At 34.6% G+C, this 121,624-nt stretch overlaps 15 protein-coding genes and 2 long non-coding RNA genes across 22 annotated transcripts; 9 read left to right on the forward strand and 8 right to left on the reverse strand.

The window, feature by feature from the left end:
* The first annotated feature begins 7,002 nt into the window (after positions 1-7,002).
* On the forward strand, positions 7,003-11,853 carry LOC130716160 (flocculation protein FLO11). Its single transcript, XM_057566361.1, has 6 exons — positions 7,003-7,293; positions 7,912-8,074; positions 8,505-9,194; positions 9,976-10,423; positions 10,664-10,745; positions 11,281-11,853. Exons 1-6 carry the CDS (start codon positions 7,264-7,266, stop codon positions 11,482-11,484), a joined length of 1,617 nt encoding a protein of 538 aa, XP_057422344.1. The 5' UTR covers positions 7,003-7,263; the 3' UTR covers positions 11,485-11,853.
* A 6,014-nt stretch (positions 11,854-17,867) lies between these two features.
* LOC130716158 (auxin response factor 6-like) lies at positions 17,868-27,940 on the reverse strand. The gene is made up of 14 exons (XM_057566359.1): positions 27,219-27,940; positions 26,706-26,818; positions 26,058-26,156; positions 25,849-25,905; positions 25,606-25,761; positions 25,150-25,234; positions 24,867-24,957; positions 23,970-24,134; positions 23,771-23,893; positions 22,872-22,947; positions 20,043-20,190; positions 18,841-19,904; positions 18,520-18,710; positions 17,868-18,328 (listed from the first exon to the last, which is right to left on the reverse strand). Exons 1-14 carry the CDS (start codon positions 27,259-27,261, stop codon positions 18,130-18,132), a joined length of 2,610 nt encoding a protein of 869 aa, XP_057422342.1. The 5' UTR covers positions 27,262-27,940; the 3' UTR covers positions 17,868-18,129.
* Positions 27,941-35,016: 7,076 nt separating this feature from the next.
* On the forward strand, positions 35,017-35,625 carry LOC130716165 (uncharacterized). The gene has a single exon (XM_057566369.1). It carries the CDS (start codon positions 35,070-35,072, stop codon positions 35,613-35,615), a length of 546 nt encoding a protein of 181 aa, XP_057422352.1. The 5' UTR covers positions 35,017-35,069; the 3' UTR covers positions 35,616-35,625.
* A 285-nt stretch (positions 35,626-35,910) lies between these two features.
* On the forward strand, positions 35,911-37,157 carry LOC130716166 (uncharacterized). 2 transcript variants are annotated; one of them, XM_057566371.1, is made up of 3 exons: positions 35,911-35,953; positions 36,055-36,087; positions 36,405-37,157. In XM_057566371.1, exon 3 carries the CDS (start codon positions 36,420-36,422, stop codon positions 36,810-36,812), a length of 393 nt encoding a protein of 130 aa, XP_057422354.1. In that variant the 5' UTR covers positions 35,911-35,953; positions 36,055-36,087; positions 36,405-36,419; the 3' UTR covers positions 36,813-37,157. The 2 variants fall into 2 exon arrangements, with proteins under 2 accessions (XP_057422354.1, XP_057422353.1); XM_057566370.1 differs by lacking the exon at positions 35,911-35,953 and having other exon boundaries at positions 35,968-36,087.
* A 2,313-nt stretch (positions 37,158-39,470) lies between these two features.
* LOC130716159 (hydroxyproline O-galactosyltransferase GALT2-like) lies at positions 39,471-46,383 on the forward strand. Its single transcript, XM_057566360.1, has 8 exons — positions 39,471-39,723; positions 39,876-40,822; positions 41,270-41,502; positions 41,812-42,102; positions 44,642-44,770; positions 44,882-45,055; positions 45,644-45,751; positions 45,897-46,383. The coding sequence occupies exons 2-8, from the start codon at positions 39,901-39,903 to the stop codon at positions 46,104-46,106; spliced, it is 2,067 nt and encodes a 688-aa protein (XP_057422343.1). The 5' UTR covers positions 39,471-39,723; positions 39,876-39,900; the 3' UTR covers positions 46,107-46,383.
* Positions 46,384-48,612: 2,229 nt separating this feature from the next.
* LOC130713347 (agamous-like MADS-box protein AGL29) lies at positions 48,613-49,167 on the forward strand. The gene has a single exon (XM_057563119.1). The coding sequence runs from the start codon at positions 48,613-48,615 to the stop codon at positions 49,165-49,167; it is 555 nt and encodes a 184-aa protein (XP_057419102.1).
* A 4,189-nt stretch (positions 49,168-53,356) lies between these two features.
* On the reverse strand, positions 53,357-55,921 carry LOC130714912 (E3 ubiquitin-protein ligase AIRP2-like). The gene is made up of 5 exons (XM_057564888.1): positions 55,456-55,921; positions 54,884-55,046; positions 54,448-54,514; positions 54,075-54,315; positions 53,357-53,864 (listed from the first exon to the last, which is right to left on the reverse strand). Exons 1-5 carry the CDS (start codon positions 55,542-55,544, stop codon positions 53,654-53,656), a joined length of 771 nt encoding a protein of 256 aa, XP_057420871.1. The 5' UTR covers positions 55,545-55,921; the 3' UTR covers positions 53,357-53,653.
* Positions 55,922-58,220: 2,299 nt separating this feature from the next.
* LOC130716173 (uncharacterized) lies at positions 58,221-60,542 on the forward strand. Of its 2 annotated transcripts, none has more exons than XR_009011881.1 (3): positions 58,221-58,342; positions 58,527-58,620; positions 59,092-60,021. It is a non-coding gene; the product is annotated as an uncharacterized LOC130716173 (long non-coding RNA). The 2 variants fall into 2 exon arrangements; XR_009011882.1 differs by lacking the exon at positions 58,221-58,342 and adding an exon at positions 60,031-60,542 and having other exon boundaries at positions 58,463-58,620; positions 59,092-59,187.
* A 1,503-nt stretch (positions 60,543-62,045) lies between these two features.
* On the reverse strand, positions 62,046-64,192 carry LOC130713348 (acyltransferase Pun1-like). The gene is made up of 2 exons (XM_057563120.1): positions 64,064-64,192; positions 62,046-63,766 (listed from the first exon to the last, which is right to left on the reverse strand). The coding sequence occupies exons 1-2, from the start codon at positions 64,190-64,192 to the stop codon at positions 62,369-62,371; spliced, it is 1,527 nt and encodes a 508-aa protein (XP_057419103.1). The 3' UTR covers positions 62,046-62,368.
* A 341-nt stretch (positions 64,193-64,533) lies between these two features.
* LOC130710693 (stemmadenine O-acetyltransferase-like) lies at positions 64,534-66,051 on the reverse strand. Its single transcript, XM_057560043.1, has one exon. It carries the CDS (start codon positions 66,049-66,051, stop codon positions 64,582-64,584), a length of 1,470 nt encoding a protein of 489 aa, XP_057416026.1. The 3' UTR covers positions 64,534-64,581.
* A 1,137-nt stretch (positions 66,052-67,188) lies between these two features.
* LOC130710694 (jasmonate-induced oxygenase 4-like) lies at positions 67,189-69,931 on the forward strand. Its single transcript, XM_057560045.1, has 4 exons — positions 67,189-67,506; positions 67,644-67,891; positions 68,168-68,495; positions 69,507-69,931. Exons 1-4 carry the CDS (start codon positions 67,264-67,266, stop codon positions 69,756-69,758), a joined length of 1,071 nt encoding a protein of 356 aa, XP_057416028.1. The 5' UTR covers positions 67,189-67,263; the 3' UTR covers positions 69,759-69,931.
* Positions 69,932-71,666: 1,735 nt separating this feature from the next.
* On the reverse strand, positions 71,667-73,425 carry LOC130713869 (acyltransferase Pun1-like). Its single transcript, XM_057563688.1, has one exon. It carries the CDS (start codon positions 73,299-73,301, stop codon positions 71,934-71,936), a length of 1,368 nt encoding a protein of 455 aa, XP_057419671.1. The 5' UTR covers positions 73,302-73,425; the 3' UTR covers positions 71,667-71,933.
* Positions 73,426-78,503: 5,078 nt separating this feature from the next.
* On the reverse strand, positions 78,504-80,229 carry LOC130714961 (acyltransferase Pun1-like). The gene has a single exon (XM_057564948.1). The coding sequence runs from the start codon at positions 80,175-80,177 to the stop codon at positions 78,672-78,674; it is 1,506 nt and encodes a 501-aa protein (XP_057420931.1). The 5' UTR covers positions 80,178-80,229; the 3' UTR covers positions 78,504-78,671.
* Positions 80,230-84,178: 3,949 nt separating this feature from the next.
* Positions 84,179-84,919, forward strand: LOC130713349 (uncharacterized). The gene has a single exon (XM_057563121.1). It carries the CDS (start codon positions 84,179-84,181, stop codon positions 84,917-84,919), a length of 741 nt encoding a protein of 246 aa, XP_057419104.1.
* Positions 84,920-91,745: 6,826 nt separating this feature from the next.
* On the reverse strand, positions 91,746-93,368 carry LOC130713963 (acyltransferase Pun1-like). Its single transcript, XM_057563788.1, has one exon. It carries the CDS (start codon positions 93,259-93,261, stop codon positions 91,918-91,920), a length of 1,344 nt encoding a protein of 447 aa, XP_057419771.1. The 5' UTR covers positions 93,262-93,368; the 3' UTR covers positions 91,746-91,917.
* Positions 93,369-97,610: 4,242 nt separating this feature from the next.
* On the forward strand, positions 97,611-100,282 carry LOC130715658 (uncharacterized). 3 transcript variants are annotated; one of them, XR_009011722.1, is made up of 5 exons: positions 97,611-97,675; positions 98,222-98,272; positions 98,646-98,712; positions 98,805-99,009; positions 99,353-99,769. It is a non-coding gene; the product is annotated as an uncharacterized LOC130715658 (long non-coding RNA). The 3 variants fall into 3 exon arrangements; XR_009011723.1 differs by lacking the exon at positions 97,611-97,675 and adding an exon at positions 100,178-100,282 and having other exon boundaries at positions 97,720-98,272; positions 99,353-99,492; XR_009011721.1 differs by lacking the exon at positions 97,611-97,675 and having other exon boundaries at positions 97,720-98,272.
* A 121-nt stretch (positions 100,283-100,403) lies between these two features.
* On the reverse strand, positions 100,404-103,570 carry LOC130715657 (WAT1-related protein At1g68170-like). Of its 2 annotated transcripts, XM_057565775.1 has the most exons (7): positions 103,228-103,570; positions 102,585-102,647; positions 102,255-102,371; positions 101,625-101,886; positions 101,359-101,517; positions 100,866-101,017; positions 100,404-100,780 (listed from the first exon to the last, which is right to left on the reverse strand). In XM_057565775.1, exons 1-7 carry the CDS (start codon positions 103,422-103,424, stop codon positions 100,561-100,563), a joined length of 1,170 nt encoding a protein of 389 aa, XP_057421758.1. In that variant the 5' UTR covers positions 103,425-103,570; the 3' UTR covers positions 100,404-100,560. The 2 variants fall into 2 exon arrangements, with proteins under 2 accessions (XP_057421758.1, XP_057421759.1); XM_057565776.1 differs by lacking the exon at positions 102,585-102,647 and having other exon boundaries at positions 103,228-103,568.
* Between the last annotated feature and the right edge of the window lie 18,054 nt (positions 103,571-121,624).

A 121,624-nucleotide genomic window follows, 5' to 3' on the forward strand; every position in this document is an offset into this window, starting at 1 on the left:
TAAAATTCAATGATTTACATGTAGTGGAAATGATTTTCAAGCCATTGAATTAAGTGGTTCATTATTAAGGAAGAAAGTTTAATATTGCTATTATAACCATGTATGTGTCCTATATTTTTCCATGATGAATAAACTAATTAATTGTTTGGAATGTTTTGAAAAACTATGGACTTTTCTTAATAATTTATATTTCAAAAATGAAAGTGATTCAAATGAAACCCTTATAATGGAAAGAGTTTTTTCACTAAATAAGAATATTATTTATAATGTCATTATAACTATTAATTTTTTTTAAAATAATAACTATTTAGTTGTGCTTTTTCATTTTAGTCTTAAATTTATATTATGTTATAAAATAGATATTTTATCAGTATGTACTATTACAATTTACCAATAATATAAATAAGAAGATACAATATACCAATGAACTTGAACATTAAATCAAATTCAAGTAAACTTTCTAGATGTAACATTGATTTAGAGTAATTCAAATTGATACACTTGTTGCTTTAACATTTCCCAGCATAACTACCCCTTCTATATATATCTTCTATAATATGCTATGCATTATGGAGACTTTTAAGCCACCAGAGTTCTCAGTCTTCTTCAAAGAGTGTACAAAATCTTGGAAGTAAGGTTGAGTTCGTCAACCAATGTCTCTTTCATTTTTCTCTAATCCACACTTTTAAAGATGTGTGTGTCTATGTTATAGTTGAACATCTCCTTCTTTTCGTGGACCAATAGAACAAATCACCAAAAGTGTTGTCAAGATTAGAAAGATATATGGATGAGAGGCTATGGTATTAAATTTTCAAGGGTAAAAAAAAATAAGAAGAGTAAATGAATAGATACCATAACACGTACATGAAGCAATCATAACTTGGGAGCTTGATCATCCTCATCACTCGTATCATCACTGTTGCAGCAACTACTCCTTCATAGGATGCAATTTCGTAGTTAATTCAATTTGTTTCTCAAATTGTTCACCTATGGCAGCAAAAGCTCCTTCATCTTGGTTATTTAAACCAAATTCCAAATACAAATTTATTTTTGTGTGTGTTACAAAGACATGCCAAAAAATGTCGCAAGTTGAGTCCTTACCCAACAAAATAACAATTTGTAAATTCAAGTATGAATGTTTTAAAGAACTACATTTTAAAGGAAGGAAATACAAATTCATTAGTTACCTTTCAAATCATGATTCTATGCACATTTGTTCTTTTATACTAATCTCATTTATCCTCTTCTCCACTCGCATAATTTGAACATGAAATTAACAAAAACTAAATCATGATATTTGAAAATAGAAGCTCAAGAGTTGATAGACCCGCAAACTTTTTAAAAAATTGGCAAAAGATAAAGAAAGGATGAAATAGAAGGAAAAAGTAAAAGATACAATGAAAGAGTATTCACCATTTGAGAGTTTGATCATGCTTGAAAAGTCAATGATCAAATCTACTTTAAACCAAATAAGAAGCAAAAACAAATGGGGAAGAAAACCGGTGAGAAAGTAAGTATCAAAGGAGTATTTATACCTCTAGTTTCAGATTTGAAGAAGATTAAAAGTCTAAAAAAACTTAAGAAGATTGAAGGTCTCTTAAAAAGTACTTAAGATCACATATGAATGAGAGTATTGATTTTTACAATTAAGCTTAGTTAATGTATTTGGGAAGATAGAAAGACAATGAGGATGTTATGAAACAGACGGTTGTGATTGAATATAAGAGAATAAATTGTATTTTTACTAAAATAACCATAGTCAAATTTTTAATACAGTGCAATAAATAATTGAATTACTAATTTACCCTTAAGGTTGCAAAAACTTCTCTTTTATTAGATATATAGATATAGATAGATAGATAGATATAAATATAGATATAGATAGATATAGATATAGATTAGGCACATGTAATACTTTTATACTTTTCAATATTAATAGCATATGTTTCTAGAGTTTTTGCATCACGCAAAAGAAAATGTTGGAATTTATCAGTTTGTGCATGGTGTAAATGTAAATTAAATAAAATTCAAAGGCAGTTGGGTGTATAGCATGGTCCCATATAAATGAAAATGGATTAGGTGATGAATGTGGTCAAATTGGGCAGAGTGAAAGGAAGAGAAGGAGGAGTCACATTATAAAATTCCGAACCCTCCAGAGAAGACTCTGAACCCCTTTGGCTTTTGTGTCCTGAGTCCTGACACATGCACTATAATTTACTACATATTCCACCCTCTCAAATAAATTAAAAATCAGAATTAAAATTATGCACCTGCGTTGGTGGATGTGTTTCTCAGAAGTATCTTTGACCGACCAAAGAATATATTCATTGCATATATTACTTCATTTACCTTTATATTTTCAATTATAATTATATTACCCTAATCTCACAAAAATTAATAAGTAGTTGGACTCTTTAAATATTTAGTTAAAATTTAATACTTGAGCAATGTGTTGTATAGAGAAAATTTTATTAGAAAAGACTATACACTTATATAATTTCAAGTTTGGGAGGATTAATTAGATGAGTGTTGGTTGTGAGATATTCCCTTATAATAAAAAAAGTGATACTAACACATTGTTTTAAACATGTCTCTAACATACTTTTTGTAATTGATCAACTTTTAAAATATTCAATATATTTTTCTCTCTTTTTAAAAATTGTGTTGGATTATAAAAAAAATCAATCACATGTTCATGTTGAGTGCATGTGTGTTCCAAAGTGTATTCGTAATATTTCCCACCTTATTACTCCCAAAAAAAAACATTATTTTTCTAGTTTTCTTTCCAACCAAAATTATCCCAATAGTTGTTAACTCTTCGTCCAGGAATTTAAGCCTTGTCTTTTTTTGAATGTCTTGTCTTTATCAATGTTTTAACTTGTTAATACTAATGACTTCTAATTAAGAAAGCTATTTCGGGCCGAGATTAACGGAATAATTTGTAGCCTCCTTTTGAACTCTGAACACCGACTAGTTCGTATAAATTAATCAGCAAATAAACTATTTTAGGAATGATTATGTTATCCCATTTTAACATATAATTACTAAGTCTCCTCTAATAAAATTGAGTTAGTTCAGAAAAAAAATGTTATGTGTCTACCACAAAAAATTTAAGATTTTAATTCAAGTTAAATAAGGTTTTGGACTATGTATAATACACTATAATTGAAAATAGTTCATTCTCTAAGCAAAATTTGAATTTAGTTCTTACTATATAGAATTATCTGGTTTTTGTTCATGTTGAATGTAGAGATCCGGTGACCTTACCACATGAGTCTTACATGAAATTATCACGTGTTTAATAAAGATCACATAATTTATTTTCTTTTCCTTAAATTTTATTTTTCCACAAAGTAACTCATTAACTCCTACACCAACCCAACTCAACTTAACCCTAACTCACTAAATAACCTAATCTCAAACCAAATGTTCGATGATCTTTTCCGTTTATTTCTTTACTTTTGTAGTATTTTTGGTGATGAAATTATGACCTACTATTACTACTAGCACTAAAACAGTTACTATGCAGAGGATATTGAAAATCCACACTAGTCTTGATCAAGTTCACTGTTCCAATCTCGAAGGCTGCGTAAATTCGCTTTCATACTCTGTCCTTCTTGGTTGAAAAATACAGTTATAATAAATAGAAAGAAAATGATGGGTTGATTTTTTTTTGAATGTGTATAATCAAGAAGAGGAAAATAAAAAGTTAAAAAATGAAATATACGCTAATATGTGATATGATATGAAAAAAAATTAAAAAAATGAAATGATCAATGAGATGAATTAAAATATTTAAAAAATAGGATTGACAATGAAATAAGTTAAAGAGTATGTCAAAAAAAAAAAAGTTAAAGAGGCTTATTTCAATTGTCACGTACACCTTGCATTAAAAAAGTTAAAGAGGCTTATAACAAGAGTTGAAGGGGAGAAATAATTGGAAACCAAAAGTATTTAATGGTAAAGTATATATAATTGCTTTAAAAATGTTTAAATAAGTAATAATTAGTAATGAATGCATGTTAGCTTGCTTATAAACTTCACTTTTTACGCCTTGTATATATGTTTTTGCAAGAGTTTGAGGTAAATTTCAACTTAGCCAATGAATATTCAAATAAAATATTTGAAAAAAAAGAAAGAATTGAATAATGCAAAATAAATTGATACCATTTACAATATTTATGTACAAAGTTTTGTAAAATAAGCGTTTGTTATGGTACCTTATGTTAGATCAAAGGTACAGTATCTGAAATGATGTATACTAATCAACATATATATTATGATTGAGTCAACATTCATATATTTTTATTAATATTTTCTTGGCTTAATACATCAGGAGGCCCCTGTAATTGTAAAGGGAATCAGTTCCAGGGCCTGAAAAATTTTCGCATCAAATTGGGTCCCTAAGAAATTTTTTTTAATTCAATTAAGGCCAAATCTCAATTTTGTCCTAGTCATCAGTGACACCTGGCTTTTATAATTTTTTTTTAATTAAAAAATATTAAAAAAATAATTTTTAATACCAAGTCATCAAAATAATCAGAAAAAAAAAATTAAAAATCTTAATAAAAACCTAATCTAATAATATAATCTAAACATAATCTAATTATTACCAAACCCAAATCTTTCCCCAAATTGAATTGACCTTGTGCAATTTTGTTTCATTACATGAAAAAGAAAACAGGGGAAAAGTAGGGGAAGAAAACTGCACAAAATTGCCCTCACCACCGTTGAAGAGCAGACCTTCACCACTCAAATCTGAGTAATCAACTCTTATTTGCTTCCAATCCTACCAAACCCCATCATCTTCATCACCATAACCTTCTTCACACATTGAAACATATACAAATTTACCAACAAATCAAAGATCACGACGAACCAGAACCCTAAAATTAAAAAATTTCCACCAGAACCACCATTTTTAATTTCCAAAACCTAGGTTTAGAACCTAAAATTTTCTCTTCAAAATCTTCATCCCCAACATCACCAACATCCAGGAACACTCAATCACCACCTTGATGATCGCCGTCGCAAGGAGAAGGAGATCCAGTGGCCCTTGCTGTCGCCGCCGCTACTCCGCCACTGACCGCCGTCTCCGGTCGTCATCTCCGGCGACCTCCTTTTTCATAAAGGAAGGTACTTTCTTGAAGATCTTCCTCTCCTCTCTTTGAATCCGAGATCAGAACAAAGAAAGGAGCCTGAGAGAAGCTTGATTCTAACTTGAGTTTGAGGTTTCTGTATTGAGATTTCTTAGTTTGGGTTTTGGGTTGGAGATCCTGATTATGGGATTATTGGGTTAAGATTTCTGGGTTTGGGTTAAGAAGAAGAAGGTTGAGGAGGAAAAGATGAGAAAAAGAAGGAGGAGGAGGAGATGAGAAAAAAAAACGATGGATGAAAGAAGATGAGAATATCAGTCAGAATTATATTATTGGATTAGTTTAGGGTTGGAGATCCTGATTCTGGGATTATTAGGTTAAGATTAGAGAGTATTAGTGATTAGTTTAAGGTTTGTATTAAGTTTTTATTTTAAATTAGGGATTGATGGAAGAGAGAAGAGGAGGTGGTGGTGGTTCTGGATTGCTGGGTTTGATGGAAGAAGAGGAAGTGGAAGATGAACAGAATGAAGATGAAGATGTGGGTGGAAAATAAATTTTGGGGTTAGATGAGTTAATTAGGGCTGGATTGATTTATTAAGTTTTTAATTTTTTTTGATTATTTAATTGAGCTGGAAATAAAAATAATTTTTTATTATTTTTGTAATTAAAAAATAATAATAAAAGCCACGTGGAATTGATGATTGGGATAAAATAGTCTGCGGACACACTTTGGCCTTAATTGAATTAAAAAAAAATTTCTAGGGACCCAATTTGATGCAAAAATTTTTTAGGCCCTGAATTTGATTCCCTTTACAATTACAGGGGCCTTCTGATGTATTAAGCCTATTTTCTTTTATAAATTATAAATATTAATATTGTTACTAACAATGTGTAGTACAACTGATAGATAGTTGAGTTATTTAAGCATCTAATACAAAATTTGATCACTAACAATGCGTATGGAGAAACATTTTTTGAAATATATCTATCCTTCTTCTCATCTGCATCACCAAAATTCTCTCTTTATCATCAATAGGCTTGGACTACCAAAACTTTATCATACATGACAATAATATACTAAATCACTCAATGTAAACATTTCACCAAAAATAATTTATGGGCACCATAAAATTCATCAGCAAAATAAACACATTTTACTTTTTGCCCAACTTTTATTCACCTTATTAGTAAAATTGTTTACCGTCGCAAGTATTTATGCACGCACAAAAATGAAACACATCACTTATTTCTCTTATTCTCTTTTTACCTTTCACCAGATGAAGGTGAATATAATATAGTGTGTAAAGATAAACTGTTTCTATAGCTAAGTATAGACTATTTGTTCAATGAGACAATTAAGTTGAGATTTTGGATTTCTTGTGTTTAGTAAAACCTCAGTTGATGAGCAATCATCTTGGAGAATATTCTTTGATGCTCTTACCTAGAAGTGATTATCTATTGATCATACACTATGACCCCGTTTGGGAAATTAAAACAACTTAATTGAGCGATTATATATGGTCATAAGCGACAATAAAAGCTTATGTCATAAGCGCTTATTCATAAGATATTTTAAAAAATTTATTGAAATAAATTGAAAATAAACTATATATAAGCATAAACTCTTTTTCATAAGCTATCTTGAGTAGCTTATGAAAATAAGCTCAAAACAGCTTATGATATATCATAAGTTATTTGCATAAGCTTTCATAAACACTTACAAAACGCTTATACTATCAGGTAAACTCTTTCAAACGAGACTTATCTTATTGGAGCCCTATAATGTAGATTGTGTTTTCACTAAAAGGAAAGATTACTTGTAGGGAGCAAGGGATAAAAGTGTAAAAGTGAAAGCAGTGTGATCTGTGAACATAGAGCGGGCCCATGCTCTCTGATGGCGTGGCTTTGATCATAGTTTAGATACAGGCTCAGGCTCAGGCTCAGGCTCAGGCTCAGGCTCAGGCACAGCATCCCCCGTACTGCACAGGAACCCAGTTTCCTTTCCTTCATTCAACACTTTCTTCTTCTTCTTCAACTCTCTCTCTTCATTCATTCACAAGTTCAAAGTCACAAACACACAAGCTAGTTAAGCTGCAAAATTCAACTCATTCTCCTACCTCTCTGCTGCATTAGCTACCTTCCAACTTAGAGATACAGAGATCCAATAATGGAGTACGAGAGAATACAGAAAGTTCAGGTTTACCATTTATCCCCAGCTCTCTCTCTCTCTCTCTGCTTGTTTTTGAAGACTTGAGCTTTTTATGTTTGGTTTGTGGGAACTGTTCAACTTCATCTAAGCTCATGTTTTTGTTGATCAAAATTGAATCTTTTTCCTGTTTCAGAAACTGGGTTGGTGGGAAAATGGTACTTACTTGTCTTAGATTTTATTTTTTGGTCATCTCAATTCAACGTTCCTGTTTTAGGAGTACAGAACAAACAGTAATCAATTCTGTTTCTTTATGGACTTTGTTACATGGATTCCCTCCAAGTGAAAATTCTAACTTTATTTCAAAAATTGTGCTTTTGGGGTTTTCCATCTTTTCTAATAAATGGAAGGGTTTGATTTTTCATGATTATGGAAAAGAGGCTGAAAAAAGAGGAAGGAGTGGGAAGAGCATGATTCAATTAAAAAAAGTTATGGGGTGGAAATGATGGGGGTGGACCTTTTGTTTGAAAGAGAGTGGTCATGTACTCATGTGTAAAGGGTATCTTTGTTTATCAAGTGTGTTGCAAATTGGATTTTGCTAATTGAGTTGTTCTTGGTGTTTGTTTGATGAGGATAATATGCAATTTGTAATTCTTTTCATACTTGCAGGCTGGAATAATTTCTCCCAGTAAACTAAGGATGAAGTTGTTGGGGCCTAGGAAGAAGGATGGATCCAACAGTAACTCATCCAGAACTTCCCCTTCAAGAATTGAGGATGCTGAATTTGTGAATAGCTTACTTTCCTCAAACAGTGACAACCTTGATGATGAAGGTCTGCTATTGCAATTTATTACCACCTCCATTCCAGATTTTGGAGTAGTTTTTTTTCTTTTTTTTCAAAATATGTATGTTGTTTAGAAACTCAAGATATTTATCAATTTTTTTCTATTCAAATCCCATCTAGTAAATTGTCTCACCTTATCACCTTTTATCTTGACCAACCACTATTCTTCTATCTAGCATCCACTAATGAGTAGGTATAGATAAATGATATAAGTATAAATAAGGGTATTTCTGTGTTTTATATCAGTAAATGACATCTTCTGCACACCTTAAATAACCAACATTTTGAAACTGAGTAGTAATTTTTCCATATAAATTTTTATCATGTATTTTAGACAGAAATTGTCCAAGCTTGTGTGTGTGTAGGAATTTTTTAATTTTTTTTATTGTGGAGCTAATTAGGACATTTTTCCTTCCAGTTACATCTCCAAGCTTAGAAGTCCTATCATTAAAGCCATCAAGTGATGCAGTACTGAATCAGAGACAGAGTGACCATACTTCTCATGAACCAAAGGAGACAATGCCTAGGGAAAATGGTGACACAGTACGCGTAAAAACGCAGCATTTTCATAAGCTTGACACTGGAAGTTCAAGCGCAATTCACCCGATGAGAACAACAGAAGATGAGAATCTTGACTATGACAGCAATGCTAGCTCATCAAGTTTCGAATTTGATAAAGGAGAGAGACCAGTGAGCAATCCTGCAACAAGATCCCGATTGAGACCAATTCCTTCTAAGTGGAATGATGCGGAAAAATGGATCATGAACAGGCAAAATACACAAGCAAGTTACTCGAAAAAGAATATCAATGTACATGGCCTAGCGAATCGCTTGCAAGCGAGTATGGTGAGGGTTGCTCCCGAGTCTGGTAATTATGATCATAAGCTCCCAGCAACCAAGGTGACGGAAACAAAGCGAGTCGATTTCTGTCAACCAGCATCGCACGCGGGATTTGAGAAATTCTCTTTTGTTCCATCTGATGCTCATTCAGTTTCAGGTCAAGCACATGGAAGAATCCCAGTGGCAGAGTCTTTTCCCCAAAGCAAAGATTTAAAGGAAGTAAATGATTTAGGTTTATCTTGCTCAAGTAGTACAGAGAATGAGACAGGTTTGTTGAAGATCTCATCCTAACACAATAATGATAGTTTATTTATTTATTTTGGATATCCACTTTTGAGGAAAAAAAATGAAAACGTATTCTAAGCATTTGTGTACCATTCATGTCAACAACTTAAGCTTTTGAGATAGTTGATTCGTGTTTGGAAATTTAGTTAGTACATGTTTGGAAATCCTTCTACAATTGATTCAAATTCCAAAATCAAGTCTAAGAAGAAGCATATGTGAGTAGCTTCTGCGTGCCATACGCAAATGATTCTTAGGGAAAAAAACTTAATCCAAACATGATTTAATCAAGAGAATGAACAATGCTTGGGGAAACCATATTCTAAAAACCTTCACCTCATTGCATTACTAGAGAATCATAAATGTGAAAATCTACTATGTGTAACATCATAAACCAGCAGCTGGAGATAAGGTGGCATTATTATTCGTACTTAATATATAAGTAGTGTCCATGTAGACTGGAAGTCTGGAAAATAAAATTTTCTAAACAATTTCGACTTAGGCCAACTATTGCAGGCTGAAACTTAGTACATCCTTTTTATCTATGCTTTTGAGTGTAGATGTCTTTGTTATGCTCAAGACCAAGATTCTTAATCGTAACAGCAATAGACTATATATATGAAATTAGCAGATAAATGATCTGACTGAAACATAGAAAGTCCCATTTGGATATTCCAGTGCATTTGATTGTCGCTAAATGCAGATTGTATCCATAGGTTACATGGTCAGAGTGTAGATACTTAGATTAACTTGTTCTTATGATGCAGGGATTCCTGGGATAAGATCTGTTGCCATGAGGGACATGGGAACTGAAATGACCCCGGTGCCGAGTCAAGAACCTTCGCAGACAGCTACTCCTGTAGGTTCAGCAACTCCGATACGCAGCCCAACTTCCTCAGTGCCCTCCACTCCTAGGAGAGGCGCACCTGCCCCTACACCTTTGGGCAACACAAGCGACGAGGACTCACAGTTTCCAGCTGTAAAAAGCAATAAACATTTGTCTGAAGAGGAAATGAAGCTCAAGACAAGGAGGGAGATTGCAGCCCTCGGCGTGCGGCTTGGTAAGATGAACATTGCTGCATGGGCAAGCAAAGATGATCAGGAAAATAAAAAACCTTCTGCAGCCGAAACAAATGCCCGGGAACAGGAGCGAATTGAAATTGAAAAACGTGCCGCATTGTGGGAGGAAGCTGAAAAATCTAGACATACTGCAAGGTTTCTATTTTACTCACATTCTCTGTTAGGCTTTAGTTAACCGTGATTATAAAACTATGTAGTTTGCGTTTAATTGAGTGGTGGGCACAAAAGCCAATGCACTTCTACTCAAAAGCTACACTTAGAGCTTCTGGCTAGAATTGATTTTGGATCCAAAGTCGATTTTCAAAAGCTAAACCAAACATACTAGTAACTTATTCAAGTTTTCTTATGTGATTATTCCATGTCAAAATTTTGCAGATTTAAGCGTGAGGAAATCAAAATTCAAGCATGGGAAAGTCAGGAAAAGGCAAAATTAGAAGCAGAAATGAGAAGAACTGAGGTAGTTATCTTTTGCATGTAGTCTATATTCATTATTCTTGCATATTTTAAAACCTAAGTGTGCTTTTAAGAGATTGCAAAACATTAGTGTATATTTGGAGGGAAAGAGAGGGAGTAGGAGACTATCTATCTAGATCTTAAGTAATACATATCTCTTTGATTATATTTAAAAAACATTACTAACTACTTAGGGATATAGGCTGTGTTTGGGTGAACAACTTAATTAAATGATTATTGTGTGAGTGCTTATTCATAAGTTAATTTGAGAAATTCAAAATATGGTATAGGTAGGTATAAGCACTCATTCACTAGCTAATCTGAGCTAATTATGAAAATAATTTCAAAACAGCTTATGGGCAGGTCACAGACTATTTACACAAGCTCATCCAAGCACTTGCATAAGCGTTTATGCTATAAGATAAACTCAAACCATTTCAAAAGGGAACTTGATTAAATAACATCACATTCAATATTAGACCAAATCCACAAGGGAACTTGATTAAATAACTTGATTGAAACTATGTTGTACATTGTAGGCCAAAGTTGAGCAAATGAGAGCCCAGACACATGCAAAAATGGTGAAAAAGATTGCTATGGCAAGGCAAAGATCAGAAGAAAAACGTGCGGCAGCCGAAGCTAGAAAAAATCGAGAAGCAGAAAGGACTGCAGCTCAAGCAGAATACATACGCCAAACAGGAAAATTGCCATCTTACACTCACATTTGTTGTGGTTGGCTGTGATATATATATTACCTTGAAGACAACATTGCAATTTATTAGAGGATAAATTTGCACCTTTTTTCCCAGGATTGCTCATCTTTTTATGGGTCACTAAAATGTTATATCATCTTAGTGCATGTTTGGAAATCCATCTAAAATTGATTCTGAAATCAATCAATTTTTGGGTAAAGTTCCGTGAGTGAGTAGTTTCTAGGCGCTAGAATTGATTGAGGGGAGAAGTTGATCCATTATACGTTCCCAAAACCTTGTAATTTACAAGCAACCTGTGTGTGTGAGTTGCTACATAAAAGCGATTGTTAGTGATGATGTTTACAAGCCAGGAAACTGTCTTCTTTCAAGGGAGAAAAATGAAATGTTTGTTTCAATGTACATGGTCTTGTCTCACTTTTACTTTCTAATAACATAATTTTCCCTGTGATCATGCACTTTGTGCAAACCAAGTGGAATGAGATAGTGGATCACTACTCCCGTAAGCAAGTAGTGGGAGGTTTGATTCTCAATTATTGCGAATAAAAGAAATTAATTGGCTAGTCCTTTACCACTTAGTGAGTTAACAATAGGGTGAGAGATTAGTCTCATGATGTTAACATTGGAAAAAATAAAAAGAACCTTTAACAGACTGTGAAAGGGAAATTAGGATGAGTGGTGCTATTCCTTACAAAGTTTTTTCTGTAATTTGTACTAACATTTTTAACTGTTAGATATCACTATCTAGTTCAAGTCACACTTACCTTTTTTGATAAACTTATTTTGCGGATTTAATTTGGTTATTTAACATTATTAAGTAATAGTAATGCCTTCTTAAAAGGAGTACCTTGTAAGCTTTTTCTTAATCAACATCATAAACTTTAACATTACCCCATAAATGCTTCATAGACTTTTTTGTGTTCACGTGAAAATTATTCGTGGACCTTACTATTATTTTCTTGATAAACTTTTGCCACTTTCTTCAATTTCCAAAATCATGTTTTGGACTTATGTAGCTCGGTCTTAAATATGCGTTGGTCGCTTGTGCACATCTTGCTAATTGCCAATAAAGTATGCTACATTTCTTTGCTCTATGACAATGACTATTAAGGGCATGTTTTAAAATTCTTCTAAAGCTAAAAATGGTTTTCGACAGAAATTCCCGTGACTAGTTTCCGCTCTATGTAGTATATATAAATAAAAATAATATAAGCATTTAGGATGACTAAACCTAGGCGAAAAGTTAGTTTAAGTAGTAAGAATTGTCTTCATATATAAAGACTATCTTGATCACATCTTTAGAAAATGTGAGACTTCTCAACACCAATTCTCACGCCCAAAACTGAATATCTAATAAACATGAATGAACATCGGGAGGTGGTTCATATACCAGTGGTTCCACTTAACCGATTTAGAATAAGCTACCATATTAGAATTTTTAAGGCTTAACTCTACCTTAAAAACTAGCTTAAGTGGCGAGAATTATCTTCTCATATATAAAAACTAGGGAATTGTTATTCAGACACCCCACAGCTATTCAGACCCCCCTTAAATGTGTAAAAATACTAAAATGCCCTTAGTGAAAAAAATATAAAAAATTCTCACTCACATTCTATCTCCTCTCTCCTTACCTCTTTCTTCCACCACCACCACCACCACCCACCACCGCCCACCACCATCCACCACCTCCGCCGCCACCACCGCCACCTCTTCTGTCACCACCACCACCACCATCACCACAACAACAACCTTCATATTCTCCTCTTTCCTCTTTCCTCCACCACCACCACCACCACCACCACCACCACCACCACCACCACTGTCACCACCACCTCTGTCACCACCACCGTCACCACCAACACCACAACAACAACCTTCATCTTCTCCTCTCTCTCTCTCTTCTTTTCTAATGTTAAAGTGTCATTTTTAGAATTGTTTTTTTTTTCCTGCAACCTAACACACTTTAAAAGTGAGACAGTTTCAAAGTGAGAGAACTGTCGCATTTTCAAAGTGAGAGAAGGGTCGCACTTTTAAAGTGCGTTCGACAATGATATTTTTGGATTTCTAAAAATATTTTGGGTCTGAATAGCTGTGGGGGGTCTGAATAACAATTCCCTAAGAACTATTAATCATATTTTAATTAGTGTGAGGATTCTCAACAATAAAGTTAATCCTGCATAACATAATAGATAAGTGCCAATTGCAAACAACATTTTTTGTTAACAACTTACATAGTGAGATGTGTATAACCTTCATTAGACACCTACATAGGTTATATAGGAATGGCACACTCTGTCTAGAGTGTGGATGAAAAGTCTTAGGCAATTTCAAATCCCATCAATAATAAGTAGTAACAATATATATAGATATCCCATTCTTACTAAATTTCTCATACACTTTAATGACGACATTTAAGTGCTACAAGCATTTGCAAGCTTTAGCGGTAATTAAATACCAGCGCAAAACTGTGTCTCACTTGGTGGTTCTCCAAAATCATATTTCTACTAATCATTTCCCAAAATTTGTGTTGCACCACTTCCATGGCCCTATCACAACTAACTTAAATCCCTCAAAAGATTAACCCTTAAATAATATGAGGCATGTTTTGACCAAAAAAGTAAAAGGTGTGCTATAGCTCAAGCTTGTCCATGCTCATTTCCTTTTTATAATTTTATTGACTCACCTTTTTCATTACCCACGAAACTAAGGAAGAATGGACCAAATATATGCATGCGTTGAGCTCAGTTTTGGTATGACACTAGTATCCACAAGGTAGTGCATGTAACTCTTTTTTGAAATAGCACAAGGGGAAAGCGCTGCCAATTGTTCTATTTTCTAAAGTATGAACTTGCCTCTTTTAACTTAAACGAAGTAGACAAGGAACTGGAGGACCACAGTCACATATTTCACTAGGTGTGGAACAATCAGCACAATAGTAAAGTGTGTGTTTGTGTGAATGTTCGCTAAAGTAGTTTTGAATGAACTTGATTTTTGTATAAAAAATGCGGTTTAAACAATAAGCGATTTATATTTAAAATTCAGCCACTTGAAAAATAGAGTTGGTTCTGCCAAAACCACATTTCAACCTCCAAGTCATGTTTGGAAAAACTTTACAAACGTATTTCTAAACATTTTAAAAAAACACAACACCATGTTCGCACACTATACACAAAAAGGGTTTTTAGTGAGGTTTTTTAACAGTGGCGGTTTATAACTCCTTAATTAAGATTAGAAATTCAAATATAGTTTCGTTGTTGCTAACTCACAGCCAACATGCTAAAAATCACCTATGATATGAGGCATTGAGTTCAGTCCTACAATTGTGCCCCAATTAATAAATTTGAAGTATAATTTATGCGAGAGTTTCAAGACTGGGTTCATATATTTTTTTTTTTGAATTTTTTTTTTGGTTACGAGAGGAAAGTTTTTTTTTTTGAAATTTAAGTAACGGGTTCAATTTATTTTTTCTAAAAATGGCCATAAATTTAATATATTTAATGAATAGATTGAAAAATATATTATGATTTTTTGACATATATGAAGTTCAATAAAATGTGTTATGTGACTTGATTCGACTCAAGAATGGACATACAAGTCAAGTTTAATGTTTAAGGATGGCTCATGTTGATTTTAAAGGCCTATAACTCCATTGAAATTTTATGTTGACCTCAAAGGATCATCAAACCTAATTAGACTCCATGTTAATCTTAGAAACCCATAGGACCCAACTGAACTTGTTGATTTTGAAGGATCAGTAATCCCAATGAAGCTTCATGTTGATATCACAAGTCCATGAGGCCCAATAAGGCTTTATGTTGACCAAAAAAAAAAGGTAGATCACACTCAATTAGACCTCATTTTTATTTTAGAGGCTCATTAGGCCAAACAGGATTCATGTTAATCTCTATGATTCATCAAGTCCAATAAGATTTCATATTCGATCATATAAGCCCATCAAGTCCAATGTGGTTTCTGTTAGAAATCTGGTTGTGATAATCCTGGTAAAGTCAAGAATCGTGAGCGTCCACTTTCCGAACAAATTATTTCGACCCTATAATTGCCTGGGTTCACGAAATCTTTGTTGGGATAATACTTGACAATCAATCTGTTTCTTGGCACAAGAGAACAGATAAAGAAAGTAGAGATATTCTGTTTCTGGTTTTTCTGTGTAAAATTCCTTAGGCTGCAAGTAACCTTATATAGAGGTTGTGTTTGCACGAATGATCACAACAGTTCGAAAATAAGTCACAACTTTTCAAACAATTTCAAACTAGGGTCACAAACGTTCAGAAAAATTTTCGAACGAGGCGCTGCCCCGCACCCCGCACTCAGCGGGACCCTAGCCAGGGGCTCCGCCCCTTGGACCCCGGTTCATATTCGCGGTCAATTATGCGTTGGCTCACCGAGCGTGCACTCCGCACTAACCTGACTCGATTCCGAGCCTAACGCGTAATTGCATCAGCCTATAGTAGATCACATTACTACTAAAATACATTGATGATTCTAAAATCACCAACAGTTTCATGTTGGCCTTACATGCTCATCTGATCCTATTGATGCTTCATGCTGATCACAAAGGCTCATAAAACCAATTAGCTTTCATTTTGATCTCAAATGCCCAATGCGGTTTCATGTTGATCTCGTATAAACATCTGACCCTCATAAGGTTTCATGATAATCTAGAAGCTCATACAACCTTAGCTAGTAAGGTTTCAGGTTAAAGATGTATTTGATCTCACTGATGTTTCATGTTAACGTCAAAAGCTTATTAGGCTAATTAGGCTTGATGTTGGTCTTAGTGGCTCAGTCTTACTATTGATCTCAAAGGTTCATCAAATCTAATGTATTTCTTGTCGATTTCAGTGGCTCATATGATCTTGTTGATGTTTCATTGGATGAGTGACATAGTCGTGTCTACCACTAATGGAAGTTCGGTGGTGGCTATATAAGTTGATGAAAATGAAGAAGAAAGTGAAGGAATTAGATAGGAGATGTTCATGTACCAAACACTTAAAAAAACTTTTAAGCTAATTAAATAAGCTTTAAGCTAACTGAAAAGTCTTGCAAACACAGCCTAAGTATATATCACATTATTACCACAATGTAACATCTAAGCTATTATTTTGTATAATTCATTCGTATTTGCATTAAAATAATCATGGTGTCAAGACTCAAAAATGAGTTACATATAAACACGATGAAAGTCAACTTGTTTTCTTCAAAACCACCTAGTATCAACAATGATATATACACACCTCATTTTTTAAACACTCCATTTCCACCTATTTTTGTTTCTATCTCTCTCCTCTTATCATCTATCACATCTCATATTTTATCTCTCTTACTTTTTCTTTTCTTACTATCTCTCTCCTCATTCCACCTCTTCCACCTCTAAAAGAGGTGTGTAAATAACCTTTCCCCACCTAGTACAACAATGATATATTATGTCATAATTATTGTTCTTTATCTCCTCAAGGGTGTTGGAATTGAACTCAAGAGTTTTTCCAACGCACTCCGTCTATATATTGTCATAATTATTATATTGAGCTCAATTCAACTATTGCAATTAAGCATTCGCTGTGTTTATGTCCCTCCACGTGATGTTGTGACTTTTATGGCTTGCCAACTACCTTCATAAAGAAACAAATAGTGCTCATCAAAATTCTCAACCTCCCCTAAAAAGGACACCTTAGATAATTGATGTACGGTGTGCCTTTTCAGATTCCTCATACTTAGTACGGCAAGGAATGAACGAACTAAATGGACAAACGTAAAGCTTTTGCTTTGCAATTCATGAAGGAAATCCATCACAACCAAAAGACAAAAGCTGCATAGCCAAATCCAGGAAGATTACAAAGTATGCCACTTTCACATTAATTGAAGCACGAATTGAAGTGCTCAATTCTTCCACCCTTGCCTTGTATGTTCACATTGAGTCATAGACACATCACATGGGTTTGGTGTCCTCTTCATGTTCTAAGTGTCACATCAACTTTCCCCACAAAGTTTAGCATCTTAAGAGTTAATTTGTTTCATATTGGTTCCCATTAGACAGTCTTTCCCAGATAACCCATGTCTCTTGCTCAGTAAAATTAACTTGGGTTTAGAGGGCAGCTAACTGGGAAACAAACGGGTTTATAGGGCAGCTAACCGGTAAACAAACAGACTCTAAACTTTATTCGCACCTTAATTCCACCTATACACAGTGAAAGAGAGAGAAGGGATAAAATGAGATTGATAAGTAATGTGATAGGAAAGGAAGAGAAATAAAACAAAACAAAAAATCGGTAAAAATAAAAATAAGATGGAAAAGAAAATGGAGGTGGATGAATCAAAACTCATGGTAAAAGGATAAGAAGGGCAGCATAATATTGATTGAGTTATCTATACACCAGAATTAAAAGTAACTGATATAGTTATAGAAAGAGTTGTCTTCATGCATTGAACTCTAAGTAACCAGTATATTGTAACACAATGTTAAGATGCCATATAGCTACAGTGACAGTGTTCAGCTTATGAATGGTCCTTCCTAAGCATAAAAAGTATAAAAAAAAACAGGTAAACAAAAGGCTTAAAAAGTAGGTTATAAAATTACAACTAGGCAGAACTTCCCACCTTCGTTGAGGAGTGATAATAATACAAGAGAGAAGAAATTCACAGTTTGAATTGTGACATGTTTCAGTAGTCTAAAGACCCCACGGTTGTTATCCCAGAGCTTGAATTTCTAGGGTCGTCAGGGCCAGTGTAGTCATCAGAGAAGCCATTAGAGAGCCTCTGAATTGGAACGGAGTTCAGAAGCCCAAGGCCATTGTTTCCCATTTGCTGCATTTCCTCAGGGGAAAGTATCTTGATGCACCCGACACTATTTACAAATTCCCTGTCACACCAAAGATAATGTACGTGAAGAGATCTAAATTCAGAATACAAAATAATCACCAACATAAGGATAAACACCCACTAAAACAACGAACATTATGTAACACAACCTCAATTTAGTCTCTATTTTTCTCTCTTTCATATAAAAAAAGGAAAGGAGCAAAGACAAGGCATGAGTTGTGGGGTACTTACGGCCAGGGGCCATCACCAAGAAGAAGAACATCATTCTCTTGGTCAACGAATACAAGCTGCCAGCCTGATCTTACAGGGACCTCCAACTCACCTTCAAGGCCAAACATGCGAGCAAGCTCGCTGCGTAGCTCGTGGTAGTTGGAGAATTTCGTGATATCCAACGATCTTCCGAAGGACCCTGACTTGTAAACCTGTTTAAAATAAAAAGCAAAGAAATAATCACTTACAAATTTATCACAAAGAAATGCTGGATTCCAATAAGCCAACTACTTTATTGTGTAGTACAATATTAAAATGTTGATTTAAAAGTGAAAAGCTCACCTTCACAAAGGTTCTGGAAGGTGAGTTTCCTTGATCTCCATTTTCTGGAGCTTGCAGGAAGCCTGATTCACCAATACTTTGTGTCAATCCAGGATTCAATGAAGAATCATTGCCTGTGGTATTCAGATACCTAGAAGATTGAAAAGGTATGGTTGATGAGCCACTATTGCTGCTGATCCCCTTAAGGCTTGACATCCCGTTATGCATTAGAAGTGAGGAGGGCTCTATGTTAACACCAAATAAAAGGTTTTGTGGATCAGCACTTCCTTCTATTGTACATTCCCTACCAGGAAATGGCGGCAAGGTAATACATTGAGATGCTCCAGAAGAAAGGAGAGGGTCCATTGCAACACGCTTGGAGGGCCATGATGCAGTAGAAGGTTGAACAGGAACCCAAGAGTTTGTTCTAGTAGGAAGGTTGAGAAGGTGAGATGTTTCATCTTGGGGAAATGAACCCAATATACTATGCAGGGGAGAAACTACAGTGGTAGTTACCGGGTTCCCATTAGAATCAGAATAACATTGCTGATGGCCAAGCGAAGAAATAGCCTGGACAGGTTGTGATTGAGATTGAGGTGCTGAAACAAACTGAGACATTGTAGATACAGAACTTGAAATCTGCTGATGATCTAACACTTGCTGTTGCTGTTGCAGTTGTTGCTGCAACTGATCATTGAATGAGTGCTGATGCTGTAGATGATTCTGGAAATGTGTTTGACTTTGAGCCTGAGATGGAGATCGATGTTGATTTTCTTGATTATTTGGAAAGGCCTGCTGAGGTTGAGACTGCTGAAACATCTGGTTCGGGATGTTCTGGGGTTGCTGAAATTGAAGTAAAGAAGCGTGACGCTGTTTGGAATGATCTAAAGCCCTCATATCCTGAAGTGCAGCTGCAGCCATAGCTTGGTATGTATCTGATTGGAAATTAACCATGGAGGGATCAAGTCGTGGCTGCATCCAAGGACCAACACCAATCCCCTGAAAATTTAGAGACGGAAGTCCTCTATCTGCGTCTCGAAGCCACAATAGAGAAGGATTTAAGCCAAAATCTTCATCCTTCAAGCCTGTTAGCATTTATCGAGGAGGGTCAATGAGAATGAGTTTTCAATGTATAAATGAGACAGATTTAGAAGATGAAAGTAGGAAAGGGAGTCAGAAACAGTCATGAACATTTTCGACTCTAAAGGTGGCAAGAAACATACCATGGAATGAAGGCATTCCTGGAGGCCATGGTCTTTTGAGCCTAAGGGGGAATGGAGATGGGTACATTGGAAATGTTGTTAATGGCTCAATTTCCCATAGAGATACTCGAGGTTGCCTCTCACCTGCTGTGGATTCATCCCAGCCAACCTGGAACCCAAGTCAAAGCCAAGTTTAAAAACCCTTCCTAATCCTTAGTAAGACAGAAATAGTTTCAAAGAAAAGGTACTATTGATTACATCTGGAGGTGCAATTAGCATTACTTGAATTTGATGAAAATATTACTTGTATATTTCATTGATAATACTTGACTAGACTACAATATATATAGATTAACAAAGAGATTAAAACAAACTAAATCTATCTAAACCTATCTCTAATTAAATAGATATCATCTCTATTTAAATAGATACTAATCTAAAATAGATAAACAAATCTTAACTATATCTCTATGAGATAACACTAATAATAAACTATATCTTAATAGGTATTCAACACTCCCCCTCAAGCTAAAGCTTACTTAGCTTTAAGCTTGTAACAACTCGAACCCAAGAAGAAAATTATTTTAATAGATATCCCTTAATAATGACTGTCTTGGCGAATCTCGAATTGAATAACCTTTCAAACTTCTAGTAAATTCATGGCGGCAAAAGACAACTTCTCATACTTCAAATTGAATAATCTTTCAAACTTCTGCTAAATCCATGGGCAGGCAAAAGACAACTTCTCATACTTGATCTGGCTGAAATTGATGCAAGACAAAAACCAATTCTTCTGGAGTGTCGTAGGGTAGCTGAGCCAGCAAAAAAGGGCGAAAAACCAGCAACAATACGCCCGAAAACAAAACAAGGCTGAAGCAACAACTCACCAACAACAACCACACAGAAATAAAACATACTTGAGGTCGACCGATTGATGTCTTCTAAGACAAACAATGGTGTCAACTTTGACACAGACAACTCTCAAACATTAGAGAGTGGGCCAGCGCAACTCGCAGCTGAAGCCCTAAAACCAGAAAACCAAACAATCGAGACAAAACAAACGAAGGCGAGTCACCTTCAAAACCAAATTGCATAAAGTCAGCCAAGATCAATATAATAAGAGCATCTCGAACCATGAGACGCAAACTAAGATCTCAAACAGCAAGAAACATCGCTCGCAGATGAGAAAAACACAACAGACCCATGAACCAAACTGGAAGAGGAAGATTGTACGATCACCACGGTGGCAGCACAACACCTCAAAACAAAGCCAAACAATAAAATCTTTCAAACCGGGATCTAAACAATGCAATCCTTCACCAAACAAACGAATTACCATTGCCAATTGCCAAGGAGAAGAATTTCAATTCTTGCAATCACATGGAACATTCAAAGACTATGAATAGTGTAGCAGCACAATACAATTAGATCCAACCAAACACTTCTTGGGGACAACCTCCACCAAACCAGCAACAAAGGGTAACGATTGTCAGAGGTGGTTGACTGTGGTCTCTAGACCAGGCTATGTATTGACTGCATGACAACTAGCATCAATTTCCAATTTCAATATACATATATATATATAACCCCTTATTTTTGTTGGCTAAAGGGACATGAACAAAAAATAGCAACAAAGAAGCAGCATTAGGAAAGAACGTGCCCAGATGGAAGCTAATTGCTTTAGCCAAGTTGATTTCGTTGACAAAGGATAAACCAGGTTCTATGTTCCCAAATTAAGGAGTCCCTTGTGCAGTCGCTAAAACAGAAACCATACCAGAAAAGCAAGAATAGAACCCGCAAAAAGAAGTGAAAGAAAACCACCAATACACATCAGCAGCACAGAATAATTACCTTTATTGGTTTACACTCAATTTTTGTGATCATTCTAGGAATCTTATACCTATAGAAGGCATCATCACTGTTTGCAGCACCAATATTCTGAAAGGCCATGATTGCTTACAAGTTTCACAGACCTTCAGACGCGGTCAAACAATAGCAGCTTCAATATTGGACTCTGAATGTTAATAAGGAACAACCAAACGCCTTGATCTGCAAGCAACGAGGGCCGATCTAGACAAACCGACCCCTCAAACAGGACCAGAAAAGAGGAAGACCAGATGATCACAACTGTGGTGGCACAACACACGTCAAAACAGAGGATCCTTAAAACCAAACTTGGTTGATACACAAAGAAAACCAGCGAGAACAAAGCAGCGGAGAGAGCGGCGCGTGGACTTCACACGGAGAATCTGGTGGCGGCGCTTCGGAAAAAAAAGGAAGATCCTTGTGTTGCGACTCCAATGGACATGTCTACTATCAATTATGATTAACTTCGAAAAAAAACAACAGTGGAAGGACGTTGACGGTGGCTGCTAAAGACAAGGGTCATTAGGGTTCCAAGACAAGGGGGAGTGTATTCAAAAAGAAACCAGGCCGTAAGAAAACGGCTAGAACTAACAAGCGGAAGCAAAGTACGAAAAATAAATCCAAAGAGATTTGGAAAGCCACCATGAGGGGGCTCACGGGGAGGAGCCCCCTCACAGCGGTAGGATCGAAACTTGCTCTGATACCAACTTGAATTTGATGAAAATATTACTTGTATATTTCATTGATAATACTTGACTAGACTACAATATATATAGATTAACAAAGAGATTAAAACAAACTAAATCTATCTAAACCTATCTCTAATTAAATAGATATCATCTCTATTTAAATAGATACTAATCTAAAATAGATAAACAAATCTTAACTATATCTCTATGAGATAACACTAATAATAAACTATATCTTAATAGGTATTCAACAGCATTCAACTTAATTATAAAACACCAATGATTTAATCCAGACCTTGACGGAGCGCCAATGTGAATTTGGCCACCGGGAAGAATCCATGTCACTAATGCTAGTTATCGTGCCCATATATCTGCATGAGTACATTACAAACATGTATTACTAACGCAGCGAAGTGACTGAGAAACAAGATACAAATATCAACTTAGTTTTAGAGTTAATTAGAATTTGGGAGGCCTAACTCTACCCAAAAGCTAGCTAATGGGTGAGGATTATTCTCCCCTATATATGGACTTATTTGGCCATATCACTGCTCAATGTACAACTTCTCAACACACCCCATGAGCCCAGGGGTGGACATATGGAGCATGAAGTTTGCGGGATTGGACATCCGCGGGTGGCCCAATAAACGGATCAAGGATAGACTCTAATACCATATTAGAAATTGGGAGGTCTAACTCTACCCCAAAAGCTAGCTTAGGGGTGAGGACTGCCCTAGCCTATATATGGACTTATTTGGCCATATTTCTGGTCAGTGTGAAACTTCTCAACAGAGTCAAATCTAAGGTGTGCTGAAGCACCTCTTATAACAAATCAGCCTATTTGTTTAATAGATAAAGCATAGACCGAGCACAAAAATGAAACTCAATAATCTAATCTAATATTTGTGATACAAGTGAAAAAATATCTGATTAATGTTATTCTTATCTCTTAGAAATTAGAACATTTGGGGTTCCCACTTGTATCATGCACAACAGATCCACAGCTACCACTCAGCACAAGCCAATAACTACTTCTCTACTAATTAGGCTATGACTTATGGAAACTTGGGAACTTCAACCATTTGTAATTCTAAAATCATATTGCACAGTAACCTTAATTTTGCATGTCATACACAAAAAAATGGAAAGCATTTCCACTATCATTTTCAAGAAAAGGAAGTTTCAAAAACCTACCGCCGCACACTAGATTCCTCTGTTTCAAATAGCATCCTGAAGCGCATACCAACTGAAACTCGAGTATGATACACAGCTTTAACATACTTCGCTAAAGGTATGACAAATTCTGATGGGCTAGTACTGAAGTGAAAAAGAATTGTCAAATAAAGCAAACATAGTATAACTTGAAACTTCTATAAATGTATGTAAGTTGTACCGCGGGTTATAGAAAATGGTGAAACGACTATTTGTTGCAGCTGCATGAGCTGCAGCAGCAAGAAGCCCCAAGTGCATGCTATCACTTGACAGCACCGATGAAGGCATCATAGGTTGTGGTCTATTAGCATGCCGAATGCCGAGAAGCAATTCATTCTTTTCATTCCTATTGAACAAAAATACACATGAATTATACCAACTATAAGATAACACATAACTACTATTAGATATATTTAAAAAATCATTGGTATGCTTTAACCTAATAGTTTAAGTTCTTTTGAATAGCTGGTTCACAACATGGGATCAAAGCCTCTACGACCAAATGGCCGAGTTCAATCCCGGTTGCCCCCATTTCTCTAGTTAAAAAAAAAAGAGTTAAATTCAGGTTGGGTTAGGCATGTGCATTAACCACACTTCCAGCTTAAAGGAATCTTGTGTTTGAGGACATGTTGCATATAAAACGACCATTCATTTGCTATCATTTAATAGCCTACTTTTGAGATAGTTCATGACAATTATAGACAAAATTAACTACGCTCGAAATAACATCATAGAGCTTAGATAAAAAAAAAAAAAAATAGCTAGGGGACAAATAAGAAACAACCACTCTCTTTAAATCCAAAACCATATTGACAGGACATTAAACAAAGAAGATGCTTCAATAGCAACCCAAATAAAGATCTCTGGACCAATATGAACTAATAAAAAAATTAAAATATATGAAATATGTCAACAAGAATGTTTGATGTTTCCTTATATTCTTCTGAGTGGCCAAATGACATATAAATCACATGTCTTGGTTCAGTGAGACAAGTCAATCAACTGCATAAGTGCCAACGGCCAAATTTCAATATGCGTGAAGATCAAATAGAATTGAAAGAAGCAGACAATTACTTACCAGATAAACAGCACAGAATCACCAGCAACTAGTCTTTTAGCACTCACAAAGACACTCCATCCTGTTGTAAGTAGATGCCTTTTCGGCTGGCCTGCAGAAAAAAAAAACACCAAATTCATACATTGTAAATGAAAAGTGAACTTATTTTCAGCAGCCGGAAAGAAACGGAAGTTTCTAATTGAAGTAAGTAAAAATAGACAAACTAAATCAAAATAAATAAATAAACAGAATCCTACATTTGCATGACAATTAAAAATAGGTCAACAATCTCTTTATAACTCACCACGGAAGATATGTCTGAATTTCCATTCATTACCATGCAAATCCCTTGCAATTAACTCTTGACAAGGAGGCTGCTGTGAAAAGTCCTGTAGGTCATAATTATGACGTTAAGAGTTTTACTTAGTGTTTGGTTAGAGAATAGAGGGAAGGGGAGGGATTTTGTAAAGATTTTTTTGTTAGGTTCAAACAATTTGAACAGGAGAGGAAGGGAATGGACAGAGGCATGGAACCAAAAACCCTCCTCTCTCAATTTTGGCTCTTGGTCAATATAAGGGGAGTTGTGAGGGATGGGTTTAAAGAATTTTAATTACATTGGCTAAAATATCCTAATAACAAAACAAGCAATAAGCATATTAAAAAGGTACAAAAGTAAATTAGTTATGAAATCTCTCCCTTTCTCTCAGTGTTTGGCTCAACTGACAGAGGGGGGAGGGGAGGGGAGGGGTGGCAATTTTACCAATGGAGGAAAAACTTTTTCAGCTGCCCGGCGAGGAACAGAGAATCCCCCATGAGTGCTTGTATCACTGGCCGTCAAAATTTTGCAGAAATAATTTGTTGGCTGTTTACTCGCTGTCCCCAACTCTGCTGGAAGGTATCCCTCCTTCTGCTCTTCCTGGAAACAGAGTCAAACCAAAAGTTGAAATTTGAATACAACAATTAAACCCAAACAACTAATGATCAGTAAGAAAGGGAATCATACAGGATTCAGAGGTTGCAAGGTCATCTGCACGTATACTTCGTCTGTCTCAGTATCTGCCTGAATCCAGCAGAAATGAACAAATAATTAAAGAAAACTAGAGAGCGGGTGAATTTTAAACAAAATTTAAACAACGAAACCAAAATAAACTTGTTTACTATTACATAACAAGTTAATGAATGTTAATAAATAACTAAATAAACAAGCCTTACATGCATAGTCACATTATGAAGTTGACAGATAAGTTGGGGAGGTAAACTTGGATAGTTGGGGATGTGAGCATCCACTTCCCTGTTGGTAGATACAGCAACCTAAGCAGAAAAATGCTGATTTAGGTTATGCATGCACGTAGCATGTGTAGAAAGAGAACAAATATTTGCAAATGTGAAGTTCATATGCTGGTTCCAGTGAGGTAGGTGGAGAATCATTCCTGTGAGTAGGACCAAAGAGCACTTATTGGAGCTTATCTAGTGTTTTTTAAGTAGATAAGCTCCAATAAGTGTTATTTAGTCTGCATCCAAACAGCCTCTAAATTCATTAACCTGAACTGAAACTGTTTGAGACTAAAGATGTTAAAAGTGAGTTAAGCATGGATACACAAAAGGGCTGCAGTAGTGAATAAAGCCAGTTTTGTGACACGAGTGCAGAAGTAAGCTTAACCTTAGACCAGAGACAAGGTAAAAGAACAAGTTCAAAACATAATATAGGTATGTAAGCAAAATAGCATCTTCATGACCAGAAGCTGAAGATTCCTACAGCTACTTTTAGACATACACTGGTAAAAAAAAAGAAGAAAGTGAAGGATCACTTTGGCGAGGATTTTTCTCATGGAGCAATAATCTAACACCATATATAATCACCTGTTCACTGTGACCTTGTGGAAAGTAGACTACGCGGCTTCCTACAGCTGGTAAAGAAACAAGAGGACCAGCACAAGCATGCCAAAGTTCTGAATCTAGAACTCGCTTTTCTCCTACAAAAACCAATCCAAATGTCATGAATATGGAGAAGAATGATCATAACTATCCCCAAAGTGCGTCAAAGAACAAAATGATTTTGGCATATTCTTGGCAAAGCCAAGATCTTAAGAACAACTCAGGAAAAAAAACTGAAGAGGTTGGTGCTCAGCTATTAAGCCAAATAACTTCTCTGATCTCTAAGCTATGGTGGAAATTAGAGAAACTGGCTAAACAATTCTACATGCCCCCCTCAAAGAATTCAAAAACATTAAGTTTCACAATCATATTAGACATACAAATTCACATCCTCAGCAATCAGAGCACATCCAAATCTAAAAGGAGAATAGCATTCTAATGGAGACTATAGAAGAGATGAGATAGTTTAGAAGAATATGCAAACAAGAGTACACACACCTTCCTGGGGTGGAGAACTAAAACCAGCTGAAGAGAGTTTCATTTCAGCAACTTCAAACCTTTAAAAGCTAGTCCAAAATCAATGATTTCAGCACAATTTTAAGTATACAAGTTGAGCAGCAAAGAAATTCCCACCAGATAAACCCCTTTCTTCTCTTCCTTCCTACTCCAGAATATCATTATTTGTACCATTCACCAACCAAAACAAACTGAAACTCCCAGAAGATTCCCACGCTTTGAATCCTCAACCGAAACCAGTATCACTACAAAAGACAACACTTGTACTCCTACCCTTCATTCGCTTCCAATCCTCCTCAACCCCCACCACCCAAAGTACCAAGCAGATCTCAGTCAAAGTAGCAAGCAGCAACGAATCCCAAAGCTCACCGGATCTCGAGGAAGAAAACAAACCAGAGCAAAACAGAGCAGCAGCAGCACAGTGAGGAGTCACTGCAGAAAGATGAGCAGCAAACGTCGTAACAGAAAACGACCCTCTTTCTATTTTCACGGAGGGGACAAGAAAACAGTGTGCGTGTTCACGCCTACTTTATAGAAAAAGCGAGTTACATAGAAACCGGGTCGGGTCAGGTTTTCCGGTTTTGGAAAGTGGTGGCGGAAACAGTGGCGGTTGTTGTTGTTTGTTCTTGTATGTTGTTCGAGGGGATTGATGATTGAGATTGAAGAGAAACAGTAGTAGTAGTAGTAGTAGTAGTAGTAATTGCATTGTGTTTTGAGGAGGAGAAAGAGAGAGCGTGCCAGTGTCAGAATCAGATAGATCTTTTTTCTTTTCTTTTTCTTTTTTTATTTCACAATTTATTTATTTATTTTATTTATTTATAATAGTTTAAAAAATTAGTCTGCTAAAATGAGATTTACTCTTTTTATTTCTAATATTTTATAAACCATTTGAATTAAAATGTGTTTTCTACATGATTTATTTTTTAAATCAACCTTAGGTGACAAATAGACGGCTAAAACGGTTAGTGTCAGGTTTCTCGTCGTAAATTGTATGACGACATACAACGCAATCTTGGGAAGGTCATCGCTCAATGCATTTAAGGTTGTTATTTCCACGTCACATTTGTTTCTCAAATTCCCGACAAAAGGTAAGGTTGTTGCTATAAAAGGAAACCCATTGATGGCGAGATCTTGTTACATCATGAGTTTAGTCTCATACAATACAATGAGGCAAAAAAAAAAGAGCTCGTTTTGAGGGCCATATAGGGATTGGTGGAGTGCTCCTCACTGAGTTAGATCCTCGTGTACCCAAAGGCACCCTCAAGCAGCATTCGTAACCCAACGACAAGTTAAGGTTGATCAGTACGTATTGACGATCGCAATAAAGGATCACCAATACGGAGGTTAACTTGCTCAGTGAATGGAATGTTGTCTTGAAAAGTCTACTTCAACTCAATAAGGATTAGTTCCCATGGACTTCAGCAAATTTTCCATAGACATATGATAATTATACACACGAAACGTTAAATAGTTTGTCCCCATTAAAAATATCACAATTTCACACTCTTTTTTTTGTGGAAGATAGGTGTCTTCATTCAGAGGCAATCCTATTTGAATCGGAAACATTCATATCATGGTAGGGTTAACTCTCCTAATGGAAAGTTTTTCCATTCACAAGACTCAAATCCGAAACGTTACTTATCAAACATGTACCACTTGAACCAACCATCCGTTGGTACCAACTCTTGTAGACCTACATACACACACAAAATTGTAGTTCCAATACATCATCAATCTAAAATCAAATACACACAATTTCAGCAAAAAGTTGTATCACCGTGTACCAAACCCATAAACAAATATCATATTTTAAAGACCCCCCCCCCAAAAAAATATATCAACCAGAAAATATAATATGAAAGCCTACGGTAGTGAAAAGTGGAATTTTTTGAAGATTCACTTATTTTGCTCTCATATTATAAAAACAATTCTTTTATTTTACAAAAATGAAAGTGTACATTTTGGAAGAAAGCAAGGAATCATGCAGACACAAAAAATAAACTTGGATTGCAAATAAAAATGAAGAGTGTAGATCAGATATTTTTAAATGATAGGACACTAGTTTGCTTGGTGTCCTCGTTCAATTCTAATTAGGTCCACCCAATCCGTGTTTTAAGTGCTTGGGATGACTTTATTGCTAGATACATGAAGCCAAGCACCCAAGTACATTTTTGGTACCGACATTTCAAGTTGGAAAATGCTTCTCGCTTAGTTTTTAACCATAAGTCATGACATTTCATATTTAGACTAGGTGCAGGTTGGATAAATTCAGTCAAATCATTAGAGGATATTGATTGAAGAGGAATGGAGAAACTCCGGTGAAAAAGGGCGGTAAGATGATGGTTTTCACAGTGCTCTATTGTTTGTTGAGTTTGGGAAGAGTCCTGTAATGACACTTTAATGCCTAAGTCAGTGATTGTTGAAGGTTGAGATTCTAGATATGAAGTAGATAGTGCATACCTTATATGTTCTTCAAGCCTAGACTTTTGTAGAGCTTGAGAGTTGAGAGTTGAGAGTTGAGATTGCAATCATGAGTGCTTGATGCATTTTCGAGCTCAGTGTCTTGTTTTGGTTATTGGTCCATAGTTACTTGATGTGATGTGGTGATCAGAAGTAGGGTTTAGTCGGAAGCGATGCTTGATCGGTAAAAATATGATAGTTGATGGGTTGTTCGAATCGACCCCATAATAATAACACCCTATCTCTAACATTCATCTACAAATGTGGTCGACGATACTCCAAAACGAAAAGAAAAAAGAAAAAGTACAAGTATATAAATTATGGGATAAATTCATTAAAAATATTGACAAAAAAAGAAAATCATTTAAAATTAAATGATAAAAATCAGAAAATATTTTAGTAGTGTGTAAAAAACGGTTACTACTATTTTTTAATAACCACATGGGGACATGATAAAAAATGGTTAGATGACAATGACGTTATTAAGTTCTTAAAATATACTATATACTACTTTTAAAAGAATGAATATTGTAATGAATTTTCATTATCAACTTTCATATTTAGAAGATATAGAATGATTTCTCATATTGGATACTTCTCTCTCGGGCGAAATTTAAAGAACATATTAAAATTTTAGAGTAATTTTAAAACATTATATATATATATATTATTTATAAAAGTTCAGAATGCGAAGCTTATGGTAAGACATTGGTTTTTCTTTTTTCTCTCTTCTTCATTTATCTTACAATTTACATTAAATACTATGTAAGTGGAATGTGATACTTTTTATATATTCACATCATTTTTCTTTTCCACTCTATTTTCACACACTTTTTTTTATCTCTATCTTATCACATCTCTCTTTTATCCCGTATCTATTCTTATTAATCACTTGGTGTGAGGTGAAATTTGGTATGAAGGTATTATTTTCCTTTCTAATTATGGCTATCACTTTAATTCGGTTATTCAAAATAATACTTGCAACCTTTTCCGAGGGTGTCATAAAGTAATGATTAAGTTGTCATAACTGTGATTTACTACTAGTCTTTAATCATGATTAGCGTGACAAGCTAATCGATAAATTAAACGACTTTTTTACTTGGTTGGTGTAATTTTTAAAAAATTTTACCAAACTAGTGCAACTTTTGATTTAATTACACAATTGGTGTAAATCGCCACCTCTTTATTTTTTAATTTTTTTTTGATAAAATCGCCACTTGCAGTGGCGACACCATAATTTTTTTTTGACTCTGCTCGTTAGTGACGGACAAAATTCCGTCGCTAATAATTTTGCGATGGAAATATCTACACTCTAATATTGTTTGTCATTATTCACTAGGATTTTGTGACGAATAACTTCATCGCAAACAAAATTGCGTCGCTAAACAGTTTGCGACGGATGTATTCTCTCTTTACCTTCCATCACTAATACCTTTCATATTATATAATACGCTAGGATTTTGTGACGAATTTCTTCCGTCACTAAAAATGAAAGTCAAAAAAAAAAAATTTGGGTGTCGCCACTGCCAGTGGCGATTTCTATAGAAAAAAAGAAAAAAAAAAGATATCACCATTGAAAGTGGCGATTTACACTAATTGTGTAATTAAATCAAAAGTTGCACTAATTTGGTAATTTTGTTTTCAGATTACACTAACCGAGTAAAAAAGTCAAATTAAACTTGTACAAAACAAAGGGCACTTTCAAGTAGATCTTGGTGATCCTACGGATAGAAAATGAAGGACATGAGTGGATGAATTCCAATTCCAACAATTGGGTGAAGAAAAAAAGGTAGGTCCCACAAGGAAAAAGAGCTCCTTGATAGACTTGACAGCACCTTTACTATGGTCGGTCTTAATTTCGTACGCGCAATAAACTTCACACGAATCACACGCGTTTTCCCTCTTCATTTTAAGAGTGAGGAATGATATATTCACATTTAGTTTTCTTATACATTTCATTGGTACTTATTCCTCTTCATATTTCTTTTTGCATTTCTTATCACATCACATATTATATCACTTATTCGGCGTTCTATGAGCGCACCGAACACTTTGGTACTTTGATATTGATTGCCACATTGTCTAGGAAAATTTTGTTTGGGACCTTATGCATTTGCTTCTTGTATCATGTTCAGAGCTGACGATATATATACCAAAACTTTGTTGCCTCAACTTATCATCAGAACATCTCCAAGCTGTCTCTGGTGGATATATATTTTCCACCCTCTAGCTCGCGGAGGTATAGCAGATATAGGAAATGATGTTTAGTTGTTGCTACTTGCTAGTAGTTAGTAGTATTAATTAGTCATGTGGCTATAACAATGTTTAGTTGTTGTTTGTAGTTATAGTTAGTGCACGTGGAGTTTGTTTAGTTAGTTGGGATAGTCATCATATGCATAAGTGACATATGGAAATAGTGGAATATTAGAGACATAAATATTAAATACCATAGATCCTATTTGAGCAAGTATAGATATATGCATACTTCTAATCAGATCTCTTTGAGATAAGATGGAATTTGCGGCGTTAATTCACGATTATTTTTAAAATTTATAAGAGAAGAGCAATACGGCACAAAGGAAAAGGAGGTAAAATCCTAAAAGAATATTAAGGGGGTCCATATCTTAATCATGATGGATGAAAGTAATTTGAATATGACTAATCATGATCAATGACTAAAAAAAAGGTCGATTGAGAGGGTCACTAATCACAATTATTGCTAATCAAAAGGGTTGATCCATAAGTGTCTCTTTTCAAAAATAGACCAAATTAAACACACAGAATGGAACATGTTAATATATCAAATGTTTCTGTTTCAAACCATCTTTGTTTATCATGTTTTGCAGAAGGTATAAATTGTCAGCAAGGGGTCACGGCAAATAGTGTATAAGTGTACCACCTATTTGATAGTGTGTATCATGTATGGTAGAATGCACCACTTTCTTTCTTAACCAAGAAGCCACACCTTACAATTGGTAGATGATTGAACTCCTTAAACATTTAGTTGAGAGTTCAATCTTTAAACGATGTATATGAAAAATGATTTTTGGAAGATGTCTACCTAAGGTAATGTTAAAAACTTAAAGATATTAGTCTCACAACTGACTGTTATTTGTGAAACATTCGAGTCACATTAAATATTTCAATATATAAAAAAGAATATCTCATATATATGTTGGCCTGTTAGGTGATTACACCAGACTTTCTAATCATTTGTATATGATCTAGTTTAGTGAAATGGACCTCCAACACTAAACATTCCGTCTTTCATGTCAAATCTCTAATCACTTTCATTTAATTATATTAATAATTTAATTTGGCTATGCTCTAATCAAGCTCACACTCCCTGTTTTTTGTCTCTGTTTTACAAAGATACACAAGTGTCAACATTGCATTGGATCAAACATGTCTGTCTACATGAGCATGCAGCAATTAAGTCCAGTTGTTCAGTGATGTGTTCCCTTAACACAGTCAAAGAAGTAGTGCGGAAAATTTTGAAGCACCTAGACTCAGAGTCTCAGATGTTTCAGCTTTGGGTTGCATATAAATTATTCATGTGTCACAGTGAAAGGGGAAAAGATACTCTTCTAAGATTGGATGACCATCGGCATTTTTTCTCTGATTGATTATTGCTTTTGAATTTAAAACAATTGGAGTATCTATTAAGATAGATACTTAATTGATTAAAGATACATTGGAAAGCTTCTTCGAATATGTGAAAGCCTATGCGGAAATCCATCTATTAGGAATGGGTAAGATAGATACTTAATTGATTAAAGATACATTGGAAAGCTTCTTCGAATATGTGAAAGCCTATGCGGAAATCCATCTATTAGGAATGGGTTCCACTTCTAGATTTAATTAGGATCGTTTTGTTTTGGCCTTTGAAAGGAAAAATGTGCTCGCTAGGTCCCAATCATCTCTTTGCTGGATTATAAAAATGTGTGTTTATGGATACTTACACAAACAAACCCTTTAAACATTGACGCCGATACTTGAATTACGATAAAAAGGGTGAGATCTGGAGATGTGGCCGACAAACTAAGAGAACAGTGGTGCAAGTTTCGGATGAAGGATTGTGAACTATGTGAATAATTACTTACAAAATAGTGATAATAATATTAACATTTGCTGTCAAAAAAAGATAATAATATTAACATTTAAATTTTATAAAAAAATATTAATATAAATATATGAGTGCTGACTTCACAATATGTATGTTTTTTATGGGTACACATTATTTCAAATATCACACATTAGTCTTACTTAAGGTACCACAATAATCCCGGAAGGTGTGTGTGACTCAATGGCTACTCAAATGGCTAACTTTTGGTGGGGTCAAAAACAAGCTGAGAAAAAGCTTCATTGGATGAGCTGGTCCAAGTTATGTTTGCCTAAGTCTTGTGGAGGATTGGGGTTTCGAGATTTCAGAAGTTTTAATCAAGCTCTCTTAGCCAAACAAGTGTGGCGGCTAGTGCATAGTGAGGATTCACTCTTATACAGGTGCCTTAAGGCAAGATACTTCCCCAGGTCCTCAATCCTCCAAGCTTCTATTGGCTATAGGCCTAGTTTCTCCTGGAGAAGTATTTGTGCTGCCAAAGATGTGATTAAAGAGGGCTCTATATGGAAGATTGGTAATGGACAATCAGTTTCCATTTGGGGTGACCCGTGGCTTCCTGGCCCAGGCAGTGGCAAAGTGCTTAGCTCTGTCAAAGAGCTCCCTTCAATAGCCAAAGTACAAGACCTTATAGATAGTGTGCAAAGAAGATGGAAAACAGAGTTAGTGGACCTGATCTTTCACCCAAATGAGGCTATAAAAATAAAAGGAATACCTTTAGCTTGGTCAGAGAGGAATGACTTGTTGATCTGGAAACATAATGTTAGTGGCCAGTACTCAGTCAAGACAGCTTACTCAATGCTCATTCAAAAGAAGATTGCTGATGTGGCCTCCTCTTCTGTATCCAGGAATGACTGCAATTTTATATGGCGCTTAAAAATCCCTAAAAAAGTGCAGCATTTTATATATAGGCTACTGAACAGATCAATTCCATGCCAGCAAAATATGAGGAAAAGAGGCATCAATGTTGACCCTTTCTGCCCACTCTGTGGGGAATTTGTAGAGGAATCCCCTGCTCATCTTTTTCTGAAATGTAGCTGGGCTCGACAGGTTTGGTTCTTTTCAAGTCTAGCTATAAGGACTGGAGAGATCAGTATTGATTTAGACAAATGGTTGCTGCAAGTGAATGAAGAGATGCCTATGGATATAATGGAGCAGGTTGCTATGATTTGCTGGAGCATTTGGAAATCAAGAATGATAGCCTCTTCAACAAAGCAGTCCCTGATTCAAAAAGAGCAGTAGAATTAGCCAGTAATATGAGGTCAGAATGGTTGAGCCACCAGTCACATAATAGCATTGCCACCTCAAGGAATTCTGATCCTACATGGAAAACTCCTCCTGCAGGTTTCATGAAACTCAATTTTGATGCAGGATGGGCTGGAGAACAGGGCACAGGTTTTGGACTAGTAGTTAGAGATGATAAAGGAGAGTTCCAAGTAGCTGCAACTCACTACGAGGAATACAGGATGGATCCTTTACTGGCAGAAGCTGTTAGCTTCAGATGGGCTCTGAATATGGCAGTTAGCTGGGAATTAGACCACTTGAATTTCTCTTCAGATTGCCAGCAGCTGGTAAAGGCTTTTCAAAGTCCCAATGACTTTCCCTCTTTGAAGCACATTCTCTTAGATTGCCAGCAACTAGTTGATAGTCTTAACAATTTCTCTTTACTGTTTGAATATAGACAGACTAATAGAGTAGCTCATGCCTTAGCTGCTGAGAGCTTTTTGTATCAAGACTGTGTATGGTGGGGCGATCCGCCTCTGGATATCCTATTACACCTGGCAGCAGACTTTTCTAATTAATCAAAGTAGTATGTTGTTATAAAAAAAAAAAGGTACCACAATAATCACATTTTAAAAACAGGCTACACTTATTGGTGCAAATATTCAGGAGGAGTTAAGTACATTTATCACTTGCTGTCAAAAAAAAGTACATTTATCACTTTATATTAATAATACATGTAAATCAAATTTTAAATATTTTTTTAATTTTTAATTTTTTTTTTTTTTGGTTTTAAAATGTTTTATGTAGAAGAAGGAGAAGGAAATTGGTGGGTTGACATTGTCTATACATATGGGCCTAATCAATTTGGGCCTTGTGGCCAACCTCACAACATGCCTCAAACTCGATGTGAGCCAAGGTGATACCTTCGTCTCGTGTTCTATATTAAATTCGTTTCAGTCTCTCAGATCTCTAATCTGTTTTCAAATTTCTCATTTTATTTCAATTTCAATTTCTTAGGTGAAGCACTCAACAGAGCCTCACAATCCAAGTGTAAGTCCCATTTTCACAAAATTATTCAATTACCTTTTATTAATTCACATTACAAGATTCAACATTTTGTTTATCATAAGTTTTTAAGTTCTGGAACATCATCATTTTTTGTTCACAATTAAGGTTAGTTAATTTGCTTGTTTAAGTGACACTGAGACCCATTTGGATAATGCTTTATTTATAACCATACTGTGGTAGAATTACTGTGAAAAAAAAGAAGTTTACAACAATGGTAAATGAAAAATATATACTAGCCTAGAAGGTGTTTGTGAAATTGCCTGAATGAATAATTATTCTAATCTATGCTGTATATTCAGTGAACAAGGGGGGTTATGGCAGGCAAAGCTGCTGGTTCAGCAGTAAAGGCAGTTGCTGAGTATCAATATCCTTGGCGCGAGAAGTTAGCCAAGTATAAGGATGAATTGGCCAAGGGTGTGTGGGGATACTGGGAGTTGGGGGCATGGAAGCCACTCAGCATCAGTGCTCGGCGTCGAGCCCAGCTTCGAAAGGAAGTCCTTCTTGCTGGGGAGGATTGGCCGTATGACCCTGAAAGGAAGGAGATGAAGACCAAGAGGAAAGGGCATAAGTGTGATAGGATAGCAGCTGAGAAAAGGGCAAACACTGCGAGGTTAATGGAGAAGATGCCGGAAATGTTGCTGGAGCACAAGAAGAGGAAGTGGCTGAAGAAGATGAAGGAAGAAGACAAAGAAAAAGGCAAGTTTTGATTTTGCTCCTTCAGAATGAGTTTCAAAGGGTTAGCCACAAACTCTTAACCATGAAAAGTGGATTTACTTATGCAATGTTACATTACACCTGTTTTTTTGCTTGTGGTAGGGAATGTTTGGGCTTAATAATGATTTACTATTTCAAGAGTATGGTCATGTGATTATCCATAGGAGTGGGGATTTACTTCTATGGAAGTTACTGTTATATAGTTTTTCTTTTGAATCTCCTAGTTGAATGCATGTTAGAACTTGTAATTGCTGGTTTCAATATTATTGTCACTTGTAGCAATTATCATTGGTGAAGTGATTGCTTTAAGATTAGTGCACTAGTGACATTTGGAGGCACTTGTAATCTCCTTGGCAGTACTTGAAAAATTTCACCCATTTTAAAAGAGAAAACATTGTCTCATTTTCCGATTATGACAAAGACTTCATATGTTCAGGGTCGATTGAAAGAATCTACTAATGGTAAGAAGGGACGAATTAATCCTTAACTAATTTCTTATAAGATTGAGTGTCCACTAAGGATTTTTGTTATTTGATGTTAAGTGTCATGTTCAACATGAATTTGGATTCCTTGTACTTAGAGAATTCCAAAATAACAGCAGTCAAGGAATCTAAGCTGTTTGTTCAAGATCTAGATCTGATCACTCAAATGTTAAGCTTATATCTTTGATTTTGGTGAAATATGAGCTGACTGATTCATCAATTGAACAGTTCAGATTTCATGATTGCATGGAGGTAAGATTTCTCTGACTGCAGTGAACCTGAATCTGTAAAACAAATAAACCGTTCATTGATGTGATAGTATGTCATTACCAATTTTTGTTGCTTTTTATCTCTTAATATTAGATTATTCAAGGGTTTCATCTGGAGTTTGTAAGAGGAAAACTGTGGTTGTCTCCATTAATTTCTTGTATAAGGGGTAGCCTACATCATCTTTGTCACTGATCATGAAATCAAGATTATTCTAATTAAAATGAATGGCGATTTTGTTGATGTCATTGATCATTAATGAGCGACTTGAGGGACGTATATTGTGCCACATTTTGAAGGTTCTGCCCCTAACATTTTTAATTAAATATAAGATTTTTCTTATAATTGTTTAACTCTAACAAACGCCCACTAAGTTCCAAATGAACCAAACACGTCGTATGTTTGTGCTCTTATTAAAGACTATGTTTGTCTTAATCTAAATCCATTTATCGCGGTCAACTAACCTTAAAATACCCGATTTCGTGAATCATGACATGATCTCGTACCTAACATATCGTAGGTTTGAACTCCCTCTCATTGAAGTGAAATAAATGTAAGTCTTTTTTGTAAATGCTTTTGAGCTTGAAAGCTTTTCCTCCTATGGACTTTGCATCATCCCCTCACCCTAAAGTTTTACTCATTGAAAAAGAAAACAGCCAACTAGAAATTGATGAAGAAAATCCAGCTAATGTCTTTCTTTTATTTGAAGCAATGTTCTTGGATACCACGAATCGTTGGCCGGCAAAATGGTCACTCATGAGATCAAGGTTCCCTATTTTTTTTTTCATCGATAAGATCATAGTTCATTTATTTATTTAAGTATTTGTTTGTTTAAGGGTATTGTTCCTTTAATTAAGAGAGTTATGGCTTACTGTCCCGATACACGGTAAAAGCAAACCTGCGGTGAAGCAAAGCATATGTGTAAAAAAGAGTTTAAAAAAAGGCATATGTGTTAAAAAGGATGGAAGCAAGCAAAAAGCATTTTACGAAAAAGATAAAACATCAATGCCAAATTACGATATAAACGATTTCAATATATAATGAGAAGCACCATCGTATCCTTTATCATGCGGTCTTGATTAATTTTTAGATTTATTTATACGAGGAAATTATCATTAAGGACATTACTATTTTATCTATGGAGATAAATAAAAAAAATTACATATGAATTTAATTTTATATGTACCGATAGTGTAATTTTTTTTTTACACATGGATCCAATCATACATTTCATTTTTAAATTATTTAATTCAAATTTAATTATGATATGACATTGAATTGGATAACTGTATATTTTTTTTTCACATTATTAGTGTATAATAAATTAAATTCTTTAGTTATCTATCGATTGAAAAATATTTTTATGATAAAAAAGCTTTACAATGGGAAGGAGGCTTTCATATCTCCATTTCTTATGTATTAAGTTGCTCTGGTAATTTTTCCTGGTGTGGTGAAAGGCTAAAAGTCTTTCCAAAAGTGCAGCTTCATCTTATGACCAATATTATTTTTCAACGAATGAAAGATATGGAATAAATTTTTTTTAGTGTGTTAAATTGCTTTCACAATTCCGACCTGGTTGTAGTGAATGCCAAATAGTGTAGCTCCTAAGAATCGAATACTCAATCTACGGGTTCAAATAACTACTTTTTACCACTGCGACCGACATCCGCTAGATATATATAATAATTTTCGACTTGAAGGACTTTATAAGTTGTGGTATGATGCTTTGATAATTTTTTGTAAGAAGGTGTAAAATGATAATCTGATTTATTTATTTATGTTTTAAAAAACTAAATATTTTAGAGCTTTAAATAAAATAAACAAATATGAGAAACTTCAATTAAATAGATCTATTAAAACAAACTCCCATTTTTCCTCCATCTGTAATTTTTAAAATTCTGGTTCCCAACTTATAGTCTTCGTTTTCATTTTCAAGTGCATCTTGCAGTGCTACATTACATTTCACCCTCATTGCATCAATCTCAGAGTTCTGCATTAGGGTTCAAACTGGAGATCCACTTTTCTTCATTGCACTGCCCAAAGCTTCAAGCTTTAAGGCTTCCACGCCTCCAATCGAAATGGGTTTCTCCCCAATTTGTTGACGCCTTCTCACATTGGTCAAATTCCGAAACTCGATCTCTTCATTCTCATTGAGGTTCGATTCTTCATATTCTCACCAAAATGCGTAACCGTGTTTGTTTTTGCTGAGAAGTTAGGATTTTTCTTCTTATTTCTAAACATGGTCTTGTATGGATAGTGTGTGGGATTGAGAAATTTGTGGGTTTTCTTTGTACATTGTGTTTGTAGTTTTGGTTGGACTGTGTTTTTGAAGATGAGGAGAACGAAAAGCAGTGAACTTCCCAATTCGAGGAGGTTAAGGTTGTCTCATTTTTTGTTGGGCATTGGGGTTTTGTACTTGCTTTTTATATCATGCAAGTTCCCAAACTTTTTAAGAATTTTATCAACGTTAAGTGGGGATGAGGGTGATGATAGATTGGATGGGGAAGCTGTTGGGGTTGGGGTCAATGAAGATACAGATTTAACCAAGACTTTTGTGAGTTCTGTTTATAATGATGATTTTCGCCGGAGATTAGATTTAGAAGATGATAGGGACCAGGGTGCACCCCTTAGGCCAAATAAGGAGCCAGTGAGGGAGGCAGAACATGGTCTTGAATCTGTGAAGCGGATTCCGCCGGGATATGGTAGGATAACTGGGAAAATCATGCAGGAACAGAAGAGGACCAGTGATATGTCTGTTCTTGAAAGAATGGCGGATGAGGCATGTATACTAGGGTCAAATGCTTGGAAAGAAGTAGATAGTGTTGATGAGAAGGAGTGGGAAGAAAGCAATACACTTGGAGGGAAATCTGAGTCATGTCCTTCTTGGATATCAATGAGCGGGGAAGAATTGGTTAAAGGAGATAGTTTGATGTTTCTTCCTTGTGGGCTTGCGGCAGGTTCTTCAATCACTGTGGTGGGGACACCCCATTATGCTCATAAGGAGTATGTCCCCAAGCTTGCCAAGTTGAAGAGAGGCGACGGGTTAGTTTCAGTTTCACAATTCATGGTTGAATTGCAAGGGCTAAAGTCGGTGGATGGGGAGGATCCTCCGAAGATCCTTCACTTGAATCCTCGAATAAGAGGGGATTGGAGCAAACGGCCAGTAATTGAGCATAATACATGTTACCGAATGCACTGGGGAACCTCTCAAAGATGTGATGGTCTGCCATCCGGAGATGAAGAAGAAATGCTTGGTATGATTAACCATGTTTCTTGTTCATTTTGAAGCATGTTATTTAGTAAAAAAAGGAAAGTTATTCCATTGTCATCATTGTAAAATATAAAAAAGCATTTATATTCTCATTAGCATGGAATAAGAAAAGTAGAAAAATTATCCTGAAAACAGTGGGCACCTTATTACTTAGTCATTTCATGGTTAGCAAAAAAAAGGGTTTACTCTTTTGGTTGATATATCTTTGTGTGAATTTAAAACATAAGAGACGCAATGATATTGTAGTTATGCAGTTACTAAGTATTAGGCTTTTATATCTTTATATATAGTTGATTCATTGATATGTTTATTTTTTTCCTTTTGTCATAAATATGTTATTCATGTTGTTTATGGTGATTTCTAATATCTTTCTTCTCTTTGCCATTCGAGTATTCGTATCCTCATAATTTGTTGTTATCATATTTGGTAGTTGATGGATACCGACGATGTGAGAAATGGATGCGAAATGACATTGTAGACTCAAAAGTGTCCAAGACAACATCATGGTTTAAGCGGTTTATAGGGCGTGAGCAGAAGCCAGAAATGAACTGGCCATTTCCTTTGATAGAGGGTAGAATGTTTGTCCTTACACTGCGTGCTGGTGTTGATGGATACCATATTAATGTCGGGGGTCGCCATGTAACTTCATTTCCATATCGGACTGTAAGTTTCTTGAGATAATATAGGTCTTTTCATCTAGTGCTTGTATAAACATCAAGTTGTTGTGAAATTGCATATCTAGCTTCTTAATAACAATAATAAAGTGAGATGAGTTTTTAATGCTTTAATGTATTGGAGTTTCAAAAAGATCAGGTGAATTCCTTTTGCATGTATACTAGTCTATAAATGTAGAGAATTTTGTTTTGCCATCAATAATTTATGGCACTGGTTCTTTTTTTACATGATGTAAGTGGAATTTATTCCATTTTTCTATAATTCAACGCTGTGGTCACTAATTTTTCTGGTCTTCAGGGGTTTACACTTGAGGATGCTACAGGGTTGGAAGTTAAAGGGGATGTGGATGTTCATTCAATTTATGCTACTTCTCTTCCAACTTCCCATCCAAGTTTCTCACCTCAAAGAGCACTGGAAATGTCAGAGACCTGGAAAGCCATGCCTTTACCCAAACGTCCTATTAAACTTTTCATTGGAGTTCTTTCTGCTTCAAATCACTTTGCAGAACGAATGGCCGTTAGGAAAACATGGATGCAATCAGATGCAATCAAGTCTTCAGATGTAGTTGTACGGTTTTTTGTTGCACTGGTAAGGCTTCCAATAACTTTGTTTGGTGAAACATCTAATGATTCACTCAGGACATGAGCACATAGAGATCCATGATACGAATAATTCCATAGGACAACAGTAAAAACTTAATGGAGAAGAGAAATACACTCTTCCTTGGATTGTTTTATGGAAGTTTTATAGTATAATTTTGGTTTAAATCCTGATTGGGGCATGACAAAATCTCTGGTTTGAGCTTCAAGTGGGGCTTTTGAGGCTCTTAATTTGTTGGCCATAGAGATATTGCAAATAGAATTTGGAGATATCACTTTGGGGTTTTGAAGAACTAGGGTCAGATTCAGTTGTTGGGAGAGGTGTAATCTTAAAAATAAACATATCAGAAGAAAACATAAGTTCTTATAATTAATTTTTTAACACAAACAAGCTTGCTTGTGATGCTTTTTTGATGGGTTTTGGTGCTATAATTGTCATTTGGGTGTTGGAAGGTATAACTTCTGATTTTCAATAATTGTTGACTTATATTTGGATCTAATAAAGTGTGATGTGATTTCTATTGCTAAAATTTATTATAGCTTAGAAGGTTAAGGGAAAAATACCTCAGCAATCTTCTTTTTGCAATGCAAGCATTAGTCTTCAAATATTTTGATCCCCATTGGCAATATAACCCACTTGTTTACTGTGTGACTAAAGCATGTTATGTGAATACTAATAAACTTTATATAAGAGTAGCTATAACCTTGACTATGCAATGTTGGGTTCCATTAAGCTCTACAAGTTTGTCTATATCTATATTCATCATGTGATTTAGTTGCTATATATCAATTGCAATTGTATGAGATTGATGATTCAGGCTGAACCTTAAATCATTACATCATTTTTATTAGATTTAAAAACATTCATTCGCTTTCACATGATTACTTGAGCTTTTTTATGATATGGCATCCAAAACCTTTTTGACCATGTAGTCTAGAGTTTAATCCTTGTAGGCCCTCTATTGAATAATATCTGAAGGTTTTTTTTTTTGAAATCATATCTGAAGGTTAGCATAAGGTATTATGGACGTGTGTATTATCTTGACAGATTTTGTGAAATATAGAGAGTTTAGTTTGCTATGGAAGATATTGTTTGTTTAAAGATAGAGATACATTTCTAGATTAAATTAGAGCCTAAGTTGTAGTTAAACTTGTAATTTATTTTTCATCTTTATGACAAGGATTATGCTGAAGTGAGTTGCTCTCGAGCCATTATGTAAAGTATTTTTTCTTATCAAGATGCTATTAGAGCTATCGGTTTGGGCCTGATCCCTCAGAAACTAGAACTTCTAAAATTTTGTTACTCGCTGCTAGCTTGCTTCTATCAAGCATGTAACCCTGCTAGGATCCAATTGCCAAGGTATGAGACTTGGGTCCCACATTGGAAGTATGAGATTCTATTATGGGGTTTACAAGGCATTGTGCTCCCTAGCTACAACTGCTAGCTTTTATGGTATGGTTGTTATAAATTGGTATCAGAACTTTCCACCATGTTTCTCAGCTGCAAGAAGTTAGAAGCAGATGTAGTTGCTCGGTCTAATGCTGAGCCTGACTATCGGGCTATGGAAATGGTAACTTGTGAGCTCACGTGGGTGAAACAACTGCTCAATGAATTAAAGTTTGGAAGTGTTGATCAGATGAAACCTTTCTGTGAGAATCAAGCTGCCTCTTCATTTTGCACCAAATCCATTATTTCATGAAAGAACAAACCATATACAAATGAATTGCCACCTAATTAAAAATGTTATATCTGAGGAAATTGTTAAGAGTTTTTTTAACTCTAGGGATCAGCTGGCATGTTCTTACAAACTCATTACGGGGGGTCCTCAGATTCAGCTCATTTGTTCCAAGCTTGTTGCTTATGATTTGTATGCACCAGCTTGAGGGGGAGTGTTGATGGTGTTTGTTAAGTATAAAAAGTTTGTTCAGAGATTTAGTTTGTTATGGAAGATAGAGTTTGTTTAAAAATAGAGATAAAGTTGTAGATTAATTGGGAGTCTGAATTATAGTTAAACTTGTGATTTGTTTTTCATCTTTTAAAAAGGATTGTGTTGGGAGTGAATTGCTTTCAAGCAATTTTGGAAAATATCTTACCCTCAAGATTATCCATGCTTAAAGCCCAAAGGACTCTTCCTTTAATGGATGTGTTAAATATACAAATTATTTATGCACTTTTGCTCAACGACTTAAGTTTTTGGGTTAGTTGGTTCTTGACGAGTTGATATTAGGGAACGATGCTTCTGCATTATACTTACTAAATTTGTAATCCTCCAGGACACACTTTGGGCTGAGTGATAGAGTTACAATGAGTCAACATACAATTGCTGACGAAAAAAATATTGATTTAATTTATACACAATTAGATATGTACATCAAATGTGCAATCTATGTGTGCATATGACAACTTGAGTTTTAGGATTATTTGGACTTCTTTAAGGGCACTGTTTGTATTTTTATTTATTTGTTCTCTTTTTTTTATGGTGTGGCTAATTTTTCTGTTTTGTGGCTATTGCAAACATCAATCAAAGAATCCAAGGAAGGAAGTAAATGCAGTGCTGAAGAAGGAGGCTGCTTACTTTGGTGATATTGTAATTTTGCCCTTTTTGGACCGCTATGAGCTCGTTGTTCTTAAAACTGTGGCCATATGCGAGTTTGGGGTGAGTTAAATTCTTTTGGCTTCTTAAAATTTCTTCCCCTTATTTTCTTTTGGTTCTTGGTCTCTGTTTTGGGTGTTCTCTCCACTAAATAAGCAAATTTCATTCATGCAGATTCAGAATGTGACCGCTGCATATATTATGAAATGTGATGATGATACATTTGTTAGGGTGGATACTGTCTTAAAGGAAATTGATAAGGTACCCCAGAAAAAGTCCCTTTATATGGGAAATCTCAATCTCTTGCATCGGCCTCTGAGAAATGGCAAATGGGCAGTCACTTATGAGGTGAGTAATCAGTTCACTTGTGTATCTTTGTCTTTGGCTATTTGGAAGTATCAATCTATGGATCTTAAATATAGTTAGGGTTTTAATTCCCTACATATCCTAATACAAACCCTAACCCATGCGGTTGGAAGTTCATTTTGACCTATATAGCGCCTTAAAACAGCGTGGAACAGATACTCTGAACTTCTGCTCTGATTCAGAGACTACATGTGGGTGATTTTTGTTTTGCCCAATAAATGTTTACAGGGTGGGCCAGAAATTCAATCTTATGTAATACAATTACTACCCACTAGTAAGCATAGGCCTGTAAATATTACTTTAGTTTTCTATATCTTGAGTGGAATGTGGTGGTGCGCTGGTGCTTGACTCTGCTACTTTTGATCTAAAGTTCAGAACTGATACTTTGTGTATTTGACATGTGGTAGTAAGATTTGGCGGTATTTCATGATTTATATTTCCATTTTGTGATTGAATTCTCTTTTCCTTGGTTGTAGCACTTGTCTAGAATATATTTGGTGACAAGTACAGATAACGCATAAATATTTGTTCTTGCTCCATTCTCTGAGGGGTCACATTTTGTTGTTGCAGGAGTGGCCAGAAGAAGTATATCCTCCTTATGCAAATGGGCCTGCATATGTAATCTCCAGTGACATTGTCACTTTCATCCTATCTCAACACAAGGATAGGAGACTAAGGGTTAGTTAGTCACATTGGAAACTCTTATCTGGATTTTACCTTTGTAGCACCCTATCTCCCCCATCCTCCTCTCTTTTTTTCCAAGTTGCCATACCAATAGAAATTGATAGGTGTCTGAAATGCATGTGTTTCTTTCTGATGGCAGCTCTTCAAAATGGAGGATGTAAGCATGGGAATGTGGGTTGAGCGATATAATAATAGCATGGCGGCAGTCCAGTACTCTCACAACTGGAAGTTTTGTCAATATGGATGCATGGAGGGCTACTTCACTGCACATTACCAATCACCAAGGCAGATGATCTGTCTATGGGACAAATTGTCACAAGGTCGACCTCGTTGCTGCAACTTCAGATGACTTTGCATGAACAACTTTTCCACTTTGATTTGTCATTGTATCTTTGTATTTTTGTATCCTTGTGCTGATGTTAGCTCACCTAGGTTAATATTTGGAAAACTACAATTTCAACAAAATGTATCACATTCAATCGGCTAGAAATAGAATTTTGTATAGATGTTTTCTGAGGAGGAAAACAGAGAACTGAAATGGAGCCTCATACATTATACATACTTTTGGTCGGAAAAGAAAAGAAAAACACATCAATGAGAAATCTTCATTTGGTGTTTGTGCAGCATACAGGAGGCTGAGGTTAATCTTTTTGGCTATTTCCTTGCTTCATATCTATTTTCTCGCCCAAGATCTCTTAGGTCATTTAGTGAAGTTGTTATGGCAATTTAACAGTTTTAATTGTTTCTTGCCACCCCAAACAAATGTCAAGTGCAATATACATTTTAACTTAGCGAAGTTTGGGGGGGTGGGAGAGTTTACCTTAGTTCATGGCTAAGGTATGCTACAAATCTCATTGAAGATGAATTACGGATGTTTTATCGATATAAGTCTACCAGTAGAAATTGTACGTTATATCTTGCTGAGAATCTGGGCGACCACATCAGCAAGTTGTAGTGGGTCCATGTCAGCAACTTCAATAGTAGATGGGTTGCTAGCTAGTGTTATTTTAGTTTCTTAAACAAAAAAATGATGAGAAGGCCAGGGAACGCAGCGGGGTGTGGTGGGGTGTGTCGTGATTCCACAGGTCGATGGCTGGTTGGTTTTACCCTAACAACTAGCTCAAAAAGGGATCCCCCTAATATACACAAGTTTTTTTGTTGTGTAACTTTACACAACCATTAAATTGTCTCTTTTGCCCCTGCTTAAAAAAGTAATCCCATCTTCATCCTTCCCATCATCTTCATCATCTTTAACCCAAAACAACCCAGATTCATCCCACCCAAATTCATATTAAAAAAAAAAACATAATTTCATCTTCATCATCACCATTCATCTTCTTCTTCTCCTTCATCATCATCACCATTCATCATCAACCCACATCCACAAACCCAGATTCCGAAACATCCAATCATCTTTTCCAAATTCATTCATGTTTATCTCCCTCACCACTCACATCTTTCTCTCTTGATTTTTTTTTCTCCTGCAGCAACATCACCATTTTCTTCTTTCTTCTTAAGTTGAGAACCACCCCTACCACCACCAACAGCCACGGCTACACCATCTCCTCCTCTCACCGAAACGGAGCCAGCACCACGAGCTCCCACAGTCACGGCCACCATCTCCTCCTACTGCTGGGGTGGGTTTCGTTGGGTGAGATTGTTGTTCTGGGTTTCTGGGTTAAGTGGGTGCCATGGAATTTTCTCTGATGGTTGTGGCGGTGGAGGAGGGAGGAGGTGGAGGAAGATGGTGGTGGCTGTGAATTTATAGGACTGGTTTCATGATAAGAATCAAAAGAAATTAGACTACTTTCTATGTGTTCTCTTGAACTTGTGTCTAGAATCCATTCATTCCGATGTATCAATTGAGTGCATGACAAAACAATGTGTGTACTCGATCTTCTTTAATTTAGAGGTTGCAGCAACTAATTAAAGCAATGAGATTCCTCGAACTGGAACCAATTTGTTGTGTTGATTGGATAAATTGCATAATGCTCTTATATAATACATCAGTAAACCCACTCACATTGTTACTGTTCTGAGCAGTAGTGGAAGCTTTGCCATTCTGAATTCTACATTCATCTTAATTTTCAGCATTTGGATTAAAAACATGTTTTGCATTTTCACTCGTAAACTTAATTTTGTCCTGGTGGAAAACTATGCTTCCTTAGTAACCTAAACTCTATGGTATCTTCTGTTTTCCTACAATATGTGCACACCTTTCAAATTCATCCATAGAATCATCTTCCTCTTCCATAACTCTTTCTTCCTTCTATAAACAATTTACAGAGCACTAATGATATTTGAAATAAATTTGAATAATTCAAACTAGTGTGACCAAAATTACACATTTGCAAAAAGTTTAAAAATGTAAATTACAGAAGCCTTGCTTTTTCTTGTCCCAAATATAATAGGATTAACCACACACGTACGTTGGTAAAATGTGATCTCTCTCTTTCTTTTAAGTATAATATATGTACGCCTACACATTTGGTATAGTATCATACTATCATCGAATTGTTCATTGGACCAATTTTGTTAATTTGGAAATGTAATGAAAAACTTTTATATCATTGAAAACAATGTCTATAATAGAAACAGACACAATATTTCAAATTCAATAATAGAAACGTTGAGCCTCTTCAACGAAACAGTATATCAATTGTCATGTCTATAATAGAAACAAACACGACATTTCAAATTCAATAATAGAAACGTTGAACCTCTTCAACGAAACTCTATAGTCTATATAAATTGGGGTGAGGGGATAGCATAGCATCACTTCTACAAAAAAACCCTCTTTCTGATTCTTGTTCCTTTGGTTTTTTATTTAGTAATAACTAATAACTGAAGGAATCATGGGTCGCAGGAAGATTGAGATCGCGTTGGTGAATGATCCCAACACAAGGCAAGTCACATTCTCGAAGCGACGATCGGGCTTATTCAAGAAAGCAAATGAGTTATCAATTTTGTGCGGATCGGAAATTGCTATTGTTGTGTTTTCCCCGGGGAACAAACCTTATTCCTTTGGGCACCCAAGTATTGATGGTGTTGCGGCCAAGTTTCTTCAACAAGAGCCTAATCCAAATGATGGTGGAAGCACTAGCAACCCTAATATTGCTAAAGGTACGGACATGAACAATTGTAATCTACAACTTGCTGATGTTATGGCCAAGATTTGTGAGGAAGAAAAGAAGGGTGCGAAACTTGATAAGACTCTGAAACAACACCAAATGACAACACGCTCTAAGTGTCAAGATTTGCAAGGTTCATATAAGGAACTCAAGGCTATGGTGAGCAAGCGCCTTACTGAGTTTGAGATAGCGGATTTTATGATACAACTTTCACAAGGACTCGTGGAGGGGATGACTACAACAAAACAAATTGCAAAAAAGAAAAGAAGAATGAATTGATGATGTGTATTATATTACATCAATGTTTTCCCTTTACCCTAAACCTTGTTGCCCCAATCCTTTTTGTTAGAATGTAATGGGAAGAAAATGGTAAGATTGATGAATGAATTGTTTTGTAGTGTTGAATTTATGAAATTTATATGTAAATTCCATTCTGTAGAATATTATGACCAATTTTTCTCTAATATCAAACAATTTTATTATTCGGGCACCCAAGATTTAACACCAAATGTCTCATAGAGAATAACGCATATCGAATAGAAATGGCGGAATATTTTTATTCTATGTAGTCCGGCATTTGAGAAAATCCCTTTAATTCTACATTTTTCCATTTTCATTTTGTTTTGGTTAATTCTACATTTTTTAACATTTTTTTTTTCAATCCATAGATAAATAAGTCGCAAACTCACATCAAAGATTTGCTAATTCTAAATTTTGTTAAAGGAAAAAAAAGGTAATTTATGATTTATTATATTTACAATAAATTTTTTATTAGAGGTTTATCGAGAAATTTCAAACAAGCAAAGTTTTTAATTTTTTTTTGATAAGCCATGAATAATATATTGAATGGAAGTACAAGGGGTACTTCAACCCAATACAAAAGAGAGGTTCAGAAGATAAGAAAAAGAATAATGTAAAATTACAAATAAAAAGAGAGAATATAGAATAATGATGTCAATCCCATCTTCTAATAAGACCCCGCAATCTTGAAGAATAGACTAAAGGGATAATGCCTCATTAAAACCTTCCAAGGAAAAACCCCTTAGGGATAAAAACCATGGAAGGAAAAATAGTATAAAATCACAAAAACCCCTCAGCAAAGTTTTTAATTATAATTTTTGAATTCATCTTTTTCAGGAAAGATGATATTCTAGATGTATAAGGAGTGAATGTTTTTGCAAACATAAAACTATATAAATATGAAAGATAAAAAAAATTTAAACGAATGTTATTAAACTGAGATCGGTCATCAATTGGATTAGGGAACATTTTCATACAGAAAATTCTGCGTACTTTATTCAAGTTCTTCATCCTTACATGCTGTCAAAACAAAAGTTCTTCATCCTTACATGAAAAGGGTTTATAAGGCTTCAGCGGAAGAAATAAGGAAAAGTAGGTGATTGTGTATAAAAAAAATGGTAGGTGATTTTAACTTTAAACAAGTTAGGTTAAAGAATTTGTTGAAAACAGCTTCGTGTTTGGGCAAATAATAGTCTAGATTCATCATAACTTTTTTCTTTCCCTCTCCAAAGAAAGCCAAATCAAGCCCTTACTTTTACTTTATCTTTTCCAATAATACAGTCAGATCCAAACAAGGTAGAAACTCAAACATTTAACATATTAGAAAACTCATAAATCTGTCTACACACATAAATCATGTTTGAATTTGTGCAGCTTAGACTAACAAGAAAATGTTCAAATGTGATTATCAGATAATTGCAGATAATTTAATGATTATGTATATTGTCTTTTTCCTCATAATCACATAACTTATCCAGTTTCCAAAGTGTTATTTGCTCATAGAAATCACAAAGGTTGACTTACAAAAAGTTTATTTGAATGCAAAACATTGACTTGTATTTTATTCAGGTTCCAGAGAGTTGACTCACTCGAGCCAAGTTTGATTGAGTGGAATCCATTTTTATATTTTTATCAAGTATAATTTTTTTAGTTTTTTTACATTTTAAAATAATTTTTTATTTATATGATTTTTGTAACACCCCATTTTCTGTTATTAGGTCATTTATTATTTTATTTTAATTAGTATTATGGTATATGGTAATTAAGTGATTTTGTTAGATAATTAAGTGATATTTGTGATATAATTTAAATCTTATGTGATATAGTATAAGATTTAGATAAATAAGGTTGTTAGGTTTTTGTGTGAGTAATTGAGAGTGGGGCCCATTGTATGGCTATTTAAGGGTTAGGAGTGAAATAGAAAGAAAGAAAAGAAAAAAAAATAAGGATTAGAAGAGAAGCAGAACAAGAAACACGTGAAAGCAGAGATGGAGAGGAGAAAAGAGGAGAAAACTTAGAACTGATCTACAAGAGGTAAGGGTTTGAATTCATGTTTTATGAATTGGTATGATAGTGGATAATGATAGAAAGCAAGATTTAGGAACCCTAGGTTACAAAAATTCCCAAATTGAAATAGTTAGGGTTTGGTTTTTAGATGATTTTGGGGGTAGATGATAGGCTTGCATGATGCGCAGAAATTTACGTTCTCTTGTACCCTTTTTCGTGCTATGTTAATGGCCGAATTTGAAGAAGTAGTCTTCATAAAAGTTGTATGTTTTTATGTTACGAAACTTTTGCCACTGGTTTCACGTCATTCCGACGTCTGTAGCTCGAGTTATGTGTATTTTAGTGAGTATAGGTTAAGCTGTCCAGTTTCTTACGAACTGCGGTTAGTGTACGATTTTTCCTGATTTTTGTACTTTGAATTGTGACTTGAAAATTTATAGAGGTTTACAAAACGTGTATACGGAACCATGATAAAAATATTAGATTTTTGTGAGTATATTTGATAATTTACATCTTTTTAATAGTTCATTAGATGTGTGGTGCGCGCACATGGCGAGTTGCGCAGGAAGATGTCGCGACATGGCGAGTTGCATAGGGAGATGTCGTGAGATGTCGCGACATGGCGAGTTATTCAGCGACATGGCGAGTTGCGTAGGGAGATGTCGTGAGATGTCGCGACATGGCGAGTTGTGCAGTGAGATGTCGCGAGATGGCGAGCATGAGCATGTCGCGAGTTTTTGGGAAAATTTAGAGAGAAATCCAGTCTTTAGGAATAGTTGCAGAACCTGTTATATATGAATTATATTTAATTTACATCTATTTTTAATAATCATTATATGATGTTGTTTCTGAATTGATGTTATGTTTGAGATGCTAAGTTGTTGTGATTGCAAGTTGTATAATTGATAACATGTAATATGTGTTTTGTGCAACTGGTGATGAATATGCTAAAATAATTAGGACTTGGAGATGGTCTGAATATGCATATGTTAGTTGAGTTTTGCACAATACACTGCATAGTTGTCAAGAGGCAATGTTTGCTAGTTCTCGTGGAGGCTAGTGACTTGTCCCAAAACTGGAGTGGTTTTGAAGCCTAGAGCGAGGGCTTTATTGGTGGTTATCTGTCTGGAGTGGACGCGGTGATACCGCTAAGGATAACAACTTTGGTACCAAAGGCATTTGCACGGGTCTCACTTGAGTCATATGTGTTATGGTGATATTTTTGGAGAGATTTGATGTGGTGGTAATTAGAGACTATTATATATGTTCTAATTGAGCTATAATTTATGGAGTATTTGCCATAACTGTGAACTTGATTAATTATGTTAAAATTACATAATTTATTATTTGTTAGTGAATGTGAGTAATTTATGTAGAGCATAGATAAGCTTTTACATTATTTATTATTATGCTTATCCATATGATATGAGTTCTCACCCTTCTGTTGGAATGATGTTCTATGCGACATCGCTCAGGTACCGAAGATAGTGGAGCTTCTCGCGAGGGTTAGTTGGAGGAGCTAGTCTTTCATTTACGGTTTAGTTAGGGGAGTCATGCTCTGTTATGTAACACCGGGAAACATTTAGTTTTGTACCTTGATGTTAAGAGTTACCTATGAACTCTCTTTATGTTAAATTTTGGAGTTGAAATAAATCCGCTGTGCTATGCATATGATGTTGCGACATTAAAGTTGGAAAATTTATATATTTATTATGAGCATGACAGGTGTTTTGATTTATGTTTCTGGAGAATAAGTGTGACACGCTCTGTGTTATGCATTTTACTCTGATTTATGATATATTATTATGCGGGATTTAGAGGGTGTTACATTTTTTATTATTTTGTTAATTTAGGTGAATCAACTTATTTGACTCACTGATCCGAGATGGATCATATCAAGTTTGCTATTTTATTAGTTTACAAAAAAGTGAGTCGAGTTAGCTCAACTCAGTTCAACTTTGCACACCAAGTGGTGCATACAACTTAATATTGTCTCAATCATTGATTAGTAAAATATAAATGGATTAACGAACTAATAATGCATTAGTATAAGCAAAAACAAAAGTTGTTAGTTTTGATCAATGCAGAACACCCTGTGTTAACTAATAATTCCATCATCATTATCCAGAATAAAAATGTTTTAAATCTTTTGGTCAACAAATAATATAACTGACTCCCATTGATTCACATCTTTCTGAAGAACATACATGTATTATGTAGTCATAGGATAATGGACCATTACATCTGAATGAGTTCCTTAGGAAACTTCAGCTAATGGAACTTAAACAACTACACATATCATAGGTCAAGCATGAGCCTTCTGAGCTAAAATCAAGAAATTTATCATCTCAGAATTGTGCCTTGTGCCTGACATCACCAGAGATATTTCTAACCAGACTCTACTAATCACATTTGCAGTTTTCCCTATCTGTACAGTTTTCTCCTCATTCAGTAAGAATCAAATCAAGTATTCATAATACATTAAGAAAAGTGCATCTGGATAATCCTTAGGTAGGCTATTGATATAAAGGTAAAAACGCAGCAAGTCCTCCCTGGAAACTGTTTCAGCATCAACAACATCTTCATTACAAGTGAGTACCCATAGATCCTCAGAATTAACTCTCCTTAAGCTACCACGACAAAATGGACAAGACTCCGATCGCGTGTTCCTGCATGTTGGAAAGATTAGCATAAGAACGTTTACAAATGATAAGCCAAAATTCAAATATACTCAGTTTGAAAACCACAGTGAAGCCAAAATCATGGTGGACAGAAGCAACTTTCCGTAGCTTTTGCTTCTGTCCAACATGATTTTGGCTTCACCGTGATTCTCGAACGAGTACACTAAATGGAGATATAGAGATATATAATGTCATTACCACTTGCGGTAGCATTTGATACACATAGCATGACAGCAATTAGGCAAAACCATTTTGGTGCAAGGCTCTAAGCATATCCCACATTCATCTTCTCTTTCCAAATCGACATTGATTAATTTCCCATTTCCTTCAATCATCTTCCTGCCATAACTTGAGAACTCCATGGTAGAGGACCCTTTCATGCAAATCTCCAACTTCTCCAAGCTGCCATGAAGCCGCTGGAGGGATGGCAGTATAACGGCTAAGGTTTCATTTTTAACATTTAAAAACAGTGAGAAATTAGTCAGAGCAGACAAAACAAAGAGTATACTTTTCTTTTCTTTTTTTTAACTAAATAAAATGTGCTTTTTGAAAGTCAAAGGTTCACACCCACCATAAAAGTCCTGAATGGTTGCCTTTCTTCCATGAGAAGTTATACTTGATCTACCATCATTATGTACCTTTGAAAAAACAGGACAGCAAAAACAACATCAACAACAACAAAAGAACAACACTCAATTACAAAAAAAAGCATTAGCAAACCCATAAGAGAACAGAAATAGAACAGGACAAAACCAAATTTCTTCAGTGAACAGTTACAAGAACTAGAATTATGGAGGACCTGAGTAAATGATTCATTCATACAGACTTTCCCTTCCATCTCATTTCAACTCAGTTTTTCTTCTTATCTCTCACTGCATTTCCTATGACATCATTTATCATATCACTCATTTCTCTTTCTTCTCATCCTATCTCACTCTTAGTGTGAATTGAATTAAATTTCGAATGAAGTGTTATTGTGGAGGACCTCCATTCATCCAGGAACTCACCTTGTAAATAAGTATGTGGAAGAGGCTGAGATATCTGTGAAGAAAGTATGCACAAGAACAATCCATCCACTCTAAGAACAATAGAAAGAGAGGAGCCAAGTGACTATAAACCAATTTCATTTGAAGAACACTCCCACCCTTGGCTCTGGGAATTGCAGCAGCCCTACAGAACACACAGCAGACCCACAATTGAAATTCAACCATCAAATTAACCCCCAAATTCAAAACAAAGAATATAACCATCAAATTAACCACCAAATTCCAGTATATAAGTTACAAATTCATCAAACTTGTATAACTAAAAAAAAATTCCAACTTTATTGACCACTAGAAATCAAATTAAAGATAACAATCTCAATTAGCAGCAAGCAAATACTTATCAAGCAACAACTATGATGGTCCATTTCAAGTCCTAAAAGCAATTAATCAAGTCAAAACTGATTCTCTAAAAAAAAAACTCTTTTTACTTCAATCTTCTTCAAATTTCATCATATACAAACAAACCAAAACACATAAATGAAGAAAGAAAACAAAAATTAAAGTGGGGCAGAACGAAAAAAAAAAAAACTGACAAAGCATTGGCGTGTTGTATATCAGCCTCAAGCAATTTGAGGGAATCATGGTAAGGCAACCGGTAAAGCTGGTACGGCATCATTTCCATCTTTCTTCCCCTGTGACAGACTTCAAACCAAAAAGGGTCACAGAAAAAAAATCAACAATTCCTCACTTTCAAACTTCTCTATAAGCAGTTTTTTTTCTATTTTTTTGTGAGTGTGGATGATGATGATGATGATGATGATGATGATGATGATGATGAATTATGAGGTTTTGTGAACCCTAATTTGTGTAGAATCGATGAGGGTGAAGAAGAAGAAGAAGAAAGGAAAGGTGTTGGTTTCTTTGTGGTGGGTGAGTTTTTGGGAAAGAAAGGAAGAATAGGAACTGCCGAAGTGGAGTGTCGTATAATGAAGTGCGGTTTTGCGTTTCGTTCTATTCGATGACTGTGTCTGTGTCTGTGTCTGTCACAGTGGAAAGATGAGTCACGACAACTTCGATAGTTTTTCTCTTCTCATTTCTTAACATATAGAATCGCATTTATACCCTGTCACATGTTTGAAAAACAGTTGTTGTTGCATGTATTTTTTATCAAATATTTTTCTTCGAATTCAAGCTTATGCTCTTATTTATACGGGGATTTACCTTGCTTACTACTAGACCGACACTTTGTTAGTTAAATTGCATTGTAACTAATAAAATAGGAATTCAATGTAGTAGAGTGGGTTAAAAATAAAAATTTGTATTTCTTTTACTAGTCAAGCAGGATGAAAAAGAAAAAAAAGGTTAAATAAGTTCAGTGTACTACGCCAAAAAGAGTTAAATAAGTTTCAAAGTCTTACATTTTATACTCAATTTTTTTTGGGGGGAATTTGCCTTTTTATTTTCCTATTCAACCTATTTAGTTACTGAAAAATTGAGGGAAAAAAACTAGAAGCAAAATAAATTTTTGAGGATTCCACAAAACCTATACCATTTAACTTACTCCATAGTATGTGATTTTAATTTCAAAAAAAAGAAAACTTATGTGATTTTGGTATTTATTTTTTTGGATAGTTTTGATTTCGCTTCTTAAAATTAATATCTCATTATTAACTGATGATGTGACTAACAAATGTCTGCATTACCATTGTCATTGTCTAGTGTAATCCTCACGTGCAATATTTCACTACCAAATTAGGTCTAATGGATAACTCTTTTAGTTAAAAAAATTTCATTTCATTCATTGCCATAAATTCAACTTCAAGTGGTTTCATGTAGAAATGTGAGTTTTTCCTATTAAAAGAGCTATCTATCAAATCTAACTTACCAACCCAGAGAATTGAGGAAAGCTGAGGCGGTAAAGATCAAATGGGCTCTATCACATTTTGTTGGAAACTGGCTCCCTTCTCTTCGTTCAACAATGGGGAAACAACTACCAATGTATCTCCGATCCTATCTTGAAGATGTTGTCAAAGAGTGTAAACACATCTCTTTTGGTTTTAGTTTATGGACTCCCACATTAAAAGATCATGTAATTTGGTTGCTGAATTCTTAACCCACTTAGGTTTCACCTTCCATGAAACTTTGGATAGAAGAAGACCCTCCATGGCCTTCTGAATTGATCTTTGTTGATGTAACCTGCGCAGCTTCTGATGATGCAGGTCAACCTAACACTAAGATATTGCTCATGTACATTAGATAAGATAAAGCATTAATATTATAAAGTGATCAATCCATTAACATATCTCTGTCCAGTGTCCACTCTTCACTCTTATGTCTCTATCTCTTACCACTTGAGTTATCTTTTGAGGACTATAACAGTTGAATTACATATTTAAAAATAGAATTTTTAAAATATGCACCTATCTGGACTCCCGTATATACACAACACATGGGTGGCTGCAGCTCAACAGAACAATATGTTATAGTTTGAATCAAATTGTTGAATATTTTAGACAAATCTACACCAACTATTATTTCATGATTATTTGCTGCCTATGAAAAAAAAAACATGATTATTTGCAAACACGATAGGACCCACTGTGAAGATCCTGGATCACAATTCATGGCTTTTGTTGATAAAAAATAAAAACAATTCACGGCTTTTATAAACCAACATTAATTAAACCAACATTAATTAATATGATCAGTAACTCAGTTATCCCTAACAGAGACTGTTAATTATAGCTATAGTTTTTTTTGTTCAAAGTTGCAATATATCATGGGCAATCGATGCAAATCCGCTCGAGTAGATTCATGGGCTTTTGTTGCAGTCAAAAAAAAATATTTATGGGCTTTTTGGTTGCTATAAGTTAAAAAAATTAGACTTAATTAAATACGTTTTAGTCTCTCATTTTAAACTTTAAATTAAACGTATTTAAGCTCATGTTGTACATTGGAAAAATATTTTTAAAATAATTAGAATATAATTTTATAATAATATTCTTAAATACAATAAATGTTATAGATTTAAAATAAAAAATATAAATTTAATATTTTGATATTATATTATAATTTTGTTATGAGTTAAATTTAATATATAAATATTGAATATTATTATAAGTTTGAATTTAACTTAAATGATTTTTTTTGAAAGGCCAAAAGAAAATACATATACAACATTCATGTGTGTCCTTATTTGTAAATTGATTTTTCTTTTTGCACCGTCTCCCATATGCTTACAATCGTTTCATGAAGTGAGCTATTACATTCTCTATTCTCTTACGCTATTTACTTTCTTAGTACTATGACATGTATAACATATATGGTTGATTTGATGTCGCAGGTTCCTTATCTGAATATTCTCAGATCAAATATTAATCAGAGGGTTTATTTCAGCTTCTGAGTTCATGACACATGCTGAATAATAAGGATTAGATTAAGAGAAGAAGGTGGATGATGGCAACAGAACAATAGACCAAGGTAGAAGTTCTGATTATTCATATGAAAATTAAGATTAGAGCTGCAGAATCTGAGTTTTAGTGTCTTATTAATCTTTAATCAATTATTTTGTGCTGGAAGGGGAGAAAAATTTGTATTGGAGGTGTTTGATCCGACGAACTATGTTAAGAATGGGACTACTTTCTACTTTCCTTTGATTCTGTAGGTTGTAACTGAAGAATAAACAGGAAGGGAATGATGCTGCTACTGTTGCAAAGGAGAAACACTCAGCAAAGGAAAAAAATCATAAAAGGAAAAAGGTGATAAAATGTATATGCAGTATACATTGAGATTTATTAGAAACATGAGATTAATACAGTATGTGAATAGTGCATATCTAATCATCTCAAACAACTTATTCTCATTCATAGGGTTGGTTACTGTGTCTTTGGGTTTATATTGAATTTTTTTTGATCTACCTAATAGAACTAGAATTATGGGAGTTATATTCATGTCTTTTGGCCAAGATTTGGTTGTCTATAGTTATTTGTTCTTTTTTCTTTCAATGTTGATAACACTTATTATGTCCAGTATATTCTTATATATGCAACTTGATTATCATCTTTCTATGGTGTCTCACTTTTTATCTCCATTGGAAATTGGGAATGAGAACTTTCTTAGTATATTTTAACCATTTCTAGGTTTGGCATGCCTGCTCAAAGCATCATCAGTGCAAGCTTATTGTAGCTATTAGCTAAATCTTCTGATTTCTTTAGTTATCTTTATTTCAGGGCTTTTCCATGGGAGATGTATGATGGAGACCATAGTAATAGAAGATTTAAGGAAGATTTTGGTTTCATCTATTATAAGGCAGTGTTACAAGTAAGGTATATACTCTCTTTTTACAATCTTGATGTTGTGTTCCTGAGGAGTGAGGAAGAATACCACTGATATGTATCAACCTGAATAGAAGTAACTGCACAACACTTAAAAACTAATATTAGAAGAAGTTTGAGGTGTAGAAGCTTAGATAAAGTGATTTGCTGATTCTAATGGATTTGATTAGAACTCTAGATTGTGTTTATGGTAAAAAAGAAAAGACAGGGTATTTTTGAATCTTTACATTCCCACTACTTTCTTTCCACCCCATGTGACAGTTACAACCTTTTACTTCCAATTTCCAAACAGCTGCACCGGTTAAAATGCACCCCTTCATATTCTAGCTGCTTATTTCCAAGAAATTTTGTTTCAAAATTCAAATTTAATTGCAATTTTTTCCTTTCTTGCCTGTCAAACAGTCCCATTATAAAAATTCAAATTAACAAAAATCCTTTTGTTTTTGCTTCTTCTATCTGCACAGCTCCTCTTTACATGGCTGTTTTTGCATACTTAAGAAATTGCCCTTTCTAGCTGCATATTGCAGCTTATCTTTTGCAGCCTATATTGAGCAATAGTATAAATGAAATTATATACAGCTAAAAAGTAGAAAGTTGAATGTCTTGCAAGAATGTATAGTTGATAAATACTAAAGGTATCTTGGCTGATATATTTATCCATGTCAGAACAGTTTTGGGGAATTAGAAGGTATCTTGGCTGATATATTTATCCATGTCAACGAGAAGTAATATTTTTTCCTTGATTTGTTCCCTGTTGGGTTTTTATGAATTTTATGTTTTGGTTTTCATTTCAAGCTATTACCATTCTTACTCTTATTTATTTATGATTAGCAGTCAGTTTTATATTGTTGGCATCGGTATTAGAGCAGCAGTGGGCAGTGGCATCAAGTTCCGGATGGCTTATAAATGAAACTCTAAGAGCCTCTATTTATTTAGTCTTTTTTTTTTCTTTTCTACATATTGATATGCATGAATGATTTCTGTTAAAATCTCATTTACATAATAAAAGTCATATGATCCTGGGGTACATGTGGTCTTGGAAATTATTTTTAGCTTTTATCTTTCCGCACCTCTTAATTATCTTCAGATTGTCAAGTCTTCATTTACATGTTTAGGCTTTACATATCTCTGTAAAAAATGGCTCCCATGGGGCGTACTTTCATGCTGATCTCTTTTCCCTTTTGAATTAGTTTCTTGCTGTAATTTTTTGACTTGAAAATCTTTGGATTATGTTCTACAATTCAAGAAGTCATGATAGAGGAGAAGGTTCACATTAACATTGTTACCATTGGAGATTTACCTTTATTTTATTCCCATTAAATAATGTATTCACTTTTATTTGTTCACTGTACAAGCTAATTTTCCTTTTAATGTTGTTTACAAAGAAGTTTTTGAGAACGTGTGAGCAGAAATTGACGGTCATGATCGCGGTCACTGTAGAGTAACTTAGCTACTGTTTATTAGACACCGTAAAACTGTCCCCTTTTATGTTTTGGTGAATTTGAGGTTTCGCTAACCAATCTTCTTATTAGTTAATCAGTCGTTTGCTTCGCATTTTAGACACTTCTATTTCATATTTGTTTATTAGTTATTCTACGGCACGAATTTCAAACAAGTGATTCAATTTAAGACTTTTCCGCCACTATGCTCAGCGTATCAGACTCTTCAATTTCATCCGTTGTTTAATATATTTAAAATAATCAATGTATTGACTCACGTATAAAAAAAAACGTATTGATTGATGTATCAAATACGATAAATCCGTCCCCTTATATGCTTTGTAGAATTTGAGATTTCGTTAACCAATCTTTTTATTAGTTAATCAATCGTTTACATCGCATTTTAGACTCTTATATTTCATCTTTGTTTATAATATTTTAAAAAAATCAACGTATTAATTTACGTATAAAATACGACATATGTATTCCCCGTGCATCGCACAGGTTAAAAAATACTAGTATATAAGATAACACAAGGGGTGCTATGACCCATATACATTAGAGAAGAAGAAATTTAAAAGATATGTGTTATGAATTTGATTTAGTATTTATCGACATAGCTAAGATAAGAAATAAAAATTCGATTTGTTTTTATGAAAAAGAAAATATATAGAGAGGGAATATTCCAGCTCAAACCAATTTTTTTATAGGGAGCTAGCTAAAATTGGCAAGCTAAGGGGAAAACAAAACAAAGAAAAACCATCCCTCTAAAGGAAAAAGAAACCAATAACCTCCTTGTTAGAATATAATATAAAACAATTAAAGTGACCTTTACCTGACAACTTAAGCTTTTGAAATTAAGTGGTTGTTTGACATGGTATCAGAGCCTTTATGATTGAAAGGTGGAATTTAAGTGGTACGATCTTGCTCCCCTCACTAATTAAAAAGTGAAATTTAATTAAGCACATGGTAGGCGGGTCTGTGTACTTATCCACGCTTCAAGCCCAAAGAGCTCTTGCGTGAGGGGATGTGTTAGAATATAATATAAAACCATTAAATGACCCTTACCCAACAACTTAAGCTTTTAGGATTAAGTGGTTGTTTGACACTTGTGAGAACGAAAAAAAAAACCAACCTTAAACGGGAAATCAAGAACTGAAAAACAAGATAGAAAGGTCAAAACCAAACACCTAAACCAAAACTGAAACTGAAGCCAAAAACAAAAATTTCAATGCTTAAGGCGGACACAACTCCTTTAGTTCCTTTTTAAGGCGGAACATTGACGGTAACAGAACATGTTTTGAAATAAAGACTAAAGAGTCGTTAGAGGTTTGAGAAGAAAAATCAATATAAAGAGATGTGTGGTAGTTATTTTTTTTCAGAAGGAAAAAAATTATTCATTAATAGAGATTTCAAAATAAACTCTCTCCTATAAGATTATGAAAATGACAATACACACCCAACATCTGAATAGAAATTACACCATCAACAAAATACAAATTCAATCACGCAACAATCCAAAAAAATAAAGATCAACTCAAGAAAAAATTAATTCGCCCCCCAAATCCAAAAGGCTAGTCCAGACCTACAATAAAACCCCAAACAAGGCTGAGCTCGGATAATTCCAAAGGAACACCCCAAACTCAAAAAAAGAAAAACACAGCAAATACCTAAGAGGCTAAGGCACATCGAACTTGACCAACCAAAACATCTAGACTGATGTTTTTTGATTCTTATAATAATGAACGAAGCGAGTCACATTTCTCACGGTTTGGATTCAAAGAAGCATATTGAAGTAGCTCCTCATTGCGCTCAAACACTGCCATGTCTTTCTCTTCCATACTCACAATTGCTTCAATTCCGTCCCCATCTCTTGTATCCATAAGATATATGATATTCTTCCCAGGAATAACACTAGTAGTCACCCAAATTGGTTTGCCCCACCCAAAGTTTGTTTCATACATTGGGAACTTACAACAACTACTAAAAATAAACAATGTTTGGTTCTTTTTCACAAAATCACTAGGCTCCTGCGCTGAAGCTGCTTGTTTTAGGCACTCAGAGATGAATGATAAGTCCTTATTATTTCCTCCAAATTTATTTGGATACACATCACGAAATTCACTTAACCCTTCTTTTATTTTGCTTACCAACTCGGGTAGTTCTCTTTCCTTCTTCTTGTCCACGACCGGGTTGAGCACCAACCACCAAATCATGTTCCCTACACACCTTTCAAGCAATGGAGGAACCATTATTTTGCGAAGGTTGACTACTGTTTGCATCCATGTTGTCTTAAAAGTTAACCCCAACGCAGAAACTGCACACTTGTAAATCCAAGCAGTGACAACTTCAACGCGAGTGGGATTTGGAACCCCATGAGAAGATACCATTGCCTTCAGGGACTTGATTTTCGAGGCTCGGAAAACAAACCTTCTACACACTACCGTGTTGTCTTTCGCAAACACGATTTCAGGGAAAATAGGCAAGTTCCCTTGTGGGAATATTAAAACTCCACCATCAAGTGAAGGTGTGAGTGATAACAACTCTCCTTTTTCTCGATTCATGGTGGCCCAATCATTCACAAAGTTAAAAAGAGTGTTACCATCGCCAACTTTGTGAGACATACACACGCTGATTGCCAGACCTCCACATGGAAAACAGCTAATCTGAATGGCTAAGATACTTCCACCTGGACTCATAAGCTCCCATTCATCAGGAAACAAAGGGCTCAACAATGTTTCAGTGGGGTTTTGGAGGATTGTTGATAGCTTCGCACCTGTGATCATTGTGACAAGAAATGATGCACCTTGGTCGTTGCATTCAATAGAAAGTTGATCTCTGAACCTGCCTGCAAACGGGTAGTATTTGGTTAGAACTTGAGATAAAGATTTCTTGAGCTCACATATTATGGATCTTTGGTCACATTCTTGTCCAACCCCGATTGGCTGGTAAAAGAAAAGTGATGGGGCATAATTTCTTATAAAGATGTGATCTATAAAAGAAAGGGGATAAATTCTGAGATGAGAAGGAGTGGGTGTAGATGGTGTGATGGTTTCTCTAGAAATTAATTCCATTCCTATAGTTTGCTGATGGCCTCTCTTGCTGATAGTACTTCGTTCCACACAAGAATGCTATCACTCCAATGCCTTGTTGAAACAAGTGAATTACACAGCTTCCTATTCCATGACTAGAAATATATATAATTACATTTATGAATAGAAATATAATTCAATCAGTTGATAATATCATGATATGATCGTATCAAGATTTTTAGCATAAAATAGAAATACAATATCAATTAGAAAATTTTGCACGTTTCTTATACTATAGACTATTATTCGAAGTCTTCGCTCGCCACCCACGGACAAACATAATTTATTTTGTGTATCTTCTGACGTAGATCAGGAAAAAATTATGTTCACATGTACACATTTCAGTTTTGACAAATGTAGATGGTGGTCAAAGCTTCGCCCTTCATAGTTCTTACTGTTACCAACATCATGAGCCTTTGACATTAGCCCATCAGCAAGGATTGGACCTGTAAACGAACTTGGCATTCATTGAACCCATTTTAGTTTTGACAAAAACAAAACCACTGTGTTGAAAGAATTAAGGCCTTTTTAAGCAAAAAAAAGAGAGAAAGAATTAAGGCTTCATGTGCACTTTTTTTGGTAAGAAAAAAGGACTTTGGTACTTTGAAAAGAGGAAAAAACAACAACAAATTAAAATGAAAATATATCCCCTAAATAAAGAACCATCAGCTAATCATAATTGAAGCTATAAAAGAGAAACAATTTATATGAAGAAAAAGAGACAGAAAAGCTCTTTCAAAAACAAAAAGACAGAAAAACGTACTTGAATATATGACAAATTAAAGGGAGTAATAAATAGCGAAGAGTAAATCACAAAGGAATTGTGCTTGATAATTTGAGAACAGAGAACAATATCAGTATATTCCACGGTCTGGATTAAGAGAGGCATATTGAAGGAGCTCCACATTATGCTCAAATAAGGTCATGTCTTTCTCTTCCATATTCACAATCGCTTCAATTCCATCCCCATCTCTTGTATCCATCAAAATTATGCTATTCTTTGCAGGACATTCACTAGTTGTTACCCAGATAGGTTTGCCCCACCCAAAATCTACTTCATACATTGGGAACCTGCACCAACTGGTAAATATAAACATTGATTGGTTCTCTTCATGATCAGATTCACAAGGCTCTGGAGATGAAGTAGCTTGTTTTAGGCACTCAGAGATAAATGGTAAGTCCTTATCACTCCCTCCAAATTTTTTAGGATACACGTCACAAAACTCACATAGCCCTTCCTTTATTTTGCTTACCAACTCATGTAGTTCCATTTCCCTCTCATCCACGACTGGGTTGAACACCAAATACCACCAAACCATGTTTCCTACGCACTTATCAGGCAATAGAGGAACCATTCTTCTTCGAAGGTTGACAGGTATAAGAAACGATGTCGTCTTAGAATTTAAGCCCAATGCAGAAATTGCACGCTTGTAAATCCAAGCAGTGACAACTTCAAAGCGCGTGAGATTTTGATTTTGCACAGCGTTGGATTGGGAAAATATCATGGCCGTGAGAGACTTGATTTTTGAGGCTTGGAACACAAACCTTCTGCACACTACCATTTTGTCTTTCACAAACACACCTTGTGTGAAAACAGGCAAGTCACCTTGTGGGAACACTGAAACTCCACCGTCAAGTAAAGGAGAAGGTAACAACAACTCTCCTTCTTCTCTGTTCATGGTGGCCCAATCATTTACAAAGTTGAAAAGGGTGGCAGCGTCACCAACCTTGTGACACATACACACGCTAATCGCCATTCCTCCGCATGCAAAACAATTAATCTGGATCGCTACGATACTTCCACCTGAACTCATAGCTTCCCACTGCAATTCATCAGGGAACAAAGGGTTCAACAATGTTTCATTGGGGTTTTGGAGGATCGTTGATAGCTTTGTACCTGTGATTTTTGTGACTAGAAATGACACACCTTGGTCGTTGCATTCAATGGATAGCTCATCTCTCAAACTTCCTGCAAAGGGGTAGTATTTGGATAGAACTTGAGATAAGGATTTCTTGAGTTCACTTATTTTGGATCTTTGGTGACATTCTTGTGCCAACTTGTTTGGCTGGTAAAAGAAAAGTGATGGGATATAATTACGTTGAATGATCTGATCTATGAAAGAGAGGGGATAAATTCTGAGGTGAAGAGGAGTGGGTTCAGATGGTGTGATGGTTTCTCTAGATATTAACTCCATTTCCATCTTTAACTCTCTTGATGATACTTCGTTCCTCACAAGTATGTTATCACTCCACTGCCTTGTCCAAAACAAATGTATTACACCTCCTATTTCTCTAAACATGAAACCCAATTCGGGGAAAAACATTTCGACCCTATTTTATTATAAATTAAATATGATCCGATCGGCAGGTGATATAATATTAATGATAGACTAGTTTAGTTGATAATAATTTATTTTGTCTAGGCATCTTCTTTGCTAGTGCCAAATGGGAATCTTTACCAAGGGTTGTTCCGCGATGCCTTTGCTTATCATATGATACGGGTAGTCTTTAATTTAGTCCGTCATTTTTTTTTTCAATTCTATGATTTATCATATTTAAAATTGGTCCACCAATACCATATTTTTATTTATATATTATTTATAATATGCTCCTTATATGCAAAAAATCATTTGCATATGTCCAGGTCGGGAAAATTGAACCTGAATATATAGGACTTTGGCAAGGTTGTGAGACTGCAAGTTTGGGACACTCCTCCGCATGCAGAAGGGTTCCTTCTTTTCTTATCCAATGGTTTATTGGACAGCGAGGTGAAAACATGTAAAAATGTGGATATATTAACCGTCAGTAATTAAGTCACCGACGGAAAAAACTATTCAACATAATTGAAAAATCCATAGTAGATACACAACTCATAATCAACTTAACCTAATGAACTCGATTGAATCTTATTTTAGCTAAGAGATTGATTCCCTTGTTGGCACTACCTTAAAACAATTCTTGTTGATTTCGATCAACAAAACTGACGCATATATATTCCAGCATTATTTTATGAACATATATTGTTTTTTTTAACAGAACATTTATTGTTTGTATCACCTATTTTGTTTTGTGTGATGTTTTTCAAGCTTGAAGAGTTTTGTAAATATTAATTTCAAGCTTAATTGATGTTCTTAATTGATATTGCAATCCAAGCATCTACAACTCCATCACAATCTCTGCCTCAAGACAAGAGTGCAAAACGAATATTTGGGATGGAAATGCATATTAAAATGTAGAATTATTGATGAAAAAAACATAATGTATCCAATGTGATTGGATGATGAGTTATTTAACCCAAACTTTATTATGGGTCATTTTGACAACCCCTTTTAATAATAATATTCATGAAAACAATGGAAAAACAACTTTAAAGTCCATGTTGATGATGTTCTCGTAGGGCCCTTGCATTAACATAATGAACAATTTTTTTTTTAAACTATATACACACAAATCAAGTACTATACAAGCCGAAAGCAAGTAGCCAGATAATTGAAGAGGAGTAAAAACATCAATTTGTCATTAACAGACAGGAAAACATGGGTAGCAATGATCTGCTTGTTTCGGAGGAGCAATCGCTACTTAAGAGCGTTGAACAAATGTCCAAGGAAGGTGATGAACCACCATCAGCATATCATGTAGTTGAAGGATTAAATGGCTTTGGATCTAATAAAGATTCTTCAACACAAACTCCAATACCAATCATTGATGTAAGCCTCCTCTCTTCAGAAGATGAGCTACAGAAGCTAAGATCTGCTCTGAGTTCAGCAGGATTGTTTCAGGTGTGGTCCATAAAAATTTACAAGAACTTCATTAGTTAGTGTGTATATATACATGATACTGATGCTTTCTTGCTCCTTGGTTTTATTAATTAATTAATGTTACAATATTTGACATGCATCCTCTTAATTACTAACAGGCAATTGGCCATGGAATGTCAGTTTCATATCTTGACAAAATGCGTGAAGTTGTAAAACAATTTTTTGCACTTCCAGTCGAGGAAAAGAACAAGTGTGCCCGGGCAGTTAATGATCATGAAGGGTATGGATGTGACACCATAGTTTCAGAGAAGCAGGTCCTTGACTGGTCCTATCGCATGTATCTTCAAGTGTTCCCAGAAGAAATACGGAAGCTTTCTGTTTGGCCACAAAATCCTCCTGAATTTGGGTACGGTACAACACTTTATTTATCTCATGGTGATTCTATAGCTTTATCTTCTTCAGGTGGTGTAATAGCTAGTAAAATTGTGAATAGTTAATTAGCTGCTAATTAGCTATGTTCATCTAATTTGCAACAATTTTATAGCAGTGTTTACGTCCACAACTCAAATAGGTGGTGGGCCTTCGACCGCCCTGATTTAAAATGTGTGTAAGAGAATAAGAAAAACACTGGAAATGTTCTTTAAAGCTTAGTCAGTTTTTGATTTATTATGCATGTGTGCAGTGAGGTGTTAGTCGAGTATGCTAAAAAAGTGAAATCCATTGTGGATGATCTACTGAGAAGCATGGCAAGGTCCTTGGATCTGGAAGAAGGTAGCTTTTTGGACCAGTTTGGAGAAAAATCTACACTGGCAACAAGGATAAACTTCTACCCACCTTGTTCAAGACCTGATTTGGTTCTCGGTTGCAAACCTCACACAGATGGATCAGGAATCACAGTTCTGTTGCAAGACAAAGAAGTGGAAGGTCTTCAAGTTCAGATAGATGACAAATGGGTCAATGTCCCCACAATACCTGATGCTCTTTTTATCAATATTGGTGACCAAATGCAGGTAATTACTAATTAAACAAGGTCTATATCAATAAACAAATTAACTAAATGCTTATAACAATCAACACTTATCGCCACTTATTCATACGGTAGTAACAGATCCAAAAACTTCAAATTGTGGGGCAATATATAATTTTTTTTGGTGTAACCACAGACAATTGATCCAAGTCTTAGTGAATTATCTCAACGTGAGAGTGTTTTTCCCATGCACATGCTACACCATTTAAGGGAAATCAAATATGTACTAGTTGAATTAATCGCTCATTAATTTGGAAACAACATGAATAAACATTCATATAAACTGTAATGATATATACACACCTCATTTTTAAAACACTTCATTTTCACCTCTTTTTGTTTCTATCTCTCTCCTCTTACCATCTATCACATCTCATACTTTCTCTCTCATACTTTTCATTTTCTTCCTATCTCTCTCATCATTTCACCTCTTACACCTCAAAAGAGAGGTGTGTAAGTAACATTACTCTTCATATAAATGACTTTGTCTAGCGTCCACGGCCTGTTTGGGTGGTGGACCGAAACATACACTTATATGTAAAAAGATTCGTAATCATGCACATAAACATTTATAACACACGAAATAAGGTTTGAAAGTGGTGTTCTCCCATAAAAAATAGTGAACAGTAAATTAGGTACTAAATACCTGTGAATTTGCTATTTCCACAAATTTGGTAGCATTGTTCGAATTTACCTTTAGGCGTGAGGTTAGAGAAAGCCTAACCTCTTTGTGGATCTAATGTAACCAATTTTACATTGAATAATTGCAAGAGGCAGATAATACATTATGAAAAGCTAATACATATATGATACATATAATTAATGTATTCATCACTTTATACCTTTTGTAATGAGTTCCATTGTACATATGCCCTTGGTTTGGTTCTGTCTCTGTATTTCGAAACTTATTAATTTGAGGAACTAGTGTTCAGTTGGAGAATATATATATATATATATATATATATATATTTAATTTAGTTGGGTATCATTGCAGATCATAAGCAATGGAGTATTCAAGAGCCCAATGCACAGGGTTGTGACAAACACAGAGAAATTGAGGATGTCTTTGGTGGTGTTTAATGTGCCAGATGCAGAGAATGAAATTGGACCTGTTGAAGGGCTAATAAATGAGACACGGCCAAGGTTGTACAGGAACATCAAAGATTATCTCATGATCAACTACAGCTGCTATCAAGAGGGAAAAATACCACTTGAGACAATCAAAGTTGCACATAACTCTGCTTAATTAGAAGTGAGACGATTGATCGCCTTTCCCATAAAAATAAAGATATAAATGTTTTAATGGATAGAGAGACAATGACATTATGATTTTTGTTTCAGTGCTTCAGATGCTGTGAAACATTGACTAGTTAAATGTTTCAATTTCGAATAAGAGTTCATTACCTTGTTTGTTCTTGATTTTGCATAATTAGTTTTCTTTTCTCATTTACTCTTAGAAGTTGTAACACAAAAATCAGAATGATCTAAACTTTCATTCCCAATTAAGTAGAGGACCTTAATAAGGTGTTATATGAACCAATTATTTTAAAAGTTTAAGTTGTTGGATAAAGGTTTCATAACTGTTTTCATTCTAACACCTACCACGCAAGAGCCTACTTGTGTTTGAAGTGTAAATAATGCAAAAACCCACCTATCATGTCCTAATTATATCATGTCAAGAGTCAATTATTTCAAAAGTTTAAGTTATAGGATAAAAGATTCAGAAGAATTTTATATCTAACATAGTTAAGAAAGAGATAAACAATGATGAGTGATATAATCGGAAAAAAAAGGACATATGTTAGAGTTTGATATGCAACCACTATTGTTTTAGAATTTTAATTTAGTGTTGTCTCGACAGGATGTTAATTTTGGTTTATTGAGTCAACGCAAGCCGTAAAAAAAATTCAATTTTAGAGTTAGTGTGACCGACATCAATTAGAGTTGGCTTACGGGAAATTAGTGTCGGTATAGACAAATGCTAATTAAATCACTGGTCAACATAGCGTCCGCGCGCCAACAATTAGCCGCGGGTTGGGGTAGTCGAGGTTACACTCATTGGTTAACTTAGCTTCGACTTTAACCGACGCTAATGTAACATGATCCATTTCGCCAGGCTCGAGGGTTAGTCGTCGCTAATGTACATAGATTTCTCTGCCACTATGATTGGCACTAATACCAAAATCCAAGCTTTTGGTCCATATTAGCGCCGCCTACAAGCTGACGCTAAGAGTAGATCTATACGATCGCCCAATGCTGATATTTTCATCTTATCATCAGCCACGTCACTGCAGGTGTGTTGTGTCGGGTCGTCGGCCCAAAGTCTAGCGTCGATCATTATGACAGAAACTTTGTGTTAGCTTCAAATCTTTTAACATCATCGCTATAACTAACTCTAAAATATCTATAACATTAACTTTTAATTTGACTTAGCTTGTTAGTGTCAGTTTTTGCCTTGTTAGCGTTGATTTCTAGCTGACTGTAACGAGCACTTTTCTTGTAGTCACGTGAATGCAAGAACCACTGAGTGGACACAATACAATAAGTCATGACATTGATAACAATCTGAGTAAGATATTAATGACTATCGAAAGGAGGCTATTACCGGAAATGAAAACACTGAAACCCCTTTTAGTCCTGTGGCTTGTAAGAACTTACGTATATACAGAGGTCAAAACTCAAAAGTGCGTGCAGACCCAATGACAGTGAAGATGTGTGCTAGGAGCACACAAACCTTTATCCCTTACGCTACCATACCTACCAACGACAACCACATATCAACCCAATTTAGCGTCCCCGAATGATAGCTCAAGTGGTAAGAGCTATGGACATAAGGGTTGGCTGGGGTGAAGGGTGAAGGATCCTTGGTTTTACTAACATTTCTAACAACTAACATTTGTCTATAAAAAAAATCAACCCAATTTAGCACCCGTGGTCATCTATCCTAAGACCACATGCAAACATTAAATATTTACAAGATAAATAATGACCATGTACATAAAAACAAGCAAAAAAAATAAGAAGGGGTGAGACAAAAAAAAAGAGAAAGCTAAAAATTCACAATTAACTATGTCATACTTGACACTCAATGTATTTCCAATAGAGTCCTCATCTGTCGCAACAAGAGTTGCGACAAGATGGTGCTAATAAGCAAAACAATATTGAAATGAAGGGAATAAATTAACACAAAAATATGCTTGAAAATATTATATCAAAAGGGGGACTTAGTAAATTAAAAAACAACAACTATATTATTATTATGACTCTATCCCATTAATTGAGGTTGACTATATTGATCATGGTTGACTCATATTAAAGATACCAGGCATCAAATATTCAAGAAATAAAATTACAATGAAAATTAGAGAGTTTGAGAAGAGAGAACAATATCATCATTTTTTAGGAATTGGATTCAAAGACGCTAATTGAAGGAGCTCTCTGTTACGCTCGAATCTAGCCATGGGCTTGGATTCAAAGAAGCATATTGAAGGATCTCTGCATTACGCTCAAATATGGCCATGTCTTTCTTGTCCATATTCACATACGCTTCAATTCCCTTCCCATCACTTGTGTCTATTAAAAATACAGAATTCACCAAAGGAGTACCAATAATTGTCACCCATATCGGTTTGCCCCACCCAAAATCCGTTTCATACATTGGGAGCCTGCATAAACTAGAATACATAAACATTATTTCCTTCTCTTTCTGATCAGAACCACAAGGCTCTGGAGCTGAAGATGCTTGTTTCAGGCACTCGGAAATAAATGATAAGTCCTTATTATTCCTTCCAAATTTTTTTGAATACACGTCACAAAACTTACATAACTCTTCTTTTATTTTGCTTACCAACTCGGGTAGTAATCTTTCCTTCTTGTCCACGACTGGGTTAAACACGTGATACGGCCAAACCATGTTCCCAACGCACTTGTTAGGCAATGGAGGAATCACTATTCTGCGGAGGTTGACAGGTATGCGAAACGATGTCGCATTTATAGCTATCCCTAGAGCAGAAACTGCACACTTGTGAATCCAAGCATTGACAACTTGAACGCGTGTGGGATTTTCTACCCCTTGGGAACACACCATGGCCTTGAGGGACTCGATTTTTGAGGCTTGGAACACGAATCTTTTGCATACTACCATTTTGGATTTCCCAAAAATCATTTCTGGGAAAACAGGCAAGTCTTCTTGTGGGAACATTGAAATTCCACCATCAAGAAAAGATGAGGGTAATAATAACTCTCCTTCTTTTTCTCGATTCATGGTGGCCCAATCATTCACAAAGTTGAAAATAGTGGCGGCATCGCCAACTTTGTGACTCATGCACACACTGATTGCTATTCCTCCGCATGCAAAACAATTTATTTGAACCGCAACTATACTTCCACTTGAGCTCATCATAAAATCCCACCTGAATCCATCAGGGAACAGAGGGTTCAGCAACATGTCAGTGGGGTCTTGGAGTATTGAAGATAACTTTGTGCTTGTGACCCTTGTGACAAGAAATAACACACCTAGATCGTTGCATTCGATAGAAAGCTGATCTCTAAACCTACCTGCCAAAGGGTAGTATCGGGATAGAACTTTAGATAAGGATTTCTTAAGCTCACATATTTTGTTTTTTAGGTCACATTCTTGTTCCACCTCCTTTGGCTGGTAAAAGAAAAGTGAAGGCATATAGTTACGGAACATGATGTGATCTATGAAAGAAAGGGGATAAATTCTGAGATGAGGAGGAGTAGGTGTAGATGGTGTGATCGTTTCTCTAGAAATTAATTTAATTTCCATGGTTGCCACTCTTGCTGATACTTCGTTCCTCACAAGTATGCTATCCCTCCAATGACTTGTGTGAAGCAAGTTTATTTACACAAAAATATATATAGGAAAATATTACCTTTATTAATAGATAAGAAAAAGCCCGATTTTATGAGAATGATTCGATCCGTAAGAGATGGGATATCAACGAGATTTTATTACAAAATTAATAGACTTGTTGATAGTGTTGGAATGGCATTCAAGTGGCCATTTATTCCTATTCATTTTGTGTTCCCATTTGATTGTGCAGCCCCATTATTTTAGCCTTGTCTTTCTAATTCTGATTTCCTCTAATCAAGCCTTCCTTCTATATTTGATTCAATCTTTATGATATTGCATCTCCATTCATTGTGGTGGGAGACATGACTTTTATTAGTTTTAATACACATTAAATTGATATAATAGCCTTTCAATATGGTGCTGCAATGGTATCATCCTGCCATCTGAGTCCTCCGAAGACAACAACATTAGGGATTCTTTCTTTTATATTATTAATTAAGCCTTGGCCATTTGCATTTTTCTGATTCTTTTTCTCTTCTTTTTCTATTCACTTTGAAATCTTCTCAAGCCTTGGCCATTTATTTAATTTCTGATTCTTTTTCTGTAGTACAAGAGTGGCATGAAGCGACTGGTTTTTTAATCTTTTTAATTTCTTCAAATCTTCTAACTCCTTCTCCCTGCCCAGGTACCATCTAATCTATGTTTCTAAAAGTTCAATTAATTAATGGTGATTTTACCATCTAATCGTAACATGAAAGAGCATCTTTCTGAGTCATTTGGCAAAAGAAGGTTGTGGTTTATTCTTTATATATTGAATTGAGTTTATTATATTTATGTTGAACGTACACAGAAAATTTACCTCCCTTCCTAGCATAAAGTATCTCTCCGTTCATTTTTAAGTGTTATTCTAGCAAAAAGCTCTCAAATCAAGATAGTGGGTTATTTGAGTTTTTTTTTTTTTTCCATTCTACCCTCTCACATCTTTTTTTAGTACTGTAGCTTTTTCTTTCTACCCTCTCACATCCTAATCATGAAGTTATAAAGTTTTCAAACCAAAATAGTGGATAATTACTTTTTTGTTCCAGTTTCTCTCTCATATCATTAAACTATTTATCATTCTTCCCTTCTTAGTAGCAATAAAAATTTATAACTTCTTTCCAATTTTTAATGTTAACACATTTTTTTATGTAACTTTGAAAGCTCTTTTGTGTACTTTCATTGGAATTTAATTTACACTTACTAGACAAGACTTTGAATTGATGTAATGGGAATTTAATTTTCATTTACTAGTAAGGGTATAATTGACAAAATTGACCTTAAAACATCAAAACGACAGTTAAATAGAAACAAAAAATTTCTTCTAAAACGACACTTAAAAAGGAACGGAGGGAGTAACTGACACTATTTCTAGTTGAATTTTGTTCCTAATTATCTGTCACTTTACAAAGTTCAAGAGAGCATTAATTATACTTTATCAATTGGACCCTTTATTTATTGGTGGTAGAAAAATTGAAAAGTTAGAGTTAATAAGAGAGATTAAGGGTATAATAGGAAGTTAAATTGTAATTTTAATAAAACAAGAACATAAATTATTATTTCTTAATACTTGTGCAACTGAATGCTATTGATTGGCTCCAAAGAGAAGTGGGCTGTGTTGGTGTGTGTCACATTTTCAGAGAATCAAACGGGATAGCTGATGAATTAGCAAAGATGGGCTGTGATAGGATTAATCCGCTTTGGGAGGTTCTGGTATGAATCCCGTCACCCCCCCTTCGCCTAGTGATCCCAGCTAGCTGCGGCTTCTGGACTTGCTTATGGATTGTTGTGGAGCTTTGGGTCGTTATTTCTTCTGCTGGCTGGTTCCTCTGTCATTTTTTCTGAGTGGTAGGGCTCATGTGTTCTCCCACTGTGCGCCTCTGGAGCCTTTGATTAGTGCCTTTATCTTTGGTTTCTCTTCTGTTTCTGTATCTGTTTTAGCTTCTTCTGTTTTTGTTTTCTCTTTTGTTTTCCTTTTGCCTTGGCTGCCACGGTTGCCTTGGCTTTTGCTGTTCTCCGCATGAGCTTCTGTCTCATGTTACCTTTCTATTAATATATGCTTTCAGCTTTCAAAAAAAAAAAATGTCAGTTATATAGAAATGAAGGGAGTACTATTAGTATGTTTATATACCATGATTGGGACTTCTACCCGATTTTATTTACTACATATCATTTGTGCTTCTTTAATTTTATTTTGGCCTTTAAAAAAACATTGGGGTAGAGGAACCCCTTTAGCAGCAGCTCCTTTAATGCTGTAAACATTGGGGTAAAGGAACCCCTTAAATTTACTACATACTATTTTCCAGCACTCACTCGAGGCTCGAGGATAGCTAGACAAGAGACATTATGTCTTATAACAATATTTTTAAGGAGTAGAGGGATCCCTTTATCATCAGCTCCTCTAATGTTCTAGTTGAATGTCAAAATGTTCTTTTTAAAAGGCCAAAATAAAATTAAAGAAGCACAAATGGTGCTTCAATCCAAATACAACGAGTTCTTCAATAAACTACTCACAAAATACAATCAGCCATAAACACACTATCACACCCAAGGCACTCAAGTGGCCAAGCTAAGACCCATATCCCTGTTAGAGAAACATAAGACAAAGGGAAAACCCGTGCCTACCAATTATATAGGGCAGCAAGCCCAGAGGCACAGAATTGAGGACATAACGACCATACAATGTTTTTTTTAGATAAGCCATTCTACTTTTAATATTAATAAGTCACAAGGGGTGACATCATAACACGCCAATCCCACTGAGATTTCACACAGACAAGCTTCATTATTTTTTTTATAAGTTCAAATATATATATATATATATATATATATATATATTAAAAAAGAGGGACAAGATTAAGCTTGGGAATATGACAAAAATGATATGACAAAAACAAAAATCTTCAACCGTCCACAAGAATACACAACCTCTAAACCACCCTATAAAGAGAAACAAAGCAAAAGCACCTAGAACCAAAAGAAAAAAACCAAGGTAGCGAAGATAAAGACCTAAAAACATAACTAAAAGCAAAACCCAAGAGAGACCCCGACACTCAGGGCGGCCACCACTCCTTCATTTCTTGTACCAGCCGCGGATAGCCACCTCGTCCCCACTGGGAAACGTACAACCCACAAGCTTTTTAACAAGCCATGCCTTCTTAGCCCTCGTCCAGTAACTGCCGCCAGGGGCACTCTCGGAATCCAAAGGAGCAGGAGAAATCGAGGGCGTGATCGCACCAAGGGGGGAGCCTCCACCATCAGACGTAGCAAAATCCACACAAGTATCCTGGGGCACCAGGCGAGGCTTACGACCTTTGATGACCTTCTTTGGGCGCCCTCTTCCTCGTGGAAGAGGAGCACAAGGGGTCTTGGAAGATTTCCCCCTCTCAAAGGTGCTACCACCAACAAAGGGTGAAACATCAAGCCCCTCCACGACTCTATCCACAACGCAGCACCCCACAACAAGAGAAGAAGGGCCTACATCTATAACCAAAGAAGGAACAGGAATCCTCACGACCTCTGGGCCTCTCTCCACCACCACCAAAGCTCCACAGTCGGCTGAATCTAGACCCTCCTCTTCCAAATCAGCAACTGCAGACAAATCTTCAGTCAACTAAGAGATACCTCTAAGACCCCAACATGGCCCCAAATCACAAAAGCAGTGTTTTTCCTCGATCAACCTCTCCTCAATCGGCGAAGATAAGGACTCATGAGGAACTAACGAATTCCCCACTAGAACATCCCTCCAAGACAAAACCATCGAACCAAGCCCCTTCGTTTGCCTTCCTTGTAACTTGTAACCTCCCAAACTCCTTCCTTAACTCCGAGAACAAACATCCGCCTCCGCGTGACCCGCACTAGGGACATCCTTGAAGGGAAACCTTGCATGCTTTACTGCCAAAAAAGCCCCTCCCACCTTGAAGCCATCCAGAAACTTAATAGCCATCTCTGCACAAGCCACAGGCGCAAACCTAACAAACCCAAAACGCCACCGTCGGCCCTTCCTCTTCGTGCGCTGGACAAACACCTTATCTGGCTTCCGATGCTGTGAAAACAAATCTCTGATTTGATTATATCCCACTAAATCAGAAATGTCGTCAATGAACAGAGTGATACACTCCCTGAAAGAACCTTCCCTGCCCCACTTCCCGTCGGCAGGACCATCGCCACCCTCAGATTCCTCTTCATCCAGAGCGTGTTCTCCTCCACCCTGAGAGCGGCCTTGGCCAGAGCCCGTCGCACCTGAAGAGTGCTGCATCACAACCGAACAGAGGAAAACAGGGCCAGACAGAGGAGGAGCACGAAAATCGTTGGCTGAGAGGAGACCAGAGAGATAGTGTTCGAGCACCGACAATGGCAAGGAGGGACCAGCGAACAGAGCTAGGCGAAGCCCAGGAAGAAGACCACGAACATTCCTCACTGACCACGGCAAGGTGAAAACCCCTCTTTGGGCGACGTAGGGGACAGAGGAGAAAGATCAGAAGGAGCAAAGAAACCAGAAGATGATGGAGCAGAGCTCGTACAGTGGCGGCGCACGGAGGCTGGCCGGCGTCAAGAAAGACGTACGCTGCCACCAGGAGGCACAAGATGTAAAACCCTACCAAACTGTTTTAATAAGGTGTAATTTCACTAATTTGACAAACTTCATTATTAAGATGATGATTATTAACGTATGTTATTTATTATAGTACTATAACTTATGAGTTATAATTAACAAGCATGAAATAACTTATGTTAAAAAAAAAAAAACAAACATGAAATAACTTGCCTTGCATCTGAAATTAATGAAATTGAGAAAATTTACAGAAATGATAGAATTAGACTCCTCGCATGTTTCAAGCATTAACGATACAAGGTTGCAAGGTTAGTATTTTCTAGTTTCTACTAATTTCTTTGAGACTTTTTTTGAGTCGTCTATTCCTATTTCCATTAATTCGATTATTTCCGTAAGTTTTCTCAATTTCATATGCTTCACCAAACAAGGCACCATTATTTCATTTATTTATTTTACAAATTTTCCAATTTTAGCGTTGTTACGCTAAAGGGAATGTCATTAGCATCGACCATTAATGTCGTAGTGTTATACTCTAATTCAGAGAGAGAAACATAATGGAACCTAGCGGGAAAAAATCCAAACAATGTTGAAATAAAGCTTTTATGACTTTATCCCACTAAGATAGACTATGTAATTAAATCACATTTTGACGAACATTAAAGGTATCATACAACAATTATTAGAAAAAATTACAAAGAAAATGAGAGCGTTTGAGAAGAGAGAACAATATTAGCATTTGTGAGGGTTTTGAATCAGAAACGCGAATTGAGGGAGCTTTGCATTATGCTCAAATATGGCCATGGGTTTGGATTCAGAGAAGCAAATTGAAGGAGCTCCGCATTACGCTCAAATCTGGCCATGTTTTTCTCGTCCATATTCACAAGCGCTTCAATTCCACCCCCATCTTTTGTATCCATAAAAAATACGGCATTCATCATTGGCATACCAGTAGCTGTCACCCAGATAGGTTTGCCCCACCCAAAATCTGTTTCATACATTGGGAGTCTGCACAAACTAGTATAGGTAAAAAAAAATTCCTTCTCTTTAAGATCAAAACCACAAGGCTCCGGAGCTGGAAGAGCTTTATTGAGGGGCTCAGGAATTGGAGATGCTTGTTTCAAGCACTCGGAGATAAATGTCAAGTCCTTATTATTCCCTCCAAATTTATTTGGATACACCTCAGAAAACTCACGTAACCCTTCTTTTAATTTTCTTACCAACTCAGGTAGCTCTCTGTCGCTCTTGTCCACCACTGGGTTGAGCACGAAATACCTCCAAGCCATATTCCCTATGCACTTGTCAGGCAATGGAGGAACCATTTTTCCACGGAGGTTGGCTGCTATGCAGAGCGATGTCTTATTTAAAGTTAACCCCAATGCAGAAACAACACACTTGTGAATCCAAGCAGTGACAATATCAACGCGCGTAGGATTTTGCACCCCGTGGGAAGATACCATGGCCTTGAGAGACTTGATTTTAGAGGCTGGGAACACGAACCTTCTGCACACTAAAGTGCTACTGTTGTCTTTTGCGAACACCATTTCGGGGAAAACAGGCAAGTCCCCTTGTGGGAACAATGAAACTCCACCATCAAGAAAAGGGGAGGGTAATAATAACTCTCCTTCTTTTTCTCGATTCACGGTGGCCCAATCATGGACAAAGTTGAAAAGAGTGGCAGCTTCGCCAATTTTGTGACTCATGCACACACTGATTGCCATGCCTCCACATGCAAAACAATTTATTTGAATGGCAAGTATACTTTCAATTGAGCTCATAACTTGCCACTGCAATCCATCAGGGTACAAAGGGTTCAACAATGTTTCGGTCGGGTTTTGGAAGATCGTTGATAGCTTTGTACCTGTGATTCTTGTGACTAGAAATAACACACCTTGGTCGTTGCATTCGATAGAACGACGATCTATGAGCCTTCCTGCAAATGGGTAGTATCTAGATAGAACTTGAGATAAGGATTTCTTGAGATGTGATATTTTGGTTTTTTGGTCACATTCTTGCCGCACCTCGTTTGGCTGGTAAAAGAAAAGTGATGGCATATAATTAGCAGGAATGACTATATCTAGGAAAGAAAGGGGATAAATTCTTAGGTGGGGAAGAGTTGGTGTAGACGGTGTGATGATTTCTCTTGAAATCAATTCCATTTCCATCGTTGCATCTACTAATTCCTTCCTCAACACTAGCGAGTATTCTATTTGTCTGAAACAAATGTATTTCACACCTTCCATTCCTCTAACTAGAAACATATATAAGAAAATATTAGACCACCTCAGATAATGAGTAGCTAGAAAATATGATTCGATCGGTAGGTGATAATTGATATGGTAGTATCATGGAATCGAGATTTTTATTATAAAATAGTACCTTGTTAATATTATTTCGAGAAGGTAACATGCACGCTTCTTATAATATACAATTTTACATTATTAAAAAAAGTCTTCGTCCCTTGCCATCCACGCAGTTACATAAAAAAATTAAAGGACCCCTACAAAAAATTAATTTAGCATGCGTGGGGATCTCTTCCTTGATAGGGACGCGGATAAATGAATCTAAAATATATGTTCAAACACCATTTCCCCTTCATTGTTATGTATTGTTACAACATATTTCGAATAATAACTAAAGTGGTAAGAGTTAGAAAACATATAAATTGAGTATGAGAAATCTAGAGATTAATCACTAGATGTTACAATTTATAATTGTGATGTATTAAAAAAATGTTAGTTACAACATATCATTAATTATAACAACTATTACTTACTATTTTCTCTGCTCATCTCACTTCTTCAATCTCACTTTAGGTGCTTACACCAAAATAGTGTATGCCAAGCCTCCATTTGCGTGAGTTTTTTTTCCCTGTTCCATCAATGAGAGTTTGTCATGTAAATTAATAGTTTTTCAGTTTTTATTTTCCGATGAATAAAAAGAAATAATTTTTTCAGTTTTTAAAAACTAAAAATCAGTTTGATTCGATCTGTTTTCAAAATTTAAAACTGCTTTCGAAAATAATTCTCATTTTTCAGACTGAAACTAAAAGACTAAAACAGATAAAAATGTTTTCAGTTTTTGTTTTTAATTTTCAGATATCAGTTTTCTAAATGTTGGGAAACGTGTCATTTAAACTGTTTTCTTCTTCTGAAAACTGTCTATAAAATATGATTGGCAAAAGAAAAGTAATTGACTGGTAAAAGAAAAGTGTAGGCATATAATTACAGAACCTGATGTGATCTATGAAAGAAAGAAGATAAATTCTGAGGTGAGGTGGAGTGGGTGTAGATGGTGTGATGAAATTTGAGAAGTCGATAAAATTTGAGAGCAACTTTAATGCAATTAATTAAAGTAATTGATGTTTTTTAAGGGGCGTGAAGTAATTCTAAGGTGAGGAGGAGTGGGTGTGGATGGGGTGATGGCTTCACTAGAAATTATTTCAATTTCCATGGTTGCCTCTTCTCTTCTGCTTGATCGTTCGTTCCTCTCAAGTAAGCTATCACTCCAATAATGTCTTGTCCGAAACAAATGTATTACTACACATTTCCCCATTCCTGGCCTACACCTAGAAATATATTATTAGGGAAATATTACAATTTGTGAATAGAAACAAAGAAAAACGCACCTCAATTTATCAATAGAGAATATATTCTCGGTTGGTGATGTGATAATATCGAGATTTTTCTTATAAAATAGACTAGTTGATAATACATAACTACCAGCCTTGCATGAGACAAGCGGGTGACTGAACATTGAAAGATAAAAAATAGCTAGGTTGACACCTCAATTACATTTTAGTTAGAGAAATTAATTTTATATGATTTAAACAGATTTCTTTTCCTATATATCTTTTTTCTATTCCAACTATATCACACATCATTTTTCACACTTCACTTATTCTTATATCTGTTTCCTCACGTTGGATTCGACTTATTTACAGTACAATATTTACAAAATTATACCAAGCATGTGCAACTTTTGTTTTAATTACAATACTAGTATAAATCGTCACTTGAAGTGGCGATACTTTTTTTTTATGAAATCGATACTGGTAATGGTGACACCAATTTTTATTTTTAATTTTTAATTTCTCTGTAGTGACGGAGACAAATCCCTCACAATATCTTAGTATATAATATTAAAGGTATTAGTGACAGATTGTGAAGCGAGAAGATATTTGTCGCAAACTGTTTGGTGACGGAATCTCCTTTGCGACGAAGTTTAATTCGTCACAGATTTCAAGTGAATAATGAAAAATAAATTAGCGACGGAAACTCGAGTGGGAACATTCCATCGCAAAAAGCAATGGAATATTGTTTGTGACGGCAAACCTTCTCAAATTCGTCACTAATTCCTTTATGTATTATATATACTAAGATTTTGTGATACAATTTTTCCGTCACTAAGAAATAGAGTAATATGGCGATTTCATGTAAAAAATGGATCGCCACTTAAAGTGGCGATTTATAATAGTTTTGTAGTTAAAACAAAAGTTGCATTTAAAACAAAAGTTGCACTAATTTGGTACTGTGGCTGGGTAAATTGGGTGTATTGTGGGTGACCCTTGCTGGTTTTGTGTAATCTATTATTTTTGTTTTTCTAGTGCGTTTTTGCTTATGGACTTGCTCCTTCTCTCCTTTTCTTTCTACACTTTAGCTTTGTTTCCTCTTAAGTGGTAATGACTTTGTTTGGTCCATGAATATTTACTAAAAAAAGAAGCATGGTGATGGTGTGGTGAAGATGATGAAGAGGAGGAAGATAAAGAAGATGAAAGATGATGAAGATGAACTTAAATTACGGATTTTATTAAGTTTTTTATTTTTTCTGCTTAAATAAATGAGTTGGAGATCCCTTGTCTCCTTACTTATTTATTCTTTGTGTTGAAGCTTTTTCAGGTTTGATCTTACAACAGAATGAACGGAAAAGGTTGCATGGAGTCCAAGTAGCTAGAGGTGCCCAGATTAGTCACCTCTTCTTTGCGGATGATAGCTTAATATTCACACGTGCAACAATGGAGGAGGCAAATTGCGTACTTGATGTGATCAAGAGGTATGAGCAAGCTTCCGGTCAACTTGTCAATTTAGAGAAGTCTGAAATCTCTTTTAGCCGAAATGTTCTAGAAACCAGTATGGTAATGATCTGAGAGAGGATGGGAGTATAGGCTGTAGACACTCATGACAAGTACTTGGGATTGCCAACCATCATTGGGAGATCAAAGAAGCAGATATTTGCCAAGGTACAAGAGCGAGTATGGCGGAAATTACAAGGATGGAAGGAGAAAACATTGTCAAGAGCGGGGAAAGAAATTTTATTGAAATCGGTAGCCCAAGCTATACCAAATTATGTGATGAGTTGTTTTAAGCTTCCTAGTGGCACTTGCAACAAGATAGAAAGTTACATGGCCAACTTTTGGTGGGGTCAAAAGGGAAGTGAGAAGAAGTTGCACTGGATTAGCTGGAATAATTTGTGCAAGCCGAAAGATAGAGGTGGAATGGGGTTTCGAAATCTTGAGGATTTTAACAAGGCCTTACTAGCAAAGCAAGTTTGGAGATTGCTCACAGTGGAAGACTCCCTTCTCTTCAAGATTTGGAAAGCAAAGTACTTCCCCAAATGCTCACTTTTAGATGCCAAAGTAGGACACCAACCAAGCTATGCTTGGAGGAGTGTGTGGAACTCTATCAACATTGTAAAGAGTGGGCTACGATGGAGGGTAGGAGATGGAAGGAAAATTAGGATTTGGGAAGACAGTTGGCTACCAAGGCAAGGGAGTGGAATGATTATTTCCACAGCAGACTCGAGAGTGCAGCTTGTTAGTGACTTGATACTGCCAGAAAGCAAAAGGTGGAATGTTCACCTCATCAATGAGATTTTTTCCCCAGCAGAAGCATGCGTTGTAAGAACAATTCCCCTTAGTTGGAGGCACACAACAGTTTTCTTCTACTAGTCAGGAAGCAGAGATGGATATTTCTCAGTGAGATCTGCATATTAACAAATCCAACAAGCCCGATTGAGCCAAAACCCAAGCAGTTCCAGCCAGAACTTCCCATGGAAAAAACTTTGGGCCACACCTACGCCAAATAAGATTAAGCATTTCATGTATAGAGTTGTCAATAACATCCTCCCATGCAGAGACAGTCTTATGAAACGTGGAATCCAAACAGGTGAAGAGTGTGCTTTATGTGGAGAACACAAGAATGAATCACTAACTCACCTTTTCCTTAGCTGCTCATGGACGCGTGTTGCCTGGTTCTCCTACCCCATGGGGCTACGATCAGATACGATTGAGGAAGGCTTTGCTGATTGGATTAAATCATGTTATCTGTCCTACAAACCAGATGAGATGAAGACAATCACACAAGCTTTGTGGGCCATTTGGAAGGCACGAAACGAGAACCTGTTCAATGGCAGACTCCAGGATCCTACTGCAGCAATTCATAAGGCTTTGGCACTTTTGATGGAATGGTTGGAAGCACAAGAGAAGACGCATCAAAGCAGTGGCACTAGCAGTAATGTGGTTTGGAAACCTCCACCAGAAAACTCACTAAAGGTGAATATAGATGCAGGGTGGACAGGAACCGAGGCTATAGGGTTTGGGTTAGTGGTGCGTGATCATAATGCCAGGATGATGTTTGCTGCTACATATATGGAGCCTGCTCGCTTTGATCCAGCTATGGCGGAGGCATTAGCATTGAGATGGAGCTTGAGCGTGATTGAGGAACTGGGCATGGATGATGTGGTAATTGAGACAGACTCAATGATAGTCTACAAAGCTATGAGGGAGGCTCATTGCAAGCCTTACATTGAGCCAATTATTTTAGACTGCAAGTTTTTAGCCTCCATGTTTCCTAAGTTTTCCATTAGTCATGTAAAAAGAAAAGCTAATAATTCAGCCCATTCCTTAGCTGCCTTAGCAAATGAATTCCCCTCTAATGTGTGGTGGGATAATCCTCCTCGCTCAGTTGCAGAGGCTATCTTTGTAGATGTTTTTTCTTTTGATTAATGAAAACTACGTACTGGCTTTCAAAATAATAATAATAATAATAAAGTTTTATAATTTTTCAATTTAAAAAAATAATAAAAATGTCACGTGGAATTGCTGACTAGGATAAAATTGAAGTCTGGCAACATTTGTCCTTAATTGAATTAAAAAAAAATTCTTAAGAACCCAATTTGATGTAAAAAAAATTTAGGTCGTGTAACCAATTCTCTTTGCAATCTCAGTGACTATTTGACCCTTTAAACCTTCAAGGTGATCTATTTTGATAATAAGGGTTCTATAAACACACTACAATATATAATAGCAATCATTGGCATAAGCTTTTCAAACGGGGATGCTAGAGTAAATTCAACATCAATATTCGAGCTCCAGTTAAGCAGATTGAAACCAAAATGATATATACACACCTCCTATGTTATACATTTCATTTTCACATATTTTTATTTTTATCTCTCTCTTCTTATCATTTATCATATCTTATACTTTCTCTTTCTTACTTTTTCTTTTTCTTCTTATCTCTCTCATCCTCCATCTCTTTCCACCTCAAAGATGAGGTCTGGACAAATAATTATCCGATTGAAACTTATGTATTAGCGTCGGTTTCAGCAAAGGAGTGAACGCAAAACAACAAAATATATAGAATAAATAATCTATATATCTATATATATATATATATATATATATGAAAATAACGTTTTATTCTAGAAGGTCTATGACACATGGCACCTCCATATTCATCAATTTTCCCTCCAAGAAAAAAAAAACTCATTCTACTTTTTTGTCACAACATACAATCATGACTCACCATATTTAATATCATTTAATGTAATTCCAATTTTTATATAACATTTATTTCAAAGATCAAAAATATTTTAAATCCTTTTAATTTAATTATCACAGCAATTAATGTTTTAATATTTAATATCTAATTTCAATTTTTTATATAACGTTTACTTGGAATTATATTTGAAAACATATCAAATATGATAAGAAAAAAAATTAAATTCGAAAATAAAACAAAAATAATCACAAATCAGAAAAAAAACTTCTTAATTTAATTTTCAACGTAATTATTATTTTAATTTTTCATGTGTTACGAAAGTACAGATTTTCAATATTTAATATTGATTTTAATTTCAATTTTTTATGTAACCTTTACTAGGAATTTTATTTGAAAATATATCTAATATAATAAAAAAATTGAACTCGAAAATAGAACAAAAATAATAAAAATCATAAAATAAAATTAATTTAAATCCTTTTAATTTAATTTTCAACGTAAATGTTATTTAAATTTTTCAATCTATATTTATATATATATGAAAAGAAGGTTTTCTTCTAGAAGACCTATGCCACATGTCTCCTCTTAAGTAATTCATTTTCCTTCCAAAACAAAAAGATATATTTCCACTTTTTTTGTCACATTAATTGCTAAGTTTAATATAGGTAAAATCTTTTTTAAGAATAAAACATAAGTAATACTTATAAAAACTATCAAAGTAAGGTTATAAATTCCAAATAATATTATTTTATGCCCCTCCATATTTTCGAAAACATGATAAAATACATGAACATCTCTAAACCTATTTCATTTCATTCATTATAAAAAATTCATGATTAGATTTAAACTTTTTGAAAATAATCAATTCTGATTAAAAAAAATTCAATTTTTATTTTCCCTTACATTCTTTTTTAAGATATATCAAATATATATTTTAAAAAAATATTACAAATTTGAAAATACGATTCATAAATATACTTGGAATCCTTTTATTTTAATTAGTAATATGCTAAATAATTATAATAAATATTCATAATTATTTTAAATAGAAATAAATATTGGATCTTTTAATTTTTATTTTTCTAAAATTCATTTATTTGTTTTTCTTTAATATTATTGTTTAAATTATTTTAAAAGATAAATTAGTTTTTTTTGAAATTCGAATTTCCTTTACTATAGTAATTGTTTAAAATCTAATTATTAATATATTAGTTGTAAAATGAGTGTCATGAGCAAATAAATTTTTGAAAATAAAATAAATATACTTTTTAAATTTTCAGCATCATTTTTTTTATTTTGAATTTTTTGAAAAATTTTCAATTGAATAAATATTCCTTTTTTAGATACTAAAATTCTGATTTCTTATAATTGAAATTAATGGCTCTAATTAATTCCTAAAATTAATGAGTATAATTAATTGTCTTTTGAAGTTCAATTTTTAAAAACCTCGATGCTCAAGAATTAATAATTTATTGGAACAATGAAATAATTTGTAAGAAATAACGAAATTTTTTAATTAAATTAGACAAGATTAATTAAAGAATTGAATTTTCAAAATGAAATATTCCACATTTTCGAAATTAAATTGATATAATTTAATTAATGAATCATCAGAACATTTAATACAAATAATTTTGTTGATATGTTTAATTTCTGATTAATTTTTCATTGACCAATAATGAATATTTTATTTTAGGAAAGCATTAATAAATCAAAATAGTTCACCTTCAATTTTTCTTTCATTTGAAACAACTATAGAGAAAAATAATTTATCAATCATGTGCAAGGTAATGCTTTAATTTTATCTTAATGCAAAAATAATTAATTTTGCTAAACATGTGCATTGGTTAGAGAATTCATTTGCTCTTTTGAGACATTTCTCACATTATTTATTTAATCTATAAATTTTGATATAATTTAATTAATGAATCCTTAGAAAATTTAATACATATAATTTTGTTGATATGTTTAATTTCTGATTAATTTTTCATTGACCAATAATGATTATTTTATTTTAGGAAAAAATTAAGCATTAATAAATCAAAATATTTCAACATCATTTTGTGCATACCTCCTCGAAAACAAGGCAAGGACTTTCATTTTCCTCCATTTCCTATTCATCTTATACTTCTTCCTCCCATCTTTGGAATTTCTTATGAAAAAAACTCATCCTGTTTTTTTCTCCGTTCTTCTACTCCATGGTAAGTATTTTCAACTTTCTTCCAAATTTTTCATACTCCTCTCTTTCCTCCCTTTCATTTTTCTGTTTCTCAATTCTTTATTCAATTTCATGTTAAGGAATTTTCACCTTCAATTTTTCTTTCATTTGAAACTACTATAGAGAAAAATAATGTATCAATCATGTGCAAGGTAATGCTTTAATTTTATCTTAATGCAAAAATAATTAATTTTTCTATACATGTGCATTGGTTAGAGAATTCATTTGCTCTTTTGAAACATTTCTCACATTATTTCTTTAATTTATCACATTCTCTTTCACTCGTTCTTTGTGGCATTGTGTTTATCTTATTTTGATTTATTGTTTTCAGAGTTTTATTTCCATTTTTTATTTTATAATTCTCCTCCACCACTATATGATCGCAAATTCGCAATATTATAAGTTTATTATTGGTTGCATTATCCTCTTATTCACTCCTTTTTATTTGTTGTGTAAAATGATTTATTTCATGTTTCATGATAGGGGTGATCGCGATGTGGTTTTAAAGGAAAAATTCATCCTATCCTATCGTTTCGGTTTTATAATTTAATCACCCAATCTTTTTTTTTTGAAATCTGGTCCAATTTTTATCAGTTTGAATTGGATTGGATTTCAGTTTTTCAAAGAAACTAAAAATCTTGAAATACATAACGAAATAGAAAATAAAATCATAAAACAAGAAGCACTGTAAAAGTTACAGAGACAAGATATCATGCTTAACACTAACATCAATATTGTAAGAAATGAATTATGTACGCACTGATATGTTTCACTTGCGCTGAATGAAAAGAAGACATATGTCTCCTAACTTGGAAAATGTTAAACACATTACTGTAAAGGTTTGGGTATACATGGAATAAAATATTATAAGTATGGTTAAATGGGTAATTATGTATGTCAAAATTTAAATAAATAAATACTTTCGGTTTGGTTTGGATCGGTTCGATTTAGAACATGGGAACTGAAAACCAATCCGATCCATTAGCAAAATATTGGTTTTTGCGGTTTTCGGTTTTTTCAGTTTTTTGTTTTTTGGATTGATTTGAGCGGTTTTAATTGGTTTGGTTCGGTATTGAACATCCCTATTTCATGATCCTATTATTTACTTATTCATCCATTTTTTATTCACCATCATATATTGTTTCACCCCTTTTTAAATCATGAAGGGGAAAGACGAAAATCCTTCAATTTATCTGCTTGGATTGATAAAATGAATTTTTCCTCCATCGTCCCTGGTAGGCGGTGGTTACCAAAGGTATGATTGAAGAGGCAAAGACAAAAAAGGGGAACAAGTTCAAACTTAAAAGTAATAGTCACATGAGAGTTTATTCAAAAATAAATCTAAATAATTTTCGTAAATTATATATTATTTTGGTTTATTTAATCTGGCAATTTTCTCCTATGATTTGATTTGAGTTTTATTAGAAGTGGGGTTTCATTTTGTTGTTACATGTTTTTTTTTTCCTTTGGCCACCAGTCACCACGGCGGAAAAGGGTCCCACGTGACTAATCTGGCTCGGGATACGGTAGTGATGTCCCTGACCACAAATGTATTATATTTTACGTTAGAGGGGATCGAACCCGGGCCAGAAGCCTAGGCAAAATCCCTTAAGGAAATACACATTCACCAAACATTTTGAATCAAAATATATATATATTATTATTAGTCTTATTGCTATTATAAATAGAAACATTGATATGAAAAATAATCAATCAAATATTAATAATTAAACATGTATTAAAAAATTAAAATACTGATTTAATGCATATATAAAAATTTGAGTGACTTTAAGCCTTATAATTTAAAATATTTAATTTTTTTCATATTTAAATAAGTAAAAAAATTGAAGTTATAAAAAGTTGTGGTAGACTAATACACAATTATCACTATTAAGAACATATAGTTGGAACAATTGTTAAAATATATTTACTAAAAAGATACAAAACATAATATTACATGAAATTTAAATTATAAATAATAAAAGTCACCCGTGCCCTGCACGGGTAATTCCGCTAGTTTGATTTGAAAATGAAAGCATCACCTTTGCGCAACATTAAAAAAATTGTCATACTCTCTTCACTCCCTAATCATACAATCAAGCAATTAATTAATTATCCTATATGTAGGTCCTCCTACCACGTAAAACAAACCTGCCCTCATTTGTCTATAGCGCACAATCAAACATCAAATTAATTTCAAAAAAAAAACATCGAATTAATAGTTTAATATATATACCACACTGGCTAATTTATGACAATTATTGACCGCACTGGCTAAATTATTTCATAGATATAGTCTTGAGAATTATAACTCTTTCAAGTGATGAGTATTGAGAGACACACATACAGAACGTAGAGCACAAAAAGTTCGATTAAACAAATTTTTGAAGATAAGAGAATCTCTAATATAAATACGAAAAAGGAAACAACACACCAACTCCAACATAAATACCGCCATTTTTAAATATGAACAAGATGGAAACAACACATACCAACTCCATCATAGATATCATCATTTATATAATACACCGAAAGGCATTATTTTTTCAGCAAAAGCAATCTCAGCAGGCCGCAACTGCAATATAATTACAGACACAAATAATGATTTCAATTTTCTTCGTTATCATGATCTTGATGAGAAATTTACAATTTATAAAAGTGATCATACATGTGTCACCATTTTAAGTGATAGAATATTCTAGAATATTCTAGTGTAATATGGCGATTTTCAATAGACAATAGACTACAAGCTCAATAGCCTATTGGCCCCCGACTCTCCGTCCCATCAAAGTACTTATTGACAATATGGCATGTAATTCCACAATGAGAACAAATAGGTCCGTCTTTCTTGAAATTATATATGTGCTTTGAATTCTCAAAAGATTTTGGAGCAGATTTAACAGCGCGCAAATGTCAAATGATCATTATGAAGTGATAATTCGGGGACCCTATGTGTAAGCGGCATACACATTTAGCGGTGTTCAAAACCCCTACTAAATGCGAAGGAGTTTTAGAACCCCTTTACAATAAATATGCAATTTAATTTGTGGCAGCAGTTTAAAGCCGATAAAAAATGTTCTATTTTCTTTATATATATACTTTGCAAAATGTAAGTAAAAGTTTTAACCGTATCATTTTGTGAATGTATTCCCTTTGATTTTCTTTTTGAATCACCGAAGAAATTCAATACTTTATTGATCGACAGAATTGGTTCCATTAATAGGTGAGACCTCAAATATGAGAAAATAAAGGACTCAAACCCATGAAAAGGGCATAACTTCAATCTCTGAGTAATCAAGTGCGAATTCATCATAAAGTTCCGGCATTGGAATTGAGGCCCATGGACGGATCTATCATCTATGTTATAGCCTATAGGATATGGGGGATTTGCCCCCACCAATTTTTTGATGTTTCCTTAATATTATTTGTTGTTTGTATTATTTTTCTTAAAAAAATTATTTTCTTACTACTATATGTGTTATTTGCCCACACTACTTATTTATATGTGTGTTAGTATGTATATTGCCCTCACAACTCAAACTTTCTGATCCGTCAGCCATCGATAAAACCTACCTTGTTCTTGACAGAGAGTGCAACAAGCATTGCTCTGCTCCACGCATTGCCTTACTAAAATCCTAAGAAAAATTGAGCAAACACCACTAGTCACTTCCACTTCAAAGGATGAGAATTAAATTAAATACTCAAATTCTAAGAGAGATCGAGAGAAATAAAATTCATGATTGAACCTATTAAAAAGCAAAGCAAAATATATTGGAATGAAGAAAAAAATCAACAAAAACATACTTAAAAATATGGTATAAGGGGATAAATTTTTTGAAAAGTAAAAAGAACAATTTTATTTCATAGATAAAGTCATAGGACATTGAAGAGACACTTCTAGAATCACAGTGAACAACAAGCTTGATTAAACAACTTTTTGAAGATAAGAATTAAGAATCCCTCCTGCAAAGTACAAGATGGAATTTGAGAAGAGAACATTAATTAGTATGTTATCTCACGGCTTGGATTCAAAGTGGCATATTGAAGAAGCTCCACATCGCGCTCAAACCTGACGATGTCTTCCTCTTCCATATTCACAATCACTTCAACTCCTCGCCCATCTCTCGTATCGGTCAAAAGCATACCATTACTCACGAACCACCCACAAGTGGTTGCCCAGAGCGGTTTGCCCCACCCAAAATCCGCATTATACAATGGGAACCCGCACCAACTAGTGTAAATAAACAAATTGTGAACGTCCTTGATCTCATCATAACCACGAGGCTTGTTCAAAGGTGAAGGACCTTGGTTCATGCACTTGGAGATGAACGCCACATCCTTATCTTCCCCTCCAAATTTCTTTGGATACACTTCACAAAAATCAGCAAAATTTGCTTTTGTTTTGGCTACCAAATCATGTAGCTCTATTTCCTCATCCTTGTCTGCGCCCGGGGTGCACATATATAAGAACCAAAACATGTTCCCAACGGACTTGTTAGGCAACGGAGGAGTCATTCTCCTGCGGAGGGAGACCACTTGACGGAACGATGTCTTGTCAAAAGTTAACCCTAGCGCGTGAACCGCACGCATGTAGATCCAAGCGGTTATAACTTCCACGCGCGTGGGGTTTTGCACGCCATGGGAAGTTACCATTTCCTTGAGGGAGTTGATTTTCGAGGGTGGGAACACGAACCTTCTACACACCGCGTTGCTCTTGTTGCCTTTCCCAAACACTATTTCGGGGAAACAAGGCATGTCCTTGTGTGGGAACACTGAAACTCCACCATTGAGTAAAGGGAGGGACAATTGCGTCAACGCCTCTCCTTTTTCTTTTGTCATGGCGGCCCAGTCGTTTACAAAGTTTAGAGTGGTGGTAGCGTCACCCATTTTGTGACACACGCACGCAGTGATCGCGAGACCACCACATGAGAAAAAATTGATCTGGACAGCTGCGATGCTTTCATCGTACTCCGTGACTTTCCATGGCAACTTATCAGGGAACAAAAGCCTGAGCAATGTTTCGTTGGGGTTTTGTAGGATTGTTGATTGCTCCCCTTTGATCTCAGTGACCCGAAAGGGCACACCTTCGTCGTTGCACTCGATGGAAAGTTGGTCTCTAAGCCTGCCTGCAAAGGGGTAGTATCGGGTTAAAACTTCAGAGAGGGAGTTCTTGAGGTTTGATATTATGGATTGTTTGTCACTCTCGTTTGGATGGTAAAATAGAGCTACTGGGATATAATTACGGTACATCATGTTATCTATGAAAGAGAGAGGATAGATTCTAAGGTGAGGAGGAGTGGGTGTTGATGGTTTGATAATTTCAGTAGAAATTAATTCCACTTCCATGGTTGCTGATTCTTCGTGCCTCACTTGAATCCCTTACTTCAAACAAGTTAGGGTCACTGAACACTCGATGTATTGCACACCTATCTTTCCTCTAACTAGAATGAATATATATGCACTCCCTAAGTTACTTTTATATATATATATATATATTACAAGATATCAAATGATTCTTGTCTTCTTAATAATTAAAGGCATGGGTTTTTCTATTCATAACTCGACCCTACATGTGCGCAAAATGGATCCTCTGATCCTATCACATGTGTACTGTGCGTTGTGCTTTGTGACTCTTCCTTTTTTATTCATTGGCTCATGAACATGGGTGACGTGGAGTGCAATTCTTTTATAGACGACCACCACTAACGGCCGTGATTAATCTTCTTGTGTAAGTGTTTGCAATAAACACTAAGCATATAGCGGCTGGTTTCGTCATAAAATATGTTCCGTTCTCATGAGTAAGAATGAAATTTCAATCTCATAATTAAGAGGTGATGTGAGTAACCATCATGTTATCACACTGTATGGTTGTTGAATGCACATCTTATTGATAGAAAGCACCTAAATTTTTTACCCCAAGTCAACAATTGTGTGCAGCGTGCTTGTGGCTCTTCCTTTATTTTTATTCCTTGGTAGTGTGAACCTGGAAGTTTTTATTCATAGAAAAGCAGCTCAATTTACGGATCAAAAACGTGATTCGATCCGGGTAGCTCATGTGAATGTGATATTGTTGAGATTTTGTTATAATATAGATTAGCTCTTGCACCATTATATTGATGTTCTCTTTTACTTTGACATAGTATTTTGTTACATAAAATATATAACACATGGGGAGTTTTACGGTGAATCTTCAGAAGTTAAAAATTAATTTTAGCATATAAGAATTAAGCATATTATAATTAGAGCTAAAATTGTTTTTAGTATGTGAAGTTAATCCTTATAGCTTCTTTTGTGGTAGTTCGACAGCATCATCAATAGTTCGACAACAACATCGACAGCAGGTCCAATACTATCACCAGTTTTAGCGGAGGCTCTTTGCATGAGATGGACTCTTGGTCTGGTGGCGGAGTTGGGATTTCAATGTGTGTGGTTAGAGAAGGATTACTTGGTTCTTCACAACCACCGGAAGAGAAGGGAGCAAGGTTTTTCCCACTTAGATACGGTGGTTCAGGATTGTCATTTGTTGCTTTCTCATTTTGATGTTTTTAATTTCAATTTAGTTTTGTTCGTAGAGCTGGTAATAGCACAGCAGACACTTTAGTTAAACTTGCTTTTAATTTGGGTTGTTTGGTTTGGATTGAAAAGACTCATTTGGAGGTTTCTTCTATCATCCATGACAATGTACTTTACCTCAGTGACTTCTTCTTAATTGAATGAAATGATTTTTTTTTTTTAAAAAGGGCTTCTTTTGTGGTAGTTTTTGCATTAGTCGATGGTTTTTAATAGTTAAAAAATGCGCTAGTCACAATTAAACCGCCACAAAATGCACCACAATGACTAACTTCACCTTTTTCATTAATGTCAGGACCGAGGTTATGAAATGTTTTTTAAAGCTAAATCTAATACACCACTATTTTACTGGAACTAAAAACATACTTAACCATTATAACTAACATGTACAGTAAAAACAGGTTTATGAGTATTTTGAACATGATCCACCATAAAAAATATTCATTACTTAAAAACATAATAAGTTTATAACTCGTTAATTCGTAAAAAAAATGTACGTAAGATTTATTTTAACATTTTTCTATTATATAACTAAAAGTTTTCAAATGTCAGGTATTTTCTAGTAAATTTTTCCTTGATTCCTCCTTTTACCTTTTACAGTAAATTAACACATATTTCATGTATAGTTGATTTTTCCCCTTCAATCTTTTAAATTGATAATAAAAAGAAAATTAAATTTCCGTAAGAAAAAAACTGCAAGTTTTCATATAGTACTGAAAACTTGTCCATAATTTTGTGTATTAGGTTGAAGTATGTCATGTACTTCAAATTCAATAAAATTTCCATGTTCACACCTCATTTTTTATACATTACATTTTTACTCATTTTTATTTCTATCTCTCTACTTTTATCATTTATTAATGACATCTTATATTTTTTATCTCTCTGCTTCTGCCACCTCTTTCCACTTTAAAGAGGGGTATGAAAGCAACATTATACTAAAATTTCATTTATTAAAGAAAATGAGAGTACTAAAAACATGCTTTAAAAAAAACAAAAAAACTTGCTCATTAAAACGGAGGGAATATGCTTTTATTGAAAATGTATGCTCGAACTTCAATTTATAGGAATGTATTTTATGAGAAATGTGATCTTATGTGAGAAAATGAGAATAAATCACGACCGTTAGATGTAATTATGGATTGTCAAGATTAAAACTAATTAATGGTCACATGACAACTTTAAAATGTCATGCGACTTTTTTAAAATGTCACATAACTTCACCTTTTAGTGTGTGTTTGGTTTCAAATCTGGAGATGCCAAACGTGGATCCAGAAATCCAAAAGCAACTATTTTTTGCTTCTGAAAACGTGGATCAGGGTCAAACGTAGATCGTGGATGAGTTTTCCAAACACACACTTAATCGTAATCATCTATGATTTAATCTAACGGTCATGATTTATTCTTATGCTCTCATATAAGAACATTTTTCTCATAAAATACATCCTCTATAAATTATAATGTAACCTTTCAGCCTGGAAAAAATTAGCTTTACTACCATCGAATATGAAGATACACTTAATAAATAAAATTAATTGGATGTGCATCATTTAATATAGAGTATTAAAAGAATTCTTTCATCGCCAATCATTCTATCTTTAGGTGATGTGATATCATATCATTAAGCCTTTTTTTTGTCTTTTTTTATAATGTTAAAAGACTCGTTTGTTATAAAATAGACTAGTTGGTACAAAAAGCTGTCAACACACCACAATTTTTATCCTTATACCAATAATATGTATTTGGGTCGGTGTGCCTATACACGTCTTTTACTGGCCCGGCCTTATCACTGGGGAAATCATGTACTTGGTCAGAGTTCCAAAATCATTGACAAGATCGGGAAAGGGAAATGAAAGGTGAAGGATTAGAAATTAATTTACAAATAAGTGACAACTAACATTTATTTATCAAAAAATTTAATTTCTTCTTTATCTTATAGTATATCAAAAAGATATTTATTTCTTGGAAATCGCGTAATTAACGACGTATAATTAAGGATTATAATAGTTCCAGCTTTATAGGATACGAGAAAAATCAATGGAAAATGCTACTATTTGTTTTATAAAAATAGAATAAACTTTAATAAAATCAAAAAAATTAGTGATGTCTTTGGAAAAAAAAAATAGTGATGGCTTTTAATTCACACAAATGTTTGTAATGGTCAAAACGTGCTAGTAACTCATATGTCTATTATACGTCGTCAACTTTTTATATATACGCCTTTAGTTGATAATATACAATATTACTCTTTCCGTTCCTATTTAACTGTCTCAGAAGAGAAAAAACACGCATATTAAGGAGTGCAATTAATTTCGTTAATTTTCATTAAAATATTCTTTTTTTTCCTATTTCACCCTTTAAAATGTATTTTTATCTTTTTTCATTTATTGTTTCTGTAAGGGCATTTCTTGGAAAAACATCATTTAATGCTCTCTAGAAACTCTAAGTAGACAGATATATAAGAACACATTTTTTTCTTCAAAGTGGACAACTAATAAGGAACGGAGGTAGTAATTATGATAAATAAAGTATATGTGTCATTTACAAAAATATAGAAGTGCACCCTTACAAAATTATGTTTGTATAATATGTGTACATACTACATACAGATTTTAGTAAACATTTAAGCGACATGAGTTGGGGGATAGTGAACGCTTTTGAAACTGCCAGAAAGTGAATTTCGTGCCGCCACTTAAATATGAGCTTAGCGTTACCAATGTCAGATGTTGGCGGCTTATCTTATTTACTGGGTGCTACAACCGCCATAATGCTACAACGCGCGAATATGATTTTGTTCCCTCCACTGTTTGACGCTCAATGTTCTCCCCCAATATACTAATCACCATTAGAAATACTCACCATTTTCACTTAACCTTGAGTCACTGGTCTAGCATTTTGCTGCGAAAATTGCTCGCATCTTCACATATTCCAAACAGGGTCGTTCCAAGGGTAAAGTCACCCCAGCTAGGGCTTTAGGCCTCCCATAAAAAATTTACTAAGGAAAAAAAGGCCTGAAAAAATATTTTTTTACTAAGTAAAGAAGGGTCAAAAAACCGAGCATTAATACTAAGTCAAAAAGATCAAAAAAAGAAAATGATTCACTTTAAAATTGACTTTAGGCCTCATTTTGCTGGGCCAACCCTGATTCCAAATATTAACCTCACTCGGTGGTGCTTGTAGTACATGAACGGTGAGCTTTTCTTTGATTTACCCTTCCACCTTGATTTGAAAATTCCAATCTCTATTTTTATTTTCCCTTATTTCCTTTATCTGCTTTTGTGACTTTGTTGAGAATGTTCTTTTTATTTCCTGGTTAGATTCTGAAACCGGTGAAGAAATCACAAATTTATTGATTTGAAATTAGAAATTGTTTGCTGAACACAAATTTCTATGCCCTGCTTGATCCCTATTTGATTATTTGTATCCATCTTGTTTGATAATATATCAAGTTAATTTCTACAAATTATGTTGGGGAGAGAGGGGACTCGTGCGCCAAGGAAACAAGACACCAATAGAACCAAACGCCACATCTTAGAACCTGTGTGAGTTGAAGTGTCACATTGGTTAAAGTTTTTTGTTAAGATGTGATGTCGGGTTCTCTTGGTGTTTGTTTCCTTGGCTTTCTCATTTCCCCAACAAATTAAGTATGAGATTCGAGGGTTCTTATGAAGTAAACTAGTTATAAATGCAGTTTAGGAAGAGATTTCATTATTTACTTTTACAATCTTATATGCAGGGCATTGCTGAATGCTGAAACCATCACATATCTGCAAATGGACTAATGGAGGTTAGTTTTCATGATGTAGAGTATAATCTTCTAGGTGAAGCTATTCTTATCTTTTTCTGTTGTGCAATGAGTTGATAATTTGTTTTTGTTTAATGCTCTAACCATCGGCACATGGATGTTAATTTGGAATTTATCTGTGGTTCTTTTCCTTCAAGTATAAGTTTGGTCAAGTTAAGGAGCATGAAAGATTTTCACAGGGAAAGGGTAAATAAATTCCTGAAGGTGCTGTTAACTATCAGAGAGACTAACTTGTTTGGCACTATTATGTCCTAGAATATGTAGTGTGTTTGCATCAAACTTAATGATAGTTTTGTTCAACTGTATGATGATAGTGTTGGTTCAAATTTTAATCTTTTATTAATTTTTAGTGCAGAATGATTTCTTGCCAAGAAGTCAAGAACTCCCAATCCAATGGAAGATATATTCAAATCAATATTCTGGTTATTATTACTGCCCTTTATGTGATATGGATATGAGAGCACTGGGTTTCAACTTTTATGTGCATGTGATTAGTTCTTGGTTTCTTTTTTAGTTTGTTGCTGAGCGGAGTTAAATGCCTTGATGATCTCTTAAACCAGGCATTGATGATTTAAACAGCTTGCCCTGCTTATTATTCTTGGTTTGCCTGAGGGACACCTTCATACATACCTGAGGGTACGGTCGAAAGTTAAGAGATCAAAGGAGACTTTATACACCAGGACAAATGTATATCATATTGTTGAGAGAAATTTTTGCAGGTATTGACTTGCAAATAGTTTTGTTCATACTTCATAGTAGACTATTGTAGAATTACAAATATTATGGGAACATACTTACAATTATATGTTGTTTAGTTTACTTGGGCTGGTGCTCTTCTTACTAAATTTTATGGAACCTAGACAAAATTTCTGTAACAAAAAATTATTAGTCTCAAACAAAGGCTATGTATAACATTCCATATTCACTAACTTAGCATCTTCCATGACCCGCACAAAGGAACGAACAATGTCCAATAATACTGTATTTAGCACAAGTAATAGTCAAATAGTAACATGTAATTATTTCCAACTTATGAAGTACTTTGTTGCTTGGTGAACACAGACGACGGAGATTTCCTCCTGAAGTGAGGACTGCTATTCCTATTGATGGAAGATTTAAGCCTATTGTGTTATCCTGTAATGCAACATCAGATCATGGAATTATTCGGATTGAGAGGGAGGCAGAGAAAGCCTTAATTACAAGTAAGAAATGTTAGTTGTAACAAAATTAATCTAGCATTTGCGGTTTGTTTTGCTCCTTTTTTAACATCTCATTGTTCTTTGAAGCTTGAGATTTTTTGGTATTTAGAATAATGTAATCTATGGATCAAATTTTGCTCATAAAGTTTAATGCCAATGACCCTACATCTTATTGAAATACTATCATTTGCTAATACCATAGAAAGTTGAGAACTATTCACTGCAACCTTATTGATTTTGCTTACAATTAAATACATGCTTTTGCTAAACTTCTCGAGGAAGAGAGCATAGACATTCCTGCGTGATTTTCTTTTAGTCATAAGGACTAAAGAAATGTTGCTAATAGTGATTCTATCTTAGAATGTGCTTTGATAGTGGATTCATGCAGACAAGTGGTTGTAGTTGGAGTAAACTGCACTGCTCCTAGATTTGTTCAAGGATTGATTTCATGCATTACAAAGGTGTGAATTTTTTATAAAACTGCATGCTCTATACTATCAGAATGTGCTAATTTGTTCTGTCAATTTGAATAACTTGTAAATCACTCATACACTTCTTTAGTTACTTTGGTGAGTAAGCACTGTACTCAGGCAAGAACTGCTCCTTGCAAGGTTCATATGTTGCCTTCAATTCTTTGTCAATTGGTAGTTATAAAGCTGATGCACTTCCATAAATTTTCAAATAGCAGGAAACAAGTAAACCAGTTCTTGTTTATTCCAACAGTGGAGAGACTTATATTACTTAGAGCAACCAATGTATCGTAAGTTCCTCGGCTTTTCTCTCTTCAATCGGGTCCAGTTTATTTATGTTCAAGTTAAACCAACTTCAAACTAATTATAGTTTCAATAACCAGTCGTTGTAGCCTTGTAGGTTGCTAATACATCTTATACGCGCAATCAACTCCATAACCCAAATTTAGTGTCACAGATCTCATATTCTTATCACATTTTCAAATGTTTCCTATTTAAAGTGACTCCACTGTTTTCATTAAAAAAAGTTACATCTTCGCGACCTTGGTTGCGACATATTTCAGTAGTGACGTGTTCCATTTTTTTTATTTTCGACAAATAGTTATTGATCATTAGCAACATTCCAGGTTGCACTAGTTTGATTTTGATTGCTATGGACCCATTTATCATGATCTATGGTCATAGACATAACAGCAATCTCAGTAACTTCGGGCTGTTTGGTGTTTTCCAATGGAATTAACTGAGTCTTCTTTTTCATTTCTTTGCTCTTACCCCAAAGCACAGTGTATAGGCCACACACGATCAGCCCAGCTCCAAGAACACTGCATAATTAATTAAAACCATACTAAATCATCATATATAGTATATCAAACCATGAACATGAAGAAAGATTTATATAGACTATACCTTCCTAGATATAACTTCTCATCCAACAACAAATAAGCAGCGATAGCGACAAGTAAAAGTTGTAGAGGATTGAAAATAGATGCAAATAGAGGCCCTCTCATCTTTACGCAATAGGAAATCATAATGACTACCAAACCAGAGGCCACAATTCCCTGCATGAAAATTACTCATTTAAACAAAGAGTGATGCTATAGCCTATATATATGTTACAATGAGAGAGACCATTAAACTCCAGAATCAGGTACATGGATTGTATTACTAACATAATATAGAATTTTAAAAAATCAACAAAATATAACTATGCCACAAAATCAACATTACTTGCCCATTATTTTTCTATCCTTGTGTTCAATACCATCAAATTGCTGGTACAAATATAATTCGTGAGTTTTCATATGCTTGAACCTATACAGTGCTTTTTTTTATTAATTTATTTACTTGAGAATTTGCTCACATCTCAAAAACTTGTACGTAGTGTCAAAATAAACCATACCGAATAAGCCACAGTTAGAAGTCTGATATCGTAACCCAACTTCCATTGATTCCAATCCCTTTCAAAACAAAGAGCAACAACAATGGATTGTATCGCTCCCATTGTGCACATCAACGCTGAGCTTGAGTGATGGCTGGGGAATTCTTTGTTCACTTGAGCCTGTGCCCATAGATGACAATAGAAGCGAACACAACTCAAACAACTCATTCACATAAAAAATATTGATATATGAAATGACTATAGTGAAAAAAAAAAAATCAGTTAACCTGAATGATTAACCACAAAGAAAAAGAGCAGCAACTTGCAATGGCACTTGGAACCCCAAGTAGTTTATTACTAAAGTCTACATGATGTTGCCCCATATGCTTATTTTGGTCCCGATGTGGATGCAAAAGGTTAATTTGGGAAGGAAAAATATTAATTTCCACCCCTTTGAGAAAGGTCATGAGCATTGCCCCACTAATTCCAACGCATGTTCCTATCACCTTTGCCTTCCCTTCTGGTACTCCGAAATTTAATTTTTCCAATCTACAGAAAATCAAACGCATATACAACAAAATGGACACTGATTAATGTGAGTTTTATTTATAATTAATTAAAAGCATTATAAGTTGAGAGGGTAAACCACTATCATTTAATATTGACCTAATGTGCGGTGAGTGCTAACCCGGTCTTTTATCATTAATTATCTCGTCTTAAGTTACTTTTATCTAATTTTCTATGATTAAAAAAAAATAGTTACTAACAATAAATTTATAAAAGAAATTATTAACTTTCCTAAATTACACCGTATTTCTCTTTTTAAGTTAAAAAAAATCAAAACCATACAATTAATATCTTTCATATCATATATGAAGAAGGTAACCTTCCTAAAATTGCAAGATAAGTGTACATACCGGAAGGTTGTAGCCATGATGAAGGTAATGCCTATAATAAGGTTGACCATGGCCAACATAAACGTTGCTGACGTCAAAGCCAGACCCACGGCATAAAGGTTTAGAAATAAACTTCCCCTGAAATAGAAACATTACATAACTGTACCATATATATGAGTATTTGTAATTCATTACCTTATAATTATTTTTCTTCTTTCTCACTATTCTTCTTTATATTGTGTTGAAGTACCCCTTATACTTCATTCAATATATTTCTTTGTTTATAAAAAAAAACCTTAACATGGATACCATATACTCATGGAGGTAAAGTCAATAATTTACGTAGCATACCCAAACAATCCACAAAGAAATGCCAAAAAAAGTACCCTCCATGTAATTTTTGGCCTCTTCTTCCTGTATTGAGAAAAAAAAAGGGAAAAACCATTTTCCTCTCGTGAATCTCATATTCAGAAGCTGTAGAATATTTCTCTTCCTATATATAGGATACAGCAAACAATTATTAATTATATATATGCATGTGCTTATAAAAAAAATTAATTATATGCATGTATTAACGAAAATGTTATGTGTACAGTGCAAAAATACAATTTTGACAGTTATCCGATTGATATATCACTTATATAGGAGCTATGATGCATTTACATTCTTATATTATTTCCACTTTCACATTCGTTCTTTCTCTCTTTCTCTTTTTGTTTTTTTTAATCTATTTGAATTTAAGTAATTGACTTATCTTAGGAGAACTACACTCAGTGTGCAAAATTGAGAGAAATTAAAAGGGAATATTGAAGATAATCTCATGTATAGTTCACTTCACTATAACCACACTCTCCAAGAATATAATAATCTAACTTAACGTTTTCATATAAGGTTCATGCATGAAAATTAAATATTTCCCAAACTATAGTCCGATTAGTGAGTAGTGACTAGTGAGTGTAAAAGCAATAAAAAAATGCATGGAGTCATCATCAACCTATCAAAGATAAAAGCAAGAGGGATAGTGACAGCCGATGCAAAAATGAGGCGGTAGGCATTAGCCACCGGCATGTTCATTCCATCCTTTATGGCGAGCTTGTAGATGATATTCACTGCAGCATATGCAACCTGCACAAACACCATTAGTATCACTGGTTTCAGTCCTTTGTATAAATTGGATTCCCCGCTCATCATGGTGTTAGCTACAAGGGAGTTTTGAGATTATTAAAGGAAATAGCTAGAGAGAGTGAGAGAGAAGCTAATAATCTCTATTTATTTAAGATGAGGTTGTGGAATTATAGCTCATCACAAAAGGGGTATTTATAGGAGAGGGCCGGGGAACTACATTTGCATGCCAAAAAGTGCCCCATCACTCCTTCACTGTTATCGTACTTGGTGCTACAAGGGACAACATTTGCATGGCTAAGGAGTGTAAGTTACTAAAGAGAAATAAAAAGAGAAGAAATAAGTAATAAATGTTATAAGAGAAATATAAAAAAAAATTAATGTCTCAAGGTGTATGCATTGTGAAATAATTTACTTATCATTATTGTCAAATACATGAAAATCTTCCATTTTTATGATATTTTAACTGGAAAAACAAACATGCGTGCTTAAGTTTTATATTTATTATACTCTGCAGTGTTTTGAGGAAGAAATGAGTTTTTTGCCATGCTTGGTTTGAGGTTTATTTGCAGGTGATCCATGTATTCTGGTTTTTATTTGGGGCCCTAGGTTCTCAGCGCCATGTTCGAGGATTTATGTTGTGATTGAATGATTGTTGTCTGTGAGTTCTTCCCCATCTTGATTTGAGGGTCTGGGGGTTTGTCGGAAGGATATAGCTAATTCGCGTCTGAATTTTCGTAGTCTTAAAATGATACTTCTTTAAGCATATGTTTTTTTCAAAACAATAAAAATAATATCTCTTACTATTTCGATAGCCAAAAGAGGTGAATAGGGTCCAAAATAATGAGAGATATGTAAAAAACATGTCTGATTACGCTTATCCCTAATCTTAAATGGAATGCAACAACGCAGGAATTTATATGTAAACATAGTATCTATTTAGATACGCTCGACGAATGACTCATTCTCATAATAAGAATGTATATAGCTCTATTTCATATTTTTAGATACTTTTTCAAACCTATAGCTTATACTAAGTAGCAGCCAAAAATTTGTATCCATTTAGAGTACATTGAATATTGTACATAAATGGCTATAACAGAGTTTATGTTATTCGTAGATGAAAGTCTCATGCACGGTTTTGATTGATAGAAAGAAGTAAAGAATCATCTTTTCGACTCAGACTTTCCCACTCCAGTCGTTGCTTTTCTTTCTGTTACTTCGAAAGTCGCTGTTTCAGCTTTAGTCACTCGAATTTTCGATATTCCCTTTTATTTCTCATCAAACGAATGACATCTTCTAATGGAAATCCTAGCTATTCTTACATGATTTTTCTAAAATCATTCAAAATAAAAAGGTGTGCTACTGTTCTTAAGGATTTAATTTAGACTGTCATGACATGAAAGTTGTGTCTTACATGCATGTTTTTAGATAGTAGTGCATGAAAATTAAAGTTTTTTTATTAAGGAAGCAGTACGAAATAAATAAATAAAAATGTAACCATTTCGTCGAATATAATAATATACAGCTTTCGCAGTTTCCATGCATATCAGCAATTTAGCTTTATGTAGACTGAGAGTGGAAACCAAATAAGACCACTATAAAATTGACGCATATATAAAAACACAAATATACTAAACAAAAAGTGGAACATTTTTTGGGCCTTCATTAAAATTAAAAGAATTTCGCACGTTGTTAGGCCAGCCCATGAACGATCCTCTGACATGATAGGTTCCATTTTCTTTTGGGTCAAAAGTACACTAATAATTCAATATTTTATTAGGTTAGTGCTATATTACTTCCATATTTTTTTATAGTACGCTAATAATTCAATTGGTATAAACTTTTTTTCACATCTGTTCAATTGATTACGGCCGCCACATTATAAATTTATTTTTATTTTGATAAAATTAAAAAAAAAATTAACTTCTTTATGATATAATGTAATTAAATTAAATGTCAGTGTTAAACTTCAATTGGTATAAACTTTTTTTCACATCTGTTCAATTGATTACACTCACATATTTATTATCTCTTCATTTTATTCTTACTTATTATATAATTTTTATTCTCTGATATTACAGCAAACAACATTTTCTAATTAAGGCGATTTAACAACATTTAAAATTGCTAATATGCTATGTTAATAAAATAATGTTACTCTTTTTCTTAGTCATATTTTCAGATATAATATAAAGTCCATGTCACTGAATGATATTAAAAATATCTTATGAGAGTTTGTTTGAAGTTACTCCCTCCATCCGTTCCAAAATTTTTGTACTTTTAGATATGATTTTAATATCTCAAATAGTTTGTTGTTTTAGAATGTCAATGCATTTTTTCCACTATACCCTCATTTAATACATTTTCTCTCACTTATCACATTTCATATTAACCAACCACAACTCTTCTCTATTAATTACATTCTTCTCTATATAAGTATAATTTAATAGTTGCACATCATACAAGTAAAATTAAATAAGGACAATCTAGTCAAATTATACTATCAATAATTGATTTCTTACTTTTTGTGCCACAACCTTAAACTACAAACTTTCTGGAACGGAGGGAGTATATATCTTAGACTTTTTTTCACATCAGAAAAATAAACAACAACTACATACAATCTTGATAGAAGAGAAACCACCATTAATGAAGGATGCACGATTCTCCAAGATAGCTCGCTTTACTAAAGTACTAGATATTATACCCGTGCGTTGCACGGGTTTACTTACAATATTTTTTTAGAACTATGTATAAATTATTATAGTTTAAATAAATTAAAGTAAAATAGTTTTTAATTATAAATAAAAAATATTGTGTTAAGACATTTCAATAAATATAATTAGAGTTCCTTTTGTGTAAATAATTTAATTACTCAAACTTAATTATTGATATTTAATTATTATCATAGAAATAATTTTAACAATTTAAAAATTTATTTATTTAATAATATGAAACATTATTAAGTTAATTTGAAATATTTAAATTAAGTAAAAAAAAGTTAGGTAAGAAGTGTTTAATATCACAAAATACGTTTTAATATCATTTTTTATACATTTAAATGGGAAAGTCATTTATTGTGACCTGTAAAGACCAAGAAAAATAAATTAATTTTAACTTTTTGAATTATAATAAGTTATAACTTAAATAGCATAAAATATTATCATGAATTTAAATTTATTCAACTTATTTGATTTCCAAATGTTTCCTCGCAGTTAATAGACATGAGGCTAATCCCTCGAGACTCTACGATCACGTTAAGTGGATAAATCTCTCACAATAAAAATTTATACAACTTGGGCCATTATTATTTTTTGTTAATGTGCTTCCTCAAGTAATTTTTGCTAATATATCATAGATAGAAAATATATTTAAATATTTTTCGATAACGCACATATATGTTATAGTTCATATTAAATACCTTTTAGCGGCATTTTTTTTAAATTTTAAGACTATTTTATCTAAATGATTTATTAAAAATATTATTTTACTAAAAAAATCAATTTTTAATATTTTTCAAATGAAAAACATAAGAAAATTTTAGTGTTTTTAAAAAAGTCAATTTTAAGTTGATGAATGTTGTTATTTAATGTAATTAGTTGAATAGTTTTTAAAAATACAATTTTTTTTTTGGTTTTCAATTATTTTGTAATATATTTTTTACTAAGAACAATTATTATTTGTTAATGTGCTTTAATACAAAAGAATTGGAGTTTTATGGTTTAATACATTTAATATAATTCTCAAATTTCCTTTGCATATAAATAGAAATTTTTAATTTTAAAACTATTTTATGTAAATTATTTGTTAATAAATATTATTTTATTATTGAATTTAACTTTTAAGTAGCTGAATAGTTTTTGGGAATTCAAATATTTTCAGTTTTTTATTTTATTAATTTATATATTTATTTCAAAGAAAAATATAGTTGTTTATTATAATGCTTTTAATACAATTCAACACTTGAGTTTTGTTTAAGTATTTAATACTAAAACTCAAGTGTGCTTTACATATATACTAGATATTACACCCGTGCGTTGCACGGGTTTACTTACAATATTTTTTAAAAATTATATATAAACTATTATAATTAAATTAAATTAAAATTGAAAAATTTTTTAATTAAAAATATAGAAAATTTGTGTTAAGAAATTTCAATAAATATAATTAGAGTTTTTTGTGTGAAAATAATTAATAATACTCAAATCTAATTATTGATATTTTATTATAAGTATAAAAACAATTTATAATTTTATTTATAATTTTAATATGAAAAATTATTTAAATTAATTTGAAATATTTAAATTTAGGAAAAAAGGTTAAGTAATAAGTGTTTAATATCATTAAATTGTAACAAAAAAATATCATAAAATAAGTTTTTTTCGTTGTTCTTTGGGTTAGTAATCTTAGGCTTTGAGAATGGTTACTATCTGGCTTTGCCATTTTTTTGATCCCTTTGAGGAGAGTTGTATATCTTGTTAATTCCCTCACTTATAATGAATATATTTATACTTTCTAATAAATCATGAAATACGTTTTAATATTATTTTTTATACTTTTAACCGGAAAAGTCAATATTTGTTGGGAGTTGTCAAGACCAAGAATAAAAATTAATTTAAACTTTTGGAATTATAATAATTTATAACTTAAATAACGTAGAATATTTCTAGTGAATTTAAACTTATTCAACTTTTTTTTTTTTTGAGAATAAACCAATATATTATAAATAAAAGGGAAGGAACGGTGCAAAGCACCCAGTACAGAGGAACGAAACCGGAAAGAAAAAGAACAGGCAAAGGAACAAAAACAGCTACAACGAAGGGAGAAAAAACAGAACAAAACAAAAACAAAATAAAGCAAGTAACAACAAGTAACAAAAAGGAAAGCAGGGAGGCCAGCATCCAGCATCACCAGCAGCAAGGAGACACGACACTAAGGCAACCTCACAACGAACCGGCGCACCACCAAAGAGAATTTGTTCTGCAGCACCCCGCTTTAGCCACCGAGTCAGCAGGACCGTTGGCTTCACGAAATATATGAACCACCTTGGAGCATTTAGTTAGTACCATCAAGGAATTGATCTGGTTAAGCTCATTCAGTAATTTCCAGGGCCTACTTGCTTTGGAATTAACCCAACCAACGGCAATTGTCGACTCGCTTTCAACCACCACCCCCTGGATTAGGAACTCCTGGCAGAACAGAAGGGCTTTAAGGATGGCTCGCACCTTAGCCTCAAAAGCCCAGCCAAACCCAGCATTAATTTAAAAATAACCAAGGACACGATTCTGGTGATTACGAAGGACGCCCCCCAGGCCACTAGGCTCCGGATTCCCTTGAGAGGCACCATCAACATTAAACTTCAGGGTTTCCAATAGATGGGGGATGCCAGAACGCTGATCTAGGAGTATGAACCTTCCTAGTAATTTTGATATTGCAGAAGTTTGTGCTGAATTGATCCGAATTGAAGGTGCAGTCCTTCCAATAGGCTTTCACCCACCAAACAATCCTCAACACATGGAGATCCCATACCTCTTCCTTGCTGAAAGGTTTGTGCCTGAAAACCACATCATTTCTCCCCACCCACAAAGACCACACCAACGAGTAAGGAATCAATTTCCAAAGCAGAGGATCAGAAGCTACACACAGAAATTCCCACTGATTTGCCAGATCAAGCAGAGATTGAGGAGAGGAGTAACCCACGAGATACCTTCTCTTTTCAAAATACCTCCCCACATATCCCATGAAATGGGGCAATGAATGAATAGATGATCAGCAGTTTCAGCACCTAGAAAACAAAGTGAGCAGGAGCCATTATCTTCCAAAGAGAAGGTATCTCGTGGGTTAAAAGACATTAAGTAAGTAATGATTATAAAATTATTTTGTTACAAATAGAAAATAGAATGATTATTACATTAACTTGACATTTTGATTGACTTTTTTCTTTTTGAAAACAGAATATGCTAATATATATAGAGTGTTGAGAAATAACCCCTCTCAATATGGGTGCAGTGACCTCATCAACAAAAGGCCGGTAAAAGCTCAGTCTCTACAGCAAAAACCTTCAAAAAACCACAAACACACAAGTGTGTTATAAACCCCCAAGAGACTACCCTCTAGAAAGGTTCATATTAAAGTCAAAAAACAACGACACATCAGGGGTCCTATCAAGCCGCTCGACACCTAAGGGGAACAATACAAATAAGAAAACATAAATCGGACAACAATCAGCAACTGACAGCCACGCCACCAAAAGCTCCCCGCCAACTCCACGTCCGCAGCCTCGACGCACAAAAATACCTAGTAAGGAACCAACCAACACAGCCAGAGCTCTCTCCATAACTTAGCATCACAGAGAGCATGTTGATCGAAACGCTTTCAGATCCAGATTTTAAGTGCTACACAAGGTGGTTTGTTAACCGACAAAACCAAAAGCTTTAACTATTTGTCCGTGAAACTGGTAGCAAGAAGATATGGTGCAGACAACAACACATTCCTTTGTAAAACACCCAAGAAAGCTCGAAAGAGACTTCCTCTAAACTCCTCCAAATAAAAACCGGCCACCATCACAGACTCCTATTTCTGGGTAACATAGAGGACCCAAATCCGATGGCTTTCACGAAATATAAGAAAAAAATAGAAGACAATAGTTAGTATAATGGGATAAATATATTTGGATTTGTTATATATTTATTAATTTAATTTTCCCATTCATTAACTACATGGAGCAGGAAGGTTACAACTCTTTTTGTTGTGACAATTTTTTTTTGGCAGCAAAAGAATGATTGAATATATTAATTAACAAATTTTGTGCAAATTAGAAAATCATGATAAAATTCTCATTACTATAATTTGATCCAACCATTTAGTAAAATAATAATCACAATACACATATTATCCTTAGTTTTATATTTATATAATTTTTTTAAATCCAAATTAATTTACTATGTCCTATGGAATTTTGTAAATGATATTAAAATTTTAAAGATTAATAATAATATATTATTTATTATATTATATAATTATAATCCTAATAAAATGATCATGCATGTCCTATGGATTTCCGTAATTGATATTAATCTTTTTAATTAGTGTGTAAATAATATTAACTAAACACCAATAAAATATCAAATTGTAAGCGAAAGGGTTAGTAAAAGGTTTATTGTCGCATTCATATCAAAGTTAATGTTAAAATTTCAAAATTAATTGCTAAAGAATAATATTAATATTTATTTATATATTGTATAAATTTGATAATAATTTTCTATGTCTTTTGAAATTCCGTAACTTATGTTATGATTCCCTAGAAAATTTATCGTGTCTTTTGGAATTTCGTAACTGATATTTTATTTTTTTTTAATTTGTAAATAATATCAAATACACAATTAACAAAAAATTAAGTGGAGGCGCAACGGTTAGTAGAATTTTTATTGTCGCATTCATATCATATTTAATGTAAAAATCTCAACCTTTAATAATTAAACCCCTACCTTTAATGTCCCAAACTTTAGGATATCATATTAAATGTTTAAACCCCTACCTTTTGCACCCAAAAAAAACCCTACCTTTAATTGTTAAAGATTAATATTAATATTAGTTAAATTTTTAATTAATATAAAATAATTTACCATGACTTATGGAGTTCAATAATTAATATTAATTTTGATTTATAGTGTAATTAATTTAACTAAACACTAAATAAAAAAAACCGTAAGTCATATTAACCTATGGAATACTATCTCATATTAACAATTTATTTTGATGAGTAATTTTTGCATTCTTATAAAGTTTAATGTTAAAACATCCACCTATATTTTTAAATAAATATTAGTTATTGTATTAGGGTGTACTTTTCTTGTTTTCCGATAAATAAAAAAAGAGTTTATTTTTTCTTCAAACATCAAATTAATTTAACCACTTTATTCATATAACTAACCACAAACTAATACCATTTAACCAACTGACCACTTACAAAAAATGATTACAAAAAATGATATAATTTACCGTTACCCTCTCAGTATTGATAAAATCTGCCTTTCAATTTATCAAAAAAATCTCTCTTCAATAATAAAGTTGTATCTTTGTCAATTCACCATGAATAACTCAATTAATATTGAATATGTTTGATACATTGTAATGGTGCCTCGACAAACTAAGAAAACTCAAACTTTCTAATGCAATAACATGATGTTTATAGCATACTATTTTTGTCCTGCTTCTCAGAATCATCCTTTTCTTCTTCCTATTCTTTCTCTTCCCCCCTCTTTGTCCTCTTCAATGAGAGTTGTACCACCTAGCTTAGGCCTTTCCCTTTCCCACTCCTGTCAATATATGCATTCAACAATAAATCAGCTTGTGTATTGAATGGCCACAAATAGAGAAGAAAAATAATTAGACTTGTAAGAGAGTTAGTGGAAAGTTAGTACTTGTAATTATTGTAGTCGAAAGTTTTTATTGGCATTGATTTCAAATAATGTTTAAACAGTTAACTTTTATTTTTTAGGATTAATGTCTTGTATAAATCCTAACTAACTAATCATGCCCTATGAAATTCCTAAATGATATGAATTACTAATATGTAACCACTAAATTCTTCAATATCCACAATAAGCACATATAAATGAAAGAGAAGATGTCACATTTGGCCTTATAAGGGTGCTCTTCAAAAATGAGGGCATTGAAACTTGTAAATGTATGAGTGGCAATTCTCGGCCTTAAAAAATTAAAAAGAATATCTTTTTAATAGAAAGTAGAAGAAAGGTTTAGTAAATAATTATGAGAGAATCAATTGAGATAACAGTATGAGGAGAGAATAAAGTGAATTATAGTATTGAGGAACTTCTTAAGCCAGGGGATATTCATAAGGTGTCATTTTTGAAATCATGCACCCATATGAGGAATAAAATAAAGAAGATAACAACCTAATGTGAACAAAAAAATGAATTGAGGAATAAAGATTGTATCTTAAAAGTCTGTACTCTGAAGTCAAAACGCAGAAAAAAAAAAAAAAAAAGGAAAGGTTCTTACCACAGTTGGAGAGAACGATCTTGCCCTTCATCGTTTGCAGATCTTTAAGCTGCAGATATTTCCTATTATAAAAATGTTTAGCTTGCCCGAAGATGGCAGCAAGTTGAATTTGTATTGTTCTATGTCTATAAAAAAGTGCAAGAAGGTAAAATTGCAGAAAGTAGATAAAAGCTTCGTTTAGAAAAGCTTATTTGATTTTATTTAGAAGAGGTTATGTAAACAAATATCAACCTCCAACTCTGAATTAAAGAAATTAAAATATTAAGGAGTTGTACTCTTATGCATAAAGAAATTAAAAATTGAGGAGGTTCTCTTTGTCTTTTGTGATCTCTTTTTGGAAAAAGCAGAACCTCAAAGAGTTCTGAAACTTTGATCCTATGACATCCAAAATCATGTGAATATATATAGAGGACAATCAAATTAGTCCGAGGAAAATGTACTCAATTAACTCATGAAAAAAATCAAATAATCTGAGACAACATGTTGTTAATTAATTTCCATTAACAAAGAGCTTGGACTTTTCAGGATTTATGGTTCTGAAATCTTCAAGCGGGTTTTGTGTGAAAGCTCCATCTCCCATGATTTTATGGCGTTTTGCACAGTCTCCTGTAATGAACCTTTTGGCCATTCCTTCAAAATAAATAAATAAAAATAGAAACTCATGAATCATGAGCAACCATAGATCAAATATAGAGAAGAGAGAAAATAAATAAAAGTTGATTGATGTGGAACTATGGTATATACTGCACCTTGGTAGCAGCAAGTTGAATTTAGTATTGTTCTATGTCTATAAAAAAAGTGCAAGGAAGGTAAAATTGCAGAAAGTAGATAAAAGCTCAGTTTAGAAGAGCTTATGTAAATAGCTAATGGCCACATTAACCAAAAGCAAAGGATTTCATTGAGCATTTTGGTCTCTGTTAAAAGAACAATCCAAGAAGAAAAACATTGATTAATTTTACTATTAAATTCCAGTTGTACTGAATAAAAACCGGGAAACCAAAAGAAGAGAAGCAAACCTGAAACATTGCAGAAAACTTTGGACAATCAAGATTAAATCTTTCAAATCTTCACCATGCCATCATCCTTTATTACCCAATAAAATAACAATTTATAAATTCAAGCATGAAAGTTTAAAGGAAAGAAATACAAATTTATTATATAACTTTCAAATCATGATTTCTTTACACATGTGTCTTACTTTACTTGTTCCCCTCATAACAATCTAATCTATCATCTTCTCCACTCGCACAGTTTGAACCTGAAATTAACAAAAACCAAATTATGATATTCTAAATTAGAAGCTCAAACGTTGATAGACACACTCACTTTTTAAAAAATTGGCAAAAGGCAAAGAAATGATATAATAGAAGGAAAAAGCAAAAATTGTAACACCCCATTTTCTGTTATTAGGTTATTTATTATTTTATTTTAATTAGTATTATGGTATATGGTAATTAAGTGATTTTATTAAATAATTAAGTGATTATGTGATATAGATAAATAAGGTTTTAGGGTTTAGTGTGAGTAATTGAGAGTGGGGCCCATTGTATGGCTATTTAAGGGTTAGGAATGAAATAGAAAGAAAGAAAAAAAAAGATTAGAAGAGAAGCAGAACAAGAAACACGTGAAAGCAGAGAAGGAGAGGAGAAAAGAGGAGAAAACTTAGAACTGATCTACAAGAGGTAAGGGTTTGAATTCATGTTTTATGGATTGGTATGATAGTGGATAATGATAGAAAGCATGATTTAGGAACCCTAGGTTGCAAAAATTCCCAAATTGAAATAGTTAGGGTTTGGCTTTTAGATGATTTTGGGGATAGATGATAGGCTTGCATGATGCGCAGAAATTTACGTTCTCTTGTACCCTTTTTCGTGCTATGTTAATGGCCGAATTTGAAGAAGTAGTCTTCATAAAAGTTGTAGGTTTTTCTGTTACGAAACTTTTGCCACTGGTTTCACGTCATTCCGACGTCTGTAGCTCGAGTTATGTGTATTTTAGTGAGTATAGGTTAAGCTGTCCAGTTTCTTACGAACTGCGGTTAGTGTACGATTTTTCCTGATTTTTGTACTTTGAATTGTGAATTGAAAATTTATAGAGGTTTACAAAACGTGTATACGGAGCCATGATAAAAATATTAGATTTTTCTGAGTATATTTGATAATTTACATCTGTTTAATAGTTCATTAGATGTGTGGTGCGCGCACATGGCGAGTTGCACAGGAAGATGTCGCAAGATGTCGCGACATGGCGAGTTGCGTAGGGAGATGTCGTGAGATGTCGCGACATGGCGAGTTATTCAGCGACATGGCGAGTTGCGTAGGGAGATGTCGTGAGATGTCGCGACATGGCGAGTTGTGCAGTGAGATGTCGCGAGATGGCGAGCATGAGCATGTCGCGAGTTTTTGAGAAAATTTAGAGAGAAATCCAGTCTTTAGGAAATAGTTGCAGAACCTGTTATATATGAATTATATTTAATTTACATCTATTTTTAATAATCATTATATGATGTTGTTTCTGAATTGATGTTATGTTTGAGATGCTAAGTTGTTGTGATTGCAAGTTGTATAATTGATAACATGTAATATGTGTTTTGTGCAACTGGTGATGAATATGCTAAAATAATTAGGACTTGGAGATGGTCTGAATATGCATATGTTAGTTGAGTTTTGCACAATACACTGCATAGTTGTCAAGAGGCAATGTTTGCTAGTTCTCGTGGAGGCTAGTGACTTGTCCCAAAACTGGAGTGGTTTTGAAGCCTAGAGCGAGGGCTTTATTGGTGGTTATCTGTCTGGAGTGGACGCGGTGATACCGCTAAGGATAACAACTTTGGTACCAAAGGCATTTGCACGGGTCTCACTTGAGTCATATGTGTTATGGTGATATTTTTGGAGAGATTTGATGTGGTGGTAATTAGAGACTATTATATATGTTCTAATTGAGCTATAATTTATGGAGTATTTGCCATAACTGTGAACTTGATTAATTATGTTAAAATTACATAATTTATTATTTGTTAGTGAATGTGAGTAATTTATGTGGAGCATAGATAAGCTTTTACATTATTTATTATTATGTTTATCCATATGATATGAGTTCTCACCCTTCTGTTGGAATGATGTTCTATGCGACATCGCTCAGGTACCGAAGATAGTGGAGCTTCTCGCGAGGGTTAGTTGGAGGAGCTAGTCTTTCATTTACGGTTTAGTTAGGGGAGTCATGCTCTGTTATGTAACACCGGGAAACGTTTAGTTTTGTACCTTGATGTTAAGAGTTACCTATGAACTCTCTTTATGTTAAATTTTGGAGTTGAAATAAATCCGCTGTGCTATGCATATGATGTTGCGACATTAAAGTTGGAAAATTTATATATTTATTATGAGCATGACAGGTGTTTTGATTTATGTTTCTGGAGAATAAGTGTGACACCCTCTGTGTTATGCATTTTACTCTGATTTATGATATATTATTATGCGGGGTTTAGAGGGTGTTACAAAAAGTACTATGACAAGTCATTCACCATTTGAGAGTTTGATCAAGCTTGAAACGCCTATGACCGAATCTACTATAAACCAAATAAAAAGCAAAGATAAAGGTAAGAAAACTGGCCAAAAAAAAGTATGGAGCAAATGGCTATTTATACATGTAGTTTAAGCTTTGAAGAAGATGAAAGGTTTAAAAAAACTGAAGAATATTGAAGGTTTCTTCAAAGGTTTTTAGGACCCCATATGAATGAATACATTGATTTTTACAATTAAGTTTAGTGAATGCATTTGAGAATGTAGAAAGACAATGAGATTGCTATGAAATTGACGGCTGAGATTCAATCCAAGTGAAATAAAATGCATCTTTACCAAAATATCTATGGTCAAGCTTCATAGTCTTTGAAATTATTTGTTGATTGACAGATTTACCCCCAAGGCTGCAAAAACTCTCCCTTTATATAGTTTATAGATAGATAGATAGATAGATATAGATTTGTCATCATGTTATGCTTACGCGGAATATGAATGAAAGATACATGTCGGTTTCTCATAACCAGCTCCTTAATCACTATAATTACTTGGCGATGTTAAATGTCTGAACAGAGCCATCATTAGAAATTTAATATTATCTTTTGTTGTTCAAAAATAATTAACAATACCTTTTAGAAATTTAATATTATCTTAAAGTCATTACAAGTTACATACTTGTTCAAATGTTTTTACACCATGAAGAGGTGAACAAACAATAACAGAATATAATATTTACTTTTTAATACTATTTTCCAAAAATAAATAAATTCAAGCCAAGGGGGGCAAACTTATGTGTAGTGAGGTTTATTGGGCGTAAGGCCCATTTTTTCTTAAAGGAGGTGGGCTGACCAAGTTGGACTTGCAGCTCATTTTTCTGGGGGAGCCACAGTTAGAGCTGGCCATATGAAAAGGTTAATTAGAAAATATATTTTAGTTATTTTTAAAATTTAAAATATATTGCATTCTAATCATTTCTGCCATCTCAATGGATCCCTAGAGAATGCAACTCTGCAGCTGACTGCTTGGCACACTTGGGTGTAGATTCTGTTGCTCTAGGAGTTCAATTTTTAGAGAGATCTCCAATGGAAGTTGAACATTTCATCTTGAGGAACTCGTTTTCTTGCTTGTAATCTAGTAGTCTTTGTTAATTTTTCAATGTATAAAAAAAAAGTCACTTCACTCAAAACCGTTGAAATTTTGGAAAAAAAGTTAAGGGGCTAGAATAAAAAAATCACAAAATTAAAGGATTAAAATTGTAATCAAGCCTAATGTAAAAGTCGTTTACATTATCATTTCATATGCCTTGTTTTCTTTTTCTTTCCTTGTGGTATAAAGGAATCTAGAGAAAACGGCAAAAGAAAATAAAAACCAAAAGGATAGTAGTAGTTCAGTGATTTAGATGAACGGAAAACATTGCATTTTTTTATCAGCAGCCGGCCTTGTTTTTTGGTGTTGAAGCCGGACTAGTTTGCCATTCAAAGAGCTTTATAAATGTATATAACATAAAATTAAGATTACATTCCATTAAAGGGATTTAAGTGAAGTATAAGATAAACAATGAAGAACGTTGTACTGTTAGCGGGCTTACAGCCTTTGTATTATGTGGGCTTACCGAATTTGTACTATTGGGTCAGGCGACCCATGACCCGAACGGGTCAAAACTTCATAATATATAAAGAGGACACCGCCCATGCGGTGGGGGATCCAATACTTTTTACTCATTTTGTTACTTTGCCTTGTTCTACTTTTATTGCCTAATTGCTTAGCCCTAACCAGAGATTTAGACCGGAACATTGGCGCCCACCGTGGGGCCGAGGAATTCAATCCTAGGCTTCAAATTCACTGAAAATGGTGAATCGATCTGGAGCAAACGGAAGGGACAATCATGTTAACCATGAAAATGTTCCGCCCGACATTTTGCAACAGATCATGGCGGATCTAACTGATCTTCGTCAACACAATCAACAACTGCAAACTCAACTTGCTGAGATCAACCAAGATCGGGGCTTGCATGAGGGCGATCGTAGAATGGCAGAGATGGTGGTAGATTTCCAACCGTTCACAGAAGACATTGCAAACACAACCGTTCCAGATAATTTGAAGACTTTGGTTCTTGATTCTTACTACGGAGATTCTGACCCCAAGGATCATTTCGTGTATTTCAACACCAAGATGGTTATTGTGGGCGCTTCAGATGCTCTGAAGTGTAAAATGCTTCCTTCAACTCTTAAGAAGTCAGCAATGACTTGGTTTACAACGCTCCCACCGCGTTCAATTGCAGGGTTCATGGATTTATCGGCGAAATTCTTGTCCCAATTTTCAACTAGTCGCGCCCAGAAAGTGACTCCAGCAGCCTTGTTTAATTTGCAACAGATGCATAATGAAAGCCTTCAATCCTTTATGGGGCGTTTCAATCAATTGTCCGTGCATTTGGAGGATAAAATGCCCGAAATTTGCATTGCGGCTTTTGAATTGGGTCTTCAATCAGGAAGTTTGAACAGCAGTTTGAGTCGTAAGCCCGTAGAGACAATGGCGGAGTTGCGAAGCAGGGTACAGGGTTTCATTCGGGAGGAGCAAAGTGATCGCATAAAGAGAAACCGTAAAAGTGCAGCGGTAACTGGTCAACAACAGCAGTTAGATTCGAAAAAGGCGGTGGTTAATGATCAGCGTTCGGGCGGAGCGGTTACAAAAGGAGAGAGAGGTTACAATAATTCAAGTCGTTTTGATAACCGCTCTAATTTTCGCAATCGTGCTCAGCCTTATGGAAATCGTGGTTATGGATCGATGACGTGGACCAGAAACCAACAAGACAGGTCGACCCCACTCGCGGTTAATTTAACTGAAGCATTGCACATGTGTCTGGAGGCGAACACAATTCGTTTTCCTAAACAACCAAAACGCCCACCAGGCAACGTGGACAGGAGTAAGTGGTGTGAGTATCACCGAATCGCGGGACACAATACAGATGATTGTTTTACCCTAAAGAAAGAGATTGAAGCATTAATAAAAGCAGGCTACATGCGTCAACTGGATGGGCGAAAGGAGTCGGAGGGAGCTGGAACCTCAACGAAGCGTGATGATACAGGGAAGGAAATTGAAGAGTCTGAACCAAAGAAGCAAGCTGGCGCTGAAACTAAAGGGCGCATTCATTCTATATTTGGGGGATTTCGAGGAGGAGGTATGACTAATTCTTCAAGGAAAAGATATGTTCATTCCATTAATACTGTCTATACAAACGATTGGGGAAGTTGGGGGGGAGTCAATCAGCCTGATATTACATTCACTGTTAGAGATTTTGAGGGAGTACAACCTCATGAAGATGATCCCATTGTGGTGATGTTAAAAGTTGCTGATTACGAAATTGAGAGGGTACTGTTGGATCAAGGGAGTTCTGCAGATTTGATATATGGCGATGCATTTGAAAAGTTAGGGCTTACGGAAACTGATCTGTTACCGTACGATGGAGCATTAGTTGGTTTTTCTGGTGAAAAAGTATTTGTTAGAGGATATGTGGAGCTGAATACTGTGTTTGGTGAAGGTAAAAATGAGAAAGCCTTTGCCATTAAGTTTCTTGTGGTACAGTGCACATCGCCGTATAATGTGCTTATTGGAAGACCATCGCTTAACAAGCTTGGGGCGATTATTTCAACAAGGCATTTAACAGTTAAGTATCCATTGGATAAGGGCGGAGTTGGAACTTTGAAGGCTGATCAGGTGGTTGCTAGGAAGTGCTATTCTGACAGTTTCAAACAGTATGGTCACATGGGAAAAAGAGCAGTGAAGGAGGGACATAGAGTTTTTGGAGTTGATGTTGATCAAGATGAGGTTAGTTTGGACCCAAGAGAGGGCTTTTCAGATTTTAAGGTGACTCCAGAAGAGGAAACAAAGACAGTGAAGGTGGGCGAAAGGAATTTGAAGGTTGGGGTAAACTTAACTCCAATCCAGGAAAGCAGACTGGTGCAATTGTTAGCTGAGAACATGGACTTGTTTGCTTGGAGCGCCCAAGATCTTCCAGGAATTGATCCAGAGTTCATTTGCCACAAATTGGCATTGAACCCTAGAGTGAAGCCGATCGCCCAGTTGAAGCGTAAAATGGGCGAAGAGAAAGCATTGGCGGTGAAAACAGAGACTAATAAGTTAATTGATGCAGGTTTTATAAGGGAAGTGAAGTATCCTGCTTGGTTGGCTAACGTTGTCATGGTCAAGAAGAGTAATGGAAAATGGCGAATGTGCACAGATTATACGGATTTAAACAAGCATTGTCCAAAGGATTCATATCCATTGCCGAACATAGATAAGTTGGTGGATCGGGCTTCGGGATTTGGAATGTTGAGTTTGATGGACGCGTACTCGGGCTATCATCAAATTCGAATGTATGCGCCAGATGAAGAGAAAACAGCATTTATGACGAACCAAGCGAATTATTGTTATCAAACCATGCCGTTTGGGCTTAAGAATGCAGGAGCAACTTATCAGCGATTGATGGACAGAGTCTTTGAAAAGCAAGTGGGGCGTAACATGGAAATTTATGTGGATGATATGGTGGTCAAGTCAGAGGAAATGGGCGGTCATTGTACGGATTTGGCTGAGGCTTTTGGAGAAATCAGGAAGCATAACATGCGTTTGAATCCGGAAAAATGCTCTTTTGGAATTCAGAGTGGAAAATTTTTAGGCTTTATGATTACTCGGAGGGGAATTGAAGTTAATCCGGATAAATGCAAAGCAATTCTAGAAATGCAGAGCCCAACATCGGTGAAAGAAGTACAGAAGTTAACAGGAAGGATTGCGGCCTTATCACGATTTTTACCATGCTCAGGGAGTAAGGCGGCTCCATTCTTTCAGTGTTTGAGGAAGAACAAAGCTTTTCAATGGACAGATGAGTGCGAGCGGGCTTTCCAAACTCTAAAGGAGCATCTAGCTAAGCCTCCCATATTGTCAAAACCAATTCCAGGTATTCCGTTGTCAATTTTCATTTCCATATCAGATAATGCTGTGAGTTCTGTCTTATTGCAAGAATGTAAAGAGGAGTTGAGAATTATATATTTTGTGAGCCATGCTTTACAAGGGGCTGAGACAAGGTATCAAAAAATAGAAAAAGCTGCACTAGCTTTGATTATCACCGCCCGAAAGTTGAGGCCTTATTTTCAAGGTTTTCAAATCAAAGTCAAAACTGACTTTCCCTTACGCCAAGTACTTCAAAAGCCTGATTTAGCAGGGCGTATGGTTTCTTGGGCTGTCGAATTGTCAGAATTTGGTATAGTATTTGAAAAGAAGGGACAAATAAAGGCGCAGGGCTTGATAGATTTTGTGAATGAGATGTCTCCGGAAGAAAAAGTACCAGAAGAAGTGGAATGGTTCTTATCTGTTGATGGGTCATCAAATCTGAAAGGAAGTGGAGCTGGTATAGTTTTGGAGGGACCAGGTGGAGTAATTATAGAGCAATCTCTTAAGTTTGACTTCAAGGCGAGCAACAATCAGGCAGAATATGAAGCAATAATAGCTGGGGTGAGGCTTGCTTTGGAGATGAATGTACGTTGTATTGTAATAAAAACTGATTCTCAGCTTGTGGCGAATCAGATAAAGGGAGATTATCAGGCGAAGGATGTTCAGTTGGCTAAGTATTTAGTAAAGGTTCAAGAATTGTTGAAGCAGATGGACAAGTTTCAGGTAAATCATGTTCCGAGGGAGGAAAATACAAGGGCTGACATATTATCCAAACTTGCAAGC

The sequence above is a fragment of the Lotus japonicus genome, chromosome 4, assembly GCF_012489685.1.
Source record: "Lotus japonicus ecotype B-129 chromosome 4, LjGifu_v1.2".
NCBI lineage: Eukaryota > Viridiplantae > Streptophyta > Magnoliopsida > Fabales > Fabaceae > Lotus > Lotus japonicus.

What these genes read in the sequence shown, in the direction of transcription:
- LOC130716160 (XM_057566361.1), top strand. Translation starts at nt 7,264, where the DNA reads ATGGAGTACGAGAGAATACAGAAAGTTCAG. An exon ending in TGACAACCTTGATGATGAAG is followed by an intron (nt 8,075 to 8,504) that starts GTCTGCTATTGC and finishes TTTTCCTTCCAG; the next exon opens with TTACATCTCCAAGCTTAGAA. An exon ending in TAGTACAGAGAATGAGACAG is followed by an intron (nt 9,195 to 9,975) that starts GTTTGTTGAAGA and finishes CTTATGATGCAG; the next exon opens with GGATTCCTGGGATAAGATCT.
- LOC130716158 (XM_057566359.1), bottom strand. Translation starts at nt 27,261, where the DNA reads ATGAAACTCTCTTCAGCTGGTTTTAGTTCTCCACCCCAGGAAG. An exon ending in CCTTGCAACCTCTGAATCCT is followed by an intron (nt 25,762 to 25,848) that starts GTATGATTCCCT and finishes CTCTGTTTCCAG; the next exon opens with GAAGAGCAGAAGGAGGGATA. An exon ending in CTTGGTGATGGCCCCTGGCC is followed by an intron (nt 18,329 to 18,519) that starts GTAAGTACCCCA and finishes TTGGTGTGACAG; the next exon opens with GGAATTTGTAAATAGTGTCG.
- LOC130716165 (XM_057566369.1), top strand. Translation starts at nt 35,070, where the DNA reads ATGAGGTCAGAATGGTTGAGCCACCAGTCACATAATAGCATTGCCACC.
- LOC130716166 (XM_057566371.1), top strand. Translation starts at nt 36,420, where the DNA reads ATGGCAGGCAAAGCTGCTGGTTCAGCAGTAAAGGCAGTTGCTGAGTAT.
- LOC130716159 (XM_057566360.1), top strand. Translation starts at nt 39,901, where the DNA reads ATGAGGAGAACGAAAAGCAGTGAACTTCCCAATTCGAGGAGGTTAAGG. An exon ending in TGGCCATATGCGAGTTTGGG is followed by an intron (nt 44,771 to 44,881) that starts GTGAGTTAAATT and finishes TCATTCATGCAG; the next exon opens with ATTCAGAATGTGACCGCTGC. An exon ending in ACAAGGATAGGAGACTAAGG is followed by an intron (nt 45,752 to 45,896) that starts GTTAGTTAGTCA and finishes TTCTGATGGCAG; the next exon opens with CTCTTCAAAATGGAGGATGT.
- LOC130713347 (XM_057563119.1), top strand. Translation starts at nt 48,613, where the DNA reads ATGGGTCGCAGGAAGATTGAGATCGCGTTGGTGAATGATCCCAACACA.
- LOC130714912 (XM_057564888.1), bottom strand. Translation starts at nt 55,544, where the DNA reads ATGGAAATGATGCCGTACCAGCTTTACCGGTTGCCTTACCATGATTCC. An exon ending in TCCACATACTTATTTACAAG is followed by an intron (nt 54,515 to 54,883) that starts GTGAGTTCCTGG and finishes GTTTTTTCAAAG; the next exon opens with GTACATAATGATGGTAGATC. An exon ending in ATCAAATGCTACCGCAAGTG is followed by an intron (nt 53,865 to 54,074) that starts GTAATGACATTA and finishes TCCAACATGCAG; the next exon opens with GAACACGCGATCGGAGTCTT.
- LOC130713348 (XM_057563120.1), bottom strand. Translation starts at nt 64,192, where the DNA reads ATGCCAAGTTCGTTTACAGGTCCAATCCTTGCTGATGGGCTAATGTCA. An exon ending in ATTTGTCAAAACTGAAATGT is followed by an intron (nt 63,767 to 64,063) that starts GTACATGTGAAC and finishes TTGGAGTGATAG; the next exon opens with CATTCTTGTGTGGAACGAAG.
- LOC130710693 (XM_057560043.1), bottom strand. Translation starts at nt 66,051, where the DNA reads ATGTTTTTCCCCGAATTGGGTTTCATGTTTAGAGAAATAGGAGGTGTA.
- LOC130710694 (XM_057560045.1), top strand. Translation starts at nt 67,264, where the DNA reads ATGGGTAGCAATGATCTGCTTGTTTCGGAGGAGCAATCGCTACTTAAG. An exon ending in GTTCAGCAGGATTGTTTCAG is followed by an intron (nt 67,507 to 67,643) that starts GTGTGGTCCATA and finishes AATTACTAACAG; the next exon opens with GCAATTGGCCATGGAATGTC. An exon ending in CAAAATCCTCCTGAATTTGG is followed by an intron (nt 67,892 to 68,167) that starts GTACGGTACAAC and finishes GCATGTGTGCAG; the next exon opens with TGAGGTGTTAGTCGAGTATG.
- LOC130713869 (XM_057563688.1), bottom strand. Translation starts at nt 73,301, where the DNA reads ATGGAAATTAAATTAATTTCTAGAGAAACGATCACACCATCTACACCT.
- LOC130714961 (XM_057564948.1), bottom strand. Translation starts at nt 80,177, where the DNA reads ATGTTTCTAGTTAGAGGAATGGAAGGTGTGAAATACATTTGTTTCAGA.
- LOC130713349 (XM_057563121.1), top strand. Translation starts at nt 84,179, where the DNA reads ATGGGGCTACGATCAGATACGATTGAGGAAGGCTTTGCTGATTGGATT.
- LOC130713963 (XM_057563788.1), bottom strand. Translation starts at nt 93,261, where the DNA reads ATGGAAGTGGAATTAATTTCTACTGAAATTATCAAACCATCAACACCC.
- LOC130715657 (XM_057565775.1), bottom strand. Translation starts at nt 103,424, where the DNA reads ATGATGAGCGGGGAATCCAATTTATACAAAGGACTGAAACCAGTGATA. An exon ending in TTTCTTTGTGGATTGTTTGG is followed by an intron (nt 102,372 to 102,584) that starts GTATGCTACGTA and finishes TTTCTATTTCAG; the next exon opens with GGGAAGTTTATTTCTAAACC. An exon ending in CTTTGTGGTTAATCATTCAG is followed by an intron (nt 101,518 to 101,624) that starts GTTAACTGATTT and finishes CTATGGGCACAG; the next exon opens with GCTCAAGTGAACAAAGAATT.